Here is a 144,179-nt window from a genome sequence, read left to right on the forward strand (position 1 = left end):
AGTGGAAAAGTTTCCAACACACTGGGGGCACTGGGCTAGTTAGGGTGACCATGCTTTGTAGCCCGGTAAAACAATGGGGTAGGTGCCACCATGATGTGCCTTCTACCCAACAACTGCTACCATAGACTATTGCTTCATTCTGTACGGCTGATGCTAAAAATTATTCTGTTAGGGCAAAGGTTCCAAAATGTATATATTTGATCTGTAAAGCTCAACACTGGAGAGGAGGAGAAAAGATCAACTAAAACCATATAGATGAAACAAGCTCCAAGTCATGAAGTTGGTTATGATTAACTCCAGACATATTGATTTTATGAGTGCTGATTGAGAAAAATGCAGAGGAAGACTTACAATTAAATTCAATCAAGAAAAGATGAGCAGAAACATGGGATTATACGCTATTGGGAGAGAGTTCAGTGTAATCCAAAATAGATAAAATAATTCCCTAGATCTGGCATACTAGAGCCTGAATTTATGATATGGCTAAAATTAGACTATATCGGGATAGCCAAACTTGCATTACATAAAGGCTACATATTATATACTTCAGATGTTTGAGAACTGCAAGACATGAACAAAATACTACACACATTGTTATTGTTACATGCACATTTTGTTAAAAAATATAATAAATATTAAGAAATATGTTTGTGTAATAGATTTATGTGTGTATGTAATTTTTAAACGGTTAAATTGTATTAGTTTTGATAATCACAAAGTTTATATATACCAAATACTTTCAGACTCCTGTTTAGTTAGTGTTTAAACAAATATGATAATAAACTATAGAAATATCTAACAAAAATATGCAACTTTGAAGAAGCAGTGATCTAGGCCACATTACTTTTGCAGTTTGTCAGTTTGTATGAAAGCTGCTTTTTTGAAAACAGAAAACCAAGCCCCCTTTGAACAACTAACTGCACGACACTATGGAGATTTTCACATGAAGGTTGTGAGTCCCTTCGAGTGAGAAGGGCAGGATATAAATATTGGAAATAAATAAATGATGCACATTAGCAGTTTTAACCATTTTAACTTATCACACAGCATCATCTCAATATCATTTCCAATCACATTTCAAGTCATTGCTTAGCTGTTCCTTTCTATGCACAGGGAAATATCATTGATAGCCTGCAGAAAGTATCTTCTTCCAGGGCTGACAGTGGTGCAGTAAGTCAGAAGCATTGCTTGCCACGAGTTTGGGAGAATATGTATTATTGTGGACATGTTGTGAGAGCATCACTTTCCTCAGCTTCATTTCCCTTTTCCCAAGACTACATGAATGAGGAAAACTGCTGGGAACTATAAGATGCATCTTTTTATGTTATCTGTATTTAATCTCGGAGGTACAGTGATTCTCAGAAGTGTGTTACTGCGTTGCTCAGTATCAAAGCCATAAAATGGCAGAATCTTGTTAACATGACTCAAATCTCAGGAGTGTGAAGTTCTTTTGGTAAAAAAGAGGGGAAGCATGGCCAGCATGGGGCAACACACAGCTTAGCCGAAAGCACAACGGTGGTGAAAAAAGCCAATGGGATTCTGACCTGCATATAGCTTCTAGATCCAGGGAAGACATGCTCCCCCTCTATTCTGCCTTGGTCAGACCACACCTAGAATACTGTGTCCAGTTCTGGGCACCGCAATTGAAGGGAGATGTTGACAAGCTGGAAAGCATCCAGAGGAGGGCAACTAAAATGATCAAGGGTCTGACAAACAAGCCCTATGAAGAGCAGCTTAAAGAGCTGGGCATGTTTAGCTTGCAGAAGAGAAGGCTGAGAGAAGACATGATAGCCATGTACAAATACGTGAAGGGAAGTCATAGGCAGGAGGGAGCAAGCTTGTTTGCTGCTGCCCTGCAGACTAGGACGCGGAACAATGGCTTCAAACTACAGGAAAGGAGATTCCACCTGAACATCAGGAATAACTTCCTCACTGTGAGGGCTGTTCAGCAGTGGAACTCTCTGCTCCGGACTGTGGTGGAGGCTCCTTCTTTGGAGTCTTTTAAGCAGAGGCTGGATGGCCACCTGTCGGGGGTGCTTTGAATGAGATTTTCCTGCTTCTTGCAGGGGGTTGGACTGGATGGACCGCGAGGTCTCTTTCAACTCTACGATTCTATGATTCTATGATTTAGGTCTTACACTCTGGCCTATTGAAATTGACATTATAGGATTTTAAAATCAAATCCTGGATGGCCAAAGTTTATTCTTTCACATGTTGCTGGACTGTAACTCTTTGCAGTCCTCCGCATTGGCTACACTGGCTAGGGCTGTCTGGAGTTGCAGTCCAAAGACATTGGAAGGAAGACAGCTTGCCAACTCCTGATCTAAATTTGAGGGGCTGTGTTATCATTTTACACTTCCATTGTTATTGTCATCAATATTTATATCTTATTAGTTATTTTTAGATTCTACTTTCCCTCTGATGAATTTAAGGTGATGACAGATACACTGCTGCTGTCCACTTTCCACTGATCTCTCCCATCAGGCTGAGATAGAGCAACTACCCCAAATTCAACCAATGATTTTCATAGTTTGCTGAGGACTATAACTTGCCTGGATAGATTGTTTTAGTCTTAACATTACTATAGGCCCCCAGGCAGTGAACTGGGCCCTGCCTGCAAAACCACTCACAGGAATAAAAACATAAATTATCATTAAATAAACTTATATTTATTTTACCTCTCCAACAAAATCAGTCTTTTGACATTAAAAAACATGGTTTACAGCAAAGACTAATCAGAAAAAATGTTTAAACAATATAACATGAGCCCTGAACCTGAAAAAGAAAAAAAAGTTGCAGAGTTTGAAATCAACATCTAACTCCTATGCTTGTGGGGCCCTGGATAGTTTGCCAGCATGCCCATGAGTTAAGATGGCACTGGTTTTACTTAACTCCAAGAATAGCCAGTGACTCTGTTGGTAAAGGAATGAATCTGCCAGTGACTCTGTTGGTAAAGGAATGAATTTTTATGACCATTCCTCTTATAGCTGCTCTGCACTGAAGAGGAGCTCTCTGGGTGCTGAACTTGTGTTGGAAATACAGTTCATTAGCTGGATAACTCCTGCATCACCCACAGCAGAAATAAAACCAGGAATGAGTCTCTTGCCATAAGGTAAGAATGGGTTTCTTACCCTCTGGCAAGAAACCCACTGGCTGATCTTGCTTGATCATTCTAACTTCCATATATGTCAGTACTAGAGATGTAAATCTCCATAGATTTTGTTTTTGCAAGTAAGAACAACTAATTTTACCATTTGTCTCCTCATTATGAGAAACTTGTTGAAAACTGTGCAGCTTTAAAAATTATTCCTATTATATTACAAAATGCAAGTTTCCTTGCATAAAGGTTCCTCAAACAAGTTTCTCACACAGAAAACAGCATATTCTGGACATAAATATAAACATTATTTTTGGTGTAGTGATGTTGCTTTTGATGTGGAAAATGCTGTTTTCTGTGCAGGATTTTTTTTTCTATACAGAGAGATCCATTATCTTTCCAAAAACTCCACTGGACATAGAGTTTTCATTCAGAATAAATTCCAAACTTCAATTATTCTTGCCTGTCTGGGACGCTCCATGTCAGGGTTTTCTGATACTTGAGAAACCCATTTTCAACTGTTTTCAAATATTCTTTCAAACTCTAATAGGAACCTTTGGCAGTTCTTTAGTAGATCTTAAATCCTAGGAGAAGGAGTCGTGTTTTGCCAGAATCGGGAGACAGGCTGTTTAAAACTTTAAAGGCCAAAGCCATCTTCTGAATTAGGTCCAGAAACTCAAAAGGACAACTAAACTATAGGTGTTTTTTATTTTTAAAAAATAGCACATTAAACTAGATAAAACAGGTGAGGGGCAACATTTTGGAACAAACAAACTTTCTGAGCTCTGTTCAAAAACAGTTTTACCTAAAAACACATTACAGTGATATAGGACTATCTTACACAAGCCAAAGGTGGTTATTTTGGGGTTCACCCCCCCCCCAAAGACTACACACTCTCTCTCTTTCATACATATTCACATTCACACTTGACATTCGGCTCTCAATCCAAGCCATTTCCTTACATAGGCCACGTTTAGATCCCTGTCCAAACTGTCTGTTATTGCATGGATATGTGTGGATATCTCATCTGCAGAGATTAGTTGCAGATGCATCACTTGAGCATCAATGAGACAAGTATGAACGTTGCTAAGGCATTTCCCCAACACATGTAAAGTTCTAATTTGGCGCATATGTAGTCCAAGTTGAGACAACTCTGAAAATGAAACGTTTTAATGTCTGAGATTGAAAAGTCGCATTTTTCATATGCTCATAACAGCAGTCAGCTCTCCAGCTCAGCAGAAGCCGAGCTGTATATGGGACTGAATGCTGGGCTGTGGAGTCTCCAAACAGCTGTGAATAGGAAGGAAAGATATTTCCTGTGACAAACAAGGATGAGAAAGTCAGAAAATAGGATAGGGCACACATGTAAATGGTATTGTCATTTTCCTCTTCACTTACGTTGGCACTGGGATAAAGAATCACCAAAGAGAGCTAGGAATACATCTCTGATTTCAAAATGCAAAATGTATTGCTCTGTTATCTGTTACATAAATGTGTATCTGTTGTGCAGATGGGTAACACTCATTTGTAATACAGACTGCTTCCAGATAAAGCTGTTGTCATGCAGTCATCCAGGACAGGTCTGAAGTGTTATGCCACCGAAAGCAGGGCTGAGTGGAAGCATGTGTGATCAATAAAAAATATTTTGAAAGTAATTACAAAATTAGGGGGTGCTAGTGTTTCATTTCTAAAGTGTTTCTAAAGCATTATTACTGAAAATTTCGTTAGTATAATGAGAATAACTACTTTTGTTACTTTTTGTGATAGTAATTGTGCAAGTGGGGAAACTTCAGGGGCTCCTCCCTCCCTCATTTTACAGCTATTGGGGTGAAACTTGCTACAATGGTAGAACACATTTACCACTGTTACTCCATCAAGATTCAGAATATTTCACTTATCCTCTGATTTTTGGAGAATTTTCAAAAATTTTATAAACAACATTTTTTTAAAAAAACTACAAGAGCAATCTTGCATTTTCTATACGATGACACCGGATAACAGGGGATCATGCCACCCAACTTTCAGAAATATTCATATATTTACTGATTTTAGGCAATTTTTTAAACTTGTAACAAAAAAACGTTTTTTAAAAGCCACAACAGCTATCTCATTGAATGTCTCTCATGTTAATCAATAGAACTTCCATTTAGGAATTTCTTCCCAGCCCAGTACAGAGATTTACTTACTAGAAGTATGAGTCAGTCCTCCTCTTTGCAGTTTCAACAATTTATTGGAATTGGCTAGCTGCTGCTATGGAGAGTCAAATCCCTCTGTGATCCTAATTAGGGCTTTCTGATGCTGATTAGGGCAGGGCCTTTTGAATTCTCTGGCATAGAGCTCCTTCCCAAACTACATTTCCCAGAATTCTGTGTTTTCTCAGTCTCTTACCCAGCTTTCTCCCTGCTGCTTCCCTCTCCCATGCCAAGAGGCCATGAAACTGACTTTGGGAGGCTACCGACGTTTACAAAATTTAAAATAAAAAGTTGGGTAAGTTTTGATTCTTAAATATTTGGTGCGGGATATGTCCATGCATTGGATATCATGTTGTAAGTATGAATTTAATTAATTTGATCCTACTTACGACAACTAATGAAAAAATGCATACCTCTACTGAATAGCTATCAAGAGGCAAGAAAGCTTTGTTGCTTCTCTTCTTGGGAGTTGCAGAGGGCTATATCCCCAGACTTAATTGTTTTCCTATTATTTTTAAAAAAATTGAAATGTCCTCTCTGGGAATTGGATGAGTGTATCTGAATCCTCTCTTCCCTTCCTTTAAACCAAAAAGTAGTTTAAAATAGTCCAGGAGGTATGAAAACAATGGCAAAATTTTCCATATGTTACAGCTTGTTTAAATGAGAGAGAGTGAGAGTTTCTCCTAGCCAGGCATGTAGCCGGGGGGGGGGGGGGGGGGTGGCCTTGAGGGGCTTCAGCCCCCCCCCCCCCATTCACAGGGTGGTCCACGAGAAGGCCTTACATTTATTATTTAAACTATATGTTTATTCATAACATGATCTGATCACCATGCTCTATATATCTCATTTACATGTGGATACTGAGAGAACGATACAAAAGGTAGGCTAGGGTAGATCCTCACTCACTCAGACCCCCCCCCCCCCAGAAGCAAAATCCCAGCCCCTCCTGAATCAAAATCCTGGCTACGGGCCTGCTCCTAGCCTAAAAAAAGTCCAGAGAGCTTTTTCTAACAAATTGTTTTCCAAAACCTTTAGTGGAACTGGTGTTTCATTGGCAGCTTCAAACTTAGGAAGTTTATTCCTATCCTTGTTGCCTTACATTAGAGCTTTGTTGGCAAAATCTCAGAAGGCAGAAAAGAAGGGGACAAGTTGATGCCCTTTGTGGTGGCTGTGGATGGAGATTCTGGTCAGAACTCCTGGCTCTCTTATGAAATCCTGAAGGCTACAGATCCTGGCCTTTTCAGCATAGGAGCCCAGAATGGAGAGGTGAAAACCAGGAGACAACTGACTGAATGAACGTGACTCCAGCAAACAAAGCCTTTTTTTATTGTGGTCAAAGATAGTGGTGTCCCTCCTCAACCCAGCACTGCAATGCTCAATATTTTTCTAGTGGACGACTGTTCTGATCCTTTCTTGAAGGTGGTGGATGTCTATCAACAGGACCCTGAAGACAAGGGAACCTTGACTATGTATTTGGTGACTATGTATTTCACACTAACTTTCCTGATTCCTTTTCCTGTCTGCCTTTGGATCTAGGAGCCATCCTTCAAGAGCATCTATTTCACACTCATAAAACAGGAAACTCTTTTCCCCCAGCCACATTTTCAAAGGGACTTACTTGTTAATTACTCTGACACTACTTTCACTATCAAAATAAGTTTTGATGAATGAGCATCCGATCTCACCTTCTCTTCAATCTGTTAGTTTGTTAGAGTGTAAAAGTTGTCATCTACAAAAGTATAGAGAATTTTTTAAAAGAACATTAAGAAAATATCTTTCATCACAAAGTGTTGTGTCACGTCTTTGAATTCTCTAGGGGTGCTTCTACTCTGTACAATCAAAGCAGTTCGGCACCACTTGGACTGTTATGGCTCAATGGAAAGATGGGAATTGTAGTTTGTTGAGGCACCAGCACTCTTTAACATAGAAAGTGAAAGACCTTGTAAAACTACAACTCCCATGGTTCCACCACATTGAGTCATTAAAGTGGTGACAAACTACATTCATTCTACAGTTTAGATGTACCCTTTGACTATTTAGGCCTTCAAAGGACTGAACTGGACTTGATACATGAAGCAATCTACAAACAACAAAATATTAATGAAATTTTAAAGTGCTGCGCAGGAGTAAACCAAGGTTAGATCTACACTACTAAATATTGCAGTTTGAACTGCATTATATGGTCAGTGTAGACACATATCATGCTGTTCAATGCAATTCAAATTGCATGATATAGGTCTGCACTGACCATATAATGCAGTTCTAATTGCATTATTTGGCAGTGTAAATCCAACCCAAGTTTCAGAATGTAAGCCAGGTGACAGATGCCCTTGGTTTGCTGCTCCTAGAGCAGTGGCTGTCAACCTGTGGGTCCCTAGATGTTTTGGCCTTCAACTCCCAGAAATTCTAGTAGCTGGTAAACTGGCTGGGATTTCTGGGAGTTGTAGGCCAAAAACATCTGGGGACCCCAGGTTGAGAACCACTGTCCTAGAGGAAGCCATTGGAGCCCTTCTTTCCTTCCTTCCTTCCTGCCCCCCTCTCTTCTGCTCATTCCCATCCTCTTGTTCATCATCACAGCAAAATGTGATACTTGTCATCACCGCTATGTGTCGCTAGCATCACTGCGTGGGCAGGGTGTTAAACCCACCTGATTCCTGACTTCTGAATTTCTTCTTCTTTGCACCTGAGTGTTCTTTGTACTTGGAAGCACTTGATTTATTTACCCAAGTCAACCAGAGTGCATCTTGATTATCTCTTCTACTCTTCCCCACTCCCTATCCATTTCATGCAGGTTGAGAAAGGGTCACAATGCCTGATCCAACTTTCTGTTTACTTTATTAGCAGAAAAGGGAGAGGTTTATATACACACCATTAGAGCAAATAGAGTTGTTCCGCTGGATCCTGTTTCAGTAGCATTTAGGCACATATTATATTCCATAGGAGGCACCTTAAAGGAAATCAGATTACCTTCTAGAGGGGGAAATGTTGCTTCATGAAAAGCATTTTTTAAAAATAATAATCACAACACAATGTGATTGATCATTCTTATTTATTATTAATCAGTGTTATGCTTGAATTTGTCAACATTCATAGGTCTACAGCACACATGTCAAAATATTCTTAACTAGGTCATTCCATATCAAATATATGAAACAAATCTATTCACATTTTACAGAGGGAGTAACGAATGGCTGGTAGTGAAGTAATTGAAAAATTGTTTAAATTATTCTTGTTGTAGTTCAGAGCCTTTGCTTCCCTTTGAAGTTGAGAGAATGTGACTTGCCTAAGGTCACCCAGTGTGTTTCTGTGGCCAAACAGAGATTTGACCCCTGGTCTCCAGAATGATAGTCTGACACTCAAACCACTCCATCATACTGGCTCTCTATACTGTGATTTCTTTTATTTTCTGGAAAAAATGTGACAGTGGATGCACCCAGGCAAGGCTTTAACATGGATTTACTCTAATTTATTGGGGGGTCCAAACAATGTCATTTTCAATTTATCATTCCCCTAATGCAGAACTTAGGAAATTTACTTAGGTAAAGGTAAAGGTTTTCCCCTGACATTAAGTCTAGTCATGTCTGACTATGGGGGTTGGTGCTAATCTCAATTTATAAGCCAAAGAGCTGGCGTTGTCCTTAGACACCTCCAAGGTCATGACTGCATTACTTTCCCGCCTGAGCAGGACCTACTGATCTACTCACTAGGCTTGTCCGATCGATGGAAAAAATGTTTCAATTCTCGTTTCTAAAGTAGGGGGTGCCGGCTCTTCGATGTAGAAATTATTTCTAAATGTTTCACCCAAAATTTTTGGATATTTTCGAAAATTCGTAATGTTTCTAAAATGTTTCTAAAATGGCGGACGCGCATGGGCAATCGCCAAAAAACAGGAAACCGGGGGGGGGACTTTTCTGGGGGTCTCCCGCCCTCATTTCTTGAGCTATTCTCATCAAATTTGGTACAGTAGGAGAACACATTCCACACTCTTTGCTCAACAAATTGCAGAATGTTTCCTGTCTCCTATGATTTTTGGCGAATTTTCATAACTTTTTATAATACACTATTTTTCAATATTTGAAGAAACCTGTTCCTGGTTTGAAAGTCTTATTTCCTGTTCAATTGGGTTCTTATCACTGTAAAAGTCCCTCTTCTACTTGTGTAGACTTTGGATTAGAAATGCAGCACACGCCAAGCAATGCCTTGACAGGATTGGCAACGTCCTTTGGAAACTATAAATTGCTATGGACCCTCTATTGAATCAAATCAATGTCTGACTTTGTGATTGCAGAAATAAAACTCAGCCCAAGGCTTGGGAATAGAAATGGAGCGTGAGGGAAGCAATGCCTTGGCAGGAGTGCCCACGTCCTTTGGAAACTATAAATTGCTGTGGACCCTCTATTGAATCAAATCAATGTCTGACTTTGTGATTGCAGAAATAAAACTCAGCCCAAGGCTTGGGAATAGAAATGGAGCGTGAGGGAAACAATGCTAATATATAATAATATATAATTTTCAAGCTCCCTCCTTTTAAGGCTTGGAAAGAAAGGCTTATGGGGTGATTGCTTTATTCCAAAAAAGGAAAAATAGAAAGGCAAAAGGTCTACCTCAGGAGAAGGAACCAACCCAAAGCTCAGCACTAGCAGGGAGGGATGCAGACTCCTTTGGAAAAAAAAATTCCCAACATCCACAGCAAGGACTCTGCCCCAAGCCCCAAGCCAATCTCCCCCCAACACAATATCTAAGCACTGCAGCAACCCTCTACCCCCAGTCACTTTGCCCTCTCAGCTTCACGGTGCGTGCGAACCACCCTCTCTCCTCGGTATCCCAACCCAGAATGGCTTGGCTCCGTGCGGAGGCAATTTTTATAGCGATTCTAAACGTGGACGCGGAGGACGCTAGCCCCCACCTTTTTTAGCCATCATGGAAGAATCTGATTGGCAGGGAGCGGGAGCCATGTTAGGCTGTGCTAGGCTCCCGTTCATGTTAGGTTGCAGAAACAAAAATAATAATAATAATAATATTTAAAAAATATTTTAAAAATGTTTTTGGAGGAAAAAAATTAATGAAAATTTTAAGACACAATTACAGAATGGGCCAACGATGGATCGTATTACATTGCCAGTAGCGCCCAGGGAAAACGTTTCAATACTTGTGTCAAAAAACAGGAACAATACGAAATAATTACGGTAGGGGAATTTTTACGACAATATGGACAACCCTACTACTCACATTTGCATGTTTTGGAACTGCTAGGTTGGCAGAAGCTGAGGCTAACAGGGGGCGCTCATTCCACTCCCCAGATTTGAACAGCTGACCTTTAGGTCAGCACCTTCAGCAGCTCAGTGGTTTAACCTGCTGCGCCACTGAGAGCCTCTAATTTATTGGGGATCCAGACAATGTCATCTTCAATTTATTGTTCTCCTAATGCAGGGCTTAGGAAATTTCCTTATTAAAACTATAATTACCAGAATTCCATTCTGGTAGATTCTGGAAAATATAATCCAAACACTAGGAGTGCATCTATGCTGAAAAATTAATGCCATTTTATACCCCTTTAAATGTGGTGGCTCACTGCTGTGAAATAATGGGAGTTGTAGTTTGGTGAGGCACCAGCACTTTTTGGCAGAGAAATCTAAAGACCTTATAAAGCTACAAATCCCAGGATGCCACAGCATTGAGCCATGGCAATTAAAGTGATATCAGACTGCATTAATTCTATAGTGTAGATTCAGTCTAGGTTTTCCCACTTCTTCTTCTGTGTTCCCCATTGTTTCTTTTGTTTGTTTGTTTTCAATTTTCTCTCAAAAATGATCTAAAAGGAAGAAAAGAGAGGATTTCATTTGATTGGTAATAATAGGAGCTGTCCACCTGGAAGCAAATTTTCTGTTAGTGTATGAAAACAACAGTATTACTCTTATGTGAAGGTTTCTTAAAGGGTATCAGTGTCTGGAATTACCCAATACAAAATACATGTGTGTTATGAAATCGTTCTGAGATAGAGAAGGATAAGGATTTGATTCTCACTCATTTCTGCTGCTTATTGGGTAGGTAACTGTGGAGCAATATGCCTCTCTCAACCTGATATGTATACTTCACAGGAAGGTAGAAGAACTATTTATGTCACCCTGAGCCCCTGAGGGGGAAAAGAGAACTAAATCCAATTGCTAGTTCAATCTATAAACAGACTTATTACATAAATGGACACTTGACAAGTCAACAAAAGACTAATTTATTTATTTACAGTATTTATATTCTGCCCTTCTTACCATGAAGAGGACTCAGGGTGGATGAAAGAATATATGTATGTGGCAAATACTAAATGCTGTTTGTACACAGACAAGAAAGACAATTGAACATAGAGGTATATAGGCTTTTTCCATTTTCAGCTTCTTGGAGGCTTGTGCTCAGTTCCAGCCAGGGGAGGGGGGGAGGGGTGCTGTCGCTCTATCTATCTCCCTGCCAAAGAGCTTTGTTCGTAACTTCCTCTTTTTGATCTGATTGCTGGCATTTTCCTTGCATTTCCTTAGGTAAAAGGTAAAGGTTTCCCCTGACGTTAAGTCCAGTTGTGACCGACTCTGGGGGTTGGTGCTCATCTCCATTTCTAAGCCAAAGAGCCGGCATTGTCCATAGACACCCCCAGGTCATGTGGCCGGCATGACTGCATGGAGTGCCGTTACCTTCCTGCCGGAGTGATACCTATTGATCTACTCACATTTGCATGTTTTCGAACTGCTAGGTTAGCAGAAGTTGGGGCTAACAGCGGGCGCTCATTTCGCTCCCGGGATTTGAACCTGGGACCTTTTGTTCCGCAAGTTCAGCAGCTCAGTGCTTTAACACACTGTGCCAACAGGGGACCTTGCATTTCCTTATGGGTACCTTAATACCTCCCCACTTTTAAGCAGTACCTATTTATCTACTCACATTTTGCTTTCAAACCGCTAGGTAGGCGGAAGCTGGGTTAAAGGTCAGGAGCTTTGAACTGTCAACCTCTCGATTGACAAGATTTATTGCAGCTGGTGGTTTAACCTGCTATGCTAAAGCCATCCTTTAATTAAAGGGATCCTTTAATTGGATCCCAGCCTTATAGAAACCCAGACATTAAGCAAGTAACAGTTTTTCCGTTAGATTGCTATGGACAGGTGAAATTGACAAAATTGACAAAAGAATAAAAAAAATCAGGAGTGACAAAAAGAAGTCCAATGTGTTGAAACTGAGAGGTTCAATGTCCAGTTTTAATTGAGTCAGAGAAACAGATGGAAGCACTAGGATGACAAATGAGGGTACACCTACACATGAAAATTAATGCAGTTTGATACCACTTTAACTATCATAGTTCAAGACTATGGAAACATAGGAGCTGTAGTTTTCAAGTTCTTTAGCCTTCTTTGCCAACACGTGCTTGTGTCTCACCAAGCTAAAACTATCATGATTCCATAGCCTTGAGACACACAGTTAAAGTGATATCAAAGTACATTAAAAATGCAAAGTGAAGATGCACCTGTTATGATTGAGCCTCATGGCTCTGTTACTGGCAGACGTGGGCGTAAGACTCCTCGAGAGTCAGATACTCTCGAGGAGCGAGAAAGAAAGAGACTGCGAGATATCTTTGCAGCACCATCTGACGAAGAGTCTTTTGAGGGGTTTACGGAGAGAATGGAGGAGGGGCTGGTTAGCTCGGAGGAGGATGAGATGGATTGGACTCGGGTGAGGGAGGAATTGGGTGCCACTGGCAATGATGGGATGGAAGATGAATGGGGACCTTCAGGATTAGACCCATGGACAAGCTGGAGGGATGGGACGGGATCCACAGCTGGGGATGCTGTGGGGCGTAGTCAGAGGTGTTCCAGCTCTGATGAGGAAAGTGATGAGGAAACGCCCGGGTTAAGGAGGGCAGCTGATAGTGATGAGGATTTGTAACTGGCATAAAATGAGGCTTGGGAGCAATTGCAAATTGCGTTGGGCAAGGTAATCTGGACGAACGCTTGGGATCTGTGTGGGACGCTTTCCTGAAGACTGGTGTGTTTTCGTGTGCTGATACGTAAGTTGTTTTGGAATTTGGGGTCAGACGGCGGGAGGAATTGTGTGGGCTTTTGTTTGTGCAAACTTGTGCTTAATCTCATTAGCTTTGACCTTCCGTCGTCTTCTTGACGGACGCCATCTCCTGCTTTGGATTTCGGACTGAACTGACCACGGCTTGACTTCCCCCTACTCGGACTTGGAAACTACAAACGTCTGCTTCTGGCTTGAACTACGGAAAGGAACTGGGTCTACTCTACTGCTTCAATCCTCGGCTGATCTGTGTGTATTGGAAATCTTGCCTGCTGTGTGGAGGAGTGACTCAAGTTACTCAAAGCACAGTGCTGGCAGCAGAGAGGAATCTGCTGCCAATTAATTGCATTCTTTTGAACACTTTGTTCCCCGGCTTCTGTTTTGTTTATCCCCAGGCTGAAGCAAGCTGTTTTGTTTTTACCCGGATTAAACTCCAGTTTAATCCGGTTTATCTTTTGAACGTTTTTCCTTGCCCCTTTTTGCTTTTAAAGGCTAATACTGCCTGGCCCTTGTATTTTACGGGCATTTTGAGTTCTGTTATCCAATAAACTGTTATCTTTGATCTTGTGGCGTTCTGTCTTTGACAGATTGCCCAACGCCATAAAAAAGGTTTATTGCAGTAATAAATCCCGTCAGGAAGACGATGGATGAGTTAAGGGCTAAGTTCGATCAATTACAAACGGCCTTTACTGTCAGTCAAACAGCTAATGCTGTTAAAGGACATGTTTTGACTCCTGAACGCTTTGACGGAACCAGGTGCAAGTTGCCAACTTTTTTGGCACAAGTTGAGCTTTATTTTTCCCAGCTCAGTGCTCATGCTTACCCTACAGACACTAGCAAGGTGGCATTTATTTTGAGTTTGTTGACTGGTCCCGCAGGACAATGGGCCACTAATTTAATTTTGGGAAATGACCCAGTCAAGGACAATTTGAATAATTTCAAGAAGTTACTAACTGACACTTTTGGGGACCCTCTCCGCACGGAGAATGCTGGGTGGGCTCTGTATCGGTTGAAACAGGGAAAGGGGACTGTTTTGGATTACTTAAATAAGTTTAATTTGTATCGCCACCAGCTGGACTGGGGGGAAAATGCATTCATGCTTTTGTTTACTGCTGGGTTAAGTGATTATCTCCAGGATGAATTAGCACGCTTGGAGCCGGCTGAGAATTGGGATGCCTTAGTAGCTAAGGTGCTGCGTTTGGACGCCAGGTTCGAGTCCCGTAAACACTCGAAAGCAATGTGTGCGCCACCTATGCATGTAACCAGGGCACCTGTGGTGATGGGGGAAGAGCCTATGGAGCTTGGGGTTTTTAAAAAGCTGTCTACAGAAGAAAAGAACCGCAGGAGGCAGCTGGGGTTGTGTTTGTACTGTGGGAATGCTGGGCATTTTGCCAAAAACTGTAATGTGAAACCTTCCCAGCTTTCGGGAAAAGGCCAGCCCTAGTGCGACGTGAGTCCAACGCATTAGGGCTACTAAAGCAGTCAACTGAGGGGAGGAAGCATGTTTTCGTACCCATTACATTATCTGTTGGGGGAAAGGAACTTGTTTGTACTTTGGCACTGCTGGACTCAGGGGCTACGGTCTCTTACGTGGATATTGAGTTTGCTAGGAAGCATGGCATTCCTAGAGTGCGCAAGGCATGCGACGTGTGGGTGGAAGGAGCGGATGGGAGACTGCTGGAGACTGGGGTGGTTAACCATGAGACCTCAGCAGTAATGTGGGAGGTGCAGGGAGTAACGGGAACGTTTGTGTGGGATATTACAAGCTTGCCCAGATACGATGTGATCCTGGGGATGGATTGGCTAGCTGTAGTAAATCCACAAGTAGATTGGGTGACGCGTAAGTTGACCTTAAAGAGGCAGGATTGTTGCACTCTGAACGTTTCTCAATCTGATATGGAGGGAGTGCCTGCTGAGTATGGGGAGTTCTCTGATGTATTTTGTAAAAAAGAAGCGGACAAGTTACCGCCGCACAGGCCGTATGATTGCGCCATTAAGCTAGCGGAAGGTGCGAAATTGCCAGCAGGAAGGCTGTATGCCTTGACTGTACCGGAAAGGCAAGCTTTGCGAGAGTTCCTAGATGAAAATTTAGCCAAGGGGTTTATTCGCCCATCTAGCTCTCCAACTGCGGCACCGGTATTCTTTGTAGCCAAAAAGACTGGGGAACTTAGGTTGGTCTGCGATTATCGGATCCTAAACAAATACACCATTCGGGATAGGTACCCGCTGCCTTTAATCTCGGAACTGTTATCAAGGGTGCAAGGGGCTAAGGTCTTTACCAAGCTTGACCTGCGGGGGGCGTATAACTTAATCCGAATACGGGAAGGTGATGAATGGAAGACGGTATTTAACACGTGCTTCGGATGCCACGAGTTCCGAGTCATGCCTTTCGGACTTTGCAATGCGCCTGCGGTCTTCCAGAGGTTCATGAACGATGTGTTTAGGGACCTAATTGACCAATTTTTAGTGATTTATTTGGATGATATCTTGATTTTTTCTAAGGACGAGAAAGAACATCGTCAACATGTCAAGCAGGTTCTGCACCGTCTGCGGGCTAATGGGCTCTTCGCCAAGGCTTCCAAGTGCGTCTTTCATGTGCCTGAAGTGGAGTTCCTAGGTCATGTAGTGTCAGGTAGGGAACTTAAAATGGACCCACATAAGGTTGACGCCGTCAACTCATGGCAGGAGCTTAAGACTAAGAAGGATGTGCAAAGGTTCTTAGGATTCGCTAATTACTACCGGGAGTTTATTCCGAATTTTGCAAAGCTCACGGTGCCTTTGACGCAGCTCCTGCGTAAGAAACAGCCATTTGTGTGGGGGCGGGAAGCTCACGACGCGTTTTTACAACTAAAGTCTAGCTTTCAATCAGACAACATACTAACACATCCTGATGTTGACAAACCGTTCGTGGTAGAAGCGGACGCTTCTAGCTACGCGTTGGGGGCTGTATTGTCTCAGAAAGATTCCTCAGGGACCTTGCGTCCCTGTGGATTTTACTCGCGACAACTAACACCATTCGAGCAGAACTATACCATATGGGAGAAGGAGTTGTTGGCGATTAAGGTGGCGTTTGAGGTGTGGCGGCACTGGCTAGAAGGGGCGTGGCACCAAATCGTGGTCAGGTCTGATCACAAGAATTTGGAGCACTTGCAAACAGCAAAAAAGTTAAACCAGCGTCAAATCCGATGGGCTTTGTTTTTCTCCAGGTTTAACTTCAAAGTGCAGTTCGTGGAGGGGAAGGCAAACTTGCGGGCCGACGCCTTGTCCCGCAAGCCGGAGTTTAAGACCAATGAGCAGGTAGTATGTCAGACCATCTTGCCTACTGCCTCTCTATGTGTTGTAGATAATGAGCTCGGGTTACATGGCCAGATCCTTGAGGCTCAGAGGGACGATGTGTGGACTCAGGAGCAACTTATGCTGTTATCAGCAGGTAACCGTACAATACTGCCTCATCTACAAGATCAAGACGGAGTATTGGTACGCAGGGGGCAGGTCTATGTACCAGTGGGGGCCCTCAGGTTGGAGGTGATTAGAGCCCACCATGACGAACCCATGGCTGGGCACTTTGGCAGGTTCAAGACCGTGCAGCTTATCACCAGGAGCTACTGGTGGCCAAAGATGCGGCAAGACATTCTGCGCTTTTGTGACAGCTGCGCTGTTTGCCAGCAGAGTAAGACGCCTGTTGGGCGCCCTAGAGGTTTGTTGTCGTCTCTACCTGTTCCTGAGAGGCCATGGCAAATCATTTCCATGGATTTTATTTCGGATTTGCCTAAGTCTGGGGGTTATACTTGTATTTGGGTGGTGGTGGATTTATTTAGCAAACTGGCTCATTTTATTCCTTGTTCAACCATTCCGGCGGCCCCTACGTTGGCCTTACTGTTTACTAAGCACATCTATCGTTTGCACGGAGCTCCCGAGGTGATTATTTCGGATAGGGCTCCGCAATTTGTGTCACGCTTTTGGAAACACTTCCATGAGTGCTTAGGTACTAAGTTAAACGTTTCTTCTGCGTTTCATCCGCAAACGGATGGTCAGTCGGAACGGGTTAATGGGCTCTTAGAGCAATATTTACGTTGTTTTTGTTTAGATCAACCCACTGCTTGGGTGAAGTGGCTACCGGTGGCGGAGTTCGCTTACAACAATGCGGTGCACATGTCTAGTCAGCATACGCCATTTGAACTAACGTATGGTTTTCACCCACGGGGAGGTGTGGCGCCGTCGACCAATGTGGTCTCTTCTGACCCTGTGTACCGCTCTTCGGAAATGGCTGCGTTGCATGATGTTGCCCGTCGCTTACTGTTGGAAGCTAAGGCAACGCAAAAGACTCAGGCCGATCGCCGCAGGCAGGCAGGGGAGGAGTTGGAAGAAGGGGATTTGGTGTGGTTGTCTTCCAAACATATTAAACAGGCTGGGGGAAAGTTTGCGCCTCGATATTTGGGTCCCTTTCCTATCGTTAAAAAGATTTCTTCCGTTACGTTTCGTTTGCGTTTACCGTCTAGTTTAAAGGTCCATCCAGTTTTCCATCGTTCACTGTTAAAATTAGATACCTCCAGTCGTCGTGGTGCTATAGCGGAGGGTATCACTGCCACCTCTCCGCCTTCGGGGGAGGAGGCCTTTGTGAGAGGGGATAGTGTTATGATTGAGCCTCATGGCTCTGTTACTGGCAGACGTGGGCGTAAGACTCCTCGAGAGTCAGATACTCTCGAGGAGCGAGAAAGAAAGAGACTGCGAGATATCTTTGCAGCACCATCTGACGAAGAGTCTTTTGAGGGGTTTACGGAGAGAATGGAGGAGGGGCTGGTTAGCTCGGAGGAGGATGAGATGGATTGGACTCGGGTGAGGGAGGAATTGGGTGCCACTGGCAATGATGGGATGGAAGATGAATGGGGACCTTCAGGATTAGACCCATGGACAAGCTGGAGGGATGGGACGGGATCCACAGCTGGGGATGCTGTGGGGCGTAGTCAGAGGTGTTCCAGCTCTGATGAGGAAAGTGATGAGGAAACGCCCGGGTTAAGGAGGGCAGCTGATAGTGATGAGGATTTGTAACTGGCATAAAATGAGGCTTGGGAGCAATTGCAAATTGCGTTGGGCAAGGTAATCTGGACGAACGCTTGGGATCTGTGTGGGACGCTTTCCTGAAGACTGGTGTGTTTTCGTGTGCTGATACGTAAGTTGTTTTGGAATTTGGGGTCAGACGGCGGGAGGAATTGTGTGGGCTTTTGTTTGTGCAAACTTGTGCTTAATCTCATTAGCTTTGACCTTCCGTCGTCTTCTTGACGGACGCCATCTCCTGCTTTGGATTTCGGACTGAACTGACCACGGCTTGACTTCCCCCTACTCGGACTTGGAAACTACAAACATCTGCTTCTGGCTTGAACTACGGAAAGGAACTGGGTCTACTCTACTGCTTCAATCCTCGGCTGATCTGTGTGTATTGGAAATCTTGCCTGCTGTGTGGAGGAGTGACTCAAGTTACTCAAAGCACAGTGCTGGCAGCAGAGAGGAATCTGCTGCCAATTAATTGCATTCTTTTGAACACTTTGTTCCCCGGCTTCTGTTTTGTTTATCCCCAGGCTGAAGCAAGCTGTTTTGTTTTTACCCAGATTAAACTCCGGTTTAATCCGGTTTATCTTTTGAACGTTTTTCCTTGCCCCTTTTTGCTTTTAAAGGCTAATACTGCCTGGCCCTTGTATTTTACGGGCATTTTGAGTTCTGTTATCCAATAAACTCTGTTATCTTTGATCTTGTGGCATTCTGTCTTTGACAGCACCCAATGAAACAAGCCACTCTCTTGCAACTTTACCCCCCTCACGTGTTTGTTGTGAAGATAAAGATGGGAAAGGTTCTTGTATTTATTATAGGAAACATAAGATATAATAATTGCATGCTATTTGCCTTGGCCTGAGTGAACGGATAGGGTGAGAGACATATAACACTATGTAACATGATTTTCGTTCCTGAGTTATAAATGTCATTTCTTAATTGGTTCTATCATAAAAATATGGGAAAACTTTATTTATTTATTTATTTATTTATTTACATCACTTTTACCCCGCCTTTCTCTCCGAGGAGACTCAAAGCGGCTTACAGTAAATAGGCAAAAATTCAATGCCTAAAAACAATGTAAAAACAACAATTCATATAAAACAATCTACAAAACAACAGTTCATATAAAACAGGTACCATTACAAAATAAAATCACATTATATAAAATTTTAAGAATGTCCAAGATTAAAATCCATTCATCCAGAATCCTCAAGTCTTCGTATCACTATCAACGAGGGAGTGGACCTACAGGGAATACATGTGAGTGGCTAGAAACTTGTACAGGATAAAAATTACAAAGTATAGTAAAAGTATTAAAGACATTAACTTGGATGTGTATTTTGAAGCATTTACTATATTTTGAATCTCTATAATCCTCGTCTGTATATTGAGTGTTCTATGACTATAGCATATATAGGAAATACTGTCTTATAGTTTACATTATTAGATTACATTCCTGGCCTCTTGCCTTTCCACTGTATCCCTATGCAGAAAGGATGGGAGAGGAAGGCACACAGCAGCTGAGAGCCCTCTGGGGAGCTCTCAGCCACCGCATGTGATGACTTATGGGCCATGTAGTCCCGTTCCTAGCACTGTTGTGACAGATGAAGAGGAAAACTTGGGTTTCCCACCGTTTCTGCCAGATTCGGAGCCCTTGCAGCTGCAGGATGTTTGCCCACAAGAAGTCAGACAAACAAGCCTTGAGGAGAAATCTCCCCCATTTTCTCGCCGTCTTTATTATAATCAAGATAGACACGCGCGGGAGGCGACTCGCCGAAGCGCCCGGATAGCTGCCAGACAATTAGATGATTAAGTCTGTTCCCTTGGGAAAGTTTAAGGAGTCCTGCATCTGGACAGTATAGGTTTCGGTTCTTGTTCCCCAGAGGAAGTGTGCTTTGGCGGGAAAACAAGATCCTATATAGATGCTTGGCCACAAAGGATTCCTTGCGGAGTCAATTCGTCAGCTTCGGGAGTAGATTGTGTGTGGACTACGCTACTCCAGTTTCCAGGACCTTGTTCTCGTTCCAGCCTTGCCTTGTTCCCCGGACCTCGCCACGGATTTCGCCACGGACCCTGTTCTTGCTCCTCGCTTCTTGTTGCCTTGAATCAAGCCTTGTTTGCCAAGAATCTAGTTTGCTTCCTAGCCTTGCATTAAGCTCCATGGACTAAAGGACCTTGTCATCTCCCCTCACTTTGCTTGGCAAAGTGAGTGTTTCGGTTATTGGATTACAACTTTGGACCTTAATATTTCATATTGGACATTGTTTCCTTGGACTAATTTTGACCTTTCCTGAAAGGTCTACTTCTGAACTATTTTCTACACTTGCTTTTATTAACTTTATATATTTCCTCAATAAAGATATTAGATAGATTCTGGCCTCTGTGTATGGTTATTGGTGCTCTGCAGCCTGGGTCCTGACACCGCATGTCTCGCGCTCCTCCTGGCATAAGGACAGTTCAAGCTGCCCTGCCCTTATGCCAAGAGGAATGGCCAAGGAAGGCATGCAGTGGCTGAGAGCCCTCCGGAGCATTCTTGGCCATTGCCTGTCTCACCCTTCTCCCAACATAATGCCGAGAGGACAGCCCGAATATTGGGAGAAGAGGATCGGTGCATATCTCATTTTACTCCCGGCATAAGGATGGATCGAGCAGTCCCATTCTTATGCCAGGAGGACAACCTGAAGATGACCTGCCCCCTAGCCCACCCCACCCTCTCACAGGCCCTCCTGGCCCAGCACTCTTGGTCAGGCCCACAATGCAGCCCCAAGGCAAAACGGATTGCCTATTCCTGATTTAGGGCTTTATAGGCTAATGCAGGCATGGGCAACCTAAGACCTGGAGAGTGGATGTGGCTCCCTGGGTGCTTACTACAGGCCCTCCTTATTTTCCTTATCCTTTTGGCATAAATACATGGTGGCCCACCACATCCTTATGCCAAAAAGACGAGGGAGGGAGGCACACAGCACCTGCGAACCCTCTGGAGCGCTCTCACCCATTGCGTGTCTTGCCCTCTTCCTGGCATAAGGATGGTGTGAGTGGCCCCATCTTTATGCCTGGAGGAAACTCAAGGAAGGCATGCAGCGGCTGAGAGCCTTCCAGAGCACTCTCAGCCACCGCCTGTCTCGCCCTCCTCCTGGCATAATGCCAAGAGGACAGCCTGAGGATCAGGGGAAGAGAATTGAGGCAGTTGCCAAGTGTCTTGCTGCATGAGGATGGGATGAGCAGCCCCATCCTTATGATGGGGAACAACCAGAGGATGACCATTGCCTTGCCCAGCTGCCGGCCCTCCTGGCTGGGCCTTCAATGCAGTCCCAAGGCAAAAAAAGTTTGCCCATGCCTGGGCTAATGCCAGCACTTTGTGCTCGGTAGCAATTGGCAGCTGATGTAATGGGGTTGTGTGTGTCCCGTACACTTATCCGGTGAAGAACCTGGCTGCCCACCACTTGGAGCTTCCGAGCAGTCTTCAAAAGTAGTCCCATGTAGAGCAGGTTGCAGTAGTCTATTCGAGATGTAACAAGCATCTATATAAAAATATAAAATTGATCATATGCTTTACATTATTTTGTGTTATGGAACTACTCTTCGTGATTCACTAAAAGTTTCATTTTTTTCTGGCTAGGGCCCTGGCTGTATGAGTATGTGTCAGGAGTGTTTTAAGTGTTTTGATACAGTCAATGGGCTAACCAATAAAAGGAACTGATTCCACAGGGCCTTCCATATCATCCCCTCACAAAGAGGAGCGTGGGAGGGAAACAGCCTCCTCCTCCTCCTCCTGCAGGCGAGTGGGAAATGCCTCTTTCCCGCGGGCTTCGCATCCGAGCCACTGGGGCCCCTCGTTTTGACGTCTGCGAGGAGGGCGCATATAAGAGGAGGCGGGCGGGTATTGATGGGAGGAGGGAGGAAAAAGAAAAAGACGGAGAAGAGGAAGAGGAGGAGGAGAAGGAGGTGTGAAGAGGGGAAAGCGGTGTGACGAGCTCGTGCGGCCAAGGGAGCGCCTCGCGTCCACCCACACGTTGCAAGCCGATCCTCGCTCTCTCGCTCTCGCTCTCTTTCCCGCATCCCCTCTCCGGCCCTTTCTTCCCCTCATGGACTCCCCCAGGAGCCTATATAAAGCCTGGTCATGGAGCAGCCCGAGGAGAGCCGGCGGCGCCTGACGGGGAAAGGAGAGTAAAGGCAGGCGGCGAGGCGAGGCCAGGCGAGGCTCCCCTCCGGCGGTTCTTCTCCGCCCAAAAGGGAAGCGAGGGAGCGAGAAAGAGAGAGAGCGAGAGCCCGGACACCTCTCCTTCCAGAGTCAGCAGGTACGGGGACGCTTCTTCTCCTCCGCGCGCTTCCCGCCAAGTTCGGCTCCTTCGGGAATGCCCATGCCAGGTCGAAACTTTAGACTTCGTGCTCTTCGGCGGCTCCTTTAAGTGCCAGTGGCTCAATGCTGCCAAGTCCTGGGAGTGGGACAAGCCTCCTCGGCCAAAGGACCGTTTCTGTGATGCCACAGCATTGCGCTTCAAGTCCTGCCAGAGACTATGGAGGCATGGGCAACCTTGGGTCCTCCAGGTGTTTGGGACTTCAACTTCCACAATTCCTAACAGCCGTGGGAGTGGGAGTTGTGGGAGTTGAAGTCCAAAACACCTGGAGGACCCAAGGTTGCCCATGCCTGGACTATGAATATAGGGAGGTCGAAAGGCTGGAGAGAACGGGAGGAAGGGAGGCAGGGTGCGTCTTCTCTGTAGAATCGATGCGGTTTGGCACCACTTGAACTGCCCCGGCTCAGTGAGGATGCCCCCTCCGTGGGCTCGCAGAGGGGAAAAGGATGAGGGTGTTTTCAAACTCGGCTGGGAGAGTACTATGGTCGTGTTGTCGAAAGATTTCATGGCCGGAATCACTGGGTTGCTGTGAGTTTTCCAGGCTGTATGGCCATGTTCCAGAAGCATTCTCTCCTGAGGTTTCGCCCACGTCTATGCTAGGCATCCTCAGAGGTTGTGAGGTCTGTTGGAAACTGGGCAAGTGGTGTTTATATATCTGTGGAAGGTCCAGGGTGGGAGAAAGAACTCATGTCTGTTGGAGGCAAGTGTGAATGTTGCAATTAATCACCTTGATTAGCATTAAAAAGCTTTGCAGCTTCAAAGCCTGGCTGATTCCTTCCTGGGGGAATCCTTTGTTGGGAGGTGATTAGCTGGTCCTGATTGTATCCTGTACGTAATTCCCCTGTTTTTGAGTGTTGTTCTTTATTTCTTGTCCTGATTTTAGAGTTTTTTTAAATACTGGTAGCCAGATTTTGTTAATTTTCATGGTTTCCTCCTTTCTGTTGAAAATGTCCTCATGAAAACACTACTATTGCAGTGTTTTGCTTTCCAGTTTTGCATTCGAGAGGGGGATATGTACGATTCTCCGTCAGAATATTCAAATTTTAATATGGAGTGATAGTGTTGTAAAGAAGTAGATAAGCCCTCCTGGAAGAACATCCTGATGGCTAAGAGCTGTTTAGCAGTTGAATATGCTGCCTCAGAATGTGTTGGGAGCAGAGGCTGGATGGTCATCTGTCTGGGGTTCTTTGTTTGTGCTTTTCCTGCATGGCAAGGGGTGGCCTTTGAGGTTTCTTCCAGCTCTTAAGACTCTGCGAGCTTTTCCTTTCCTACAATCCCTTTGAGTGGAAACAGCAAACTCTCCAAAGAGACCTTTCTGTCCCAAGTGTTTTATGGGCCACAGGCCACCTGAGGGACCCTTCCCAGCCGTAGCCAGATGCTGCCAGGACCGATCTGATCTTAATCTGAGGTTATTCTTCTGCCCTGAAGGTGGTTTCCACAGCATCATGATCCCCAGGACCCTAGAGATCATGGCTGAATCTACACTGCCCTATATCCCAGATTATCTTCTTTTATCCCGGGTTATCTGGCAGTGTAGACCCATATAATCCAGTTCAAAGCAGAATAATACATGTCCTTCATGTTTAAATGCCATTAATCTCTTCCTCCCATGCTCATTTGTAACCTATTCCAGTTGGGAACCCAAAATCCTTGCAAATCTCATGCCCATTTAGCGGTAGGTCTGATTTAAAATGTGCCCACTCCACAACTATGAGCCCTTCCACACAGTCATATAATATCTGCTTCGAATTGGGATATCTGAGTCCACACTGCCATATAATTCAGTTCAAAACAGATGTGGGATTTCCTGCCTTGATGTTCTGGGATATAGGGCTGTGTGGAAGGGTAGAACTTCACTAAGGGCCCTTCCACACAGCCCTATATCCCAGAACATCAAGGGAAAAAAAACTCACATTATCTGATTGTGGACTCAGATAACCCAGTTCAAAGCAGATATTGTGGGGTTTTCTGCCTTGATATTCTGGGATATGGGGCTGTGTGGAAGGGCCCTGAGTTCACACTGCCATATATTCCAGTTCAAAACAGATCATGTGGGATTTTATTCCACACAGCCATATACATCCAGCGTCTGTAAAAACCGCGTGCTTTAAAACTTTTCCAAGTAACTTTCAACAAGGGCTTCCCAGTTGGCTGCCTGTTGATTAAGCTCCAGCTGCGTAGTAATGCTTGCAAAGCTTTATCTTCCTAAAACAAGAGTAAGTCTGTAGTTGAGCCAGCTGACTCGCATGGGCTTTGGCACCAGGGCCCCAGGGCGAAGGAGAGCCCCGAAGCGCGGTTCCCAACGTGGGATGGATGGGGGCGTAGTGCGCATGCGTGCGCCACAACCCGCGCTCCGGGACATGCCGAAGAAATGGGCAAGTTGGGTTTGGGATCTGTCATGCTCTGCCTTTGCCCCCCCTCCCCCCTCTCCCTTGCCTCGGGTTAATGGACTGAAAAGATTGTTTTGACTCCTGTCCCTGCAGACTTGTTGGCAGAATTGCGCCCAATGTGTGCGGTTCATGTGACTGGAGTGAGGAGGCATTGGGGAGTGAGTGCCTTCGGGGAACTCCTGCTTGGCTGAGGGAGGCAGCGAGGCGGCCCGCAGCGCCTGCACTTGGCCAGCCGGAGCCTCCCTCACTTCTCTCCGCTTCCTCCGCGCAGGGCCGAGGCTCGCCAGGCCTGCCACCCGATGGGCGGGCGCCTCTTCTGCTCGCCGGCGCTGCTGGCGGTGGCGGCGGTGCTGTCGGCGGGGCTGTGCAAGGAGCGGCCCTCGGACGCGAGCAGCGCGGCGGGGCTCAAGGACCGGCAGAACCTCCTCAACCTCATCATGGAGATCCTGCAGGAGCTGAAGCGCGTCCGCCTCGAGGAGGACGAGGAGAACGGCGTCCAGTACAAGCACGACTACCTCCTGGGGCGCAGGCAGCTCCCCGACTACGCGGCCGACTCCGAGGAGCAGAGAGTCGGTAAGGCACGGCTGGGGACGAGGACAGTGGATTGCGGGTGGGAAGCCCTGTCCAGCCTCCCCGCCCACTGCTGCCCGCCCCCTCCCTCCTCCTCCTGGCTTCTCTTATCCACTCCCTCCCCTTTCCTTCCCCTTCTTTCCTTCCCCCTCCCTCCCCTTCACTCTTCTTGCCCTCCTCTCCACTCCCCCTTCTCCCCTCTTCTCCCCATTCCCTTCCCTTATTTCCCCTCTCCTAACTGTTTCCTGGGTAGACCTGGTCAGCTGCTGAACTTGCGGACTGGAAAGGTTGGTGGTTCAAATCCAACATAATAGGGTGAGCTCCCGCTGTTAGCACCAGCTTCTGCCAACCTAGCTGTTCGAAAACATGCAAATGTGAGTAGATCAATAGGTACCGCTCCGGCGGGAAGGTCATGGCGCTCCATGCATTCATGCTGGCCACATGACCTTGGAGGCGTCTACCGACAACGCCAGCTCTTTGGCTTAGAAATGGAGATGAGCACCAACCCCCAGAGTCGGATACGACTAGACGTAGTTGTTGTTTTTAATTCTTCAAAGCACCACTTTGCTTGCATTTAGCCAACCACAGCTACACAGTTTGCTTTGTTGTAAGTGTTGGGAATTTTGATGATGGCTTCCAGAACAATGCATTTCTAGTTAATTTTAGTTAGTTAATTTTCGGTTGCAATTTCACTAAAATGTCAGCAATGGAACACTTAGTATCTTTATATTCACTGTTTATAATGAGAGAGTTAAACAAATGTTTCAAGAACGATAAGGCAGAAATAGGAAAGCTTCAAGCTGTTTCAAACTTCAAATCCACACCCGGAAATTGTCCCAGTTTGGCAGAGTCAGTTCCAGATAATCAATCTCCTGCTGTCCTATTTTCAGCTGCTTTTAAAATGTCCCATTTTTTTTCTCTTCCACTTTTTCCCTTTCTCCTTAGCTTCAATTGCTGAAATTGAATCAAAGTGCAAAAGTAGCTTGTATCCAATTAATGGGGATGTGGGAGGGAAAGAAGAGGGCAGAATCTTACCCTTCCTAGTAGGTTCAGGCAAAAGCAAACTGCTGATTGGATATTTTTCTTCATTATTTTTGTCATTATGACCACACTCTGTGCCCCAGTTGTCATCTGCAACATTGGAAGGTATGCAAATCCAAAACTATCAAAGTCTACAAGAAGCATGGCCAAGAGTCAGGATTTGTGGAAGTTGTAGTCTAAAACATCTGAAAGGCCAAAGCTTTCCCATCCCTGATGAAACATCTTCTTATGTGCAAAATAGATGTCCATGCCAATGTCTTCCTCAATGCTTCTAAAATGTGATAGTATACAGGAAATGAAGTTTTGTGTCTTTAAACTGATCTAAAGTTATCTTGATCCTTTAAAACTGAAGATACACAGACTGACAAATAAATAATGGAATGTAGTTATAGAGTGCATTTACGTGTAGAATTAATGTATTTTGACACCATTGCAACTGCCACGGCTCAATGCTATAGAATCCTGGGAACTGTAGTTGGTGGGGAACCAGCATTGGGCAGGGAAAACTTTGTAAAATGATAATTCTGATAATTCCATAGCATTGATCCATGGCAGTTCAAGTGGTGAAATGTTCTCTCTAGAAATCTCTAAGCACTCCAGTGTTGTTCTATTGTCAACTTCCTCCAATTGTGCTGGAGGACCTGGAGATTTCTACAGAGAACACCTCTCTAGGAATCTCTAGGTCCTCCAATGCAATTTTGTGGTCAGCTTCCAGGGAAATTCAGTCATAGAATCATGCTGGAAAACAGAAATACCTACAGAGGTGTTCTCTTACGAAAAACCAATAGCACTTTCTATATTCATGAGTTTTCAATTTAATGGGGTCTTATGCTTCTAACCCCATGAATGTGAAGGGAGGACTGTACTTTCATTTGACTTCAGTGGGATAATTCTGCAGAAAATATTTTCAGAAATACTTCTTTAGAAACTTAGGACATTGAAATCAAACAGGAATTTTTGCTTTTCAAAAGTTGAATCAGTAACAATAGAAGCAAGCTTCTTTATGTTGCTACAACCTGATATTTGCATAGGCCATCACTTAATCTAGATCTGTTTAGAAGCTACAGTGTACACTATAGAGCAGTGGTTCTCAACCTGTGGAACCTCAGGTGTTTTGGCCAACAACTCCCAGAAATCCCAGCCAGTTTACCAGCTGTTAGGATTTCTGGGAGTTGAAGGCCAAAACATCTGGGGACCCACAGGTTGAGAACCACTGCAAGTAAATGATGTGGTTTAAAACCTTCCAGATGTTTTGGACTTCGGCTCCCAGAATTCCTGGCTATTGGACAAGCTGACCAGGGCTTCTGGGAGTTGGGAGACCCAAACACCCAGGGGGCCACAGGTTGTGCAGGCCTGATCTAAAAGGACTTCAACCTAGTATGGATTAATATTCTTGTTTTCTTCATGCATGATATGGTAGTGATAATGATCAAAGAGCATTCAGAAATATGCCCCCATCTTCACTGTGTAATATGAAGGAATACAGTCAATTTTAGTCTATATTGGAGTGAGAAATTTGTGGCCTTCCAGTATTGTTAGAGGACTATTCCCATTACAAATGACAGCAGAATCTGCTTAACTAATATGTTGGATTTGATGTATAGCCATGCTATAGAAGTTAATTAGAACACAATTACTAAGGTATACTTGTAGTGAGCTTGTTTTAATAAAAGTAGCAGTGCCAACTTCTGAAAGACTTTCTTTCCCACTCTTATAATTGAAAAGCACTTGTAACCCAGACTCTCCTTAATGCATCTTCTAAGGCATCTTACCATCTCCTAGGGCACTTTTGAGAAACATCTAAGCATTTACTATGAAGCAATTAGGTCAAATCAGATAAAGTCAATTCAGCGGAGTCTAAATTTACATAGAGTAAATAAATGTTGAATTTCGAGAAATGTTTAAACTTGCCAGTGAATCAGATCTGCGATAAAGAGGCTCCAAGGGAATTCAAAGGCCACTTAGGCATTCATTTATGGTAAAATAAATAAACTACAGTGCTCCATGTGCAATCAACATTAAGATATCACTATAAGTAACCATAAAAGCAGTAAAATATGACATTAAATCAAAGAGACTGACACAAGCAGCTAAAGAGATTTTCAATAAGCTACTTATATTCTGTTCCATTAAAGAGAAGACGTGGGAAAACAAGTAATTAAAGAACAAAGTAGTTTGCTCCTTGTTTCCCCAACCCCAATACTTGGTTCAACACTGATTATGTTTCTTGTAAAGGAAATATTAGCCTGTTCTGAATAGTAGATAATAAGGTTGAGGAACTGAATCACAGAAATAACAGCAGCATAAAGAATTAAGTCAGAATTCAAATAGTTTATAATAGCCATATACGGTTCTGTACAATTTAAGATCTGTAGAGATATAGATTGTTATGTGAACTGAAAACACAAGTATGGAAGAATAGCTAGCATCTGAGATAACAGTGGATTTACATGTTTTGTTTACAGTGCCATTAATAAAGAGATACCTAAGCAGTAACATCTGTGTTTTCACTGAAATGCTATGAAGCAGTTCAGTTGATAGGCATGGACACAGTGCCATTTGAAGCCTATAGTGTACAGTGTTATGCAGTTTAGCAAAACTTGGATGCAGTTCAAGAATAGTTACTACATTCTTCTTATGAGTTACATAGCTTTAAGCTGACCAGTATCCTTCACCCCCATCAGAACAATGTAGCCAGGACTACCTAGAATGATCATAATGCAAAAGTAAAACAAAATATAAAAAAAACGAGATGCAATGATTGATATGCCAGAACAGACACCCAAGTTCAGATGCACTTGGGGCCAGCCATACCAAAACCTAATCTACTTTATAGGGTTGCTCTGAAGATAAAGACTATGTAAGAGGGGAAGAATTATGTATAGTTTGAATCCCATGGGTGGAGGGAAGGTGGGACATGTGAATGTAATACATGAGCCCAGTCAGTGAGAGAAGGTTCCTAACTTATTCATATAGGTATGAATTGTGGTGTATCATTGTCTGCTACCATTCTCAGCCCTGTTAGCATGTGGATGCAAATTACAATCCCTGACTATGAAATGAGGGCCTAAATTTCAGATCTCAATTTCCTAGTGAATATATTTCAGATAGTCTCCTGGACCTAAGTGTTGTATGCGTTTTCTGTATCTGTCTCATTTTCCCCACTTTCATTTCTGATTGTAATATTTATTAATATTTTCAATACTTATAATAATGAACATTTAATTTTCAGACTTTAGAATATCAATGGGTGGTCTGTTGCAATCACTTCTCTGCTTCCCATCCTTAGTCCATAATAATAAGACACATTTGGAAAGCGATGTTGAATATATAAGAGAAGCTGAATACATTGGAGAAATTTTTACGTTAATATGTAGTAGTAATAAACTAGGATTGTAAGTCAGAAGTGGCAATGGTGGCTGTCAGATGCTTTTTCAATTTGAATTCCCATAATTCCTCACCACTGACTATCCTGCTCATGACTAATGAGAACTGGAAAAAGTAAGTAGAGACCTAGTTATCCACCCTTAGTGTAGGGAGTCTGGCTAGCTCAAAAAAATGTTGTGATAATAAGCATACAGTATCTATATATATAAAAGAGTGATGGCATCAGGGCAGCGGACAAAACAACAAAAGTACAGGCCCCGCAACCTCGAAATTTGACAACACAACCCATCATCCATGCCTCCAGGTTGATACAACAAAAAGAAAAGAAAAATAAAGTCCTAATTAGAGGGAGAGCAATAATTTTTTTTTATCCAATTGCTGCCAGTTTAGAGGGCTAATCTCTGCCCACTTGGTTGCCTAGCAACCAGCCAAGGGACAGCCAGGTTTCAGTTAGGGGACAGGCAGATTTAGGCCTCACTTAGGCTTCTTCCACAGATTATCTGATTTTAACTGGATTATATGGCAGTGTAGACTCAAGGCCCTTCTACACAGCTCTATAACCCATTTATAATCTTACATTATCTGCTTTGCACTGGATTATCTTGACTCCACACTGCCATATAACCCACTTCAGTGTGCATTTTATACAGCTGTGAAGAAGGAGCCTCATATAATCCAGTTCTAAGCAGATAATAGAAGATTATCAATATACAGTAGAGTCTCACTTATCCAACATAAACAGGCCGGCAGGATAAGTGAATATGTTGGATAATAAGAAGGGATTCAGGAAAAGCCGATTAAACATCAAATTAGGTAATCGTTATACAAATTAAGCACCAAAACATCATGTTATACAACAAATTTGACAGAAAAAGTAGTTCCATGCGCAGTAATGCTATGTTGTAATTACAGTAGAGTCTCACTTATCCAACACTCGCTTATCCAATGTTCTGGATTATCCAATGCATTTTTGTAGTCAATGTTTTCAATATATTGTGATATTTTGGTGCTAAATTCATAAATACAGTAATTACTACATAGCATTACTGTGGATTGAACTACTTTTTCTGCCAAATTTGTTGTCTAAGATGATATTTTGGTGCTTAATTTGTAAAATCATAACCTAATTTGATGTTTAATAGGCTTTTCCTTAATGCCTCCTTATTATCCAACATATTCGCTTATCCAATATTCTGCCAGCCTGTTTATGTTGGATAAGTGAGACTCTACTGTACTGTATTTACAAATTTACCACTACAATATCACAATGAATTTAAAACACTGACTACAAAAACATTGATTATGAAAAGGCAGACTGCGTTGGATAATCCAGAACATTATATAAGTGAATGTTGGATAAGTGAGATTCTTCTTTAATATGAAATAATTACTGGGATAGAATAATGCAGAACAATATAATCTCTAAAACCAGGACAGTAAATAAACAGGGGAATTCCACACAGGAAACAATCAGGGCCAGCTAACACCTCCCAACAAAGTATTCCCATCATCAAAGTCTGGAAAATCCTCTGTTTTCTCAGGGCCACAGACAGTAGACGCACATAAAATATTGCAAACAACACTACTCTGAAAACAAGGGAATTCCAGACGGGAAAGAATCAGGGCCAGCTAACACCTCCCAACAAAAAATTCACTCAGGGAGGAAGCAGTCAGGCTTTAAAGCTGCAAGGCCATTACATCCTAATCATTTTTCCTAATTGCAGCATTCATACTTGCCTCCAACAGAAAAAAAAAACAATCAGAAATATTGTATATTCACAACCTTTAGGAAATAATATCCCCTGATGGCGCAGCGTGTTAAAGCGCTGAGCTGCTGAACTTCTGGACCGAAAGGCTGCAGGTTTGAATTGGGGGAGCGGAGAGAGCCCCCACTGTTAGCCCCAGCTTCTGCCAACCCAGAAGTTCAAAAACATGCAAATGTGAGTGCATCAATAGGTACTGCTCGGGTGGGAAGGTAACGCCGCTCTATGCAGTCATCCCACATGACCTTGGAGGAGTCTATGGACAACGCTGGCTCTTCAGCTTAGAAATGGAGATGAGCACCAACACTCTGAGTCAGACATGACTGGACTTAATGTCTGGGGAAAACCTTTACCCTTTACCTTAACTACCACCAGTTCCTCAATACTTTATTTCCCATAACACCATACTTGGCCACAGCAACGCGTGGCCGGGCACAGCTAGTCATTCTATAAAGGCCTATTACATAATATGTCCTAGTAAGTTTAGCACAATATTTTCAGTTCCTACTAGCCCCAAGATAACTAGGAAATAAGCAACAGCAATTCTCTTTCAAAATATACATATTCAGGCCTTGTGGAATAGAACACAGTTCACTGGATATTGTAGACATAAAATCCAAACACACAAGTAAAACTGTTCTGAAGCACACAATTAAACTTAATTTGTTTTTAAGTTATGCAAACATCTTACATCTTGCCTGAGACAAGACAGTTCCTTTCCATTAAAAAGTATCCTTTAAAAAGTATCTAATACATGTAATAGTAATAATTTGATTTCTTACTGGGCTCTCCTCATGGCTCGAGGCGGGTTACAATATTGCTAAAACACATATTCAAAACACGTAATCAGATTATTCTTGTATAAACAAACAAGTCTTTTGAAATAATGCAGTGTTTTCACACAAATGTGTGAAAACATTTGCATTCTTTCAAAACAAACAAAAACAACAACAAAACAAAAAACACCACTGGGGGTGTTAACCCTTCCCTGTGCTATCTAAAGCTAATATGTACGTATATATATTTGGCTGGAGTTACACTTTAAAAATATACCTGTTCCGACTTACAGACAATTCAACTTAAGAACAAACTTAGAAAAACTATCTTTTTTGTAACTTGGGGACTGCCTGTAGTTCATTATCTACAAATATCTAAGAGACAAGATCCCTTTTTGACCATACCTTTCAATTAGTCTCTTACATGTGTTTGCATCCAATGTGAGGATTTTTACCAAATTTCATCTGTTAAAAATACTTGAGATTATCTCATAGTCCATGTCCATGTTCAACTTGGGTACTCTGTCTGCCTCCCATGTTGTCTTCTTCAAAATGCATCCTTTCTTCATTCCCTTTTGCAATTTTTTAGACACCATCTCTATTTGGGTATAAAAATCCTTTGCTCTCAACAGAGTTATCCAAAATGACAATCCTATTTATGATATTAAATTCCTTGATTTCAGTAAGGTAAAAGGTAAAGGTCTTCCCCTAATATTAAGTCTAGTTGTGTCCGACTCTGGGGTTGGTGCTCATCTCAATTTCTAAGCCGAAGAGCCAGCATCATCCATAGACACCTCCAAGGTTATGTGGCTGGCATGACTGCATGGAGCGCCTTTACCTTCCCGCCAGAGTGGTACTTATTGATCTACTCACGTTCGCATGTTTTCGAACTGCTAGGTAGGCAGAATCAGGGGCTAACAGTGGGAAATCACCCTGCACCCCAGATTCGAACCGCCGACCTTTCGGTCAGCAAGTTCAGCAAGTTCAGCGGTTTAATCCACTGCGCCCCTAGGATTCATTAGTTCTCAACCTTCCCAATGCCGCGACCCCTTAATACATGTTGTGGTGACCCCCTACCATAACATTGTTGTAATTGCTACATCATAACAGTAATTTTACTACTGTTATTAATCATAATGTAAATAACTGATATACTGGATGTATTTTCATTCACTGAACCAAATTTGGCACAAATATTATACACCCACATTTGAATACTGGTGGGGTGGGGGGGTATTGATTTTGTCATTTGGGAGTTGTAGTTGCTGGGATCCATAGTTAACCTATAATCAAAGAGCATTCAGAACTCTACAAACAATGGAATTGAACCAAACTTGGCACACAGAACTCCCATGACCAACAGAAAATACTGGAGGGATTTTGGGTTCCTAAGACCATCAGAAATATGCAAGTGTTTTTCAGCCTCAGAGGAAGGCAAAGACAAGTCCCCATTGAATAAATCTTTCTATATATATGTTTGTGTGTGAATGATAGGGTCACCAAGGCACTCAACAACAAATTAATGACCTAAATAAGTCATAGAAGGACAAAATCTCCCTCAAAGCAAGAAAACTATACTCCTGTGAGAAACTGAGCACTTGCCTATTTTTTTTAAAACCAAGACGTTTGTCCAAAACGTTCTATTTATTATTTTGCTAGTTAGAGAACATGCAGATGATTGCCATGTGCTTGCCAGAACTGTTAACAACAGTGTAATTGAGAAATCCACTCCCTTTGGGAGTTAGTCCTAAAAATACTTGCTTAAAATTATTTTATTTTTCTTGGACCTAAGGTTTTCTTCCAATTTTACAGAGAACTCACTGATTCTAACATCAGTGGAAATATTACTGCTCTGCATAAACAGTTACATTTTATCCTGTTTTTAAATGTCTAAAAACTAAAGAGCATGGAAAGTGAGTGTCTTTTATTGCTTTTCAACAGAAATAGTTCCAAGAGATCTGAGAATGAAAGACAAGTTTTTAAACCATTTAACAGGTAAGAATTTAAATATTTGTATGTTTTTTCCATTATCTTTCTTATGGTACCAACTGAACTGATCTATTGCTTCCCTTTTCTCTCTCTCTCTCGTCAGGACATCTTTATTTTGGTCCCAAATGCACTAAACACTTTCACAGACTTTACCACCATACAAGAGACTGTACTACGCCTGCATGTAAGTGCTGTTATCTGAAACCAGAATGAACTACTGTTAGGTATAATAAGGCTCAAATGGGAATTAATAGTACCTGTCGGTTTGAACGTGAAAATGTCAACCCACATTTAGTAATCATAGCATTGCATTCCATGGGAAGCTATTTTAAATTGCTCTTGCTGTAATTCTTCTGAGAGGTCTACTGGCTATAATTTCATAAACTATCACTTAAAAAGTACTTTTTGTGGGCAGCCAATTTGTACTCCAATTATATGTCAACTTTTTAGGTTTACAGTGTAATGACTTGGAACTTACTAGTTCATCAGATAACACACATTAATGAATCAAGCCTGTTTTGGCTTTCAACACTAGGATTTTTTTTAAATGAAGAATTGTTTTCCAGCACTATAGCTGGCAAGAGTCAGAGAAGACAGTGCTAAAATAAGGACTAAATATGATGCTTTCTTCCATCATTATTCAAAATTCAATCATCTAATATTAACCTTCTGTACATCATTCTGAAAAGGTAGTCCATGAAAGTGAATGTGTAAACAGTTCCCAATATTTTTTTCCTGCTCTATGAGGAATAAGGAATCTGCCTGCTTTCAAAAGTAGGGATCAGTCATTGCCTCTTTATCCCAGAATGCAGTATTGGGTAGAAAATGATCCCTATAAGAATAATATCTATTCAGCCTGAAAAACTAATATTAAAATACATCTAGCCAAAGTTTTGGACTCTAATTTTTTAAATCTATCTCCTGCTTTTTGTACCTTGTAGGCTGATTAGTTCTGGAAAACATTAATACTTTATTCTGGTATTTAGTTGAACAACACATAATAAAGGCATTCACCTAATAGTGAATTTTCCTCTTCTCTGTCCCCCTGGATAGATCCCACAATCATGAATTAGCAATGCTTTTTTATTTGTCTATCCAGTTTCTGTAACAGATCAAAATATTGTATGTCAAGTAAAAAATGTTCATAAAGCTAGGGTTGAATGCAAAATCCATATAATTTAAATCAAAATGGCAATATGTTTGTTCTTGTCCCTAGATAGAAGGGACCAGCAGGTAGTAAATGAATGTCTTTTAAGTTACTACATATGTGCAGATCTAAAACAGCTTGGGGACTTTGTACATAGGTCTGTATGTCAAAATACAAACAACTGCACAGGAAACAAAATAAGTTTCTTATGGGCTGTAAACAGCCAAAAGAATTTCTGCAACTGGATGAATATTGTCAAATCAGTTGACAATATAGCAAACAGATAGCGTACATAAGTGTCACATTTATCAATGTACTCAATAAAGAATCTTTAACTGCTCTTCCCTCAGTAGCCTTATCCTATCTTGGCAGTAAATGAATCAGTTTGTCTCATATTTCAGTTTTAGAGAAGGTTTCCCTATCTATTCTTGCCACTTACATTTGCAAGTCAAATACAAGTAATTTATTGCATTAGGAAAAAAATTACTTGCTTTACAGCATTTAAACACAGAGTTGTCAATCTTTGGATTAGGTTGCAAGAGATCTTAACTAAAAACATGGAAATGCCATATGTACAACCTTATACATATGGTTCACATAATACTATTTAAATGCAGTTTGTAGGGAAATCTATTGCATAAACAATCCGTTGGAGGCTATGTAGCATAGGTTGCTGCATATTTCAGTCTATGTTGTAGTGTATATTACCCAGCATATTATAGGTTAGAGGAAGTTTCATATTTTTGTGTTCCTCACCCTGGTTTTCTGCCAAACTTGGATTTGACAGGAACCACAACTAATGCCATCTCCCTAGGTGTACCTACATGATGTAATATTTACAAAAAAATTAAGTTGGTCACATTTGCATTACTATTTATGTGTGTTCAGAACAACAATGTAGTCTATTGTGCTTTGAATATTTATTTATTCATTACATTTATACCCAATATTTGGGCAGGTATGAACAAATACAGGCTACTGTGAGGTCCAGGGCTCAGTGTGTACTATAGCCAAAAATTCTTTTCACACTTTAAGTATTAAAACATGCAGAGTCGCTCTGATAATAGGTAAACTTTATAGTTTTTCCACAATTCATTTCTCCCTTTTTGTGCTTATTTAAGAGTAAACAGAACGTTTTTTATTCCATAGTTCAACTAAAGGTTTAATTTCCAAATGCCATTCTTGCAAATCTGCGTACCTAACTTGCCTCTACATGTATGCAAACTGAAAAAGGTTGGTAGAAGAAACTTTCATGTACTAAGTTTACTTCCTTACATTCAGTAGGCCTAGTTTACGAAAGCTAATGCCATCAGGTTTTTTCTCTCAATTAATCTCTAAATGGATATGGCTTTGAATATCTGCCTATATGTGTTTTACAAATTCTTCAAGTGGGTGCTTACAGGAACAGAGATTGCATACCTAGTGCACTGTTCACTTGTAATGTTGCATATATACAGTGTCTCTTTTAGTAATGACATATATGTCGATCTTACACGTACATACCAAGAAGTAAGTCCAAAAGTGCTTTCTACCCAGGCAGTCTGCATAGGATTATACATTGAAGTGCATATAAAAATCCATTCCTTACAGATGCAAACATCTAATTTATCACATTCACCTGCCAGTCCACATAGATTTAAACATGTTTTAAATGGTTTCAAAATAAATTGCAGTAGGTTTGTATAAGCTCTTCCTTTAAAACAATGCCAAGTTAAGCCAAGTTCTTCATTTTGAAATTTCAAGGCAAAGTTGGTTATTGTCTTAAAATCTATGTATGATCTTTTCACTGTAGACTATAAAAGATGTGCCAGGCTTCTTACTCGGTTGGCAGTAAGTCCAATGTGCATGGAAGGATAAGGTAAGCTTTTCAGAGAAGCAGTTGCATGCTGTCTTATATGCAGTGTTAAGATCTCCATTGTAATAGGTGTGATAAATGTATCAATCTGGAATAATAGCTCTCTGAAAGGGGAAGACCTTAACCAGAGTGACTCAGGGCCTTCCTTTGGCAAAAGACTGGCCATAATGATACCCCCTGCTAGAAAGAAGCATAAAAATCCTGAGATATCAAGCATCAATCCCTCTTAGCAGTATGCAGTTAACAGAGAGTAAATTTGCTTCTTTCAAGACAATGCTCACCAGTCAGCAACCATTTTTTAAATGTATTGACACTCAGTCTTCATTTGCAGCTTTGGAATTATTATCCTTGTTTTAATAAAGCTTAATGTGTCCATGTAGAAGGGATTAACATGTCTGCGGTAATTCAGTTGCAATATACTCACAGCGTGACAGACATTAGGTAAATTCAGTAACTTTTTTTCTAATTTGCAAACTAATTTCAATGTTAGCCTACACTCTAAAACAGACATCCTGTTCTTTCTTCCTGCAACCCACAGCAAGATAGCATCCTTAAGGTCTTGTGGGGAAAATGTCCTCACCTAATATAATTCACGAAATTTTTTTTAAAAACTGTTTGAGTAAAAATGGTCACAAGCATTCACCCTATTGCTGATGTTTTAGCTCTGAGTAGCTTTACTTGTAGGGGTGTGCAGAATTCTGTTTGGCGATTTGAGAAAATATGGCAATCCGGCAGCCGGATTCCCAAAAACTTACTTGGAAGGACCCAGCTGAAGCCTTAACCAGAATGGATCACAAGCAACCAGATCTTGCAGCTAAGGGAGGCATGTGGGTGGTCTTGCGAATCCGGCAACAGCAGGTGCCTGGCGGCAGCTTATCCCTTTCTTTCTTCCCCAGTATCCTCCTCCATCCGTTCCCAAAGTGCCGCCCTCAAGCATCTGCTTTAAGCAAATAAGGCCGGAAATAGAGAAAAAGGCAGGAAAGGATTCCCTAGGCCTCTCCTCCAAAGAGGGAACCTGCTTTCCTAGCAGCACTTTGCGGGGCATGGGCATTGAAGGAGCCTCTGTGCTCCCTCCCGGGCATGCCTGAAGTTGAGATTTTTCTCAGTTTCCCACATTTCTTTCTCAGCTAATGAGAGGCCTGGTTGACTGTGTCCATTCTCCTCCTCTCTTGTGATATGCACTGGTTGGACTTCAACTCCCAGAACTGTCTCTTGTGGGTTTTTATTTTTAAAATGTTACGGTAAAAATGGAGTGCAATTCTTGGTCATCCACTCTGAATCCACAAACTGAATAATTTTCCTCAACAGCTGATGCTCACATCCTGAGAGAAACTGCAAACCAATCTGGAGTTATTGTGTATGTTGGATTGCAACTAAAGTGAATTCTGTTTCCATCTCATACCAATTGATAAATTAATCATGTATGTTTGTGTGTATGTTTTGTTTTCTTCCAGATGCCACTACTATCAAAGGAATAGCGCTAAGAGAAGTGCCTTGGAAACCAACAGGGAAATTAAAAAAAACATCTTTGTAACATATTCCATTGTGAAGAGATTTATTTTTGCAAGTTGATGGACTACTTCCCCAAAATCTTTAAACATGTGTTTTGTATACTGTCACCGCTGTTTACAGATACACATTCCTTATGGTAGAATACTACCAAAACAATAGAAAATGTTTCACACTTTAAAGCTGCCCTACAAGAGAAGTGTTGTATTGCCAAAAAGGAATTTCAGTGAATATCAAACTTCTGAGTACATTTCATGCAGAGACATCATGGGACACTGTCAAGAAAACTTTCCTGTGAAGGTTATCAATTAATATCTTTTTTTTTTTTTGCTTATGCAAGTCAAACAGTTTCATTCCAGCCTTTTTCATAAATCTGTTATGTTGGATTCATTGAGTGGAAAACTGTTTGCCATGTGCAAGAGAAACATGTTTTAAGTAAATCTTGGAATCTGTATCCACTCTAAAATGCCATATGTTTTCTGTACAGTAGAGGTATAAACATTCCAGCTAAATGTGCAATATGTAAATAATGTAAATAACATACATATGGAATAAAGTGTTTGGTATATTACCTGGCTCTTCATGACTATCTTTCAAACTTCCTAACTGAACTGTTGAGGATACAAAATTATTGCTAAGAGAAACTTTAAAAAAGGTATTGCATAGCTCAGGAGGAGGTAAATTTTTCAAGTGGTACTTCAAACAGTGGAAGATAATGCAAGTGAATTTTGGTTCAACAGCATCCTTTGGATTAATTCAATAAAGTCAAACCCTGCTCATTCATTCAATCACTTTTTCAAGTCTGCCTGTTATACTACTACCTTCGTTTCATTTTGCTGATTTTTGTTTCACACAAATGGTTCTGCTTCTCCAAATGAAAAGGAAAGAGCCACAGCCTATGCATGAAGCACAAACTAAAACACGAAATACCTACTGTGTCATCCTTTAGTAGGGAAAAGATACAGAGAGCAGGAAGGACATTAAGAGCTGTTATAAGTATAGTATAGAAACCTGGTGTAAAAGCTAATATGGTGGATTAGGAAGACTTTTTCTGCCAGAGTACTAGTGCTTCATCAAACTGGATTTCAAGATTTCATAGCATTGAACCCTGACAGTTAAAGGGATATCAAACTAATTATTTCTACAGTGTAGATGCACTCTTAAATCCTCGCTCGTCATGACTCTTTGAGTGACTTTGGGCAAGTTGTTATGAAGATAAAAGTAAGAAAATAAGATCTGACCAGGGTGGTCCATGCCTTAGTTACCTCTAGACTGGATTATTGCAACGCACTCTATGTAGGGCTGCCTTTGAAGACGGCCTGGAAACTGCAATTAGTACAACGTGCGGCAGCCAGGTTTCTAACTGGAGCAAATTACAGGGTGCATTCTACTCCCCTGTTCAAGGAGCTCCATTGGCTGCCATTTATTTTCCGAGCCCAATTCAAGGTGCAGGTCATTACCTACAAAACCCTAAACGGTTTGGGACCCACCTACCTTTGCGACCGTATGCCCCCCTATGAACCTGCACGATCTCTTCAATCGTCGGGGAGGCCCTCCTCTCGCTCCCACCACCCTCGCAGTTGCGATTGGTGGGGACGAGGGAGAGGGCCTTCTCCGTCGTGGCCCCCTGGCTTTGGAACCTGCTCCCCAGTGAGATCAAGCAGGCCCCTACCCTCCTCTCCTTTAGAAAGAGCCTGAAAACATGGCTCTTCCAGCAGGCCTTCGATAATTGATCCAGTATGTCTCACCTCTTGCATCTCCAATAATAGTCCCGTATTTACGCCTCTTCCAGCACCCTGAAGGCGTTGACAATTTGGATAATTCTCCCCTCCTGATGATTTTGACAAACTAGCACTTTGGCCCAGGTTTTTTCTAGATTTTATCCATGATTTTACCTTTTATTCTTGAATGTGATTTTATGGCTGGTTTTTGTTGTTATTATTTGTTTTTATTGCTTTGTTTTTATTGTGGACTGGGCTTGGCCCCATGTAAGCCGCTCCGAGTCCCTTCGGGGAGATGGGGCGGGGTATAAAAATAAAATTATTATTATTATTAAAACTATTGTAAAGGAAAAGAGAAATATTAAAGCAACAAATTAAGAGCTCAGCTGGGCATTTATGTAAATTCCACGAGACAATAAAGCACAGAAAGTGAAAGATAGATGGTTTTGCTAATAACAGACATCCATAAGTTGACTATACATGCCTTACATCTCATGATAACATTTTAGAAAAAAAACTATTACCGGCATGTAGTTGAAAGCAGCAGCACTATTATCGGCTGTGGAACTCCCTCCCCAGCGACATCCGGCAGGCTCCATCCCTTCTGGGGTTCAGAAAGAAACTGAAGACCTGGCTATGCAAGCAAGCATTTAAAGAATAAGTTTTCGTTGCTTCGACGCGGTCTGGATTAAGGTTTTTGTACACGGTCTGGCGGATGAATGGCACAAGCATTTTGCACTGTTTTAATTGTATATTGGTGTATTGGCATTAATTGCCATTTTTGTAAGCTGCCCTGAGTAAATCTATCCTAAATCTACCACTGATCAGTTTCACCGGACAATCATGCATTGGCTACATAAAAGCCTTTAGTGAACTCTGCTGCTTACCTTCCTATTTGAAAATTCCCATTTAGTTGTGTATTTTATCAGTTAATTATCAATTTTGTTTAAACTTAAGCCACAAATATATTTTCCCAGGAGCCTCCAAGTAAAGGGGCATGTCAAGCCTTTTAAACAAATCCAAATATATAGTGTCTACTTAATCGCTCCTATCTGCACCTCTGAATTCTGAAGCATGCTTTCATAAAACAGTTTACTCCTATTGAAACTGACTCTCACCAGGAAGCCTTTTCTTTATACTACATAACACGCACTCCGTAACACATGGTTTAATACCACTTTCTATCACTTAATCTCAGCATGTCTGGCAAGAGCTTTATTGCATGATACTGCTTAATTATTCAGTAATATTTTCACACTAAATATTTTTAACACATACCCAACATCAGGGTAAGACTACATCTTGAGGTAATTTCCACATTGTTAACCATATTATAGGGGTTTCTTGGAAAGATTAATCAGAGGGAGTTTGCCACTGCCCTCCTCTGAATTTGTGACTTGTCTGATGGGTTGCCATGGTCAGTGGGGGTTTCAGCCATGGTCTTGAATCGTAGACCAGTTCCCAAATCATTACACCATCATTCTAAAGCTCTCTTCACCATAGATAGTGATCTGTCTAGGGAACAGATGAACTCATCCATATCACAAAGGAAGGGATTGACTTCAAATCTTATGAATATCGTAACTATCAGAACAAGACAACCATTAATAAAAATGGTTAGTTAAATATTTTAACTAACAGATCTGTTATACAGATAAAATAACAGTATCTGTGATAATAATTGACGTATTTATCACATGCTATTATCATCACTCACCAGAACAGTCTATTTGATCGAACAGTAAAGACAAAATCCATGAAGATAAAACAAACTTTGTTCATATTTTTCCCCTTTCCAAGACTATATACTAAACCAGAGCTTTCCAAACGTTTCATGTTTGACACGCTTTTTAGATATGTATCCTTTTGCAACATGGTAATTCAGTTTTACTGGCAAATCAGAGGTTAAACTAACCCCTTATAAGAATTTCATACAATATATAACATCTGTTTGGTAAAAATTTTAATGTATAAATGAGGTTTGGATTATTTTTCCTTTACACTTATGTACTACAGTTGATTTTTGTGTAGCTTCCTCTATGGTTGCTTGATGTGGTTCATCTCAAACATCACTGTCAACAGATTTTCTTTTCTTAAATTAAAAACTTAACTATTTTAGTAAGGATTACTGCAATTCAGTCAACAAATTGTACAAATTATAAATGTTATAACACTTTCTGTACACTTGAACAGCACCAGCCTTTGTTTGTGGGGAGCAGTTCTCATGTAACACACCTAGGGACCACAGGTGACATACTAGAGCCATGGTTATCAAACTGCTTCGCAGAGCCCTTGGGGCTCTGTGGAACATACTGAGGGGCTCTGTGGCTCCCTACTCTTCCTCCTCCCCCTCCAAATTTTCCCTCTTTCTTGCTCCTCCCTTTTCCCAACTCCCTTGCTGCCAAAAGCCTTTTCCCCTGCTTCCCTTGCTGCCAAAAGCCTTTTTTCCCTCACCACCCATATCCTTTTCCCCTCACCTTGCTTGCTTCCAAAACTGTTTCCCTCCCACCGCTCAGGAGGTGCTTTGATTGTGCTTTTCCTGCATGGCAAAAGGGAGGTGGATTGGGTGGCCCACTAGGGTCTTCCACTGTAATACTATTAAATTTATGTTGGCTAACACTGTTGTTCGTTTAAAATATTGTATTATTTCTTTCCTTTTTTTGCACTACAAATGAGATATGTGCATAGGAACGTGTTCATTTTCTTTCAGTTAGTTCACACAAACATTCTCCATCCATCTGCCACTGGTCCGGCCACTCTGTCAAATACTTTGCATCAAAAGGTTTGCCCGTGTCTAATATATATATATTATATATAATATATAACATTTATTGGAGCTACACAGTAAATTTTTTGCTTCAAAAAGGGCACTGCGGCTGAAAATGTTTGAGAATCCCTGCACTAGAGTGTCCCCACACACAGTTTGGGAAGTTCGGTACTAGAGTCTAGTTAAGGGATCATAACCATATGAAATACCCATTCTAAATACTCCAAAATGAGTATCTGAGACAATAAGGCCTTTTTGGTAAATGGAAATTTAACAGCAATTATAGAAAGCACTGCGTTTATGAGGTATTTAATTATGCATCATATTTCATCCAGCTCATTTAGATATATTCATGAAATAACTGACAACATCACAAAATGAAAACATTACAAGGACCAATATACTGAAGCTAATTTTTTACTGTTTTATTTGATCTTGACTTGTTAAATCACAGGCCTGGAAGTTAATTACTGATAGCTATGAACTTTATGGAAATAAAATTTGACAATTTTATTCAAATGTAATAAGGCATGTTTCAGCAGGACCTTAGTACAACATGTTATTAAAAGAATCCATGGCAATATAAAAATATCAATGAGAATTCAAAAGTAAAACTAATAGTTACAGAGATTTTTCCTGCCTTGATAGAGGCAACTGACAGGAAATAGTCCTCCAGCCTCCAAAGCAAAAAACCTCTATAGCCCTAGCCGAAAATGCCAGAGATTGAACCTGGGTCCTCTGTATATAACACAATATTTTCTAGCCATTGAATAACAGCCTCTAGATGCAAGTGTTGATGGATTTCACAATAACAAGGTAGACCTCTAACTTGGGGTCCATGATTCCTAGAAGGCTCCATGGATGAGTTTCAAGGGGTCTGTCAATGACAGGCAACCCAATTTGCTTCCTTTCACTTTGAAAATTGTGTTAACTTGCATTTTTCTGGACAGAGTCCACAGCTTTCATTAAACTCCCACAGGAGTATGTGACCAAAACATGTCAAGAATCTTTGCTTCAACATATATGACCTTCATTTCAAATAGTATTTCTGCTTCTGAGAGTTTAGTAATACCTTAACTTTGGTGGAAAATAGCTTAACTCTAATTCTAAGTCCCAGGTTAGACTCAATGAATGTACAGAATGTACACTGATTCAATGGATCTAATCCAACTGGATCTAATAAATGGATTTACAATTATAGTACTATTAGGTACCATTATTATGCCATTTCTTCTCTAGCGTACTAATCCATACTCAGACATATGGCAGCACAGCAATCTATGGGCTTCAAAGGAATTACAGTAATGCTGCTAAGAAGTGAGAGCCCCACTCCTTTTATGGAAGATAACATCTGGAGTTTGAGGAGCAACAACTAAGAGATGGGGAGGAAGTGCCCTACTTTGTACATAAAATGAGGAATTCTCTTACACAGTGGTTGCTACTACCCCTAACCAAAGGAATTACAACCATCTCTTATTTTTGCATTGGCAAAATACTTTTGTTAATATAGAACACACAGATCTTAACAGACATTTTTGTAGAGAGCTGCCAATCAAGCTGTATTATGCTACCCAGACTGAAAATAATCACAAAGTCCATTCGCTGCCTATTTACAAAGCAGTGAGTGATTGCTACTGAAGGAAGTGTATTTGGTATAAAGACAGAGATGCCAAGTTGGGGGGATTTCAAGCTGTAACCAATCATCAAGCTCGAACACTTTAAGTAAGATCAAGGACTTCTTTTCTCATCAAAATCTTGTTCCATCTAATGTGCCAGATTAAATTACTGAGGGGAAATAGCATGGCATAATGTAGAAAGGCTATTCCTGCACTCCTCATAGCTCACAGAAACATTAGGAATTGTACAGAAGGGACATAGTCCTGAGTAAAAGAAAGACAACTGGAAAAGAACATTAAAACTTCTTACAAGCAGATTAGGAAGCAACCTCTGAAGATCATCAATAACTGGCATACTGTACTTCTTGGAAACGTGGCAATAAGGATAATTAATTTGATAGGGATGGAAACAAAAGCATGGCAGAGGCAAAATTTCTGCATGAAAATATCAAGGAAAATGATGTAGGGGAAAACACCAAGTAAAACAGAGGTAGCTAATATGCAGTTGTCTTTCGAAATGTTTACCTGAAAAATATGAATTAAGCAAAAAGATGTTTCTGTAAATAAGGGAAGAGGCAAGATTCCTATGCTGTCCAAGATTACAGTTTTCATTGGAATAACCAGCCATTTAACTCATCACTGTAATATTTCAGGTATTTTTTTCCAGCAAACCATGTATAGACTTATGTTAAAACGAAAACAATAAAAAATTTGTGATGCTGTAATTATAACTATGCAGTTTGTACAATGGGTCCTCAGTGTCCACTTGGGACTAGCTCCAGGAACCCCATCAATGCCAAAATCAGTGGATGCTCAACTCCCATTATATACAATGCCAAAATGATGTCCCTTATATAGAACAACATCAAGATTTGCTTTTTGCATTTTTGAAAATATTTTCAAGCTTTGGATAGTTGAATTTGTGGTTATGGAGGGAAGATTGTGGTTATGGAGCAATTGGTATGATTTTTTTCTTGATTTTATTAACTCTGAAAAGGGCCAAAGACCTCATCAGAGCAGTGATTATTTCTCAAGGTAGCACCTATCTTCTTCTAATCATCAACTTATCAATCAGTAGATAGGTTTTTAAAAAATCTAGTATAAAAATGAATTTTGAGCATCTTGTAGCAAGGTCAAATTCACATATTTCAACTACTTTATAGGGTTGGAAATAATAATCCATAATTATTTATGCACTAGTCTGTCTTCCTACTTCACTTTTGTGTGATACCCTGAACAGAAATGTGATAAAAATGTCATCTTTAACATTTATCTGACAAAACATCAAAAACCTCATGAACAGGTTTTTATGGAAGGTCAAAGTGTAAGTAGTTTTAAGAAAGATAATAAACAGTCATGAGTGTACTGTATTTAGAAGATATACACAGTACGTAATATATGGGACATGTATACCAGGAATCATCCACATAGCATTGGACATGTTCTTTTCCTTATGTGTTTCCTTGTAGACACAGTTGATATTCAATGTGTTGTCGAAGGCTTTCATGGCCGGGATCACAGGGTTGTTGTATGTTTTCCAGGCTGTATGGCCATGTTCTAGAAGTATTCTCTCCTGACGTTTTGCCCACATCTATGGCAGGCATCCTCACAACCTCTGAGGATGCCTGCCATAGATGTGGGCGAAACATCAGGAGAGAATACTTCTAGAACACGGCCATACACCGGAAAACATACAACAACCCAGTTGTAAAAAATTCCCAAGAAGCACACAGATAGTAGTTGCAGTACAAAACTCAAATCAAAAAGGTTCAAATGCAATCTATTTAAGAGGCAAAATATTACAATTTAATGTCGGTTGATATTTTAAATTAATACCTTTGCAGAATGGCTAAACATTATTTACTTTTAGAAACTATCAGCCATGTTAATGGTTTTTTTCCAAGAATGCTTTACAACATCTAAGACACTGCTGATAAACTGTTTCAAAATCTTCATCATTCCCCTAGGGAAAAAGAGAGAGAAAATATCAAATACACCAGGTAAAATTGGAAACAGGTGTTTTTGTTATAGAGTACAATACTGATTTTGAATAGAAAAGGACAAAAATCATCTAGAGTGCTTACATAGTATGGATCCTCAATAATGAGCTGTTTTTGTGGATCATAACTTCCAAGGAGTTCAATCTGAGATTTGCAGTTCTTAATCTGATTGCCTTTTCTTTTCAGATCTCTGTAACACAAAACATTAAGCAAGTTTTAGTAATGAGACTAATATGCATGCAAGTATTCATTTATTCAGGAACAATACTTCATATAGATTAACTTTGGATAAAAAAACTTAGTCTAAAAGCTATAGTACAGGTATGACATTCATTTTAAAAAGCAGTGTAGTTCAGAGCAGATTGATTGGTGAATAAGTATGAGAATAATTTGCCATGCCTATTCTTTCACTGACTGCTAAATGGAATAACACATGCCCTGAGAACTTGGGTTTCAGAGTTTGAGGAGTACTCTTGGATTCAGTCCCAAGACTGGATTTGCAGGTTTCACTGGTGGCCAATATTGCATTTACACAGCTTAGTGGGGCAGCTGGGCTCATTCCTGAGGAATCTGATCGGGTCCCAACAACACATGCCTGTTAGATCCCATTTGGATTACTAAATACTCTTTATACAGGACTATCTTTGAAAAATGTCTGGAAATTTCACAAGGGCGAACATGCTTTGGCCAAAATGGTGACCCAATTTAGGCAACATGTAAGTATCAAGTCATGATGTGATGTCACATTAAGGAGGGAGCACATCCATTTTCTGCTGCTCTAGAGACTAGGATGCAGAGCAATGGATTCAAACTGCAGAAAAATAGACTTTAGGAAGAACTTCTCGACAGTAAGAGCTGTTCAACAGGGGGATATGCTGCCTTCTATAGAGGTTTTTAAGCAGAGGTTGGATGGCCATCTGTCAGAGATTATTTGATAGTGCTTTTCTTGCCTGGCAGAGGTTTGGACTGGATGGCCTGTGGGGTCTCTTCCAACTCTATGATGGTTTTATTGGCTTCCAGACTCTTTCCAGACAGAAAGCAAAGTTCTGGTTATGATATATAAAGCCCAATATGATTTGCATCCATGTTGCATGGAGGACTATAATCTCCCATATGAACTTCTCCAGGTTTAAAGATAACGAGGAGAAGCCCTTCTATTATTCATACCACTGTAGCAGGCCCTCTGGGGGTGGATGAGGATTCTTGGTGGTGGCTCCCAGACGACCCAATAACTCTCTTCCAAAGGAGGGTACAATACCAACCTCCCTTAAGGAATTAAAACAAACCTTTGGCAACAGATGCTAAAATACCATTTGAGAATATAGGATTACATTAGTTACACTGTCAACTACTCAAACAACTGTTCTGCCTTGTAAGAGAACATGTGCTATTTAGTTCTGTATTGTTAAGCATTTTTCATTATACTGCTACAAATACTCCTTTTTCCTGAAGCACTTTATCCTCCTGAAATACAATGGAATTCCCATGGGATCAGAAACTGCCCCAGAAGTTAATCAATAGTCAACCCAAACAGATAAGGATGAACATTAAAAATTAATTATAATTTAGTAATACTAATTGTTTGTAAATGTACAGGTTGTCTGGCATTCCAAAATCTGAAGTCTTCCAAAATCCAAAATTTGTTCTTGAGCAACTGTACTCGTAAAAGAGATATGGATACAGGCAGAAACAGATATGCTGTAAGAAGTAAAAAAGCACCTTTCCCCACAACTTACCGCAGATTGCTTTCATCCATACAAAGCATATAATCAAATGTCAGGAAATCATCTTTTGTAACCTGAAATGCAACGAACACGTTTAATCTTCATGTAATACTAATAAATTGTTAAATAAGAAGTCTCCTGTTACAGTTGCATAATTGAAAGTAGAAATAAGACCCTAAAGCAGAAAAATAATTAACTCTAAAGCATTAAAATATTTCATGGCATTTTTTGAAAATTATAGAGGATTCAAAAGCAACTGAAACAGAGACCAGTTTAAAAACAAAAGGAAAAAATGGAAGTCTTAGGCCTGCTGAAAGTAGTTCTTTGGTTCCAAATGAAATAAAATTGTGTCTTCAAAAGATATATTTGATTCTTATATAGACAGAGGAAAGAGAAAATACACATAATACTGAAAGGAAATAAATTGCGAAATTCTATCTGGATACTTAGCATATTGTTTCAATGATAGTTTAGTCAAGAGAACTGTAAAACATCTGTCCAGATTACTATTCACATTCAATATTAGCTTCTGAGGATGACAGAAAGATGACAACCGTCCCAGATTTGGGTGAAGGACAAGAAGCGGTAGAATCAATCAGAATGGCATATTTCCCTGTGTCACTGATGGAAAGTTTTTGGGGAACAAAAAGATGCCAGTTGGATGCAACTTAATATATAGAGTATTTTAGGCACTGAAAAAAATAATCTATGTATCTTTTCAAAATAATTAAAAATTCACATTTGTAATTATGGAAAAGCCAAAATAATAAAAACGATATAACACGAGCCCTTGGCTCAAGACAGATGGAACTGGCAGAATACTGAGAGGATTGGGCATCCAATAGTGCTAACAGCTTTAAGTTAACCAGAATGATCAAGGATCAAAGAAACACAAAGGAAAATAATCACAAAATGGTATAGAACCCCCCTACAATTGGCTCATATAACGGGAAGTACCTCGAACAAATGTTGGCATAAATGTGGGGGAATAGGTTCATTCTCCCACATGTGGTGGGACTGTAGAAAAATTCAAATCTTTTATAGCAAAAAAAGAAAAGAAATGGAAGAAATAATAGGGAAAGAATTAATTTGGGACAAAGCCAGATTTATGTCCCTCACAATAAAGGTAAGGGAAGATAACAATAATTGGACTGAGATTCTAAAATATATGACAGCCGCAATACAAGCCACAATAGCCCGAGGATGGAGGGATGAGACAAAATGGGACGTAGAAATTTGGTGGTCTTATATATCAGAATATATAATCAATGATTTCATTAATCAAAGGAAAAGAAAATATACAAATTGTCTAAAAGAACCTGACTGGTTCAGGAAATGGTCAGTCCTAATTAACAAAATAGATGGAGACGAAAGATACACCACCTTGAACCAGGCGTTCCACACAGTTAAAATGATACAATGATAATATATTGAATTGCTGTTCCAGGGGGGAGGGGGAAAAGGGGAGGGGAGGGGGGTGGGTGTTACATTCCAAAGGATCGTTTAAAATGTCATTTAAGCATTACTTACTTTTGGTATTATGTATATTGAAATAAGACATGCATCGCTAAAATTTTGTTAATTGTTGGAATGTAATAAAAAAATTTTTAAAAAAAAGTTAACCAGAATGAAATTAAAGTTAGAAAAGCAATTAAAGGGATCCAAAAGACGGTTGTGCATGATGTGTTCATATTTTTAAAAGTATATTTTGAACTCTTAAATTAGTAGCTGCTTTAAAAGGATAGTTTACATTCGGTCCTTCCATGGATTTAAATCAAAATATTAGAAATAAATTGAAAGAGCTAATCTTTGCTATTTTATATTTTACCATTTTGCTATGCCACTGTATATACTGGAACTTTAGAACCTATGGATTTGATATTTTGATATCCAAGGGAGTCCTGGAACCAAACCTCATATTTATTTATTTATTAAAAAGAACTTGGTATCATACACTTTTCAAATTATCTCATATTTTAACCATGTAAAGCCATGTTGGCTCATGCATTGAGAGAAACACAGGATATAAAATGTATAGGCACAGAAAAAGTTTGAATTCAAAATACGGTATCTTCTTTATCTGTCATGAAAATCACAGGCATGTATTTAACTTTTAAAAGCGTCTAAAGAATTGAGTAGAACATTCATTTTAATAATTGAGACCATTGCGTAAATATCCTATTTCTAGTTTCCCTTTTTTTTCAAAACCAGTAGCTAGGACAGCACATTCTGACCTATAGTTTATGTTCTTTCAGTTGTCAGGAACATTTTTTAATAATTGTGGGAAGCAAGCTGTGGGGTCATACAAGAGGGTTTCTTTTCCACTAATGGAATACAGGGGCCAAGACAGAGGAGAACATCGTATCGTCGTCATATGGAAAGCTAAGCTAAGGTAAAGGTTTCCCCTGACGTTAAGTCCAGTCGTGTCCGACTCTGGGAGTTGGTGCTCATCTCCATTTCTAAGCCGAAGAGCCGGCGTTGTCCATAGACACCTACAAGGTCATGTGGCCGGCATGACTGCATGGAACACCGTTACCTTCCCGCCGGAGCGGTACCTATTGATCTACTCACATTTTCATGTTTTTGAACTGCTAGGTTGGCAGAAGCTGGAGCTTACAGCGGACACTCACTCCGCTCTCCGGATTTGAACCTGGTACCTTTCGGTCTGCAAGTTCAGCAGCTCAGTGCTTTAACACACTGAGCCACCAGAGGCTCCAAGCTAAGCATTGTCCAAAAGAAATTTCCAAAAGAAAAAGCTAATCCAACTCGTTGTAATTATGCTCTAAGTGAGGAAAAATATCCACCTAAACTGATGATGACTGAATCCAGACACACTTTTATGTGATGCTGAAATCAGGCTTCTCTTAACGACTTATGAAGGTGCTATAAACATTATTTCAATCTACAGTGGTAAACATACAGTCCATGAACTACAGAAGAGGCCAATAAATTTTGTGACTTCGACCAGACCAACCCCTCTGCTCCTCCCAAAAGAGAGATTAACCAATGTAGCATTGAATATTCCAATATTCAATACTTTGTCAACCAAACATAGCTGTTGTTATAGAGGATTGTGGGAAGGATGGTTAGGGACAAAGCATAACACATGATCAAGGTTTCTGGAAAACAATACAGCAGACACATGCTACCTGTCGTGCTTTATGGGTTGCCTCAATGCCATGATTTCTTAGACAGCTTAAAGCCCTTGCATCAGGGGAGCGTCCCACATTCCAGTCAGAAACAGCACCGCTGTCTATCATCCACTGTGGATAAGAACATATGCATACTCACATTTAAAGGAATATGGATACAGTACCTGCCTAGCAATATGATCCATGGTAATGCCATGCTTCCTCATGCAATTCTGGCCTCGATAATCTGGTGGACTTCCTATTTCATACGTAGATGTTGCTGCACTGTCTATCCTCCACTACAGAAAAACAAAGTAAAATATTTATATTTTGCTAACAAAAAATGGTTTCAGTGGCTAAAAAATGTTTACCTGCTTTTCAATGTTCTCGTCAGCTACAAGTTTTCTAAAGACAGCCTCTGCTATGGGAGATCGGCAAATGTTCCCTGTAAAAATACAGATTAAATTCATGACTCTAAAATAAAACATCACTAAGAAGTGCTCTTAGGTAAAAAAAAAAAAAAAGCTGCAAATAGACACATAACCTTTCAAGGAATTTGAAGAAGGGGAAAAAGCCTTTACTCTCTTTGGCTCCGAGTATTCTATCTGTTTGGAAATAGCCACAGAACTCTTTTGCTTATTCTTCCATTCAGTTTCCCCATACATACCTGCTTCCTACCCTGAAATGACCTAATTCTGACACATGTTTTGTACCTATATTCAAGAGGCAATGCCCTGAACCCCACACAATCTCACAATAAGATATTTCTTATGGAACTTATGGTGTTATATTGGCAGGCCACAGACACACACCACAGCAACTTCAGGGCCTCAAATGAGAAGCACAGCAACATCTCTAAGAAAGGGCAGAGATGGGATTCTGTCTACTCTACTTTCCAGCACCCTCAATCCTTTGTTTTAAGGTGATCTCAAATCAATATCCTAGGATTTAACATAGAAAGCATAAACAGAGAAATTAAATTGGTTCACAGAATGCTATCTCCAAGTACACAATAAGTTGTTTCAGTTACAGTACACTCCCCATATCCACAGAAAATATGTTCCAAGGTCCATGGACACCAGAAACTGTGGGAAAAAAACTATATTTTTTGATATGTTGGGTCAAAAGCATACTATAGAACTGCACTGGAGGCCTACAAACAGTTCTGGTGGCAGGTTTTCTTTAGCATGGATACATGAAAATGTGGCTAACAAAACTTTGAATAAGGGGGTCATGTTTGTATTTCCATTACACATTCTTAAAAAGAAACTTATCAAGCTATCCACATCACGGAGTTATATTAGTGTTTGGCTTCAGGAGTGCTATCTTCAATGGCAATGACATTTTCTGCAGTGTACTTCCCAGTTCTAAAATTAGAATTAATATCACTTTTAAATGCCATGGCCCAATGCTATAGAAACATGGGAGTTGCAGTTTAGTGAGGCACTAGCACTCGTTTTCAGAGAAGGTTGAATATCATATAAAACTACAGCTTTGACAATTCCATAGCATTGAGTCATGCCAGTGAAAGTGGTGTCAAACTGTATTCCTTCTACAGTGTAGATGCACCAAAAGACAATTTTGCCAAATCATGTCACTAACCACTAACATACAAAACAAAGGTGATTCTATCAAGTGGTTGTTCAGAGGGAGCTTGCTTTTTGTCTTCCTGAAGCTTAGAGCACATGATCCAGTGGGTTTCCATGGCCCATTTGATTCCTGGTCTCCAGAATCATAGTCCAATGCTCAATTCACTACAGCACTCTACCTTCTTAGAAGACTATAGAAGAAGAGACTGTACAGCATTAATGGATGTGGTTATTTTCTGAGACTCCCTCACTGCAAATCACAAAATGACCCACCAAATCAATCCATAAAGCCGCAAAAAATTGCTTGCTGCAAAAGATTTTAGACTATGATATTGAAGCATGAGAGGCTAGCATTTGGGGTTGCCTCACTACATTATGAGAACCAAGACTGATGCCTGGAACACATTCAGCAGTTCCCCCAGAGCATCAAATGGGGACAAGCTGTCTTGATGGCAGCTGGTCAGCTACAGAGCCTCAACAGTCTTCTATAGGTCATGGTTTATGAAAGAGCTCTTTGAAAACGAGTGTAACGTGTAACTTTCCATTCTGCTCAGTCTTTTTAACTACATTAAGTGATGGAGTCCTCTCAGGGCATGTGATTCAGTAACGTGGTAACACTGACTCAACTTTTTTAGTCAACAGAACTGCAAAGGGACAAGTTTTTCTCTTCTCTTCACCTTCAAAACCACTACAAAAGCAGGGTGCAAGGGTCACTTCAAAAAAAGGCACAACAGTGGCTTCTCAAACAGGCAGGGGGGAAATCTCTCTTTCAAGATCCCAACCACTGCCACCATTAAATGTGGGACACCCTGCCCAAAGCCCTTTTCCTTTAGGCTAAGGGAATCTTCTTCTTAATATCCCACACCTTTGCCATGCCTTTTTAATATGGGATCTCTCAAATTCCACTATGGCAGGGGGCAATCCTTCTTGCAGGATCCCAGCCACTGCCAGCTATAAACATTTGAGTCTGTGTGTGTGCATGTATGAGATGATGTGACACTGATTTGTGAGACAAATCTTCCGCTGACTTTAGGTAGAGCAATTCACCACTCAGGAACACCGTCTTTATTAAAAACAAAGATTTATTTATTTATGGTTGCTTTAGTCCAAAAAGCGTAACTTGTTGTAAAGGTTTACTTCTTCAGTTTCATTTGTACATACTATAGATAATATCTTTCATTCTTTAACATCAACCACTTGACTGAAACTTTGTCTCAACAGTATTCCTTTGCCTCAGCTCTACCTCGCTGGAAAACTTAAAACCTAACTGACTTCATACATCTTCTTTCTAGCTCACCGGCTAGAGAACTCCACTAACTGTCTGAACCCCAGACATCTTCCTAGCTCACCGGCTAGAGAACTTCACTAACAATTTCAGACTTCTTCCTAGCTCACCAGCTAGAGAACTACCATAACTGAACCCCAGACACACACAAGTCTTTCCTCTAGCTTCCCTCACTAGAAACATGAACCTAATTCAACTCCTTTTTTAAAAAACATTCCCTCCTTTTCCATCCAGCTAGCTCCGCCCCTTTCATGCTAGCTTCAAAATAGTTAATTTCTACAGAAGCAGCTACGTTACCATGGTGACACATAGCCAATCAGCAGTAGCTAACTCCTGCCCACCTTTACCACTGAATCATCATTAAATAACATAGACAAAAATCCCCAATAAAATAAGGCTTTCCGTTACACAGGGGAACAGGTTTTTAAAGGTTCAAAATGGCTGTGAGGAGGACAGGGGATAGGCAAAAATCCTAACATATTAAGAGACTGGATGCTAGCACATCACTGAATTTACAACATCAAGCAAAACTGTTCTTCTGTACATGTAATGTATGCAACTTATTATCAACAGTACAAGATAGCCAGACCTAATTCATCAAGTATTAAGAAGCTTATAGTCTCCTATGTAAAGAATACCAACTACTACTGTTACAAACTGAAAACAGATGGTTCAGTGATATTTGACCAGCATTACCTTTTGAAACCAGTGTAAAATTAAGAAGGTGCAAGATATACCCTTCTATGTTTCACAGATGAAAAGGGAGGATGTTTTTGTAATAGCCACATCCTTACACCAAGAATCATGGTCGAACCTGAACATCACATAATGTTGCAGGTGTCCACTGTATAGGCCATGTGCACATAAAACCCTGAGGTGTAACTGCTGAAAACCCTAATTTAATAGAAGTAAGCAAGTTAAGCCTAAATGACTCCTGCTAAAATTAAAAACCTACCAACTCAGAAAAGCTTAGTATTTCATCTAAATCTAGCTTCCATTGTTTCAAAAAGAAGTCTAGATCTCTAACACCATCTTAATGGCTTGAAAGGGGGAAAAAAGCCAGAAAGTCTGAGCAACAATGGCAGCCAATTTTCCCTCCTTGGCAGCCTGTACCACTTGAAATGTAAAACTATGTCATTACTGATTGCAATTTCTATTTTCATGTTACACCATTCAGATGGTGTTTGGAAAGATGAGATAGGTTATGTGAATAAAGATAAACTTTATTCTTGGAGAAGTGTGAGGAAAGCAATAAATAATAACAAAACAAACAAACCTGGTAATATGCAACTTGTACTTCCTACAACTCTGGCTTCAATGCATCCTGCTTTTTAAAACTTGCAAACCAGAATCCTTAGCAATTCTGGTTTAGGACGCTAATATGCAATTGTATATTATTTCACTCCGAGGTGCTCTTCCATAATAGTTTCAGATGATTGGAATATTTTGTTTTTAAAATGCTCGATTTCAGATCTGATTGTACTTGGTACCTGCAACTCACTCTTACAGCAATATATACCCACATCACAGATGTGCCTGAAGGAATTAAAGGAAATCTGACACCTACCATGTTGTCTCTTTGTTTGTATCTCCTAATGCAGTAGTTCTCACCCTGGGGGTCCCCATATGTTTTTGGCCTACAACTCCTAGAAATCCCAGCCAGTTTACCAGCTGTTGGGATTTCTGGGAGTTGAAGGCCAAAAACATCTGGAGACCCCAGGTTGAGAACCACTGTCCTAATGCTTCAAACACTTTATTTCAAGACAGTGGATGGGGAGGGAGGTAATAACACTTCAACTCCAAATTTAACAACTGAAGACACTTTATTTCAAGATATCGGATGGGCTTGGTCAATCAATCAATTACAAATACTCCTAACAGTAGCATTATCTAGCCCAGTGGTTCCCAACTTTGGGTCCTCTAGTTCTTTTGGACTTCAAATCCCAGCCAATTTACCAGCTGTTAGGAATTGTCGGAGCTGAAGTTCAAACACCTGGAGGACCAAAGGTTGGGAACCACTCCCACATCTTACTAGCTTGTTTGCCTCAATGAAATCAAGATATGAACAACCAGTGCATTCCCTTCATCTGCCAACCTTGTAATCCTATTAATAAAAACAGAGATAAAACTAGTCTGGCATGACTTTTTTTTTTTTTAGCAACACATGTTGACTTTTAATATTATGGATTTTGTCTCGGGGAAGAACACTATTTAATGAACTGCTCTAGAGTCTTCCTGGTAATGAAGTCATACTGACTGGGTGGTTCAGGTCCTCTATTCTTTCCTCTTTTGAAAATGGCAAATTTGACTTCCTGTAGTTCACTGGGATGTTCCTGTTCCCCAGGAGTTCTCAATTAGTATGGCTTGTACCTTTTAGATTTCTTCTGCCAGCTCTTTTCAAATCTTTGGATGCAGTTCACCTAGCCCTGGAGACCTGAATTCATTTAAGAGTAGCCAGGCATTACTACAATACCTCTTTACTGATTAGATCCTGCATTTCCCCTACTGCATCATCTGCTCTGTTTTCGCCAGGTTGAACACCATTTCCTTTTTGGAAAAACACCAAGGCAAAGAAGGTATTGAGTAGTTCTGTCTTTTCTCTGTGGAGCAGAGGCCATTCTTAATAGTGGTTTACTATACTGTGCAAACTTTACCACACATTCAGTCTCTTTGCAAGGTTTTTATAGACTACCAACCCCCATAAGGCTTAAACAGTTAAGCTCCTGTGAAAAATTTGCACAAATGCTTCATTTTACCACAAGCACTCAAATGGTGTGGAGCATGGAGAATTTCCAGCATTGAGTGCGGATAAATTGTGTCTGACTTTAAGGTTGATTTTTTTGAAAGAAATGTTTAACATACACAAATATATGTGTATATATTTTTGTGTTTGTAGTACACTGGCAAACACAAGGACCATGCTTTTGGAGCACTGGCTCCACAGTTGTGAATCTCTTAGTTGGAATGTAATAGGCTTCATGACTTCAAGTGAAAACATATTTATTGCAGACATGTGGCAATGCTTTTACTGACCACATCTGTTTAATTTTAATGTGATTTATACATTAAGTTTCAACTTCATTGTTTTAAATTAATATAAAGGTTATTGCAAGCAACCTATTTAATTTAAAAAGTAGGATACAATTTATAAAATAGTTTTTTTATTAAGGTACATTGTAATCTATCTTTTGGTCTTGAACTGTACTTTTTAAAAACCTAAGCTATATAATAAACTCTTATGAGAATTCAAATTAATGTTCTTTGATGGTGTTCAAATTTCAATGCAGTTTTGAAAACTAGTGACATTGACATTATACAATCAAAGATCTACTCAGAGTTAGTGAAAGAGGCAAATATCAAAGAGGCAGTTCACAAGTTACGATTTTGTAGGAACAAGGATTGGTAATATAGTTTCAATGGAGACACCTTTTCCCATGGTAACTCTTTCAGAATTGAATTTCCCTTCTTAGGGGTAGATTTCTCATTTCCTGTTGTCTCACTCCCATTCTTACCTACGCTGTTTTCCCCAAAATAAGTCATACCCTGAAAATAATACCTTGTAGAGGTTTTGCTGAATTGCTAAATATAAGGCCTCCCCCAAAAGTAAGACCTAGCCAAGTTTTTGTTTGGAAGCATGCCTGCCAAACAGAACACCAAAGCATGCAGGATCTGTAAATGTACGTAGCATAGATTGTTGTCCATGAAAATGATAGTAACGAGAAATTCTTGATAGGATTCAGTTTGGTTATGTTGATTTGTGATGACAACTACTGTATAGTACAGTGATGGCCAACCTATGACACGCGTGTCAGCACTGACACGCCTAGCCATTTTTGCTGACACGCTGCCGCATGCAGATTGATTGGATGACTATGTCTTTTGTGGCCAAATTTGGTGTGATTTGGTCCAGTGGTTTTGTTGTTTACGCCATGGTAATTATGCACATTACATTTATATATATATATATTATATCATTCTATTATTCTATTATTGTAGTATATTATCATATTTTTACCATTATATTATTTTTATATTATTCATTATTCATGACTTCATTGAAACTAGAATAGAGATAAATCAGCGTGGAAACTGCAAGAGGTACCATAGATTGTTGTACATGGAAATAATGGTAGGAAATAATTTTTGATTTACTAAATACAGTTATATATTACAATTATACATTTTTGTTATTTAAACTATACATATTGTGAAATTATGAGTTTTTTTCTCAAAGTGACACACCACCCAAGTCATGCTAGGTTTTTTTGGTGAATTTTGACACACCAAGTGCAAAAGGTTGCCCATCATTGGTATAGTATATAATAAATGTTCATTTTTTTTGTTCAACAATAAATGTCAATTCTTTGAGGAAAAATGAGACATCCCTTGAAAATAAGAACCAGCGAATCTTTGGGAGCAAAAATTAATATAAGACACTGTCTTGTTTTTGGGGAAACAGGGTAGGAGTTATTTGTAAGTTGGATGTTTGTAACTCGGGGACTGGTTGTATTAACAAATAAAAGTGATGTACGGTATGATCCAAAAAACCCTTTACATTAGCAGAAAGCATTTCTGCTCACATAAGGGATGATGGCAGCTTCAGTCAACTCCCTTTTTCTACTAGTGGCTCCCTGAATCACACTCCACGCTCCTTTAAGGTTTCCAAACCCTACACAATTTTTCACAGACAGTCGCCACAGCATGGAAAAGAAGGTAAGACAATTCTACTGCACAAGGACAATTTGACTTGCTTTTCTTAATATTCAAGCCACTAATGTCATGGGTTCTATTTCAGTGTGCACATTACTAGAAAATGTTACTAGCTGTTGACCTAAAATGTAGCCACAGTCATGTTTTATATCAACTTTGGTACAGGGAGCAATTCTGCATGAATGGCACACCAGCAGTTAAAGAATTTTTTTGCTATTAGACCTAACAAGCACCACAAACACCACAACAAGCACCACAAACAAAATGGAAAGATGGAAGAGACAAGGTATCACTGACATAAAGCTTTAATACCACTACAAATATTAATTGCAAAGTGAGGGAAGGCAGGCACTACTATTTTCATTCATGAACAGCAGCCTAACCTCTCTACTTCCACCATTAGAAACTGTTTTGATTTTGCTTAAAAAATAACAGAACCCCATCACACTATTATTGATTTGAACAGAAAGAATATAATACACAACCTCTATAGAGAAGAAAGAAAATCATAAACACAAAGTACAACAGGGAAGAATATACATACAACAACAACAACAATAATAATAATAACTTTATTTTTATACCCCGCCCCATCTCCCCGAAGGGACTCGGGGCGGCTTACATGGGGCCTGGCCCGATAAAACAAACAAATAACAGTAACAAAGCAATAAAACAATTAATACAGAGATAAGTGCTATAAGCTAAAATTTTAGGATTAAACTAAGTTAAAGCTAAAGCCTACAATCACATTCATAGCCAAAAAACAACAAACAATAACTAAAACATTACTATTCTTAGAAATTCTGATACTCCAGCCACAAACTGTAGAAACCCACATGGCATAGTGGTTTGAACATTGGACTCTGAAGACCAGGATTTGAATCCCCACTCAGCCTTAAAGCCCACAAAGTAACTTTGAGCAAGTTACACTCTCTCAACGTCAGGATGTCAATCACAAACCCCCTCTGAACAAATCTTGCCAAGGTTGGATTTACGCTGCTGTATAACATTTGGAACTGCATTATATGGGTCACTCTACACCAACTATATCATTCAGATCCAAATGCCATTATATGGCTGTGTAGATCCAATCCAACAAACCAAATTATTACATTCCCTCTGTGCCACCACCTTGTTATTCTTTACTTGGGAAGGGAGTGGGGTTATAGGGACAAATCCAATAAATCCACACACCACTTTTTCTAACCATTAGGGGATGCAGCTACATTGTGAAATTAATGCAGTTTGATATCGCTTTAAGTGTTATGATCCAGGAGAGCTGGTGTCTCACCCAACTATAATGCCGGTGATTCCACAACACTGAGCCATTCCAGTGTAGATACCACACAAGGAGTGACTGTACATGTGCATGTAGTTCCATGTGTCTCCATAAATGGGCTCTGATGGGCATGGCGTTCTATACTACCCTGATCCCAATTTGTGCATCCAATTCCCCATACAGGTAGCCATTATTGGATATCTAGAGGAGATCTGTCAGGATGGTATAGATTTCTAGATGAATTGGGTCCATGAGGTAAGCACTTTTTTGACCCTGAGAAAAATGTGGAAGTGCTTCTGCCATTGGGAAAAAAGCTGAGGTAATAATCCTGGTTTTCGGATACTGAAAAATAACAGATACATAACACTATGTAATAAAATTTGGAAAAAAAATCTGTTCCTGGTTTGAAAGAGTTACTTTCTGCTTAATTGTGCGGTACTTACTTTGAAAGCAGTTGTTATACTCTGGAAACTTTGTTTTTGTGGTTTTGTGGCTGAATTGGTTGAAACTCTATGATATTCATTGAAAACTATAGCAAAATGTGCTGCAGGATGTCCCCCCCAAAACAAAGTTTTTTGTAGGTTAGGAAACTTTTTCCATGTTTTTGTGATAGAACTGATTAGGAAATGACACTGATAACCCAAGAACAAAAATCATGTCACATAGTGTAATAGTGACTGAAGGCGGATCTACTTTGTGGAATTAAATGAAGTTTGAGGCCACTTTAACTGCTATGGCTCAGTGCTGTGGAGTCATGTGAGCTGCAGTGCCTCACCAAACTACAACCTCCATGAGCCTTGAGCCCCCAAGGAGTGATAGAGTGGGATATAAATATAGATGATGATGATGATGATGATGATTATTATTAAAGTAGATGCACTAACTGTGGGATTTTTAAGGGGGGTATTTGTTTGTTTATTGTGTCAAAAGCAAAGGAAGGTACAGTTGTTAAATTTAACACCACAAAGTTAATAACTTGGCATTATACTAAATGTCCTTTGACTAGTAGCTGGCCACCTAGAGTTCCTCTGGTGATGCTATAAGAAGGTCCTCCATTGTGCATGTGGCAGGGCTCTGATTGCATTGTAGTAGGGGGTCTGTGGTTTGCTCTTCTCCACACTCACATGTCGTGGACTTCACTATGTGACCCCATTTCTTGAAGTTGGTTATGCAGCTGTAATTAAGGCTTGCTGTTCTGCCATTGTTTGGAAGGTGAGGCAAGGCTATTGTTATTGAAAGTGTTGGCTTCCTGTTGAAGCTTTCTGAGCCAGAGTTCACGCAGAGGTGAGGAGAGGAAGCAGGAAAGCAGCTTGCTCCTTGGTTTAGGTAAGGCCTGTCTAATATTTCCTTAAAAACCTGAGAGTGTGCACTCTTTTCTTAGATTGCCTACTCTTTTCTTAGATAGCCTTAAAAACCTGTGTTTGTTGGACTCTTTACCTTTAAAAACCTGAGTCTGGGCTGATTCTTGAGTGTGGGCTAGCTGTAATTAAGGCTTGCTGTTCTGCCATTGTTTGGAAGGTGAGGCAAGGCTATTGTTATTGAAAGTGTTGGCTTCCTGTTGAAGCTTTCTGAGCCAGAGTTCACGCAGAGGTGAGGAGAGGAAGCAGGAAAGCAGCTTGCTCCTTGGTTTAGGTAAGGCCTGTCTAATATTTCCTTAAAAACCTGAGAGTGTGCACTCTTTTCTTAGATTGCCTACTCTTTTCTTAGATAGCCTTAAAAGCCTTAAAAACCTGTGTTTGTTGGACTCTTTACCTTTAAAAACCCGAGTCGGGGCTGATTCTTGAGTGTGGGCTAGCTGTAATTAAGGCTTGCTGTTCTGCCATTGTTTGGAAGGTGAGGCAAGGCTATTGTTATTGAAAGTGTTGGCTTCCTGTTGAAGCTTTCTGAGCCAGCGTCAGAACCCACAAGCCACCACTACAGTAAAACACATTCTTACAGTATATACAATAAACAAAACAACTTTAAAAATACACGCACAGGAAGGTGGATAGCATTCTGCCCATAACACACATAATCCTCCTCGGTCACTTCACTCACCAAGAGATGGACCAACAGCAAATACTTGCCACCACATGCACCAGCTGTGGCATGTTCTGCTTTTTACACAAAAACTAGTCAACTACATCTGCTCCAAATGCAAACAGATGACTCTGATGGAGCAGAGGATCCAACAGCTCGAGCACCGTATTAAGACCCTTAAAGGACATTCAGGCACTCGAGCTCTTCTTGGACACTGCACAACACGCTGCTGTAGATCTGCAGCCTGCATCACACCAACACCACCATGACCATGATCAGGAACCTTATGGGGAGATCAACTCAAAGGTAGACAACCCTCAGGCTTGGAAGGAGGTCACCCATAGAAGGAGACACAGGACCAGGCAGCCTCCGCAGAACTCCTCTGCTCAGCTGCATTTACACAATAGATTTGAAATTCTAACACCATTAACATACAATCAGGAAACACATCTTGTGGAGGACCACAGTTTCTTAGATACCACTCAGTGGGCCACCCTTGATCAATGCGCAGGGGATAGCCCTGACGGGGACAGTGCATCACCACATTCACACTTATGTAATCATGCAAATGCTCCATCCCCAATCATAGACCAGGAGCAACAGGAACATCCTTGGGAGAGTAATGGGCTCTCGGATGTATCTCAATGGATTGTCATTGATGAATGCACTGGGGATGTTGAGGAGGAGGACAACACTTTACACCTGCATGATTCACTTCAACAGGAACACTCTTCAGGGGACATACACACTGTCTTGCACAAAAGGGACCCTGTCAATCCTCAAAGGAAACAGGTCTTGGTAGTAGGTGACTCTCTCCTTAGAGGAACGGAAGCCATCATTTCCAGACCGGATGGGATGGCTCGAGAAACATGCTGCCTCCCGGGGGCAAAAATACACCATATCACTCAGAGGCTCAGCAGGCTCCTAAAGCCCCATCACCCTCCCCATCTTATGTTGATTCATGTAGGTACCAATGACACCGCTAGGCATACTTTTCAAAAGATCACAAATGATTTTCGAGCTCTGGGAACAAAGCTAAAACTGTATAATGTACATGTGATCTTTTCATCCCTCCTCCCCGTTGTAGGACACGGCTCTACAAGGGCCGGAAAAATAGTACAGGTCAATAACTGGCTCAGAAAATGGTGCCAAGAGGAGCATTTTGGCTTCCTTGACCATGGTCTAGTCTTCCAAGAGGATGGCCTATTGGCAAGTGATGGGGTGCATCTCACACAAGCAGGAAAACATCTTTTTGCACACAGACTCACAAACCTCATCAGGCGCACTTTAAACTAGATCCACTGGGGGAGGGGAACAACAGCCTGGCGAACACTATATTACCCACAACCACAGGGAACCGCCAAAAGGCTAAACGGAGGGCTGCACAAACACAGAAAGGACCAAGTACGGAGAGCACAATAATCCCAAATAAACAGCTCAAGGGGAGGTCACAGGGGCTTACATGTCTTTACACCAACGCTCAGAGCATGGGAAATAAGCAAGACGAACTCCAACTCTTAGCACAGCACCATACATACGATGTCATAGGCATCACTGAAACCTGGTGGGATGACTCCCATCACTGGAATGCAGCCATTGAGGGCTATAACCTCTTTCACAGAAATAGAACAAAAGGGAGAAGAGGGGGAGTAGCTTTATATGTCAAAAACAGTTACGTTGCAGAAGAAATGCAAGACTGTAATCCAGGAAACCAGCTTGAAAGCATCTGGATAAGAATCAAGGGAACCGGGACTCAAAAAGATCTTGTCGTGGGTGTCTACTACAGACCTCCGAGTCAGGATGAAGGGCTTGATGAAGCCTTCTGTCAACAGCTGACCAAACAGGCACAAAGAAGAGATATAGTAGTCATGGGCGATTTCAATTATTCCGATATCTGCTGGAAAACAAACTCAGCCAAGAGTACAAAGTCCAACAAATCCTCACTTGCCTTGCAGACAATTTTATGGTCCAGAAGGTAGAAGAGGCAACAAGAGGATCAGCAACTCTTGATCTAATCTTAACAAATGTGGAAGACCTGATCAATACAATTGAAGTGGTTGGATCCTTAGGGGTAAGTGACCATGTGCTCCTGGAGTTTGCAATACAAAGGAATGCTGAAACTAAGACAAGTCAAACACGCGTTCTCGACATTAAGAGAGCTGACTTCCAAAAAATGAAGGAATTACTGAGTGGCATTCCATGGACGCCAATATTAAAAAACAAGGGAGTTAAGGATGGATGGGAGTTTTTCAAAAGTGAAATACTCAAGGCGCAAATGCAAACAGTGCCAACAAAGAAGAAAAATAAGACAAGTGCAAAGAAGCCAGAATGGATGTCCAAAGAACTTCTAACTGAGCTAAAGCTCAAAAGTGACATGCACAAGAAATGGAAAAGGGGAGAAATCACCAAAGAAGAATTCAAACGTATAGCCAACACCTGTAGGGAAAAGGTTCGCAAGGCTAAAGCACAAAATGAGCTCAGGCTTGCCAGGGACATAAAAAACAACAAAAAAGGCTTTTTTGCTTACGTTGGTAGAAAAAGGAAGAAAAAGGAGGCGATAGGGCCTCTGCAAGGAGAAGATGGGGTGATGGCGACAGGGGACAGGGAAAAGGCAGAACTGCTCAATGCCTTCTTTGCCTCGGTCTTCTCACAAAAAGAAAGCCATCTTCAACCTCAGCAACATGGAATGGACGAAGGATTGGGGGAAATCCAACCCCAAATAGGGAAACAAGCTGTCCAGGAACACCTGGCCTCTCTAAACGAATTCAAGTCCCCAGGGCCAGATCAGCTACATCCAAGAGTATTGAAGGAACTAGCGGAAGTTATTTCAGAACCACTAGCAATTATCTTTGAGAGTTCTTGGAGAACGGGAGAAGTCCCAGCAGATTGGAGGAGGGCGAATGTGGTCCCTATCTTCAAGAAGGGAAAAAAGAACGACCCAAACAATTACCGTCCGGTCAGCCTCACATCGATACCAGGCAAGATTCTGGAAAAGATCATCAAGGAAGTGGTCTGCGAACACTTAGAAACAAATGCGGTCATTGCTAATAGTCAACACGGATTTACCAAAAACAAGTCATGCCAGACTAATCTGATCTCTTTTTTCGATAGAGTTACGAGTTGGGTCGATACAGGGAATGCTGTGGATGTAGCCTACCTGGATTTCAGTAAGGCCTTCGACAAAGTCCCCCACGACCTTCTGGCAAATAAACTAGTAAAATGTGGGCTAGACAAAACTACGGTTAGGTGGATCTGTAATTGGCTAAGCGAACGAACCCAAAGGGTGCTCAGAAATGCGTCATCTTCATCATGGAAAGAAGTGACAAGTGGACTGCCGCAGGGCTCCGTCCTGGGCCCGGTTCTGTTCAACATCTTTATTAACGACTTAGACGAAGGGTTAGAAGGCACGATCATCAAGTTTGCAGACGACACCAAACTGGGAGGGATAGCTAACACTCCAGAAGACAGGAGCAGAATTCAGAACGATTTTGACAGACTAGAGAGATGGGCCGAAACTAACAAAATGAAGTTCAACAGGGACAAATGCAAGATAATTCATTTCGGCAGAAAAAATGGAAATCAAAGATACAGAATGGGGGACGCCTGGCTTGACAGCAGTGTGTGCGAAAAAGACCTTGGAGTCCTCGTGGACAACAAGTTAAACATGAGCCAACAATGTGATGCAGCAGCTAAAAAAGCCAACGGGATTCTGGCCTGCATCAATAGGGGAATAGCGTCTAGATCCAGGGAAGTCCTGCTCCCCCTCTATTCTGCCTTGGTCAGACCACACCTGGAATACTGCGTCCAATTCTGGGCACCACAGTTGAAGGGAGATGTTGACAAGCTGGAAAGTGTCCAGAGGAGGGCGACTAAAATGATTAAGGGTCTGGAGAACAAGCCCTATGAGGAGCGGCTTAAAGAGCTTGGCATGTTTAGCCTGCAGAAGAGAAGGCTGAGAGGAGACATGATAGCCATGTACAAATACGTGAAGGGAAGTCATAGGGAGGAGGGAGCAAGCTTGTTTTCTGCTGCCCTGCAGACTAGGACACGGAACAATGGCTTCAAACTACAGGAAAGGAGATTCCACCTGAACATCAGGAAGAACTTCCTCACTGTGAGGGCTGTTCAACAGTGGAACTCTCTCCCCCGGGCTGTGGTGGAGGCTCCTTCCTTGGAGGCTTTTAAGCAGAGGCTGGATGGCCATCTGCCGGGGGTGCTCTGAATGCGATTTCCTGCTTCTTGGCAGGGGGTTGGACTGGATGGCCCATGAGGTCTCTTCCAACTCTACTATTCTATGATTCTATGATCTCATGGTGCTGGAGCTCAGTCTGTTCAGCGCTTTCCAAATCACAGAGTCTTCTTACATCCAGGAGGGAGTCTCTTATTTGGTATCAGCCATGGCTTGAGGTTCTGGGTTTTAGCCTGCCACTTTTGGACTCTCACTTGCTGTGTTGTTTCTGCGAGTATCTCTGTAGATCTTAGAAAACCGTTTTTTGATCTAAGGTGTTGGCGTGCTGGCTGATATCCGAACAGAGGATGGGCCAAAGATGTCAGTGCTTTGGTCCTTTCATTATTGGCTGCTACTTCCCTGGGGATGTTAGGTGATGCAATACCAGCTAAACAGTGTAATTTCTCCAGCAGTGTGGGGCACAGACATCCTGTGATACTGTGTCATGTCTCATTAAGAGCCACATCCACGGTTTTAATGTGGTGAGATGTGTTCCACACTGGGCATGCGTAATCAGCAGCAGAGTAGCAAAGCGCAAGGGCAGATGTCTGCACTGTGTCTGGTTGTGATCCCCAGGTTGTGCCAATCAGCTTTCGTACGGTGTTACTTTGAGCACCCACTTTTTGCTTGATAGTTAGGCAGTGCTTCTTGAAAGTTCAAACACAGTCCAGGGTAACTCCCAAGTATTTTGGTGTGCTGCAATGCTCCAGTGAGATTCCTTCCCAAGTAAGCCTCAGAGCTCTAGATCAGTGGTTCTCAACCTGGGGTCCCCAGATGTATTTGACCTTCAGTTCCAGAAATCCTAACAGCTGGTAAACTGGCTGGGATTTCTGGGAGTTGTAGGCCAAAAAGACCTGGGAACCCCAGGTTGAGAGCCACTGCTCTATATGTTTGTCTGTTCTTAAGGTCAAAAGCACACATAGCATTGAGCCATGGTCATTAAAGTGGTGTCAAACTACATTAATGTCTGCGTTTTTGGGAGGGGGTGGATAATATGGAGACTTATACATATAAGTGGACGAGAGACGGCAATTATGACTGGGTTACATAAGACTGCATTAGAAATGAAAAGACGGGAGAGAAAACCAAGCAGTATCACCCCCCCCTCTCCTTGAGAGCTATTCTTCCCCCCTTTTCCCTTGTCTTAGCTATAATTCCTCCCATTTGTCCCGAAAACCTCACTCACCCAGGCACACGAACAAAACGGAGCGGACTTCCCCCGCCGCCATATTGGCCCCAAACGCCCGCGAATAACGGAGAAGCGGCACCGCTTCCGAACTGTCGTAAACGCTGCTTTACGGCAACGGTGAAAAGGTATCTAATTTGATTGCCTGAATCGAGTTAGACACACTACCAAATGTATAATAATATAATAAAGACTAAATAAAAGTACTCAATTGAAAATACCCAAGATGGTGTTAACGTCCTGTTGGGTATAAGATCTATCTTTGGCGAAACCTTTTAAAGAGACTAATCAGGCGCTTGAGTAGACGGCTATTCGTTGCCCCAGTCCTCCTAATGCACCTGTTGCAGGTGAGGAGCCGCCGCCTCCCGTCTCAGGGTGGGGCGCTCGCGTGGGATGCAGAGGCATTTCGCTGCTGCTCTTGAGGGCGACAGGGAAGGCTTTTGGGTGGCTTTGGAAGAAGTAAGTATGGGCTGAGACCATTTGAAAAGGGTGGGTTGTGAGACTGGGAGTTGGGGAGAAGCACCTCCACACTGTAGAACAGGCCTGGGCCCTCCAGGTGTTTTGGACTTCAACTCCCCCCATTCCTAACAGCCTCAGGCCTTTTCCTTTTCCCCTTCAGCTGAGTGGGAAAAGGAAAGGGCCTGAGGCTGTTAGCAATGGGGAGAGTTGAAGTCCAAAACACCTGGAGGGCCCAAGTTGGCCCAGGCCTGCTGTAGAATAAACTGCCAGGGAAGGCTGTGGAATGCCCAGGGTGGGAGAAGAAACTCTTCTCTGTTTGAGGCAGGTATGAATGTTTCAATTGGCCACCTTGATTAGCATTGAATAGCCTTGCAGCTTCAAAGCCTGGTTGCTTTCTGCCTGGGGGAATCCTGTGTTGGGAGGTGTTCGCCGGACCTGATTGATCCCTTTCTTGAATTCCTCTGTTATTTGAGTGTTGCTCTTTATTTACTGTCCTGATTTAAGAGTTTTTTTAAAAAAAAAATACCGGTTGCCAGATTTTGTTCATTTTCATGGTGTCCTCCTTTCTGTTGAAATTGTCCACATTCTTATGGATTTCAGTGGCTTCTCTGTGTAGCCTGACGTGGTGGTTGTTAGAGTGGTCCATCATTCCTGTGTTGTCAAATAAAGTAGAGTCTCACTTATCCAACATAAATGGGCTGGCAGAACGTTGGATAAATGAAAATGTTGGATAATAAGGAGGGATTAAGGAAAAGCCTATTAAACGTAAAATTACGTTATGATTTTACAAATTAAGCTCCAAAACATCATGTTTTACAATAAGTCTGCCACTTGTTTGGGAGTGGAGCTGCACTTGTGTTGTTGTTGGGTGTATTGGCCCATTGCGCGTTGCTGCCTAGAGAAACAGCTGTAGATCCTGGCAGGAGGCAGACTGTATTGGATAATCCAGAACATTGGATAAGCGAAGGTTGGATAAGCGAGACTCAACTGTAATCCTCTCTGTGGCGCAGGCTGGAAACAAGCCAGCTGCAACAAATCACTCTGACCAAGAAGTCATGAGTTCGAGGCCAGCCCGTGCCTGTGTCTTGTCTCTATCTCTGTTCTATGTTATGGCATTGAATGTTTGCCTTTATGTGTGCAATGTGATCCACCCTGTGTCCCCTTCGGGGTGAGAAGGGCGGAATATAAATGCTGTAAATAAATAAATAAATGAAATACCCAAGGATTTTTTTTTAAGATACAAGGCCCTTCCACACAGCAAAATAATTCCGGGCCCTTCCAGACGGAATGATTAAGATGAAACACACACATTCACACAGAAACCAAAAAAAAAAAAAGCATATCTACAAACTTCCCATTCTTTTATTATATGGTTTTTATTCACTATTATTCTGTTCTCTTGAAATGATAGTTTATAGTCATGCTTCTACTTTCAGTAACATTTAATTAATTCATGAATCCTACCATTGACAAATATTATATTTTGTATACAGTGGGGTTTGGTTCCTGGTCTCCTTGTACCAAAGTTGTCAGATCAGAAACTGCAGATGACTTCTGTACTTTAAATGATTGTGTAAATGTGCCACACACTCTCAGCCTCAGCTGAAGGTAATGCAAATACTGCTTCTCATGCAACACTTGCTGAAATGCCGTCTTCTACACAACTCTTATTTCAAAGTGTTTTTTTGGGGTACACAAAAACTCTCAAAGGGAGGTTCAATATTTAATAATGCCTTTATTTTTTGTTTTTGATTTAGAATACGATAGCATCATATACAGTATATGTATGTATATATGTGTGTGTGTGTATATATATATATATACACACACACATATATACAGTAGAGTCTCACTTATCCAACATTCACTTATCCAACGTTCTGGATTATCCAACACATTTTTGTAGCCAATGTTTTCAATACATTGTGATATTTTGGTGCTAAATTTGTAAATACAATAATTACTACATAGCATTACTCTGTATTGAACTACTTTTTCTGTCAAATTTGTTGTCTAACATGATGTTTTGGTGCTTCATTTGTAAAATCATAATCTAACGATGTTTAATAGGCTTTTTCTTAATCCCTCCTTATTATCCTACATATTCGCTTATCCAACATTCTGCCAGCCCGTTTATGTTGGATAAGTGAGACTCTACTGTATATATATGAGAAATTACATTACAAAAAGTTATTAAACCATCAGACACCTATGCCTGTACATGTGTGTATTAACCCAAGATATTCAAGCAGCTGCTACTCCTTACTACAATCACCCCCTTTTCAAATAGCCATTTTAAATATTTTATAATTTATCAAAGAGGAATAAGGGAATGTGGTTGGATAAGGCATTGTTTCCATGGGTCTTTCACATCAGAGTTTATATGTATTGTTTTTATGTACACACAAAGAGACTAATGCTTCAATCTAGATCAATATTACAACAGTTTTATTGTGAAGGAGCTAATAGTGAAAGATACATTGCCTAAGGCTAGACTTCGAGTGCAAGGCTAAAGTGGGATTTGAAGTAATAATTTTTTGTTTTACAGTATTAACCACCAGCTTTTGTAATTCTTTACTGTTTAAAAAATGTCAAAATAGTAGAATTCCACATTCCATTGACGGTGTAAACAGACACATTCATGCACATATACATACGCATACATGTGTGTGTGATATTTATATATAACTTTCCAAGTCCTATAACAAATGAGTATTACTTTTTGGTGATTTTTTAGTCCTACTGAAAGCAGTGACAGCTAGTAGACAGCCTGAAAAGGTTAAGCGGACTAAAGGCAAGTCAGCCCTGACATTGTGTACGTCATTACATTGTGTACTGTAGGCCACTGATAACAAACCTGTGAAACACTGTATTTGAATGAAGCTTTTTTTTCTTATCATCAAGATTTAAAACAGCGTATCAGGCCAAGCTTTTGTCATGAAACACTTGACCCACTTTTTCCTTTCTCCTGTTGCTTCTGTAGCTGGGTGGGGCGCCTGCTGGCTTTGATTTGGAGGGAGGTATTTTTAAAAGGGTAACCAGGTAATTATAAAATATGGATTTATATTATGTTATGCTAACAAACATTCTAATAAATACAGTTGTTAGTTGCAACTAGATTGGATACACTGAATCAGTAGGAACTTGGTATGTCAATATTATGAAACGGTTATTTATTCAATAGCTGTACTGTAGTTGGGAGAATATATCACTATAACATATCTGTACATTTTCCTTGTGTCGGTTAGCAATAGCACTGCTTCTCAGTGTCATGTTCATTTAGAAAGAGGCAGATAGAACCAGTTCAGAGCACATATTGAAACGTGAACGAAAGTTTATTTGGTGCAAGGGGCAATGGAATGAAAGAGAAGTGAAAGAAGCCCAAATGAACAAATGCAGTCCTTGAGGATGCCTTCAGTATTTTCTCTCATTGCTGCCCCGTCATCACATTGACAGCTTTGCAAGGCATGTCAGGGAAACATTCTCCATGGCCTGAAATAATTTCTCTCATTTCAGAAAGGTTTGTGGATCTAATATCTTTTTAAATGAGTTAAAATAGCAACATTTTAATAAAATCCCTATACGGTATATAGCTTATCAATAGGATCTGTTGGTGGAGTCTGCAGAAATTATCTATGGCAGAAATAAGAGAGATGACAATACTTGGTCAGAGCTGAGAGATCTAGAAAAGACTAGACTGTTTATTTTACTTTTCACATTTTTTACACTTTTTACATCAACTAATATAAACGAACATTTAGAAATACTTGAATTTTGAACTGTACAAATATTATTTTGGGAATTGTATGTTTTGTGTGAAAAATCTTTGTTCTTTTGAGAGGATAGTTCTACTAAATCTAGTCGATTGATTAACAAATACACATGGATCTGAGAAATCTATGCCAGCTTTATGTGATGTTGATTTTATATTGAGACTCAGATCTTAATTATGCTAACTTGTACCTCTGGGGTTTTGTATTGCTACTATATGTCTAAGGTGTCCAATTCTTTGCAAACTTTTATAGAAGTCCCATATTAGATAAAAAAAAATACACTGCATTCCTCTGTGCTGCCCAGTGGCCCAGACAAGGTTTGGACTAGAACATCAGACTTTGACTGCTGGCTGGTTAATGGAAGTAGACTCAGAGAGCACTTAACCACTTGCTGACTAACCAGATGTGCATTTGCTTCTGTGCATTATGATGTATAAATATAATTTAGGAGGGGAAGTGCTTCCTCCTGTGAACACCTAGGGCTGGGCACATTTTAAATATGTTTCCATCTATATATATTTCCAAAATGTTGTCTAGTTCTTTCAAACTGAAACTGTGAATAGAAAGAACATTTTATAACAGCACCAAGTTTTGAGAAGTGCAATCTTTCATGTGGGAGTGGGGGGGGGGGATTGTAGGCTCTCATGTGGCAAACTTGTTGAAACAAATAAATTACAAAATGGCAGAAGAGAGTTTATATGAATTACTTTCTGTAAGATCCAATTTTTGGCTTTTCTTCCTGTAGTCAAAAATTCCCAGGTGGTATAATGCAGGATATATTTCAGAGGAAGAAACAGGCAAACCAGCTCTGAGTATTCTTTCCATGGGAAAACAAATACTGTAACTTAAAGGCACACACACACACACACACACACCCTTAATAATTGACATAAGGAGAAAATAGTATAGAAAAGTATGGCTTATAGCATTTAGGTATAGGAACAAACTGGCTGAGTATTCCTTGCTTAAGAAAACCCTATAGATTCACAGGTTCACCAGAAATAGATACACATACATGCAAATGAAATAAATATAAGCAGAATGAAAAAAAAAATGACACAATAGAAAATGACACAATAGTTAATCACTAGATTGATTTAAAACCACAGACTGCCAGAAAGAAAGAAAAAGTTAAATAATCCAGGTAAAGCATTATTTGGGACACTGAATAGAGCCTTTTCTGAATTTTCATATCAGTTTTAAGGATGTCACTATCAATGAGGAACAGTTGGAAAGGAAGACAAATATTATTTTTCATGTTGTAGCATGTAAAGTGGTGAGAAACTGCCTAAACAATTACAGTGGAGAAGTATTTGGCCTTCTCTTTTTACAGCTTTTCCTGAGAAGAAGAAAAAAAATTGTGATTTTATTCTGTCCTTGCAAAGTTACTCCCCAAGTGACTAACAACCAGCCAAACAAACAAAAAGCTTTGCCTGCCTCTGGCACCATAAATGTAGCAACATTACATGCAAAACTAGGAATTTTCTACCTTTTCAGAGTATCTAATATCTGCTATCTGAGGAAGCTAGCTGTCTTACTTCCGATTTGTATGACCAGTCCTTTTTCACATCTTTTTCACTATTCACTAAGATGGATGGGGATGATGGAAGTTGTGTAACAAAACTGGGAGGGCCTGGTTAAGGAAATGTCTTAGAACACATCAAGCTTATTATTGTTAGGAACTTGTACCTGAGGCAATAGCAAGGGTTTCTTGGTAACTAGTTTGCAGGACATTGTACCTATTTACATAATTCTCAAGTGGAGCAGTTTTTTATTTTATTATATTTAATTGGTCGTTCATTCAGTATTACTTCCTGAGAATATGTAAAAATCAGATATCTACATGCAACCTTTCAGTCTTTGAGAAGTAAAATGAGAATAGTAACAGTATTATGATTTGGTAACTTTTTAAAAAGTACTGAAGGGATAATATCATTACTTTCAAATTCTTTAATGAGAGTGATCTAAACATTACATTTTTTGCATGACATGTAGCGTTTACTCATTGTGAAACATTACTCAATAGAGTTCTATTTTTTCTTTTGATATTTGGAGCGTAACACTGAAATGTTCAAGTGATTAACCCATTTTTATTACTCATTACTTGGCACGAAACAAGCAGTGTTACTTTTCTGAGTAATGTTTTTAAACTCGGTAGACTCTAGAGAGCATCTGAAACATACATTCTCATTTTCATTTTGCACACAAAATGTCTCTAGCACAGCTGTTGTCATATTTTACTCTTCAGTATATTTTAGCTTTCATTCAGAAAGATTATGCTGCTTACGATAATGACAGGGAGTTTGGTCTCTTTCTTTTAGAGGCTAATTTCAAGCTCTTTGGATGACAAAAGTAATTTGGCTTGATGTTCTTCCTGATAATATCTTGTCTTTTAATTAAGTTGTCTGCATATTTTTTTTGAGAAAAATTCAGTGTTGTGTCCTGTTTATACTGGCAGAATCTGTCGCCTACATTGCTCACCAGAAGTCAGGCAAAGGTATTTTAGAACATTCTGTCATTAACAAAACTAAGAGCTACAGTATTTGCTTTGTTACATAAGCCATCCTAATATTTATCTTTCCTCAGGTACTTTCAAACAACAAAGCATTAATATAACCAGTAAACCAACTTTTTATTTATTTATTTCCATCATTTATATCCTGCCCTTCTCACCTGAAGGGACTCAGGGCAGTTTACAAAACTGGCAGAATTCGATGCCAATACACAACAATACAAAAGAATAAAACATAAGCAGTTAAATACAGATTTAAAACAATACAAAATACTTGAGCCATTCATCCACAAAACCTTGTACATAAACTTTAGTCCAGACCGAGTCAAAGCCAACAAAACTTATTCTTTAAATGCTTGTTCACATAGCCAGGCCTTCACTTTGTTTCTAAAACTCAAAAGGGATGGAGACTGCTGGATGTCACTAGGGAGGGAGTTCCACAGCCAAGGAACCACCACTGAGAACGCCCTGTCCCTCATCCCCACCAGCCACACCAGTGAGGCTGGCGGGACCAAGAACAGGGCCTCCCCTGAAGACCTTAAATTACGTGGTAGGTCATAGCAGGAGACACGTTTGGACAAGTAAGCTGGGCTGGAACTGTTTAGAGCTTTATAGGCTAAAGCCAGCACTTTGAATCGTGCTCGGTAGCTAATCTGCAGCCAGTGGAGCTGACGTAACAGAGGAGTAGTGCGCTTCCTGTACGCTGCTCCGGTTAACAACCTAGCTGCCTCCCGTTTGACTAATTGAAGCTTCCAAACAGTCTTCAAAGGCAGCCCCATGTAGAGTGTGTTGCAGTAGCCTAACTGGGATGTAACAAGAGTATGGACCACCGTGGCCAAGTCCGGCTTCCCAAGGTATGGGTGCAGCTGGCGCACAAGTTTTAGCTGTGCGAAGGCTCCCCTAGCCACCACTGAGACCTGGAGCTCCAGGCTCAACAAAGAGTCTAGGATCACCCCCAGACTGCAAACCTGCGCCTTCAGGGGGAGTGTGACCCCATCCAGCACAGGCTGTAACCCTATGCCCTGTTCGGCCTTCCGACTGACCAGGAGGACCTCTGTCTTGTCTGGATTCAGTTTAAATTTGTTGGCTCTCATCCAGTCCAACACAGCTGCCAAGCACTGGTTCAGGACCTGGACAGACTCCTTAGTGACAGGTGGAAAGGAGTGACAGAGTTGGACATCATCTGCATAGAGATGACACCGCACTCCGAAACTCCTGATGATCTCTCCTAGTGGTTTCATGTAAATGTTAAACAAAATGGAAAATACAAAGCCCTGGAGGACCCCACAAGACAATGGTTGTGGGGCCAAGCAGGAGTCTCCCAGTGACACCATCTGGGACCGACCCTCCAGGAATGAGTGGAGCCACTGCAAGACAGTACCTCCAAGCCCCATCCCCACGAGGCGTCCCAGAAGGATACTGTGGTCAACGGTGTCAAAGGCCGCTGTGAGGTCCAGCAGAACCAGCAGGGACACTCCCCCTGCCCAGCTCCCGGCAAAGATCATTGACTAAGGTGACCAAGGCTGTCTCAGTACCATGCCCCGGCCTAAAGCCAGACTACACCGGATCTAGAAAATCAGTGTTCTCCAAGAATGCCTGGAGTTGCGAGGCAGCCACACGTTCCACGACCTTGCCCAGAAAGGAGAGAATTGGAAATAGGCCGAAAGTTACCGAATTGAGTGAGGTCTAGTGATGGCTTCTTCAACAGCGGTTTGATCACAGTCATTTTTAGGCTTGCTGGAAACTTGCCTTCCCGGAGGGAGGCATTCACCACCACTTTCACCCACTCGGCCAAACCTCCTCTGGCTTCCCTCACCAGCCAGGATGGACAGGGGTCTAGGATGCATGTGGTTGGTCTTGCCTCTCCAAGGATCTTGTCCACATCCTCAAGCTCAACCAATTGAAATGAATCCATCAAAATTGGGCAAGCGGGTGCTCGTGCTATCTCCTCAGAGTCTGCCGTTAATATGGGGTCAAAGTCAGAGATAGTTTCTGGTGTTTATATCTTTAGGGAAAGGTCATTCCAAAGCAGACTCCATATCTACAACATGAGAAGTTAAAGGAAGGGGTAAGGTTGGAGCTAGGGGCAAGATCCAACCAAAGAGCATACAAAAACAGGAGAAAACAAGGAAGAAAAGGTTGAATCACAAGAGCACAAATAGCACAATAGAAAAGTAAATAAATCTATTTTTGCAATTTGTGTGCTGCTCTGAAGAGGATATAGATCTGCCTTGGAAGATTTCACTACTAAGTAATGTATGGTGATAACAAAGGGAAACCTGAGAGGTGGGAATAGAATTTTGCTGAAATGTTGAACATCCTGTGTATACCTTCTTTCTGTACTCTATAGAGTTGGATGTTCTCAAGTGCACTACTGATCATGGGCATTTAGCTTGAACTATGTCATACATTTGTAGCTGTATGTTGCCATAATAATGTTGGAACCTAATGTATTAGGAATGCTAGCCAGATTTTTGGAAATGTTTTGTTCACTGATACAAACAAATGTTGACAGACTCTAAGATAGAGATATAGCCTTCTTATACCATATAGACAAAAACGTATTATACTATGCTTTCATATTATTTATCTCTTTTTCATTTTCAGTGAATAATCCTATACCTTCCAATCTGAAATCAGAAGCAAAAAAAGCAGCTAAGATTTTAAGAGAGTTTACAGAAATAACTTCCAGAAATGGTCCTGACAAGATCATACCTGGTGAGTTTAAAAATAGCTTTTGTGGATGAAGCTTTAAGTTGCTTTTCTGCAGCTTTGATATTGTCTTGTCTCTGGAATGTATCATAGAGAATATTTAAATCAGAAGTCCTCAGAAACTTTAAGACTAGGGCCGCTTCATTGTTTTGGGGGGGGGGGGGAGACTATAAATTGAAAGGAATTCCTATGCACTCTGTACATATCTTATTTGTAGTTCAAAAATAAAACAATGAAAGAATAGTACAGTATTTCAAATGAAGAACAATTTGAACCAACATAAACTGATCATTATTTCTATGGGAAGTGTGGACCTGCTTTTGGCTGATGAGAGAGTCAAGTTAACTCAGATTGTTGTTGTTGTTGTTCTGTGCTTTCAAATAGTTTCAGATTTAGGGTGACCCTAAGTCTAAAGTTTAGGGCGGGGACTGGGGAAATGCCCTTGAAGAGCCTCATTTGGCCCATGGGCCTTAGTTTGGGAACCCCTGATTAAAATAGTCTGTTACATGGATTTAAATGGTAGTACCCTGAAATGGATCATATGACTAAGAAATTGTTCATTACATGTCAAGACATCTCTGTTAATTATTTCCGTTAGGAAAAACTGTGTCACTTTCAAGGAAACAGGAGTGAATCGAGAGGTCTCCTCCTTTCTCAGCCACAATATACTTTAAAATGGATTGTCAAAGGTCAATTCAATGATAATATTAAGAAACGGATTTATTTCATTCCCGCCCTATTTACGCTTTGTCATTTGAAAGGAGAATTACAAAGCTAACTTACCCCTTGGCTGATGGGTAAGTCAAGAATAACCCCATACTCAGCCTCTAAACCTCACTAGGCAAAAGCATAATTTTCCACCTATATCTTGTAAAAATGATCCAAACAATATTTTCTGTAGTATTGATAAAAAATCACAAAGTGTAAGTGTCTTCAATTTCGGAGTGTTTCTTAGAATTCCTTACTTGGAATTTACCTGAAGCCAGTTTCTATGAACAATGGGTTTTTTCTATAGAGGAAATCAGAAATTGCTCATTCAGTTCTTTTTGCTAATACTGTATTAGGTTGGGTAAGCAAACATCCTCAGAATTAGATATTAGAATGTGGTTTCTGCTGTTTTGCTTTCTTTTTAAAATGAATGTGCTCTTTCCTTGCCATTTCTCCATTCACTCAGTCTCATTTCGCTTCACTATTGGTTTCTCTTCTCTCTTTCTCCTTTTCTCCCTCCCTTCAGTCTTCCCTCTCTGAGAATGAGAAGGTCTAAAGCAGGGATCCCCAAACTAAGGCCCGGGGGCCAGATGCGGCCCTCCAAGGTCATTTACCTGGCCCTCGCCCTCAGTTTTAGACTTAGGCTCACAAGTACCCAGCCTTCCAAGCAGCAAGCCTATTGCATTGGATGCCAGCTCACCAAACAAGGATTCGCAGAAGAAGAAAACAGCCAGGCTTTGAGGTTGCAAGGCTAATCACTGCTATTCCACCTGGCCAACAAATGATTCCCATAAGCCACAGCAACGCGTGGCCGGGCACAGTTAGTATAATATATTGTGTATACATAAAATATTGATAATAATATTATAATGTAATATACTAATAATAATACAATATAATAATATTAATTATATATTAAATGTAATATTACTAATAATATTGCAGTATAGTGGTTTAGTACAATATAGTAATATATAATGCTAATATTTTGCTGTGCTAATAATATAATATATTGTATGTACATACAACTTGTAAGTCGCTCTGAGTCCCCTTCGGGTTGAGAGAGGGTGGGGTATGAATGTAGTAAATACATAAATAAATATTGTTGGGGGTTTTTTCGAAACTACAAATAAGACATGTGCAGTGTGCATAAGAATTTGTTGGTTTTTTTTTTAAAAAAAAATGATAATTCGGCCCCTCAACAGTCTGAGGGACCATGAACCGGCCCTCCACTTTAAAAGTTTGAGGACCCCTGGTCTAAAGACTGCACTCTTTCATACATTCACTTAAAAGTTAATTCTGTTTGGAGTACAATCTGCCTGTGTGTCTCAATGTCTGTCAGGAAGTCGACAGAAAGGTCTTAATCTGAATTTGCAAGATTTTCTGTCAAAAAGAATAGCACATTGTGTTATTTCCCTAATACTCCAAAAAGTTCTATCTCAGAGTCTGCCATGGTTGAATCTTGGGTGGAATGTGATGATCAGTCAACATTAAGTGGGGTGTTAGTGGTGTCTCACATTAGGGATGACTATAAGAAAGATCTGTAGACATCTGAGAGATTTCTAAATCATCTTTTGGGATTTCTGATTGATTGGTTATAGTAACACCATCTCAAATTATACTGCTGAAATATATAAAGTTTTAAAAATTAACCCAAAAAACCTGGGCAATTTATCGACAAGTAAATACAAATACCATATGTTAACTTTTATTATAAAAGAAGCCACCCATTAACTGAGTAGAGTGGTGAAAGGGTTTTATTCTGCATGCTTGAATGGAAAAATGGTGGCTACCCCCCACAAGGGTCAGTGGCACTTTCCCTCTCCTTGGAATAACCCTCAATGTATCCATCACTTCGACTACAAAACCTGCCCTTGATTTAAACATGGCGTCAACATATATACAAGAATATATGGTAAATATAGGCTTTTATGTTGAAAGTCTGTGAGATCCCTTAAAATAATAATAAAGCTTAGATGTAGCATTTTAATCCATTTGTTTTGCACTAGTTTCCAGTCGATGAATCTCAGGGCCCTAGTAAACAATCAAGGTCCCACAAACACGAAATCTGCCCTTTTAATCATATCAGTTTCTTAATATTCCCTCCATCAAAATAAATCATTGTAAACTGACAGCTGTTTTTGCCTTTAATAGATAGCTAACTGTTAATTGATGTAGCTCTTTTTTGGGAAAAGCAAACTGAAGAATTCTTAACACTCATAAAAAGCTACAGCAACCAGACTCCCCAAATTATCTTTGAAAAGATGCCTTTCTCTTAATATTGTTTCACTTTTTATTTTCCTTTTTTGTGGTTTCTTGCTGAAGGAGATTTTGACTTTAGAAAGCTAGAACCTTCTGGGAAAACCTTTAAATATTTGTTTATATTTGTAGAGGTTAATGGTATGCTTACGGAAGTTATAATGTATCAATGCATTTTGAGCATTCTTCCCATTAAATCCTTTTGCCTTATGTTCCTTCACATTTGACCTAATACAAAGAATGTTTAGATGAATTCTTAAGCTTAATAAAATGTTGCATATGTATTTTCTTGCACATGTTGCATAGCAACATATGCTATCAAAATTTAGGGAATTGCAGGACATTTCATGCCATGGCATAAAAAAATGTGGCTTAAATGAAACTTTCACTGGATTGGACCGGGAGATAGGAAAGGAGTGATAGTATCATTATGTTTGACACTAGCTTATTTTTTAAATTGCTTTATCTGCATTAGTCATTAATGTTTTATCTTTACTATCTTTATGTATTTTTTATAGCCCATGTAATTGCCAAAGCAAAAGGTCTTGCAATCTTGTCTGTTATCAAGGCTGGATTTTTGGTAACGGCTCGAGGAGGCAGTGGGATTGTATTAGCTCGCCTGCCGAGTGGAAGTAAGTTTGCGCCTTTTCATTTAAAAACAATTGTAATATATCAAACCTCATTGTCCTGCTGTATCTCACAAAATCAGCAGAAGCAAAACATTTTAAGTCCATGGGGCCCAAATTAAAAATATGAATTTTTCAGTATTTTAAATGCGAAGTTGTGCTTCATAGTGATCAGGATAAAACACTGAAGAAAGACTTATTAAGGTATAGCTCTCAGCCATCTTTTCCCAATTAAGTAAGTGGAATGAATTCTGAACACTTATGATAAGTTTTCACAATGTATATGTACTGAGTCCCTAGAAGAGATAGGGCGGAATACAAATAAAGTCCTATTATTATTGTTATTATTATTGTTATTATTTTGTTAATGTATTTGAAATGAAAAACTAATTTACATATTTAAAGTAAAAATGAAAAATTAAGAGATAGACAGGGGTGGTAGAGAAAGTCAGCATGCCCTATCTGTCACAGACAGAACGCCACCAGATAAGATTCAACACAGTTTATTAAAGATACAGAACCAAAAATGCCCGTAAAAGACAAAGGGCTAGGCAAAAACTCGCCTTCAATATGAAAAGACACTAAAAAACAGTTCAAAAGATAAACCGGATTAAACGGGAGTTTAATCCGGGTTAAACCAAAAATGCTTACTTCAGCCTGGCTCTTAAAACAAACAAAACTGGTAAACTAAGATTCAAAGAAACATAAATAACTGGCAGCAGATTACTCTCTGCTACTCAACAGCTGTGGTTGATTAACTAAGTTGTTACTCCTCCGAGCAGCAAGCGAACTCCGGGTCCAAACACATCAATCAGGGCAGAAGCAGTCAGCGGGGTCCCAATCCGGTCCAAGGTCGAAGGCCAGGTACAGACGTCTTTAGTTCACCAGTTCCACCGATAATCACAGAAGGGATAGTCCAAGGTCGAAGTCAGTCAGTCAGTCCAGCGTCAATCCAGAGTAGGCAATTAATGTCTGTCAAAAAGACGACGGAGGTCCAAGGTATTCAGCAAACGAATCACACCCGTCTTCAGGAAATTCCCAACAAGAGCCCAAGCGTTCGTCCAGATTACCTTGCCCAACGCAATTAGTCCTGGATTCTAGACCCCATTTTATGCCAGTTACAACTCCTCATCGCTGTCAGCTGTTACCCTAATTCCAGGTGCCTCATCATCATCCTCCTCATCAGAGCTAAAACACCTTTGACTACGCCCCACAGCATCCCCAGCTGTGGATCCCGTCCCATCCCTCCAGCTCGTCCACGGGTCTAATCCTGCAACCCCCCAGTCGCCTCCCATACTATCATTGCCGGTGGCACCCAAATCCTCCCTCATACGAGTCCATTCCATATCATCCTCCTCTGAGCTAACCATCTCTTCCTCCATTCCCTCGGTAAAACCCTCAAAGGAGTCTTCATCAGTTGGTTCTGCAAATAAGTCCCGCAGCCGCTTCCTTTCTCGCTCCTCAAGAGAGTCTGACTCCCGAGGAGTCTTACGACCACGTCTCCCAGAAGGCTCAACCATAACACTATCAGAGCTCAGGTATACAAAAAGACAATAAAAATTAAAAGAGACAAAAATAGTGTCCAGGTGTGCATCTACACTGCAGAATTAAAGCAAGTTTGACAGCACTTTAACAGCCATGGTTGAATGCTATGGAGTCATGTGAGTTGTAGTTTTATAACGCTTTCAGTCTTTATCAAATAGTGCTGGTTCCTCACCAAAATGCAGCTCCCAGGATTCTGTAGCATAAGCCATGACAGTTAAAGAGGTGTCAAACTGCATTAATTCTATATAGTGGGTGCACTCCATGAGAACAGTAGTGGCGTTGTTCTGGGGAGAAGTGTATACTGTTCTTTGGAGTCTAGCACTAAAAAATGTTTTAACACACCCATCCCTCTAGCACTTCTGTTTCTGAAGAATCTGTTAAACCTCCTGACACTGAGACAGAATTGTGTCACCAATGTAGCCACATAATTTTGGGTAATGGTATGTGCTCTTTTGTTGACATGCACTTAACTGTCAACTGCTATAATCTCTGAGGAGTTTACAAATGAATTGTCTCTTTGTTTTGAATCAGCCCTTACTGGCAAGTAACTATTATATAACTGCTAACCGCTACATAAAACAATTCAATATATTGTGAAAACATTTTGGATTAAATAATCTTAGTTTTAATAAGGAAGAATTTGCAGCTCATTTAGGTCTCATCATGCAAGATGATTGGGTCTGTGTTTTGTATTTAAAGGATCTGTACACTAAGGAGATGCATAGCAACTTCGTGAATTTAGATTGTCTTTCAAAACTACCCTTGGATTTCTTTGGATCTCACTCACTGTTAACAGTTTGAAAACAATACTTTGAATAACATTTTCTAGTGTTTGGTCATTTCCCTAACTCCTCAAACTCCTTTTCTTTGCAAGAAAAGTATGCCCCCTACTTTCATGGGTCTCACTTTTGCAAATTTGATTATTCACTGATTATTTACTGTTGCCTGTGCTCCTGCCAAACACCACTTTTTAATAGTAACTTCAAGTCTTGCTAGGCGGCAGGCTTCATAGGATTTTACAAACCTTTACAATAACGCTTGTAAAACCCTATGAAAAAAATTACATAGGACAGCCACAGAGGCAGCATGGAACTGGATATACTAAAGCATGGAGGAACTAAAGGAAACTAAAGCATGGAGAGCAGAACACTCCTGCTGGTTATCAAGGCGAAACAGAGATACATGCGGTGTGCAAAAGCAGCTGCCATTCTGCCCAAGCTTCTTCATGGGGAAATTCCCAAGTCCACTTACATCTGACATGTTTCCTCCCTACCTTTCCTCAGCTGCATGCCTGCTCCCTCTCTCTGTCTACCCTTCTATTCCCACTTAAGGCACTCAGGAAGCCAGGCAGAGTAAACAGTGGGAATGTGCCACCTTCTCTGCTTTCCCACATCTTACCTGTTAACTGGTTGCAGACCCTTATTGGTAGTGTTACTGGCATTGCTCGAGTGGAATACATACATGCAGTATTGAAAGGAGGAGAAGTAAGCAAGACGGCTAAAGTAGTTATGTGTACAGGACCTGCTTTTCCTCCTCCTCCTCCTCCTCCTCCTCCTAATGTTGTTTGCCACATGAGTCTCTATTTCACCTAGGCAACATCAATGACACCACCACCTGAGGTTCACAAGACTTGAAGTAGTAGACCTGGTGCAGCAGCTGTAGTATGAGGAAGCGATGGCCTTGGTCCTCAGCTGCCAATGTCATGGAATTTGCCTCCACCTTGAGCCACAAGGAAAGAAATAATGAGGTGGCCATGGAGGGTGGAGGGATTGCTCCTTGTAAAGAAGAGACTTCAGTGATATGGCATCAGCCTCCTTGGCCAGGATAGCAGGGAAGGGCAAGTGAGAGAAGGCAGAGGAGAGCAGAGCAATCCCATTGCTCATCCTGGCTTCCTTCCTGAACTCCTTTCTGCTATGCCAAACATTTCCACATGTACCCTTGCCAATGGGATCGCAGAGAGAGGCAAGGAGTAAGTAAGGAGAGAATGGTAGATTGAACGGTAGGTGGATAAAAAGATAGAGGGCAAGGAACCATGACAGCTAGCCCCTCGAGGACCACAACGACAGTGCCCCATCTCACCTCCTGGGCTCTTGGTTTCCCTAAGAGGCTCCTGGAGGTATTTTCTTTTTCCCCCACTTTCATGGGCCAGATACATGCCTAAACCACCACAAAAGTGGAGGGCTGAATTTATAGGTTGCAGAATAGGTAAAGGTAAAGGTATTCTCCTGACACTCAGTCTAGTCATGTCCAGCTCTGGGGATTGGTGCTCATCTTAATTTCTAAGCCGAAGAGCCGACGTTGTCTGTAGACACTTTCAAGGTCATGTGGCTGGCATGGCTGCATGGAGCACCGTTGCAGAATGGCATGGACTTATTTCCAAATGTGTGTTAAATAGAAATGATGGATGTGGTGGATATCTCTTCTCCCAACTGCATCAACATGTCTATTATTAGTTATAAAATGAGCATTCTGCATGGTCACTATTTATCTCAATTTCTGTGTCCAGATTGGTCGGCTCCCTCTGCAATAGGAATAGCTGGCCTGGGTGGTGGATTTGAAATCGGAATTGAGGTAAGTATTTATGATTGCAGTGTTTTCCTAATTGCTTGATTAAAAGAACATTTTGGTGGACTGCAGAAAACCCAATTCATCAATAGGCATATGTAATTTTTATTTAATTTTTTTTAAGGCTACTAATATTAAACAGCATGAACAAAGTAATAATGCTGCTTTGAAGATGATACGTGCTGTTGCCTGTGCATAACATTCAATCATACAGTGTGACTTCCTTCTCCACAGCTATTATAATTACTCATATGCAAATCTTTGCAGAGCTGATTCAGTGATTAATTAACTATAATAAATATTGTTAAGCAAATAACATGTTGTAAATGTGTTTCAACTTTATATCTTGTTTTAGCATTTGTCTAGATATTGCTTAAATAAACTGCTCTGGAAATAACAGGTCGACTTATGAGCTTTAGGAAGCTCTGTACTTGTATTCTTGATATTGTAATTTACTAGGAATTCTGACTTGTGCTCATGTCCTTTGGCTGTTGTTTATACCCTATTTCCCCGAAAATAAGACAGTGTCTTATATTAATTTTTGCTCCCAAGGGAACACTAGGTTTTATTTTCAGAGGATGTCTTATTTTTCCATGAAGAAGAATTCACATTTATTGTTGAACCAAAAAAATGAAAATTTATTATATACTGTGCAGTAGTTGTCATCACAAACCAGCATGATCAGACAAACTAAATCCTATCAAGAATTTCTTGTTACTACCACTATTTCCATGTTCAACAATCTATGGTACATACATTTACCGATCCTGCATGCTCTGATGTTCTGTTCAGCAGGCATGCTTCCAAACAAAAACTTTGCCAGGTCTTACTTTCGGGGGAGGCCTTATATTTAGCAATTCAGCAAAACCTCTACTATGTCTTATTCTCAGGGGATGTCTTATTTTCAGGGAAACTGGGTAATAGCTAGTTACCAGCTGTTTGTCTAAGAAATCTTTCAAGAACACCACATGATAAGTTCCTTGATATATTATAAGACAGAAATATCTTGAAAGCACACAACAACAATAACATACCAAATTAAAATGCAGTATGTATAATGGAATGGCATTCCTGAGTTGCTTTAGCAGCTCCACTGGTTAGTCCACTGCTGTGTCATATAGTTGGTATCTGTTGTTCATGAACAAAGAAGGCCCATGATCCAGTTAGAACTGGTTAGTCTGCTACTGTGCTGGTATCAGTTGTTAATGAATAAAAAGGCTCTTGAAATGATCCTGGGTCTTCTGGTTTCTTCACCTTAGGGCAAACAAGTTGGAATATCCTGTCCCACAGTGCACATGCTTCACTAAATTAGGATGGCTGTATAAATACCAATACATTTCTATCTACCAATTTGTTGTCATATAATGCGAAAGCAGTTTAAAGTTGCTCAGAGAAATATACAGTGTAAGTTGTAGTCATATAGAAAATTTTGTTTCAGAGGTCCAGGGGTTTTAAGATCACATGGAAAGTTTTACAGGGGGAGGTACAATTCCCCCCTCCCCTGGTTTCATCTATTGCAGCAACATCAGTACAGTGGATCAACACCATTTCATTTCATACAGAGCCCAAGGAAATCAATATTGTAGCTTGAGGCTCCAGTTACATGATCCTTATAATTCTCTCAAATCATGCTTTTATCATACAGTTATAGCATAGTTGAAAGAGAAACTAATAAAGTACAAGCTAGGTCTTCTCTCTCTTCCTTTCTCTATCTTAGTTACGTTTGGCATAAATATATATTTACTTGTATGTATGGTTTCTTCCTTACTCCTTACTAACCGACGGTTAAAATATCAAAACTTCCATTGTTTTCAGAAAACACTTATACTATGATCCCTCTCTCCATACACGTCAGTGTGCTTGTTCCCCTCCCCCCCCCAAAAAAAACCCCTCCATCTACAAATAGTTCGTTTAAAATCGATTTTCTTTACTCAAACACATGCTACCTTTCTGAGGAATTGTTCGGCAACTGTGCACTTGAGTTCTGTTTGTACCAAGGTAGGTAAAGTTGACAGTGGAACATGTTCAGTATGAACATCCATATCCTACTTTTTAATTTATGGCTTGTTTACATTTTCACTTATTCTGAGATGGCAGCTATTTAACTTGTGTCACTCCTTTAAATGATCAAAGGCTTTTGCAAGTTAAACTAAAGACGCCAGCTCATAAAAACACACACTTGCAGCCTCTGAATGTATTGCTTCTTCCACTTCACTCCTCCTTCAGCTCGCTTCTGTGTTTCTTCCCACACCCACCTCAGCATTCTTGATTCTTTGTTTTGGTTTTAGCCCTCCGTTTTTTAAAAGAATTCTTTGGAAAAGCTCCTACTAGAAAAATATGACTTTATGACAAGAGCTAACTAATCAGTGCTGTACATATTGAAAGAAAGAGTCAGAAATTACTATAGATGTGTCACTCTCTAGATTTAGATGTATTACAATGTCCATTTTGCCTAGCCAACACAACTAACAATGAGGTGTGAAGCCCAAAACTATCTGGAGAGTCAGAAGTTATCCATCAAGCCCGCAAGCAGGAATTGATTATTTTGTTTTAATGAATAATAGTAAAGAGTATGGGGTAATTTTTTGGCCATGGAATAAATTGTTTGTGTTCTTTATTATTTAAGCAATTGCTTCAACGTATAAAGGAATAAATCTTGAGTATGTTCAATGAAAGTTCTGTAGGATTGTGCTCATTGAGAAAGTTATTCATTCCATCTGGAAGTAATTTGGCTGTGATATTTATATTAAATTGCTTTATCTCCCTTTTTAAATTCTCTATTGCCATCTAGGTATCAGACCTTGTAGTAATACTGAATCATGAAAGAGCAGTTGAAGCTTTTGCAAAAGGTGGAAATCTTACTCTGGGAGGAAACTTTACAGTGGCCATTGGACCTTTGGGGAGGTGAGTGTCACTTGAACTTCGAAGGATCAGTGGAAGCTGTTACCATACTACTTACCATGTTTGTTAATGTAGTTCTTTGTAGTAAACTGAAATCTGAATTGTTCTTGCTGTAAGAGCTGAACACAGTCAAAACATGGAAAAGAGTTGTTTTGGAACTTATACCAGTTGAAGTTTGATCATTGAAGGCTTTGAAGGCCTTTTCTGTGTTAAAGTACTTGCCCACAGAAATCATGCCAGAAAAAAAGGTTTATGTTTAAAAAAGCAGGTATAGTATAAGGCAACTGCCAGCTATACTGATTTGTTTTAACATACAAGTATTTGTAAAAATCACATTTTTTTTCTTGGAGGTTAATCTTTTGTATTCATAACCCTTACTTAGCTGATTCTTTGGGCTAGATCCAGTGATTTCCAGTGAAAACTTGGAACACATTGGCTATCACGCAGAAGGGTCTGAATGATATAGTCAGACTACAAAAAAGAGTGTTCGCAAGATAGCACTCCTAGCTTTTCTTATCTTCCTAGGCCAATTACCCAGATTATCAGCCAAAGAAAGGAAATATTTCTTAATAGAGTTTATTGTGAATTATAAAAAATCCATAAAGATGTTAGTAAACCTATTTGTGTACATAAAATTTGTAAGGTATTTTTGATGTGATAGTATGCCTGGACAGAACAAATTGAACTTCTCTTTTGATAACAAAGTAGAAAACTATTTTATGCACAAATCTGAATATTCTGAATATTCTCGTTTTACCCAAATACTGCGGACATATGTAATCACTGCATTTTGGGAATTTACTGCTCTTGGAGTAACTTTTCTGTATTAATGAAACAGGGAATGAATTACTAGCTAATAATGTTGGCAACTAATCTTGAAGACTTTCTTCTTCTTTTAGAAATCTAGAAGGTGATGTAGCCTTGAGAAGCTCCGCAGCTGTTTATACTTACTGCAAATCTCGAGGGCTATTTGCAGGGGTCTCTTTAGAAGGAAGTTGTTTAATTGAAAGAAAGGAAACAAATAGCAAGTAAGTTGCTGAACAAATCAGACTGCACCATTCAAAATTAATTGTTGTGGTGAGATTACTGGTAACTAGCGCTTCTCAAAGTGGTGGTCCCTAAACTAGACCTGGTCCCTCAGCCCTTGGCTGCCAGTTCCTGGAAAGTTTACAGGAGCGAAAGTTACAATAGTAGCTATTGCACTCAAATTTCATATCAATTTCTGGCATACAGGACAAAAGAATTGGCAGCTACTCAACATCAGATAGACTGAGAAGCACTGTTGTACATTTTTTGTATTTTCAACGTCTGTCTTTAAAATGCTGCATTTGATTGGTATATTATAGAGGAAATATAGTACACAAATGTATTGCTTCTGAATACTGGTTAAGTCTCCTTTATTCAGAGATCTGAGTTACTATGAAAACAAAATGTTTTTGCCATGAGCCACTCACTTCTGCCTTTGGGGAAAGGGGACTAGTCACACATTCAGCACTCACTGAGTTTTCTTCATTGATTAATGATAAATGTTATATAGTCTCTTCAGCAAGTGCAAAAAGTTGTGCCTGGGCAACCTATTTGTGTTGAGGACTAATTAATCTGTCTATATGTGCTAAAACAGAGGTGGAAATTGTCTACAGTCCTCAAATCATTCCAAAGACTTAGAATGAAAAATTACCTCTAGAGGACTAGGAGAGATAAATCTCCATGTATTTAGTAGTTTCCACTGCACCTGAAAACATCACAAAACAACTAAGAAAGGGAGCAAATGTAGAAAGAAAGACATTGAAAATAATCAAGACAACACTTCTGATTTGATGAAAATGACTTGTAGAGCTTACAAGAATCTGGAGAGACCCGATCTAGAGAGATCCAAAAGGAGGCCTAGACCCTGTCCTAATGACTGCCCATCCTTCTTATGCTACCCTGTATGAATCAGCCTTTTATGATCATGCTTCACTGCTTATGTAATGCTGGTTAAATTCTTAGGCCATTCTTGACACTTCTATAAATGTGAAAACTTTTTTTTAACTTGGGAGATCTCTGTGTACCCTGAAGGCACACAAAAAGGACTCTGCATTAGGGCAATAAACCTTTACAGAACAAAAATGTAACCAAGCTTGAGACTCAAGTCTACACAGAAGTGCCAGTGTTCAAAATATAGCATGGGGTCATCAGAGAGAGTAGATTATGTAGTCTTTAAATGCTAAATAAACACATGAACTCAACCTGGGTTTCACTTGAGCTTCTGATTATGATTACTTGAAAGTTTTGTGTTCCATTAGGAGGAAATATAGTTTAAGTGCACAAATGATGATTTTCCCAGTTATCATCTATACTTAAGCACCAAACTGTTAGCACCTATCTTTATGTAGTAGGCACCATGCATGCCCCCAAGGGAGGCATAAGGCATGGGGAATCCTAAGGTTTTCAAGAGAATAAGAAGAAATCTACTACCAGGGTCAGCTTTTGGTACTTTTGGACCTTATAGCTGCATTCGACACTGTGGACCATGACTTGCTGATCCATCGATTGGCTATGTCTGGTGTACGAGGTTTAGCTTTTAAATGGTTAAGTTCGTTTCTTCAGGACCAGAGACAGAGGGTGGAGTAGTTAGGCCAAAGCTCTGAGAGCTCCTGCCTTTGCTGTGGAGTTCCCCAGGGTGCTATCCTTTTGCCCCTGTTATTTAACATCTACGTCCAACCACTTGCTGGATTAGTGCGGAGCTTTGGCATAGAGTGCTACCAGTATGCAGATGATACCCAGCTACTCTTACGTCTTGAACCTGGGACAACCACGATTCCTGAGAACTTTAAGCTGTGTTTGGAAGCAGTGATGAGTTGGCTGCGATCGAGTAGACTAAAAGTGAATCCCTCAAAAACTGAGATACTCTGGCCCGGCCAGCCACCAAAGTTAATCCAGTCACTGCCTGTTCTCGATGGGGAAGTTCTGGTTCCGTCTGCTACTGTTAAAAGCCTTGGGGTTGTGTTGGACTCATCGCTGACGATGGAGGCCCAGATCACTGCCATAAGTAAGCAGGTCTCTTTTCATCTTCGCCAGGCAAGGAAATTGGCATCCTACCTTTCGACAGAAGCATTGGCAATGGTAATCCATGCAACAGTCATCACTAGGTTGGATTATTGTAACGCTTTATACGCTGGCCTTCTGAAGATAAAAACCCAGAAGATCCTAATGGTCCAAAATGTGGCGGCCAGGCTGCTAGTGGGATCATCTATAAGATCCCATATTACACTGATTCTGAAACAATTGCATTAGCTACCAATAGAACATCGGATCTCTTACAAGATACTGATCCTGACATTTAGAGCTCGAAATGGCCAAGGACCATTATATCTTAGGGACCATCTCATTCCTTTTTTCCATCAGTGGTCACCTCGATCCTCCCAGGAAAATCTCTTATACGTACTGATCCCTAGGGAGGTACACTTGGAAGCTACAAGGCGTAGAGCCTTTTCGACCTATGCTCCAATTCTGTGGAACTCATTGCCTCCATATATTAGAGCAATGTCAGAGTTGCGACCTTTTGTAAAAGCGCTCAAGACTTGGCTGTTTGGTTGTGCATTTAAGTAAATCAGATCTAATTTGCCAAATAGTCACTGTTGAATGTTTTTATGTTGAATGTTTTTATATTGTGGAATGATATTTTAAATTGTAAGTCGCTCGGAGCACTCTGGTGGAGAGCAACTAATTAAGAAATAAAGTGAAGTGAAGTGAAGCTCAGTGAAGACTGAGGACAATACAGAGTGCTGACAGTTTCTTAGAGAAATCAATTGAAAGCCAAAAGAAAGGAGAGATTAAGTGGTCTACAAGTATCTCAGATATGGCTGATTATTTGGAAAAGGAAACAGAACATTTTGTTTCACAGCCCAGTTGCCCTATAAAGAAAGCTAATATATGCATTCACATAAATTTCTGGATAACCAAACCTCAAAGGAAGTCAAGTGTATGCTATGTTCAAAGTTTAGGATTTGAATGATGAACAGAAATAAGTATTATCTGATTTCCATGTGCCCCATTAATTAATTATCTTGAAATACTATTTTTCCAGGTTCTATGGTCGGGATATCCGTGCCAGTGCCATTCTGTTTGGCGATATGCCGCCTCCTTTTCAAGCACAGGATCTTTATGATATCCTTGAATCTTTTACACTGCAGTATGAAAACCAGGAGGGAAGGAACTATGTGTGGACACCTGTACCAAGAGAACCAAAAAGGGTTTGGTCAATCTTTCTCCCTATCAGTTGAATGCATTTATTTACATTTATTTATTTACAGTATTTATATTCCGCCCTTCTCACCCCGAAGGGGTCTCAGGGCAGATCACATTACACATGTAAGGCAAACATTCAATGCCATAACATAGAACAGAGACAGAGACAGACGCAGGCACAGGGCTGGCCTCGAACTCATGACCTCTTGGTTAGAGTGATTTGTTGCAGCTGGCTTCTAACCAGCCTGCGCCACAGCATTTAGTCACAACAGGTTGTTTCTTGTTGTGACGCCAATGCCCTCTACTATTTTGTGGACCAGTGGCAAGAGATTTCTGACAATGCTGCTGTGACAGAAGGATTGAATATTCATCTGTAACTTTACATCTACAGATGTTGTGAAGTTTATCCACATATGGCGACAAGCACTTTCCCCACTTCTGTTCAAGTGAAGGCTGGTATGAATTTGCGTGCATTCCAGTGTCAGTTCATCTGTGAGATATTGCCTCCTGAGATAAAATTAAAGCTTTAAATGAGAGGCATCAGTGAAGTAAAAATAGTCTTGAACTCCCAACCTTACTTATTTTTAGCAGGCAACTTGAAAATTCACCTGGATCTGCAGCACCTATAATTTTGCATGGAATAAATGATCTACCATTCTTGGGTAGATATGCTAAGAAAAATCAAAACCTGCTCTTACACATTGGGGTGAAGGACACTTGTTTGCCACCTGTTGGCTAATGTGAATTCTATGTTATGAAAATTCATATGTACATATAGGGGGGATTTATTGAACTAGGTAGTAATTGGTTACCACCAAAGTTTCTTTTGGGACTGCAGGTGTTGGTGAAATGAATTAATAGGGATGTAAATGTGGATACAATTTCAACCTTTTCTCAAATTCTGAATGTTTAAAATAAAGTCACCCTATTAGTCTGCGAGGTATCTCTGCAGTAACTTAACAGTAATTCTTTGCCGCTTATTTATTAAAATATTTATTTGCTCATCTTCAGCTAACGCTTTCAGAGTAACCCTATATCATTAGCCAGTGCAGCAGCTAAAATTAAAACACATAAAATGAGAACATCATTAAAATTTCCTCACAATAAAATTCCACAAATTAACTTAGAAGAAGAAATGGGAACTGCCAGTCCATCATCAAGTTCTGTCTCACCTTCCATGGAAGACCCCACTGTACTATCACTATATATGAAGTACTTTATTTTTAGCAGCTTGCCTCACCATATATTCTTTTGGACTTTATGAGCCTGCTTGTGTTAATCTTTATTTTCTACTATCCCCAATAATTCCTGGTACAATCCCTTATTTCCTTTACAATATAGTATATATATGCTTTGTATATATGCGATAAAGACAAAGTGAACTATTCCAAGCTGAATGAAATATATTCTGATATATTTGTTAAATCTCATAATACAGTTTACCAAAATTGATATTAAAATTAGGTTGTACTTAAGGGACTATCTAAATAAGCTAATTTATTTGGCAAACCAATAGTAATAAATAGTAACAATATCCTGATTTCTTCCCTCTCAGTGATCACTCTGGTTAGAATCTCGCTGGGAACAGAACTCTCGGGTACAACTTTCTGAAAACTTAACACCCTCCTAAGCCAAATATGTACCGTCGACAGATCTGCCTTTCTCTCCCATGTAATTCTGATACATAAAGCTTTTTCTCTCTGGAGACATCCTCAGCCACTGCCTTCTGAGATTAGTTTTATTTTGCTTCTCTGCTCGCTCTGGATGGATATTGTTTTCTGCCACTCCTGCTTCACTCCTTCTGGCAACTTCCCTCCTCTCTGGCAGGCAGACATTCCATTGTCCTGCACTTAAGAGGGAAAGAATGTTCTTTCCTTGACATATCAGTTCTTGGAGAACGGGAGAAGTCCCAGCAGATTGGAGGAGGGCGAATGTGGTCCCTATCTTCAAGAAGGGAAAAAAGAATGACCCAAACAATTACCGTCCAGTCAGCCTCACGTTGATACCAGGCAAGATTCTGGAAAAGATCATTAAGGAAGTGATCTGCGAACACTTAGAAACAAATGCGGTCATCGCTAATAGTCAACATGGATTTACCAAAAACAAGTCATGCCAGACTAATCTGATCTCTTTTTTCGATAGAGTTACAAGCTGGGTCGATACAGGGAACGCCATGGATGTAACGTATCTGGATTTTAGTAAGGCCTTTGACAAAGTCCCCCATGACCTTCTGGCAAACAAACTAGTAAAATGTGGGCTAGACAAAACTACAGTTAGGTGGATCTGTAATTGGCTAAGCGAACGAACCCAAAGGGTGCTCACCAATGCGTTGTCTTCATCTTGGAAAGAAGTGACAAGTGGAGTGCCACAGAGTTCCGTCCTGGGCTGGGTCTGATCAACATCTTTATTAACAACTTAGACGGAGGGCTAGAAGGCATGATCATCAAGTTTGCAGATAACACCAAACTGGGAGGGATAGCTAACACTCCAGAAGACAGGAGCAGAATTCAAAACTATCTTAACAGACTAGAGAGATGGGCCAAAACTAACAAAATGAAGTTCAACAGGGACACATGCAAGATACTCCATTTAGGCAGAAAAAATGGAATGCAAAGATACAGAATGGGGGGTGCCTGGCTTGACAGCAGTATGTGTGAAAAAGACCTTTGGAGTCCTCTTGGACAACAAGTTAAACATGAGCCAACAATGTGATGAGGCAGCTAAAAAAACCAATGGGATTTTGGCCTGCATCAATACGAGTATAGTGTCTAGATCCAGAGAAGTCATGCTACCCCTCTATTCAACCTTGGTCAGACCACACCTGGAATGCTGTGTCCAATTCTGGGCACCACAATTGAAGGGAGATGTTGACGAGCTGGAATGTGTCCAGAGGAGGGCAACTAAAATGATCAAGGGTCTGGAGTACAAGCCCTATGAGGAGCTGCATGTTTAACTTGCAGAAGAGAAGGCTGAGAGGAGACATGATAGCCATGTACAAATATGTGAGGGGAAGTCATAGGGAGGAGGGAGCAAGCTTGTTTGCTACTGCCTTGGAGACTAGGATGTGGAACAATGGCTTAAAACTACAGGAAAGAAGATTCCACCTGAACATTAGGAAGAACTTCCTCACTGTGAGAGCTGTTCGGCAATGGAACTCTCTGCCCCGGACTGTGGTGGCTTTTAAGCAGAGGCTGGATGGCCATCTGTCAGGGGTGCTTTGAATGAGATTTTCCTCCTCCTTGCAGGGGTTGGACTGGATAGCCCGTGGGGTCTCTTCCAACTGTTATTATTCTATGATTGTATGATACACATCCCTGAGATTAGTTAGAGATGTTCTGAATACATGATGTGTGTGGTGCTCACTATAATTTGAAATGGCCTTCAAGGCAGTTCTCCATTCTTTGCATTGCAGTTGTCTCAGTGATATGAACAGCTTATGTGTAACTTTGGCCACACTGTCTTTAAGGACATCCAGCAATCTGCATATAAATTGGCAATAAATGTGTCCTGTTACAAAAATTACCTCGAGTTTCTGGATATAGTTCCAGAAGTAGGAACATTGAAGCTGATATTTCAGGGAAAATGCAGTCCCACTCAAAACAGGCTGGATGCTATTACACAGCTACCTATGTAACACAGTCAGCCATAGCATCTCAGCTTTTCTGGACCATGATTCTGTGTATTACCCTTGATCCAGTTCATTTCCCATAAGAACTTATTTTCCTCTTCTTCAGCCCTTTACCTCTTATATGGATGATGCAGAAGGAAAGAGACATCCGTCTTGCTGATTTTACTTACAATTATTAAAATTTTACTTTAAAATAAAAATTACATTACTTTTTGTTTTTGGGAATATTTGAGTAATTCTGTTATAATATGGAAGCAATAGTAGGTGTGCTTTTCTTGTATTGTGTTGTTATTTCGCCCATTATTTTCACCCTTCCCTTTGAATTGATGGCATTGTATTACATTGTTTAACTGGTTATGCTTTTCTCAGTAGAATTGAAAGTTCTTTAATGCCCTCTTTAAAATTCATCAAAACCTTAGACATTTGACATACTGAAATTTAAAATTTGTATTCTTTCCATCCCTTCTCACCAGGTTAGTGGCAATTCCTCAAGACAACAGACACGCAGGAGTTCTGAAGACTTTACCCGAGAAGGTATTATGGCTTATGGGAATCATTTGTTGGCCAGCCGGAATAGCAGTGAATAGCCTTGCAGCCTCAAAGCCTGGCCGTTTTCTTCTTTTGGGAATCCTTGTTTGGTGAGCTGGAATACAACGGAATAGGCTTGATGCTTGGAAGGCTGGGTACTTGCATTCTAGGGGAATGGTTTTTTAGGCTGCTAGAATTCCAATGAATAGCGTTGCTGCTTCAAAGCCTGGCTGCTTGCTACCTAGCGGAATCTTTGGTTGGTCAGCTTCAATAGTACAGATAGTATCGCTGCTTCAAAGCCTGGCCGCCTTCTACCAAGGTTAATCCTTTGTTGATCTGGACTGAATAGCCTTGCAGCTTCAATGCCTGGCTGTGATATACCTAGGGGAATCCTTGTTTGGCAAGCTGGAGTAGCACCCTCAATCAAAGAGCTGCTTTAAAGCCTGGCTACTTCCTTTGTAGGGGAATCCTTGTTTGGCCAGCTTGAATTGCACTGAATAGTCTTGCAGCTTAAAAGCCTAGCTACTTTCTATATAGAGCATCCTTGCTAGGCCAGGTTGAATGAGACGGAGTAGCCTCGTGGCTTCAAAGCCTGGGGGCTTTCCACCTAGGGGAAATCTTGGTTGGCCATGTTGAATTGCACTGAATAGCCTTGCTGCTCTCAAGCCTGGCTGCTTTCTACCTTGTGGAATCCTTGGTTGGCCAGGTTGAATAGCAATTAATAGTTTCAGTGCGGCAGGTATGAATGCTGCAATTAGCCACCTTGATTAGCATTTAATGGCCTTGCAGTTTCAAAGCCTGGCTGCTTTCTGCCTGGGGAAATTCTTTGTTGGGAGGTGTTAGCTGGCCCTGGTTGTTTCCTGTCTGGAATTTCCCTGTTTTCAGAGTGTTGCTCTTTATTTACTGTCCTGATTTTAGAGATTATATTGTTCTGTATTATAACACAGTAATTACTATATATTATATTTATAATCTTATATTATCTGCTTAGAACTGGATTCTATGAGGCCCCTTCTACACAGCTGTATAAAATCCACACAGAACTGTATTATATAGCAGTGTGGACTCAAGATAATTCAGTTCAAAGCAAACGCTGGGTTATATAGCTGTGTGGAAGGGCTTTGAATCTACACTGCCATATAATCCAGTTCAAATAAAATAATCTGTGTTTTATAGGCAGTGTGGATGAGGCCTAAGTGCACTCTGCCTGTCCCCTGGGCGCCCTTTTGGCTGAGGGAGTTGCTAGGACACAAAGGGGATGGGGCCTAAAGGCAGTGGGGGGCTAAAGGCAGCAGGGCCTATCTTTCTGACTGGCAGTTAGGGGGAGAAAGGCCCTTTCTCATCCTCTGTAATTTGAACTATTTTTCTAGGGGTTTTTTTTTTATTGAAAGACATAGATTGGATGTGGTCAAATTTGGTGTAATTTGGTTCAGTGGTTTTGTTGTTTACTCCATGGGAAAAATGCACATTACATTTACAGTAGAGTCTCACTTATCCAACACTCGCTTATCCAACATTCTGGATTATCCAACACATATTTGTAGTCAATGTTTTCAATATATCGTGATATTTTGGTGCTAAATTCATAAATACAGTAATTACTACATAGCATTACTGCGTATTGAACTACTTTTTCTGCCAAATTTGTTGTCTATCATGATGTTTTGGTGCTTAATTTGTAAAATCATAACCTAATTTGATGTTTAATAGGCTTTTCCTTAATGCCTCCTTATTATCCAACATATTTGCTTATCCAACATTCTACCGGCCCGTTTATGTTGGATAAGTGAGACTCTACTGTATATATAGATAGATAGATAAATTGGTAAACTGAGTTATAAAGGCCCTAGAACATTTTAAAACATGCAGTTATTATAAACAATATATTGCATAGTAAGCAGACCTCTTCTATGGGATATTTTAGAGCAGAATAAAAATATGGTTAGTTTTAGAGAGAATATGTTATATTTTGTGTATGTTGAACTCTGTTTTAATGCAATAATTGGTAAATGTTTGAGATATTAAAACATATGTTTCAACGTATGTGACCAAGAAGGTCCATAAAACCTTAGCAAGTGTGTTACATTATTCTCTGGATATTGCATTAGTGCACTGAGTGAACCTTCCTTCTTCTAATGATGCCAGATTTCTATTAAAAATGATCTCTTGGCATCCTGAGAGTAAATGGGACCCAAATTCTGCCTTTTTTCATCAGAGAATGAGCCTATTAAAATTGTGCTCTTCTGCCATTTTTTGAATTCTTTGGCTATTTTTATATTTGTTTGCTCTCTTGCTACACTTTATCTTTATGATAGATTGTAGAATAACAGCTGTAACTTAACTATATCAAACTACTAACCAAGATTAAATGGGCTATAATAATTTATATGACACATTCGGAATTTTCCACAGATACAAGAGCCCCAAACAGACTTTATCCTGAGCTTCCTAGTTACTCAACTGCAATGGGTGAGCATTTACAATATTTGAACATTCAGAAAATAATATAAAATGTGATTGTGATACTAGTCATCTGTATTGGGCTACTATATTCTGTTTAAAATTGTTATTAAAAATTAAATACTTCATGGGTGGCAAAGCTAGGAGTCTCCAAGTGAACTAATTTCACTGATTGTAGATCTAATCTCATTTAGTTTGTCTATAAATACTCTGAAAGTCAAAGTGAGTCTTTATCTCACTTGACCTGTGCCTAGCATGATAGTTAAATCAGTAATGGGCAAATTTTCTGTCCCAATTATCCTCCAGGGGCCAGATAGATTACTAGACTACCAAAAGTGACCTCAATTACTTCTGTTTTTGAAAAACAGGTATTTATTTAATGTTAAACAGGTGGTGGGAGGTGCACAGAAAAGCATGGTCTAAAAGGTTGCAGGGGTTGAGGATGGTAAAAAAAAGCTTGGGGAAAATGCTTGTTGCACCTCATCCACAGAAATGAAGACTTCTTTAAAATATTAACTGAATTGCTGGACTCCACAAGGCAAGTGGTTACACGTTCCCTCCCATATAAGACATTATATATTGTGCCCAAAGTTTCTTAACTTTGTTCTGATCTAGCTCAGTGGGCTAATATCATATATCAATGTTTCCTGAGAGGTTGGGAGGCACTGGATATTTACATTGAAAATTGACGAAATCAAGCTTTTTGTCTAACTGATCCTTCTTGACACGTGAAGTGCAAATCTTGGGGTTGAGAACCTAATAGTTGAACAGTAGTAGTTTGGTTGAAAGCGAATTTCAACCTAAATGAGATAGAGCTGTTTGCCTTCAAGTCATTTTGTCTTATGACAAAACTAAGGAGAACATACCGTAGGGCTCTCTTGGCAAGATTTGTTCAGAGAAGGCTTGCCCTTGAGGCTGAAGGAATATGACTTGCTTAAGAGTGTCCAGTAGGTTCTATGGCCAAACAGGAATTTGAATCCTGGCCTCCAAAGTCATAGTCTAATACTCAAACCATACTGGCTCATTAGGAACAAAGATGCAGCATGAAAACATATAACACAAATAGAGAAACTAAGTTTGTGCCTTGCGGGACTTAACAGCCTTCTGCAGGGCATGTAAGACACACCTGTTTCCAGGGCCGTAGCCAGAAAAAAAAATCGGGGGGGGGGGGGGTTGAACCCCTAGCACCCCCCACCCCCGCTACAAACTTGTCAATATCTGCTTGAGATAGTGCCTGGAGGGACTCGTAATGTTTTGCGTCTCATAGATTTAGCATGGGGATTTGGTTAACCAGTTAAAATTCATGAGTAAACCAGGTTTATTTTTATAACCTGAAAAATTTCGGCAGGGGGGTTGAACCCCTAACCCCCCCCCCCTCGTTACAGGCCTGCCTGTTTCTGCAGGCTTTTGATTTCTGTTATTGCTGTTTTTAAATTGTTTTAGATTTTAGTCTGTTTTTGGAAGCCGCTCCGAGCCCAAGGGGAGTGGCGGCATATAAGTTTGAATAATAAATAAATAAATTTCTGGAAAGCTCAATACTTCAAGTATTATCTGCAAAATTCAAAAAATCTTGCAGTTATTCTCTCCTTCTCAATACAGATTTCCTATCAGGAAACCCATTATTTTTTCCATCTGTACTGCTTAGTAATGAAATGAATATTGGATATCTGAGATCAATGTCTTCTATAGTGTAGATAAGGTTCCTGCGGTAATGGAACAATTTTGGACATGCATATAAACAGCTGTATGCATAATGGCTGGTTGTTAGTTCAATGTGTATGGTATTTTCCTTTTCCTAAGCAAGAGAAATCTGTGTCAGTTCAGTCATGTATTTCATGACAGGAAGAACTCAAGCTCAAAAGCTCAGTTGCGGTGTGTTTGTAATAATTCCTAGAGGGTCATCTCCAGCAGAGTATAAACTGTAAAAAACAGCAAGGCAGATCAAAGTGACTAATGGATATTTGTATCAGAAGATCCTTAAGCAAAAGGATAATGTGTGTGAATCTGTTTATAAGCCATGGTGACATATGCATCTTTAGTAAATATTTAACAGGGAATCCTTTTTCCCTTTTAACAGGGTGTATGTCAGCAAAGTCTTTTTTATGTTTCTGTTTCCTTTGTAGGGCTTATAGCTTATTTTCAAATAAAATAAACATTCATCTAGTAGCTTCTTTCTCTCTGATGTGACTAATATAAACTATCTTAATACTGGTCATAAAGCATAAATAAAATCCCAGGAAATAATTTCTAACACTATTTTTGTTCTACTGGGATAATGTGATTGCTGGCATTTTATTTTGACCGTCCTTTTTGGGTTGTATTATCACGAAATGAGCAAAAATGCAACATGTGGATGGTGGGGGTGGGGAGGATGCCTTGAAAATCCATGCCATTGCTGAGCCAGCTGTTACAAAGGCACACCGAGATTGAGGTCAGTACACGCTAGGACTAGAAAATTGAGGTCTTTGTTTTATGTGTGTTTTGGGTCAGTGCCATTTTGTAAAACGTATTGAGTAATTGGCGGTCACTAAGAACCCGTACTTTTTCATATCCTTAACTTGGCAAATGTGCTGTTTCTCAAGATGAAACAAATATTTAGTGTACAATGGTGGTTTTCAGCAGTAATTAAAACAACTCTTCTTTCATCCTGCTCTAACATAAGACTTGAGGCAAGGTATAAACACAAAGAACTCATAAAAGCCCATGAAGTGCTTTATCTGCATGAGTGAAAATTGCAAGACCAGTATAGATCAACTGAGTTGGTTTCAGAGTAAATGACAAGTGCCAAACTTTAGGACTCAGAAAGCTTTCCTAGGGATGGTTCAACGTCTCTATTACCACTGTGCCAGAAACCTAGAATCATATGTAGTGCCATAGTTATATAATGAAACAGTTTTTCTTCAAGAGAAAGAGGTGTATTGGCTAAACCAGGAATGCCCCTCTAGATGTTTTAGAGAGTGCACCTCATAATCCCATCATTCCATGCTAGCTAGGAATTATAGGAATTGTAGACTAGTAATGCTGAGAGCCACAGTTGCACCACTTTGGTATGTTTGGTCATCCTTTCCTGTGCGTAGGACAAAATCCCAAGGCAAACCCATCGTGGCATTTTCTCAGAAGGATTTGTTCAGAGTAGGCTTGCTATTTCCTTCCTCTGAGGTTGAGAGAGTGTGATTTGCCCAAGGTCACCCCATGACTGAACAGGGGTTCAAACACTGGTCTGCCATAGTCATGGTCCAATGCTCAAATGGTTACATGATGCTGGCTCACAGTTTTTAAAATCATATCTAAAAGTCATGAAAAGCATGGATTTTAAATGTGTGTCTTGTGTCTGATCTCTGTTTTGTGTATTTATATATGTATTTTATAGAAATATGCTTTAATATGTAGCTTTTATAGAAATACATTTTAATATATGGATTTGTAGTACTATTATAATGTTTATGTGGTTTAATTATACTGTTACCCACCTCTCCTCATGGCTCAAGGCGGGTAAGAAATAAAATTGTTGTTGTTGTTGTTGTTGTTGTTAAAATGGATATCGAATGAAATTCACACCATCTTTCGTTTACAAAGAAAGCACTGTGTTGGGAAATATATACACACACACACCTCCCTCAACATTTGATGTGTTGATTTGTCTCATCATCCTTGTGGAGAAGGCAATTTTGAGGCTAGGAAAAGAAATTAGGAATCCCACTATGGTATTATTTCTTTCCCATTTATTTGGTTTTGGTTAACTGTTCAAGTGTAAACCTGACCTCTGGAATATATTCAGTTTGTTTTGTTCTATTGCAGAACAAGACCCTTTGCAAGGTGATCTGAACATTGTGCCCCCTCCCTCCGGCCACCCCATCCTATCACAGGAGGCACATGATTGGAGCTTATGACAGATCAGTTATGGCAGAAGCTATGTCTTTCCCAGCGCAGACAGAAAACATAAAAATGATACTTTTGTATATGAATTGGATTAATAGCCATGGAGACATTAGGTCATTCTCATCGGCCATCTAATTCTATCCCAACATCTGTTCTGTGAACGTGCAAGAGAAAGAAATGTATTCTTTAGCTTTGTCAACATTATGGGTTTACTATAGGTCACTGCTGAATTGAAGTGGGTTTGATCAACATCTGGTTTACAGGATTTGTTCTGCAGAAAATGAAATTCATGGTGGTAAATAGAAGCTCCTGAACTTGATTTGGTATGTTTTGCTCCTTGGGAGAACATTGCACATACATACATGTGGTGGACCTGATTAATTGTTCAGAAGAGATAGTAAAAATATCGGCATATATTCTGTGTAAAACTAACTGATATATAACATTATAGATTTCTAATTCATTGAGGTTCCCATTTCAGAGTGCTTAGGGGAGTTTTGCTTGCTTGATCTGTGCAACATTACATTTCCATTGCTTTGTACTCTGCATTTTAACCAAGCCCTAGCCCTATATTCCACTCTTGCACAAGTCCATGCTCAGCCCTCTCTAGTCTGATCATGCCCTGGTTCTTGTTCTGGTTGTTGAGCTTGGTTTGTTATACTTTTAATAATGTTTTTATACCCTGCTGTGTTTTTAATGTGATTGTTATGTGCTATTATGTTTTTAACTGTGTTAAAAGCGGGCTTGGTCCCATTTGTAAGCCGCCCTGAGTTCCTTCAGGGAGATGGTTGGCAGAGTATAAAAATAAAGTTATTATTTATTATTTATGTGCAGCCATGTCTTAAGAACAGTTTAAAAGCTCCACAGGAAAACAGTGAGAATGGTAGAAATACAGATGATGTTTTGGTGATATAAAGGAGGAAAAAGGGAGGGGGTCCTTTATTGGAAGCTTAGGTACTTACTTTGGATGATCAGATATGAATCTGAAGAAGCACTGCAATGCAGGAGACATGGCTGGTGAAACAGTCCCATGTATCCATGGGGAATACATTATGTATGGTGAGTGCTGTAGTGGTCAGGATGTCAGCCTAAGACTGAGAAGACCCTGTTTGAAGTCTTCACTGAAACAAGAGTTTACCACATGACCACAGAACAATTATAGCTTAACTCAGTGGTTATCAGCTTGGGGTCCCAGATATTTTTGGCCTTCAACTCCCAGAAATCCTAACAACTGGTAAACTGACTGGGCTTTCTGGCAGTTGTAGGCCAAAAACATCTGGGGACTCCAGGTTGAGAACCACTGCTTAACCTATCTGTGTTGTCAAGAAGAAAGAAGAGTGGACAATAATGTATCTTGTCGTGAGCTTGTTGGAATAACAGAAAAAATGTGATGTGTATATAAGGTTCTGCTATAGGGGAAAAATACTATTGGTTATCACCATTTGCCTTCACTGTACCAAACTAGGTTGGATTCAGACTGTATCTTGGAGTTCTACTAAAATCAATAGATTTACAAAGTAATCTTTAAGCAATGATGTGCAAGCTGTTAAGAGCAAGCCTAAACTATTTAGCAGTAGGAAAAATCCTCATCTGCTAACAGAGCAGGCAATTTTTTTCTGCTAATGAAGATCTACCAGCAGATGAGCCTCCTCAAAAGGGGGATAGAAAAAGATGTGTAGAGGGAGGGACTGAATTAAACCAGATCTAAACCTGTCCAGCCTAATATGATGCTGCCATACCAGCAAAATAAAATGGCTAGGATAATGACAATCCTATATAGGTTCACCACCTTTAAACTGAGAGAGGTTTGGATTCAGCATATCTTTAACTGGTCTAGTGTCACCTCAACTGGCCTTTGGAAGTCTTAATAAAGTAGGTTTGCTCCTAGCCACAGATGAATTATTTTCTTCGAACATTACTCCCAGTGTAACAATAATTGTTAAATGTTAACTTTTTAAAGCATCCTCAGCTGCCTTACATTACAACCTGAACCTGCTGGAATTTCCTCTTCAATAAAACAAAGCCACAGGAGTCCAGGTGTTGAAAGGTTGGCCATTTCTGAGGCAATAAATTCAGTAGTTTCCTCTATAAAACTAGATGTGTTGAAGGCTTTTTTTTCAGATGATGTAAATGTGAATGGCCTAGGTAGTGAACCTCTTTCCCATTCTCAGCAGACATGGTATAACAAAAACAGCAGCTTTATAATTAAAATCACAGTGCATTCTGTGAGTTTCGTATTAACAGATCAACAAGGCTCAATAGCATAGATAAATATTTTTTTGAATGTAGCACTGTAGCACCATCTTGTGTGAGATGAATATTTCTTAGGTGATGATTTGGAAATCCAAAGAAAGATTGTTGAAACAGAGCTACTTACATAACAGTTTATTTACTCTTGTATTGCACAATCCTTAAACAAACAAAAGTTGTCTGTAGGTTTTCAGTAGATTCCATGAGAGTGCCAAGTTTACCTTTTCTGATGCATAGAAAGTATTTTTACAAATTTATTCATGGTGAACGTTTTGATACTGAAACATTGCTCAATTCTGATAATAGAAGACCATTCCTGTCTTATGTTATGTGTCAAGTGTTCAGCTCTTCACAAAGGCTAACCCACCAGCAAAGCAGGAAAGAAACAGACTCCAATCTGCAACTGCATTTGAGATAAAATTAAATAAAGTGACAACCTTTTAAAATGAAAAAAAAAAACAACCTGTTGATTTACCATGCAGTCTGGATTGCCTTTTTTCATTTTCTGTGTATTATTAATGCAAGTTTATATTAAAATATTGGGAGATTAAACAGACTATGCTAAGATGTTGATCTGTGACTAAGAACCCAAAAAGTGAATTCAAATCCTTCCATCTCAACATAGGCATATAAATACAATTCACAACAAGGAGTAACAAGTTTTGAATTGAAATTGTCTTTTGGTTTTAGGCAACTTCAAGACCAACCCTACAATTGTGACAGCACTATATCCATATGAAGGGCAGCAGCCAGGCGATTTGACTTTCAAAGCCGGAGACAAAATCAAGGTCACAACAAAAACCGATTCCCAGTTTGATTGGTGGGAAGGATGTTTACATGGCAGGACTGGCATTTTTCCTGCTAATTATGTTACAATGAACTAAAATACATCTTAAACGGCCTTACTGCTTTGCCAAAATCCCTTTTTCTTATATGTGTAGAGAATTACATATTTGCTTTGTGGAGTTTGGGCTGGTGGACAAGGCAGAGAGTCCCACCGAGCTCATTGGAGATGTTTTTTTTATTCATAGCCACTCTCTCCCAGTAGATATGTGGGTATGTGAACAACAAACTTGTGAAGCCATTACAAAGAATGGGAGGTTCATTTATGCTCCATCCAATTCTCTTTTATGAAGTAATCAAGAATTAGATCAGGAATAAGAGCAGGACCAATACACATTGACTCACTCTTTCTTGAAGAAGTGCATTGTGCTAAAGTTGGCGAAGCGAGCCAGGCAAAACGGTTCTATTGACTGAATGGTTGCCCTCCTCTTGTGTAGACACACTGCTCGTGTTTTTCTCTATCAAGACTTATATTTATAAAGATTTTAAAACAAAATATCTAAGAATTCCTTGTTTAACTTTTTCCTATAACTTAATACTTCATGATGAACAAAATGATAAAAAAAACTAATCAGGTTATGCACAGATGCCAATATTAATATATTCTGTGTTTTGTATTTAACAATTTCCACTAATGATACATAATAAAATCTTATTTTGTTTATTTCTTGTCAATTCTTTTATATTTCCTTCAAATAGATTAGCACTCAAATGTTATATTTAATGTTAAAACCTACAAATGGCTTGTTTTCATCATTTGAGTATTGCTGTTTTTATGTCATGTGTCTGACCTGCTCCATGAGAATCATGGTGAGCAATAATTGCTTTGACTTATTTTTATAATTTTTTATGACATAGGTCTCCTCAAACTGTTAATGACATCAAGAAACAGCTGCTTTTCCTATAATTTTTCACTAGGAGCACTCAGTGGTTTTCTACAAAACCAAATGTTTATCTGTCTTCTGTGATTTGTAAAATGTATAATGACAATTTGAGTAATTCACTGTTTTGTAGACATGCTTTGAGCGTACACCTTGCCCCATTTCAGGTCCCGGCTTTATTGGGAGCCCCAATCCATTTTTTGGGAGCCTCCCAAAATCGGGAGGGTAGATACTTGTTTCTGGTTTGGAGCCCTGAAAATTATGGGGGGAGGGGGGCTTCCCACCCACGCTCCCCTTCCCAACACATGCTTTAAGGAGGCTTCTATTCTTCTTACCTGGCACCTGCTGTTTCCACTCTAGAGCAAGAGGTGCTTGGCTGCAGGCACTGGCAGGCACATGCGCTTTGCCTGCACGCCACGCCAAACATGCACTTTCCTTGGAAAGAGAGTGTGTGGTGTGGCGTGGCGCGTAGGCAGGCCTGCAAGTTCGACTGCAGACGAAAGCAGTTTTCGTGCGGGGAGGGGGTTTCCTGTTTTGTGCTCCCGAAGAAACAGAAGACATGAAAGAAACAGTAGAAACAGTAGCAATCAATTTCTTGCACATCTTTACCGTTTTGTTTGTTTTTTCAAATAAAAATATGATCATCCCAGTTTTAGGTCCCCTTTTTGGAGGAATAATTTGAAAATCTCTATGGCCAAAATCTAGTTTTTGGCGCAACTTCAGTAGACCAGTTGAACTCACTTCAGTTGTTAGCTTAGCATATCCCTTTTAGAAGTTGAGAATAATAATTGAATTTAAACTTAGATCAAGATTTATAACTGTTATAAATGTTTCTTTGTACAACAGAGGTGGCTTGCTCTTTTAGGCATCATAAGATGCAGTCAAAAATTCATGGGTGAACTTTTCTTGAAAAAGTAAATGCTCCAATTGTATTTTCTATTTTTTTTACTCTGGCATACTGTCCAAAGCTACCACAGCTTCATATAACTTACAGCTGAAACACTATGTTGTATTTGAAAGATAATGGGCTGGATCCAGATGACATCACTGTTTATTAAATTGGTAATGACTGGTTTAAATGCCACTGATTTTAATGGGTATAAAGCACAGGGTAGTATAGTTTGATTGCAACACATAAATGTGACATTTTCTGTACTTGCAATTGATTCTTCATGCTATTTGGGTAAGTAACTCATTTGAACATCTTGTTATTGCCTCTTCACCTAATACACAATATTGTCCTTTTTTGCTTTTGCACCATTTCTATTTGTCAGTTCTTATCCTTCTGTCAATCAGAAACAACTGTTAATCATATTTTACTGAGAAATTCTCAGAGGAGATCGTTAAGAATTACGTATTCTTTTTTAAATATGCGTGTTCAGAGTCAAACTGTCAGTCAGGGTTTATTTTTCATGGTTTCTGGTCTATTTTATTTAATGAATGGTGACCAACAATGTGAAAGGATTTTGTTTGGAAAGGAACTGTTCAGATATTATCTATGGGTCTGGTTGTCTCAAATGTTTTGTATCATACTGTGGTTCACATTATCTGGGTGCTTTTGGAAAAGGCACAGCAAATAGATGTCTTAAACTATCTGCTTCCCTAATACTCCTCTCTGTATTTCATCTATAATGCTAGCACATTTATCAGCTATTAATGGACGACAATCTCTGTGGTAGTGCACAAGCTTTGGAATCTACCAGTTTTGTACATTCGTCTGTGCCAGTTTGCCACATTTTACATTTTAAATTTGTATTTTTAGCTGGCAATTTATGCTTCCCAATTTTAGTATATTTGCGTCTTTTACTGTAACATCTAATCTCTGTGCAGACCACCCAGAAATCTTCTTTTGCATGAAAACATGGCTTATACATTTTTCAAATAAATAATATCCTAATGTTTAAGGTATCGACAAGCTGCCCAAGACAAACTGAAATGATTCAAGGCCTACTAAAAACATTTGAAAAATGTTTTAGTATACCTTGGATCATACTAAAATCAAACTCCACTGGACTGGCCACGTTGTCTGAATGCCTGATCACCATCTCCCAAAGCAGTTACCATAATCCCAACTCAAGAACGGAAAACGGAATGTTGGTGGGCAGGAAAAGAGATTTAAAGATGGGCTTAAAGCTAACCTTAAAAACTGTGGCATAGACACTAAGAACTGGGAAGCCCTGGCCCTTGAGCGCTCTAGCTGGAGTTCAACTGTGATCAGCAGTGCTGTGGAATTCGAAGAGGCACGAATGGAGGGCAAAAGGGAGAAATGTGCCAAGAGGAAGGTGCATCAAGCCAACCCTGATCAGGACCGCCTTCCATTTGGAAACACGTCCTCACTGTGGAAGAACATGCAGGTCAAGAATAGGGCTCCACAGCTACCTACGTAGCCACCGCCAAGACACCACACTTGGAGGGCCATCATACTCAGATGACAAGGGATCGCCTAACTAAAAAAATTTGAAAAAAAGGATTTTCTACACAGCACAATCAAACTTGGGTTGCTTTTTTGTTGTTTTAATGCTGGAGAAAAAAAGCAACACATTTTTCCCCCAAAAAAGTTGTTCTTTTTAGCATTGGACGTGGGGAGGAAGCATAAATGCTGACGGCTTATAGACTATATTTGTATGTGTCTGCACAATATAAGTTTAATATACTCATACACAACTGTATATTTATAGAAGGGATTTTTAACTTCTTTCTTGAGCCAGAAATGCTGGTTCCAGGAATAGCAGATGGTCAACAAGACCCATCCTTAAACCTAACAAGGAAAAAGAGATTTTTCCAGGGAGGACACTATGGGAATGACAGCCAAGCCCTCCTCCTCCTCCTCCCCCCCCCCCCCCCCGCCTTAGAACAAGATCTTATTTTTAAAAGATACACACTTCTTATTGCTATTAGCTGGAATAGAAACAACCAAAAGAAAGAAGGAAACAAAAGTCTTAGGTCATCCAATATGTGGCCTGTTTCCCCTTTTCCCCATACTGGGACTGATGGAATGGCTGCTGCATGGTGAAATAGGATGGAAAGAGGGAACTGATTGGGAATTGCTGTATAGATCCTATCACTTCAGTCCCAGGACATTATCCCATGCAGCCTCTCCCTCCACCTATATTTCTAAACACTTGTAATACAGTACTTCAACAATGTATAATAGAGCCCATCACATGATGCAGAGGGACTTCCTCTCTGCATCTGTCATGTTTCATAATTGTTTCCGAAGTGTCTGGACGTGGGGTGGGAGTTGGACAGAGATTGTCTTCTATGCTGAGGAATCACTATACAATTGGAGAAAATTCAGAAAAACATATGAGATGGGATCTGTCAGATTCCCCACATTGAATCAAATTGATCATGTGGAGTAAGGAGTGTTCCTATGGGCGGTGTCCTATCAAACATTGCTATTTCTCTTCCAAAATTCGTGAGCCTGGTGTGATATTTTTAAAAATAAATAAATAAATAATTAGAAATACTGAAATTTCAAAATATCACCACTTTGTTTTTCCTGTAATTTCTCCTTCATATTAATCTTTGCTTTCGAACGTGCACTACTGCTAGCTTGTGAAATTGAGAGGAAAGGGGGATGCAGATCAGTGCCTCCTGTCTCCTTGGGAGTCGTAGGATTGGAAGGGAAAGTCTAAATCCCCAAGTGGTGTCTGTCTTCCCAGATCAATGATTCCTGTCTCCTCGAGAGTGGGATTGGAAGGGAAAGTCCATGGCCCCTTCTACATTGCCATATAATCCAGATTATCAAAGCAGGTAATCCATATCTGCTTTGAACTGGATTATATTAGTCCACACTGCAATATAGAAGGGTCCTAAATCATTAAAGTGGTGTCTATCTTCCCCAGATTAATGCCTCCTGTCTTTTTAGCATTAGCAGGATTGGGAGGGAAAATCTAGTATCCCCAAAGGTTTTTTTCTCAAGGTTTTATTTTTAAGTGGGTAGGAACTGCACTTGCTTGTGTGATAAATCTGAAAATGCATGATTTCGGGGGGAAAGGCAAAAAAGAACAATGTGTGATGTGATCTGAAAAGCAATACAATTTGCTTTCTAATGCAACAGGATTTAAAGATATGGATATAGGACGCTTCCATCCCCCCAAGTGGGATAATGTTCCTAGTCTAGCCTTTGGCCATTTTTAATTTTTATTATTATTATTATTATTATTATTATTATTATTATTATTATTATTATTATTATTATTATTATTCAATTTCAAGGTTTCTGGACATGATTTGTATGATTTACAGTGATAGAAAACTCAACATTAAGTTCAAGGAAAAAGAATAGACCATTTTTCTGTTGCCTGTTGTGTGAATGACGTCATCATTGCTTGCAGCTAGAACTGTCAATTTTTGACTTGCGAGTTTAGTCAGCCAATCCCTCATCCTGAATTATGTCTGAATCAATTCTAATTAGGGGGTCACACTGCTTGGTCCAGCTTGTTCTCCATTGAAAATCCTAACTACATGTTCTTTGTCAGTATCAGTTTTTATTCAAATGAAAGACAGTCTGCAGCACATTGCAACCTTTAAAACAAAAACTCACGTTAATTTAGCCTGATGATTTCTTTAGCACATTCCTTTATGTATTGAAACCTCTAATCTGTATCCATCATAGTTGATTTTCAAGGCAAACCCTACACACATACTAACTCAAGCCATAATTTTTACTCTAATGGACTGCTTCTCTTCCACCACATTCTGACAAAAGCTCAGCTAAAATGATGTAGGTCACTTGAATGCTGAGGGTCATTTGCTTTGTATATGGGTTTTAATTAACTTCACCTGTTGGGCCAGAAAAAATCTCATTTATTACATCTAGAAAAGTTTGCTTTAGATTGCAACTTCACAAAACGTAGGAAGTCTTTCTGTATGACACATGGCTTGACTGAGTTTCAAAATGCCTTTCACTCTATGTTTTCTGATTTGGCCATCGTATTTGAGTTCTAAATCCTAGTTTTCATATCCCAGCATTTTTTTTTATTTCTCAGATAACAGTTAGCCCTTGTATTTAGTTGATATGTCTTTTTAGCTTTCTCCATTTTTATTGCAATTTAATGAAGTCCAGTAAAAATAAGGCTCATAAATTCCTAATTCAAAATTTTTCTTTCATGAAAAATTCTAGACAGGTTGAACTCACTAGATAATACTAAACTTGAAATAAAATATACTAGTGTCCCGTGCCTTTAAAACATAAGCTTTTCCCATTCTCCCAAACACTAACCAACATTGAACACCTTTGAAATCCAATTAGAGTGATCAAGGCGTCTATATTATCCTTAAAACTGATGGGTCCAAAATATGCTTTAGCTTATCTGGACTACTCATCTTGTATTTTTTTAAAAAATGTATGTTACAGATTTATCATAAAAGAGGTTTCTGAAACATCCTAGAAGAGTTATACGTGAACCATGTGTTCATTGCTTTTTTTACTCACAATTCATTTCAACACATACTATGTGTACATTAATGATTGTTGTGTGCCTTAAATGCTGTGATTAGAGGATATGTAAATATGTGTCTTTATTGTAGCCTTTGAATAAGATGTTCCGTTACATAGATAAAAACTGGGTATTGAGGCCACGTAGTGTAATTATACGGTGCAGTACCATTCATCAGACCATTTCATGAAAATCAGACCATGTTTTCCTTTCCATGCTGTTCTTAGAAATTACAGCAAATGGTCAGAAGCTTCCATACATTTTATGAAGATGGCCATGGCTTTTCATGAAACAAATTGTAATTTTATCCCATTACAGAATTTTGGGTCTATGTGGTTTCGTGTTATGAAGTGGGAAAATGTTAAGGAGAAGTTATATTGGCCAGAACTTTGTTGGAACACTGTTAATGCTTGACATTTTCCCCACATAGCACAGTGGTAGGAAGGGAAGGTAGGCAATATCTCAGCAGCTTCTTTCTCTAATTAATTATTGGTAGTTTGGAGCTGCTCCGCTGCAGTCATTTTCCAATATGAGCTAAACAAAGTCATAACTTAGTTGTATTAAAATGGATTGTACAAACCAATTATCACTAGCTTAAACCCAATAGACTTTACTCATTGGTCACTGCTTTTCTAGGATGAGACTTTTAAGGCACACATCTGTGGCAATTTTCAGCACACTGGCATTGTATGCACTTGTAGCCATATGCATCAGGTGATCAGGAGGATGTGGCATTCTTCATCTACTGACTACAATTCCTACCAGCCTACTACGTCCAGGCAGTGCTGAAGGAGTTTAGTCCAACAACATCTAAAAGGCTACATGTGCCCCATCCTTGGTGTTAATAATATACGGGCAAAGGGGCATTCCAGTCATATAATGATGTTCTTAAATATTTCTATCCCACCATTTAGGATGAAGCCCTTGATGGCTTATTTCATGGAATCAAGAAGAATAACAAATACATGATAGTGTCCAATAATAGAAGCTCAAAAAGCATAAAAAAGCAAGTCTAAATTTTAGTAGGAAAGGTTGAATAAAAGTACAGACAGTCCCTGAGTCACAAACATCAGACTTAAATAGTTAAGAATCGACCTCTCAGAAGGGAAATTCACTCCTGAAAGTGTTGTTATGGGGAAAAGGTATCTCCATGGAAGCTTTATTACCAATCCTTGTTTCCACAACAAGCCAAATTTTTTCAATATCCAATTCTCATAGGGGCAGAAAGTGAGGTAAAATCTTTGGAACAGAGGTACAGACAACAAAACAAACACCACATGGGTGTTAACTCTTCCCTATGCTATCCAAAGCTAAAAGATTTTTTTTAGCTGGAGTTATGTACCTGTTCCAACATACATAAAAATTCAACTTAAGAACAAACCTACAGAACTTACTGTGTTCGTAACTTGGGGACTGCCTGTAATCAGTTCATGATAGCCTCATGAGGCAGACTTGGGCATGTACAAGTAATCCCCCTTTCCTCTGTGTACTGCCAAGACCCACATTTCATCCGTGGAATTAAAACCAAGTAGCTCCCTGACATTAATTCAAATGTAAATAAACTTTTAAAAGGAGAAGAAATCTCGAAACCACCAGTACCCTATCATGGACATGCCAATCTACTAGTGCACACATACACAACCCTCTGTACATTAGAAGTTTCCATTAATGGGTTCTTTGCCTCTAAGTGAACAAAATGTTTAATGTGAACCTCAAGGGTGTGATATTAATAGCTCTTGCTTGACAACATGACATGCACACATTATTGATTACACTCCTGGTACGTTGTGGTAACTGAAATACAGCATTGAAATAACATGGGCAGGCACACCAGATGCAAAACTGAAACACTATCTAAACAGAGTTGACTTAGAAAGTAAATATCCCAATGGGTGGTCCTCGAAATTGTCAGCATTCATTATTTATTGCAACATAAACAAGGTTGTCAAACATGATTTTTGTCACAACACTAAATTTCTCCTCCTTCACCCCAGAACCCCAGGCTGTTTCCCTACAGGAAAAAGAGATTATGTTAAGGAAGGATGCTTGCCACAGGTGGAACTGGAATTACTATTATTTCTTACAAATTTCTCCTTTTGAATCAAGTTGAGAAAAAAGAGATTAAAATATAGCAAGAAATGGACACTGAACACAGTTAAAAGCCAACACCCATTAGAAGTACATAATCAGTTAAAAGAGCATAATAATTTCAAAAGCATGTATGTTGAAAATAATCAATACAGGTTACAAACAAGATAGGTTCTGTAGGTTTGTGCTTAAGTTGAATTTGTATGTAAGTTGAATCCTTAGGACTATACAAAGCATTCCACACAAGTCAGCAGACATCCAGGGCTGGGACCTCCTGCAACATTTCCTGAGTTTCCCCTTCAAATGCCAATCATGAAAGTGAGTATTACAACTTTATAGCTGAAGTACCTTGACTGGAAAAGAACATTCTTAGCAACCAGCTAATAATTTTTGCCAATGTAAAAATGTTTGCAAACCTAAAGACCTTGGAAGAACATTTTTGTCTTTAAAAGAAGGAATGGTTCAAAATCTTTTGAAGGAGATACGAGATACTCATAATAATGTCCTTGATGGATGGTTATCCTCTCTCACAAGGCGTTCTAAGAGAAACAAGGATTGAGCAAACCAGGTAGTCAAACTTTTCCAAATAGCTGGTCCACATCCTTAGATTATAACAGTTCAACACTTTTGTACCAAACAGAATTCTAGAATTCTCTGGATATACCCATAGCTTAAGGTTTAGAATTGCTGTATGCAAAGGGATCTTGTAGCAACTTACCACCTCATCACACAGGCAAAATTGCCCATCCTACAGCAGTTTCACCTCAGTTCAGGGATGGAGCCCACCAGATCCCATCAGACAATGTAGATCTACTTCTGGCAGGGCTTTGTCCCAGAATTGAGGTGAAACTGTTGTAAGAGGGAGCAGGGATAACACAGGAGGTTTCCTGTGTTCTCATTGAGAAAAACGGGGGGAAGCCAGGCGGCTATGCTTCTTCCTTGGGATAGGGTAAGGGGCGATCTGGGCAATGCAGGTTTCCCATGCCCCCCACTGCAATCCCCCCCACTATTGCCCACAATTTTGACCTCAATGTGATGAAATCCTAGAGACTGAGAATGAAGTTGGTAGCATAAGCTTCCAGAGGCTGAGCCCTCAGATGCTCTGCTAAGATGTTGCTTATCTCTCTACTACTCTATGCCCTCCATCTGTAGAAGAAAAAAATTATTGAATCCAATTCAATTATCACAGGACACTGTTTATATGGTGGAAAGGAGGCATCTCACAAGGAATGAGATTTGTAAAGCCCAGTTGGCTACATTGGTGTGACTTACGGGGTCACTTTTTGTTAGAGCTGCTTGTGTGTGACATCTGTTTCATAATTTTTTAAAAAACTCACACGACAGGTTCCAGTTCCTTATTGCATTTAAAGAACATTGAGACTCTTGTTAATATCTACTTTGTACCTTTAACTTATTTGTTAGTTCACAGAATCATAGAGTTGGAAGAGATCTCATGGGCCATCCAACCCAGTCCCCTGACAAGAAGCAGGAAAATTGTATTCAATTCTCCCCGACAGATAGCCATCCAGACTGTGGTTAAAAGCCTCCAAAGAAGGAGCCTCCACCACACTCTGGGGCAGAGAGTTCCACTATCAAACAGCTCTCAAAGTTACAAGTAGGAAGTTCTTCCTAATGTTCAGGTGGAATCTCCTTTCCTGTAGTTTGAAGTCATCCCGCGTCCTAGTCTCCAGGACAGCAGAAAACAAGCTTGCTCCCTCCTCCCTATGACTTCCCCTCACATATTTATACATGACTACCATGTCTCCTCTCAGCCTTTTCTTTTGCAGGCTAAACATGCCCTGCCCTTTAAGCTGCTCCTCATAGGGCTTGTTCTCCAGACCCTTGATCATTTTAGTTGCCCTACTCAGGACACCTTCCAGCTTGTCAATATCTGCCCTAAATTGTGATGCCCAGAATTGGACACAATATTCCAGGTGTGGTCTGACCAAGGCAGAATAGAGGGGTAGCATGACTTCCCACGATCTAGACACTATACACCTATCTATGCAGGCCATTGGGGTTTTTTTTTTACCACCGCATCACATTGTTGACTCTGATTTAACATGCTATTACTCATTGCAATATCTTTTTTAAAACAAAAAGGATACAAATGGTTTGCTCTGAGTTGTGTGACATGGCCAGTGGTATGTCACATTGTACCAGATTCTGAGCTCTTTGATCCCTGACTGATGTCAAGGAGAGTTAAAGATCTACAGCCTTTAAGATAATCTATTTTTCATATATATGCTCTTTCTTCTTTTGCATTAAAACATGAGGCCCAATTTAGGAGATGTAGAAGGACATGAAGGATACTGAACAAACCCAGAGTCCTTGCAAACCCCAATGTCACAAAATATCACCGTTCTACTACATTCCCACAAAGAGGAGAATTGCCATTTTTGAAAACCCAGCTGTCCAAAACGCCCATCGGTCTCAAAGCAACCCCTTGGCCCCATCTTATTTTCATAATTAAACGTATGTTATTGAAAAGCCCCAAGAACGTGGGAATGGAAAATGTTTTGTCAAACAGAATCTGTGGGAATCTCAGATGGGAAATGACCAACAGGGAACTCTGGTGCAACAATGCAGAGGTCTTTAAAGGCCCAATTGTTTATACTGTGCATCCTATTTATAGGGGCACCCATAGCGTGGGCACTTAGGTACCTTTTGCTAAAAAATAAAATAAAAGCAAACATATTTCTAAAATAGAGCTCTTAAAGTCCACTCAGGTCATTGCACAAATCTGGAAACTCTCCTTGGTTTTCATGCTAATCTTGGGGAATAATTAATTAATAACTGGGAGAGATGAATATGATCTGTCAATATGTATTTGATTTATCCTTCTCTATTCTATATCAAAATGTCCAATTCACTTATGTAATATAAGGAATAAAGGCAGTTTATACAATATTCTTACATAAACAATACTTGATTAATTGTAATGACAAGGTTTATTTCAAGATAGCCCTCATTTCTCTAATGAATATTTTGATATAGCAAATTTTGTCGGAAAATATTTTTCCTGATTTTCCCCTTCCTACAGTACTTCTTCCATTTTCTGAAGAGCTCCAGAGCTCTTGGGAACAGATTTTTGGAGCAAGTGGTTGCAGGTTGACTCAGGGCGGTCATGAGATTTCCATCCATGTTGTTGTTGTTATTGTTGTTGTTTGTTGTTGTTGTTGTTTAGTGTTGGTTGAACAGATGCACCTCACTGTAAAGCCGGCCTGGCCAACTTGGCAATAGTGAAGGGCCAAAATTAAAACAGGCCAAACCTCTTTGAGCTGAAGATAGATATTTAGTAGAGCTGTGCGACCGATGAAAAAAAGTTTTAAAACTTATTACAAAATTAGGGGGTGCCTGTGTTTCGTTTCTAAAGTGTTTCTAAAATGTTGTTAGTGAAAATTTCGTTACTATAAATAAAGTAACAAAATTTCGTTACTTTTTTGTTACAGTTATTGCATAAATGGGGAATCTTTAGGGGCTCGTTTCTCCCTCATTTTTACGGCTATTGGGGTAAAACTTGCTACAATTGTACCACACATTTGCCACTATTACCCCATCAAGTTTCAGATCATTTCACTTATCCATAGATTTTTCTAAGGAACTTTCAAAGTTTTTATAAGCAATATTTTGTAAAATAACCCCTAGAGCTATCTCCTTGGATTTTCTATAGAATAACACAAGATAATAGGGGACCCAACCTTCAGAAATATTCATGCATTACTGGTTTTAGGGATTTTTAAAAAGTTTTGACAAAAATGGGGTTTTTTTTAAGCCACAACAGCGATCTCATTAAATGTATCTCATATTAATCAATAGAACTTCCATTTAGGGATTTCTTCCCAGCTCAGCACAGAGATTTACTTACTAGAAGTATCAGTCAGTCCTCCTCTTCGCGGATTCAGCAGAGGGAAAATAGCTCTCCCCTATCCTGATTGGGGCTTTCTGATGCTGAGCAGAATTCTGGGAAATGTAGTTTAGGGCAGGGCCTTTTGCATGCTCTGCCATAGGTCTCCTTGACTTCCCAAGCTACATTTCTGAGAGTTCTGTGCTTTCTCAGTCTCTTTCGAGAAGCCATTAATTTAAAGAGTAAAGGCAGCCTTTTTGGCTTTGTCTTGCTTCCTTATGCTGAAAATGAAACTGACTTTAAGAGGCTTCCAAGATTTACAAAGCTCTGTGGGCCACACCAAATCTTTGTGAGGGCCATATCTAGACACCGGATCATATGTCCGGCAGGCCTCCTGTAGAAATTAGTGGAAAATCTGCTTTGCATCTGTACTGGAAGGGGGTAAGCCAGATGGAAAAAGAGACATTTTTTAGAGAACTGAATGTAAGAGGTACTCACAATTTACAGTGTGCACATTCACAGAGGTTCAAATGCTGCTTTTGAAAGTTAATGTGTTGATATTAGCATTACTTTAACAAAGCAGCTGAGGCTATTATACTTTGAACATTTTCTGAGATGTGATAACTCATTAGAAAAGATATTAATGCTTGGTAAAGTGGGAGGAAGACAACATTACTGATGGATAGACGCGATCAAGAAAGCCACAGTCCAAGTCACGAACAGGGCTGATGATGACAGGAACCAATCCAATTCAAAGTTTTGCTGTTAATCTCTGAAACCATGCCCTATGAGAAGTTTAGGAATCTGGTTATGGTTAGCCTGGAGAAGTAACAGTTAAAAACTTTTTAAAGCAACAAGTATTGGGAAACGTGAAGGAGCAATTGGATAGGAAATTGGCCAAAAGAAATTGAATCAACATGCATGGTTCAGGATGCTTTTGAATTGCCTCATAGTCTTGTAAATTAGATCATGCCAGCACTTTGCATGGTCTTAAAAATAACTTCAGACATGCAAAAGTATTTTATGTTTCCTTTGTTTCCCCTTTTATTCTTGTTTATTCTCTTTTTGCTTGTTATTTAAGAGTTGTAAAAAGAAACTTTGTTTCTAGAAAATTGGGTTCAACTTGGAAAGAAGTTCCATATTCCCTCTCTAGATTAGATAACCTATACCCTTTTCAATGTAAACTTTATCTGTTTCTTCTATTTCTTTGTTATGACATTGCAGAATCTACAGAGCAAAGACCCCTAGAATGAAATGAATTCCCATTTCCAATTTGGCTAACATTCAAGAATGTAAAATCCGAATGCTTCTGTGAGATACTCGTTATCAGGTCCTCTGCACTGTGATTTGTTGGCTGCAAAGAACAGATGGTAGGAAAAAAAAATTCCCATGGTAAATGGTACCACTTCAACTCCATATCTTTTTTCACTAGTAAAACAAATTTATCTGGTTTTGTTTTTAATCTTCTGCAGCTCTTCTGAGATTGCTGGGCTGACCTAATAAAACTGTAAGTACACACTGGAAAGGAAGTTCTTAACACTTGCAGGATATTGGAAGCAACATCCAAATGAATGTGTTTGTTTGTCTTGTGCAGAGTTATTCCCGCTGCACATTTCTTTTCAAATTCGTACTGGATGTTAATATGGGGTTGCACTTTCTCAGAAGGACCCAATACACAACTTGGGCATGTTCTTGGACTTTGTGGCCAGGTACACTGTTTACCAATTTACAATACTATACCGATGACCCTTTCTGGAGAGACATGACCATATGTTAGTTATTCATGATAACCAGTATCATTATATTGTGCTCTTCATGCACAATCTGGAAAACAGTTTAGAAACTGTAAAATACAGCCACCCAAATTTCCATGAAACCAAGTGATCAGCTTATGTGACATATTTACTACACAGCTGCAATATACAGCTGCAGTGACATATCAATGTACTTCAGTTAGGCAGTGGTTAACTTTAACATTCTTTGATCTTTATAGTGTCAAATAGTTTGGGTCCAAGCTGCCTGAAGGACTGCTTTTTACCTACATCACTCAAATTAATGTTGGCATCAAAGGCCCTTCCCACTTCACTGTCATGGCAATAAGTCACTGGCAATACAAAGGGATTTATGGGCTCCCAGTCAGCTTACTGGCTGTTAGGAATTGTGGAAGTTGAAGTCTAAAACACCTGGAGGACCTGGACTCTACTTATCATGAAAAGTAGCACTATAAAGCTTCTGAAACATGGCCATACCGCCTGAAAGACCCCCAGCAAACCAATAGCACTATAGTCACAAAGGGTGTGCCAGTCAGCAGCAGGACACACACAGCATTGTGTGATAACTTCCAGCAGCATATGCAATTATCCTGCTGAGGTTCCACTTTGTTAGCCTCAATGATAAAGTTTCAACTTGAGCTTAACTACTTTAAAGTGAAAATAGCCAGAATTCAGTTCACTGTCAGATGCCTCTTGCTGCTTTCCTACTGCTCCATGACTAATAATAATAATAATAATAATAATAATTATTATTATTATTATTATTATTATTATTATTATTATTATTATTATTATTCTACCCTAATTTATCTCTCTTAAAGAGGCCCTTGCAATACACATCCATAATACTAGCACACACCTTCACGGTTATTTAGTAAAGGGTGACAAGAAGAATCCAGCTGCATTTCTGCAACCAGGAGAAAAGCAAAGTGTTTTAGGAATAAGAGCTTTTAACAATGGGCTTGTATTGTCTATTTTTGTCAGTGGGCATATATTTAAATTGCTCTGATTTGTATGGATAGTTCAAGTGTAGTTTAAATTTTTTGTGTTTTTAATGGTATGGCTTCTTAATTTTCTCTATAAATTACCTCATTCCAGGGCTGAGAAAAAGAGAGAGAGAAGATTCCTCTCCTTTCCCACTTCTCTCTCTTTGTGCATGTGTAAAAAAAAAATAAGTTGAACAGATCCCATCTGTTTAAGTACTGAGATGTCAGGACTTTATTGCAGGGGTCCTCAAACTTTTTAAGTGGAGGGCTGGTTCGTGGTCCCTCAGACTGTTGGGGGGGGGGGCAGACTATGATGAAATAGTCCAAAATTAGGATTGTTGTTGTTGTTGTGTGCCTTCAAGTTGTTTCAGACTTAGGTCAAACCTAAATCTAAAGTTTAGGACAGGGGCCAGGTAAATGACCTTGGAGGGGCGCATTAGGTCCACGGGTCTTAGTTTGAGAACCTCTGCTTTATTGCATGGACGTGGCAAACCAACATAAAAACAGGACTGTCACATTTTATGACTGTCCCTTTTGCATGATGTCATGCAATATTTATTGCCAGTCTGCCCTCTTCCATCAATGAAGCTGTTCCCATCTATTGACAGGAAAACACATCAATAGCCCTGATTGTGTCATGGATCCAGAACTTACCTGATGCAATAAGATCCAGGCACTTCTGTGGTGGCATGCTTGAGATATCAGGTGGTGAGATTGTTCTCTCCCCTTGCTGCAAAAGAAGAATTTATTTTATTATTGTTTACCCTACACTTCATGTGCTTGCAACATGTCTTTTAAAAATTGAAGAAGTGATTAGGAAGTAACAAACTGGGATGGTAGAGATCACATTTGTATGACACTAGTAGCAGTGTGATAAGGAGGGTGATAATTTATCACTACCTCAGGTTGCAGAAATACCATGGGATATTAGCTTCATGGGATAAAGTCATCAATGCAAATTTCTGAGGACCAATTGAGTCCGGTAATTTTGATGTCAATACAGTGATGAGTTCAATTAGGCATTAGTTTGATTTTGAAAGGAGCTATCCAAGGTACTGAATTTTATTTCCAAAATAGGTTCCTTAAAGTTCAAACGAAAACCCAGAGCAGATCTATAATAATAATAATAATAAAACTTTATTTATACCCCGCCACCATCTCCCCAACGGGGACTCGGGGCAGCTTACATGGGGCCATGCCCAAGACAGTACAATATAACAAAATATAAAAACAACATATCAAAATACAATTAAACAATACAAAATAACAATGCACAGTACAAATCAAAAGCAAAAGCAACATAACATAACAAGGGCGGGCCGCATGGACACAAAGTTAAAACTCGGGGTAAGAAGAGATAAGAATAAAATCATGGGGAACAGGGACATGAGACAGTGAAACAGTCTAGAGCAGGGGTCCCCAAACTAAGGCCCGGGGGCCGGATGCGGCCCATCGAAGCCATTTATCCGGCCCCCAAGGCACAAGGGCATAAGGGGATTGGGCTAAATGACCCAAGGGGTCTCTTCTTCTCTTACAACCATTATTATTATTATTATTATTATTATTATTATTATTATTATTATTATTATTATTATTATAGATGGGTGGCCATCTCTCAGGGGTTCTTTGCATCTGCTTTTGGTGCACAGAGGCAGAAGGGGGTTGGACTCAATGGCCCAAGAGGTCTCTTCCAACCCTCTTTATTATTATTATTATTATTATTATTATTATTGTTGTTATTATTAATATTGAGGCTGGGTGGCCATCTGTCAGGGGTGCTTTGCTTGTGCTTTCGGTACACAAAAGCAGAAGAGGATTGGACTCAATGGCCCAAGGGGTCTTTTCCAACCATTATTATTATTATTATTATTATTATTATTATTATTATTATTATTATTATTGCTGTTGTTGTTGTTGTTAAACATTGAGGCTGGGTGGCCATCTATCAGGGGTGCTTTGCTTGTGTTTTCGGTGCACAAAGGCAGAAGGGGATTGGACTCAATGGCCCAAAGGATCTCTTCCAACCCTCTTTATTATTATTATTATTATTATTATTATTATTATTATTGTTATTATTAATATTGAGGCTGGGAGGCCATCTGTTAGGGGTGCTTTGCTTGTGCTTTCGGTACACAAAAGCAGAAGGGGATTGGACTCAATGGCCCAAGGGGTCTCTTCCAACCCTCTTTATTATTATCATTATTATTGCTGTTGTTGTTGTTGTTGTTGTTATTATTATTGCTCGGTGGCCAACTATAGTCTGGCCCTCCAACGGTCCGAAGGATTGTGAACAGGCCCCCTGTTTAAAAAGTTTGGGGACCCCTGGTCTAGAGGATAGATGTTGGGGGGGAGTAACAAAGGAGGTGTATAACAGTTACTCTCCGAAAGCACACCGGAAGAGCCATGTTTTTAAGTCTTTCCTAAAGGCTAAAAGAGTGGGGGCTTGCCTGATCTCAATGGGCAGTGAGTTCCACAAACGGGGGGCCACAGCAGAAAAGGCCCTCTCCCTTGTTCCCACAAGGTGGGCCTGAGATAAAGGCAGTGGCGACAGGAGGGCCTCCCCTGATGATCGAAGGGCTCGGGCAGGTTTATGGTAGGAGATACCAACTCATTGACTACAGAGCCACCAGTAGCCACATTTATTGAGACAAGTATTCACTTGTCTCTCACACAAACTATGAGGCATTCTAACTGGGAGATCTGGAGCGCTATAGCCCAGTTTTTCCAAGTTTTTTTATGCTTAAAGGGGCACAATAGTTTATTATGGCTGGAGGGCCACAGCATTATTCTCCAAGAGGACAGTATTTACTCCTTTACAAGGAGATAAGATCATATTAGTAAAAGAGAAACTCCACTTCACATCTCTATTTATTTTTGAGGTTTTAAAAGAATTTCATCCCTAAACTGTTATAATTAAGGGTGCTGCAATCACTGCATGAGTTGCTGAAGTTAAAACATCTCTCCATAGTTTACATAGCAAACCTGCCTTTTTCTGTAGATCAGCTCTGTGGATTTAATCCAGGCAGAAACTTGGCCTCCCCGAGAGAGACTGTTCTTAAGATTGGTAAAAATAGGTCTTAGTCATTTGTAAGTTAATGCCAAAGGAATGCTATAAACAAATAAATAACAGAAGGCCAGTATGGTTCATACTCCCCTAACTCAAGTGGTGTGGTTCATAGAAACATTGAGTCCATATTGGGCCAGATTTCACATCCATGGGGGTTGGGAGAGATTCCATGTTCTCCATGAGTTGTTCTGAAAGTACAATGACTATAGATAAAAGGCTCTTACATTATTTGGAAACCAAGTAAGAGGACTAAGATTTATTTGAATAGCATACTGACAGAAATATATCTGGGAACAACAGCAAAGTCTTCTTTTATTAGATAAACCCTTCATACACTATTGAAGTACATGTGCATAGAAAGTGTACGTGTGTGTCATGGCCGGGGTGGGGTGGCGTGGGGTGAGGGAGCAGTTGATCAGCATTATTTTCAGGTAGAACCTGGATTATTTATTTTTAATTAATTTGATATTGCTATCTTTTTCCAACACAGGGCTTAAGGTACAACAAATTAAAACCAGATGCAGCTAAAATCTTGGTATATGTGGGGGCTTGATTCCAGGACACAGACACAGCTTGGGTGGATAACAAAATTCATGGATGCTCAAGTCCCATTACATACCACAGAGTATTAAAATGACGGCCCTTATATAAAATGGCAAAAATCAAAATTTGTGGTTTTAATTTTTATTTTATTTTTTCAAGTTGTGGATGGTTCAACCCATGGATGCAGAATGTGTGTGTACAGTGAACTGAATGTATATGAAAATTTTAAATAGATACATAGAATCATACAGTTGTAAGAGACCACATGGGCCATCCAGTCGAATCTCCTACCATGTAGGAAAAGCAGTTATTCTAAAGCACAAATAGTGTGCAACACATTTACAATAAAATATATAAAAGCATATCACAGCAAGTTTTAAAAACCCTCTTGTCATGTGAGTTAAGTAAAGTTTTGCCTTAATTAAAAGCTCTTGGCTTGCTAGCTGAGAGTGGAGAGGGGACTAGGTGAACCTCCGCTGGGAAGGAGCTCCATAGCCTGTGAGCAAATGCTGAGATGGATCCTGGAGAGATACTAAAAAAGGAAGTATGGTTAATAAAATGATTGATTAGTATCCATTGAAATGGGATCCAATTACAGATTTGTCCAGGCATACTCAGGAAATTCAGACAATAGTACTTGAAGCAAGGTTAGCTTTGTTCCTTAAATTAAGGCTATATAGTGTCAAGTTTGTGGATCCAGTTTTATCTCTTTTCAGGTATGAATGGATCAATCACAGGCTTTCTCTAAATATGACCATATTGGGGGGGAAGACTGAATACCTCAGAATGTTGTTTAACCAGTTTTCCTAGCCTTTTAATGGTGATTGCTGATTTATGATTCTTGGATGATGGATCTTATGCCAAGATCACTAAGGACTTTTCCAACACTTCACATCTGAGATGCTGCCATTTGCTCACATATACAGTAGAGTCTCACTTATCCAACACTCGCTTATCCAACTTTCTGGATTATCCAACACATTTTTGTAGTCAATGTTTTCAATATATCATGATATTTTGGTGCTACATTTGTAAGTATAGTAATTACAACATAATATTACTGCGTATTGAACTACTTTTTCTGTCAAATTTGTTGTATAACATGATGTTTTGGTGCTTAATTTGTAAAATCATAACCTATTTTAATGTTTAATAGGCTTTTTCTTAATCTCTCCTTATTATCCAACCTATTCGGTTATCCAACGTTCTGCTGGCCTGTTTATGTTGGATAAGTGAGACTCTACTGTATATGTCATTGGTGGAATTGGTGGAAATAACTATATGTTAAGGTAAAATCTCTCTTTAAACTTATATCTGATACCAAAAAATAGCCTTTCTAATACACTTATTTTTAAATTCAGCATGTGGTTTAACTTTATCATATGAAAGACAACCATGCTACCAAGTAGTACCATTCCTTCAACCATACAACAAATTGACTAGAGTGTATTTGTTGCCTGAATAATATTTTCACTACAGATCACACTCTTCAGTACTTGAAATAAATAGTTCCAAAAATACTATCAAACACTCTCTACATTTAAAAGGGGGAATAGCCTTTTGTCATTATAGTTTTCAAAAAAATAATTTTAAGAACAGTTCTTTCATTATATTTTAATTGTCTTTTTGGCAAGAAAACCACTTTTTTCATGGATATTCTGAGAGATGTATTTTCTCAATCTGCTTGCCAAGATAGTAGTAATATCTTAGAGTTGTTATTTAATAGTAACATAGTTTTATAGTTCTTTGTTCAGGTCTCTTCTGTATTTTTTTATGAATCACTGTAATATAGGCATTTTCCAAGTATCTGGCACCCACGTCTTTCCCAATAACCCATCACATACTATTTTTAACAGTTGAAGTAACTCATCTTCAAATTTCTTATAATATGCTGCAAGTAGTCCATCTGAGCTTGGCAACAAATACACTCTAGTCAATTTAATATTTTTAATTGCTTCAATAAGTCCCATAGCTGTCACAGGCCCATTCAAGCCTTGTTTTGTTCCAAACATGATTTGTACAATTGGGGTTTATTTATTTATTTCCAACATTTATATCCCGCCCTTCTCACCCGAAGGGACTCAGGGTGGCGTACAACATTGGCAACAATTCGATGCCTACACATAATTAAAACAGCAATGAAAATCCAATTAAAACAATTAAAAAAATATAAAAATATAAAACATATGATTAAAATCCGTTCATCCAAAATCCTCATGCTGTAGTCCGGGTCGTCTTTATCATTTAATCTTCAAAAGCCTGGGCACATAGCCATGTTTTCAGGGCTTTTCTAAAACTCAAAAGGGTTGGGGCTTGTCGTACATCTCTGGGGAGGGTGTTCCACAACCGAGGAGCCACGATCGAAAAGGCCCTGTCCCTCGTTCCCACCAGCCGCGCTTGCAAGGCAGGCGGGACCGAGAGCAGGGCCTCACCAGATGACCTTAGGGATCTTCCTGGCTCATAGGAGGAGATACGTTTGGACAAGTAGATTGGGCCAGAACCGTTTAGGGCTTTATAGGTCAAAACCAGCACTTTGAATTGGGCTCGGTAGCATATTGGCAGCCAGTGGAGCTGGCTAAGTAGGGGGGTGGTACGCTCCCTGTAAGCCGCCCCAGTTATTAATCTGGCTGCCAAGTTATCGTTCTTATCTAAAATTTCTTATTGTTCCTCACATATACATCTAAGTAATATTCCTTAAAGGTTTTTTGTATTTTCAAATAATCAATTATAAACTGGCCTTCTTTCCTGGGCAATGTCAGATTTCAGTGGGATAACAGCATCTTTGACTACTTCTGACACAATGCTGTATCTATTCTGCTAGTACTTTGTATTACGTCCATTAATAGAGCACACCATTTCAATGACAAGAAATTTTTTTCATTGGCTCTTAGCATTGCTACTTTTCTAATATTTACTATGCATGAGCAGAGTTTGCCTTTGTATTGCTTTAACCTTCTTGTCAAGTTCTTGTTAATTTCTGTCTGTTTTAATTCAGTTGGCTCTTCTGGAACAACTCTTAGCTTAATCCGAATTTCCTTTGATTTTATTTTTTATTTTATTTATTTACTTCATTTATATCCTGTCCTTCTCACCCTGAAGGGGACTCAGAGAGGTCTTAACAAAATCGGCAGCAATTCAATGCCATAAATACAATAACAATAAAATAAACGGTTACATTAAAGCCAAGACATTAAAAGCAATACAATATAAAACAGTTATTAAAATCGTGTCATCCAAAATCATTCAAGGCCATTCCATTTTATCTTCACAATCAGACTTCTATCCTCTGTCTTTTCCAAATAGTGCTTTTATTTATTTCTTGTCAAAAGTATTGCAAAAGCAATGCTTTTGGGTTGGAAAGATTAGCCATTTACAAGAAATGTTGCCCGGGGGACGCCCGACTGGATTTACTCAGTGTTTGAGGAGGCTCTTTCTATGTCCCCTACCAAATAGTGCTGTAAAAGGTTTAGTCACTTCAAATTAACAGAAATCTTCTTTTCATTTTTCTGTGCAATCTTTGTGAAATTTTGAATATGATCACTTTGATTTCTTTTTCAGCAAGCCATTTAATTTTTTCCCCTGTATTCTCTAATATTAACAAGTTCTGTTTCTGTTCTAAAATCCCATTACTTTCTGATACATATTTATTCTGATCTAAAATTTGGTCAGACATTTCAGATTTAGCTGTGTGATTTAATGTGTTTAAATAAGGGTTTTCATTGTATTGTGACCTGCCTTGAGCCATGAGGAGAGGCGGGTAGCAAATAAAATGTATTATTATTGTATTCATTCGTATCTAACCCAGATCTGAACATTTTTGTAGCCATAGTTATGACAAAAATGTGCTTAAATCCTGTTGTCAGAGACAATAATTATTTCCGCTTTTCTGAAATCTTACTTCCATAATTTTACTTATTTAAATTCAAGACACACCAAACCTATTTCTTATTTTCAATTCAAATTGCCAGTGTTTACTTTTAAATGTTTGCTATCTGTCTTCCTCAGCTTTTCCATATTTTATGCACTTGAAGGTAATAAGTCCTAAAAGTTTGGAACAGCACAGCAATCATGCTACTAATAGGTGACCATCTTTGCCAGAGCCTTGTTCTTTGATTTCTTGACTTCAGTCTCCACTCTGATTAATGACTCTGCCAAGATATTGGGGGGGGGGGGGGGAGGGATGAACTATTTCAGTGTCTCATCTACTTTAAAGTTATGTAAAGAATCTCTCGTCAGTATTTTTGTTTTCTTAAACTGTAAACCTGTTTTTGTAGTTTTCTTTTACTTTTTTTAGTAACTGCTGTTTTCAGCTAGCAGTATAGTGTCATTAGCATATTTTAAATAGTTGATATTCCTTTTGTCAAATTTTTACTTCTTCCTCTGAATCCTGATTTACACATGATATATTCAGCATACAAATTAAACAGGTATAGCAATAAAATTCAGGCTTATCAATTGGAAAGCATTGTTTCTCTCTACAGTGATACCTTGAGTTAAGAGTTTAATTTGTTCTGTAACCAAGCTCTTATCTGAAAATGTTTTTATCTCAAAGTGAATTTTCCCATTGAAATGCTATTAATCCATTCTGGTCTCCCGAAAATCCCCCCAATTTTTTGTTACATGTTTTTAAATACAAAAATGTATTTTATAAATAGCAAATAATGTATAAATGCACATTCACATGGAACAATTTAAAAAAGAAAGATCTACTTTAAAATGGTAGAAGCACAAAGTGATGGCAAGGAAGCATATTTGAGGCAACAAAATGTGTGTTGACCAATGTAACAGCAAGGCAAAACCTGCACATGGAATAATAAAAAAGAAAGATTTACTTTAAAATGGTAGAAACACAAAGTTGTGGCAAGAAAACACAAAGCATGAAGTGAAGTACCAGAAGCTTCATTTTCTTCATGCTGTTCTCATTTCAGCCCCCTTCCCTCTCTGGCTCTCTCTCCCTATCTGTTTTCACGAAGCCAAACATACCAGGAATAAAAACCACAGAAAATCAATTAACACAGAGTTCCTCAAAGCTTACAACAATCTCCCAAAGTGGACAAGAGCACAAGGCATAGAGGCTGCTCCCTTGAAGCTCCAAAGCCCTGTGCTCTCACACTATTGCTCCCTCTGGTGCTAGCTCTTCAGTCAAAATGCTGTTTGCATGTCAAAGCAAAACCTAGGCTGAGCAGTGGCTCTTAACTCAAAATGCTCTTAAATTGGAATGTTCTTAAGTTAAGGCTCCACTGTATAGTAGCCTCTTGCCATAAGTACAGATTACACAATCTAGATAACCAAATATGTTTGCAATACACTCACTTTTTTAAGAGCAATCGATAGCTTTTCATCTACATAATCAAGTGTGTTTCCATCATGTATAAAACATAAGATTATTCTCTCCTGAAATTCTTTGGTGCACTTCATTACCCAGCATATGGTCCCTAGTACATCTTCTTTTCGTGAATCCAGCATACACATCTAGCATTTATTGTTTTGTGCATGTTAAAAGCCAATTTATAAAATTTTGGACATAACTTTGCTTGCGTGGGAGATTAATGCAAAGGTTCTGCAGTTACTGGAACTCCTGATGTCCCTTTTCTAGGGTACTGGAATATATATTGAACATTTCCCTTCTGTGGGCCATTGCTTTGAATCCATGTTTGTTGACAAGACAACCACCTTTAAATATCTGGAGGGATGTGCCGTTGAAGATGGAGTGAGCTTGTTTTCAGCTACTCTAGAAGTCTAAATCTACGGATTCAAATTACATGAAAAGAGACTCCATGTAAACATTAGAAAGAACATCTTTGCTATAAAATGATTCAGCAGTGGTAGACTCTCCTTCTATAAAGACAACTTATTTAAAAACAACTGCTGCAGTCCCTTTCACAAGCAGAAATTCAATATCACTCCTGCATATCTTTCTGGGTTATCTGAAGATGTAACTCCTCTAGCCTGTAAAATGTTCTGCCAAAATTGCAGTGGAGTCGCCTTTTCATCATACACACACACACATGCACACACACTCACCTTTTATAGCTTTCCAGTTTGTCATTGGCTAGCATCCTAACGATACTGAAATACATATTTATCCGAATCAGCCCACTTTGTTTCCAACAGAAGGGTCCTAACATAAATGTATGCCAGCTTTAAGATTTATGTGTGGAAAAGTCAGAAGGGAAAACTTGAGGATAAGAATTATAAACACAGTAGCAGTTGACTAAATAAAGATAGACATGTTTTATGTTTGTACTTTCTGTGATTTTGAAGAAGTGCAAGAAAAATGTTTTACGTATGCTTGCATTGGTATGTAAGAATTTGGTACACTGTACTAACTTCAAAGGTGAAGCAAATCATTTCCCTGACCCTAAGCTCAGGGTGCACCTTTTTATTATTTAACATAATAATCAGTGTCAGAATCACAAAAATATTATACCTAATATGGTGGACACCTTTCCTTTGTTTTAACAAAGTAGTATAAACAATTCCCCAGAGAGAACCTTCCTCAAATTCTCAAGTGTTCCTACTTACCACCTGCCTAACACTTTTCTCTTCAGAATTATAATAATAAAACTTCATTTTTATTCCACCATATATCCCAAAAAGGACTCAGGGTGGATTCCAACAAACAACGGCATACATTCAATGCCAATTCAAAAAAAAAAAGATAAAAATTGGCATAAAATCCCATATATGAATACAGCGTTAAAAACCTAACATCAAATTAACCCTAATGTCAGTGAATTGAGTATAACATCAATAACCTAAATTAACCTATATTAGTCAGACAGAATCATAAAAGAATTATATAGTGACATAAAATCTAAATAAACGTTTACATTAATTAAAAAAAGCCAACTGAAGTTCAACAGAGTTGTGTGGGTTGGGTTATGTGGCCTACAGTGGTAAATGGGCTGACATAGACTAACAGAACTCAGATATAGCATAGTTCTCAATCTGGATCTGAAAGTGGTCTCTCATTAATTAAACCTCCTCCTCTCCATATGCTAATGAGCAGAAGTGGGTCTTTGGTTGTTTTTGAAGGAGAGGAGGGAGGGGACCAGCCTTATTTCTTTAGGAAGGGAGTTCCAGAGATGGGGGGCGGCCACGGAAAAGGCCCTCTCTCTCATTCCCACCAGCTGTACTTGAGATAGGAATTGGAATAGGTTCAATGGTAGAATACTTGCTTTGTCAGCATCACATTCAATCTTCAGTCATTCCTAATTTAAAGGATCTCAGCTATAGGACCTCCAAAAATCAGCTGAGATTTGGAAAAATATTACCATATTTTATAGTCTTTGGGTAAACAAATTAACCACTGGTCTTGTCATATGGCAACTGCCTATAACCACCAGCTAATCTGCTCTGCACGTTCCTCCTCAATCTTGAGGAAAGGTTACTGTCCGGACCATGACTTCCTCCTTTTGTGATTGATTTATATACAGATCTAGATAGGACAACAAAAAGAAAACAGTGCTCACCCTGAACAAAATGGAATGGATGATGCAGTAGTCCAGAATAGATAAAGAGGTAGTACAGCAATACTTGACAACGTTAAATGAATTGAAGTTTTCAGGTACAGAAGTATTCTCAGAATCACTGGCAATAATCCTTGGGAGAGAAGAAAGATAGTCCCAACAGTCTGAAGAAGGGCAAATCTTGTCCCCATCTTTAAAAGGGGAGAGAGGCCCCAAAGAATGACCATACAGTCAACCTAGCATCAATATCAAAGATTCTAGAACAGATCATTAAACAGACAATCTGTAAACACTTTGGAATGCCATGATCACAAAAAGCCAAAATGGGTTTCTCTAAAACAATTCAGGCCAGACTTTCTGATAGTGTTTAATAGGGAATTAAGGGAATTATATGGATCTGTCATAACTTTATTTCTGTAAGGTTTTCAGTAAGCTCCCCCATAACTTTCTTGCAAACCATCTAATTAAATGTGGGCTAGACAATGCCATTATTATGTAGATTTGAAATCAGCTGATTAACTAAAAGGGTGCTTATCAATGACCCCTCATCATTCTCAGGATAGAATTATCCAATGGTTTGGATGATGGATGACAGAAGAATGAGTATGTTTATCAAACCTGCAGATTACACCAAATTAAAAGGGATTGCTAATATTCCAGAGGACATTATTCGAATTTAAAAGAGATCCACCACATTATTCAATGCTGTTTTGGAATGCAGTATCACACCTTCATCCCTAGATGTCACTGAACACCATGGCTGGCTTCAGCATCAAACAATTACTGCTCAGTCTGTAAGCAGAACACATTTATTTCCAGTGTGTCAGAAAACCCACATATCTAGGAAATACATGCATGCACATTGCAACAAATGCCAAGACATATACTTTGAAACAATGCATAAATCAACTTCAGATCTAGAATACCGAGGTACATTTGTTACAAATTGAGGATTATTATGACAGTGATACTGAAAGAAGCCAGACAAAACGTGGTCATTGAACTAGCTAATAAAGGCATAATCAGCCCTGATGGCGCAGCGGGTTAAACCGCTAAGCTGCTGAACTTGCTCCTGCTGTTAGCCCCAGCTTCTGCCAACCTAGCAGTTTGAAAACATGCAAGTGTGAGTAGATCAATAGGTACTGCACTGGCAGGAAGGTAACAGCACTTCATGCAGTCATGCTGGCCACATGCCCTAGGAGGTGTCTAGGGACAATGTCGGCTCTTCGGCTTAGAAATGAAGATGAGCACTACCCAGACATGACTAGACTTAATGTCAAGGGAAACCTTTACCTTTAGCCTTTACAGCTATAATACAGGGCAAATAATACCAATAGGTAGGAGCCACCCTGACATAGTGGTTTAAGCATTGGACTATGATTCTTGAAACCAGGGTTTGATTCCCCATCCTGCCATGAAAACCCAGCAACAGTAATAACAATAACTAATTAATAAAGTTGGGACTGAAATCTAGCAGAGAGGAAATGTTGGATTTCAGTTCTCCCTTTCCACTACAATTGCCTCCCCTTTGAATTAGACTTCCAAAAAGAACAAAAAGATGTCAAGGGGAGGGAGAATCAGTTAAAGTTATTTCACATATTTACCTTCATCTGGCAAAGACCGTCTCATGACTGAAACGCCAACTAGATGAAAAACAATCAAATTCAGCCGTCCATCCAATGTAATTAGAGCAGCAACATGAATAGCAACAGCAACAACAAAAGGCTCCTTTCATTGGCACAGGTGGCGGATATGAATCACAAAATTAATTTACAAACCTGATCTGCAAAAACGAACATTCCTTTACCATCTGGAAAATGTACCTTTTGGACATGAAGAGGTATTTTGTTATTTTTTAAATGCCTTATGCAAATCTACTTTTCTATAACTGTCATTTTCTATATTTTAAATCTAGTAAGATAAAGCACATCACCTCAAAAACCTTTATATGTCAACATAGAAATGGATCCCATTCTTTTTAATGGAGTTTATTCCCAAAGTTGAGTGTTCAAAAATTGGAGATTTCCAGAAATTTAAAATTGCAACAATCATCAGCTTTCTAAGGGCCCTTCCACACTGCTCCCATTTCCCAGGATCTGATCCCAGATTATCTGTTTATCTCAGGTTATCTGGCAGTGAGGACTCATATATTCCAGTTTAAAGCAGATAATCTGGGATCAGATACTAGAATAAAGAGCAGTATGGAAGAGCCCACAGAGGTGCAAGCAAGGAGCACTAGGTGTCGATGGAGGAGGAAGTCAAAAAATCTGGAAGGCTGCATTGATCATTTTGATTACTTCTTCATTTTATACTCCGAATGTGATATGAACTGTGTTGGAAATGAGGCTGCTAGTTATATCTTCACAATCAGTGTGAGGATATGTACCCTATAGTCAAAATATGGTGATAGCTCAATAAAAATGCTGGTCACAGCCTTCCTATACAGAGAAATCTTTTCTGTGCTAATTGCACCATGCTACTCCCATGTGAAAACGTTTCTACACATAAGAGGAAGCAGGAGAGTACAATTCCCAAGAGAAATCTTGGACTTCCTAGGAATATGGCTCAACATAGGAGCCTTTTCTGACTCTTAATGTGGTTCTGAAGGATGGCCATTAATTTTTTTTTCTCATGTTATAACGTATTGAAATCATTTGAAGAAAATATTCATTGCTGTGGTTTGTATTGAAGTCATTTCTGATATGGTAACTCAACATTTTTTTTAAAAGATTTGTTCCTCTGGGGCTGGTCAAGGTCATCTAGGGGATTTCAACAACTAAGCGAGGCATTCGAACTTTGGTCTAGAGAGTCACAGTCCAATGTTTAAACCACCACACAGCCATAGTTCTGCAGAAAATATAATCTATACACATAATAAAAGTGAAAATATGTATGTGTGTATGTGGCAGGGTGTCCACTTACACAGACAAGCTCCCGCCTCCACAGACAGCTATAACCACCACAACTCAGGAGCCACCAATGGCCCTCCGTCCAATGACATTTCAGGTTATAGCGAGCGCCATGAACATGTCCAAGAGCTCTGCCAATGTCCTCCATAAACTCCATACTGCCTACCACCCAAGTGAAGGCTTTCATATGGGGACAATTTCATCATAGATTTTCTGTTTTTCCTCTACCACAGACATCCCAGTGTTCCTTAATTTCCACTGGTGTGGAATTTGCATGACCCCGCTGCCTGTCCCATAACCCTTCCCTACTCTTTTCCATAGCATATAGGGGTTTAAGAGGACTGACTCACTAAAGTGGGAGTTGTAGTTTGCCTTACAGCCAGAGAGCACACTGAACCCCACCAATGATACATCCAGAGCAATTTTACCCAACATAACAACCTTTAAGTACTGATGAAATTTCTCGGGGTCAACCTGTCATGATGTCTGTGGTAGTTAATCCACAACCTTATGCATTCTGTATAAGTAAAAAATGGACTTTTTCAAATAACCTGGGCAATGCCGAGTATCAAAGATAGTATAATATAAACATTATAAACAATATAAACCAAAGGCTATGAGTTCTTCTCATACTTTCTGTGTCAGATGCTGCCACTCTCCTGGGATCACTTGCCATCAAACAGAGGGAGTAAATGTGATGCCTTTGTGAATAATCCATGATTTGTACTTTATGCAGATTTTTCAAAGGCTACTTTGGAAGGTTTTTTTTGTTCACCTCTGATCTTTCATCATGGAGGCATTTCAGAATTATCCTCTTATTTTAATTCGATGTACTTTATAACAAATTGTGGTTAAAGTGAGCATTAGTTATAGGGTGACTGGTTAAGGGGTTACTTCTAAATCCTAGTGTATAATTCTATACTTAAAATCCAGCTGAGCCATGAAAGCAATCTTCTGGAGAGACGTACAGATGTTCTTTCTGGAAATACCACCTACTGTGTTAGCCTGGCAGCTATTTGCATACTTTTTTTAATAGTTAAAAATATTAACAGCTCTTCTCTCTGGAGAGTCAACAATACTAGGATTAAAAACAAATCATCTATGTTTTGTGCCTCTAGGAATCACAGTATGGTAAAATAAAAGGGGAGGGGAGGTGACATTTGTGAAACAGTTGATTCCCTATGGCAGAAAACCAACTATTGCAGGACAAGGTCACCTTGTAACAGTGGAAAGCTCTGTCACAATACCTGAAAGTATGCTTTCTTCCAAAGGTCTTGGGCAGAGTTACTCATCCTGCAGAATCATGTAGGAAAGATCAAAGTAGATATGGATAGAAGTAGGTGGCATGCACAAAATTTGGGGTGTATCTAGAGAATTAATGGGTTGGCAACACTTACACTGTCATAGCTTCATGCTAAGGAATCCTGGGAGGTGTGGTTTGGTGAGGAATCAGAATTTTGGGGCAAAGAAGACTATATCCTGTCAAACTACAACTCACAGGATTCTATAGTATTGAGCCAGTTTAAGTGATGGCAAACTGCATTAATACTACAGTATAGATCAGTGGTTCCAAACCTGTGGTCCACAAGAACTAAAATGTCCACTGCCTCACTGTTACTACTATGGATAATAACACAGCCCAATCAAAAAAAATCTTGCTTGTCTTTGTTTTTAGGCCTGATCCTGGGTTATTTGGGGTCCTGATTCGGAAATTTGCATTGGATAGACCACATCAGCTCTAGATTATTAAATATGGTTTTCTGTGGGCAAGCAGATGGTGACTACTGGATGGCATATGTTCTGTATCAGAAGCTATTGCTGATGTGGTCTATCCAATGCAGTTTCCTGAATCAGCACTCCAAATAACAAAACAATCTAAAGTTGACCAAAAACTTATTCGTAACCCTTTGGGTACTAATGTTGGAGAGTGGTCCCAGGTCAAAAAAAGGTTGGGAACCACTGGTCTAGATATTAGACATGTCCAAAAATCGTTTTGAATCGTATATCGGAATTATTTCGGATTGTTCTCGCTTTTTGATACGCATTCTGAGACATTGTCTCACAGCGCAACCGGCAATGTAATTCGAACCATTGTTGGCCCATTCTCTAATTGTCTCTTAATGTTTTGTTAATTCTCCCCCCCCCCATTTTTTTTAAAAAATATATATTTAAAAATATTTTTAAAATTTTTTGGTTTCTGCAACCTACCTTGAATGGGAGCTTAGCGCAGCCTAACATGGCTGCTGCTCCCCGGCCAATCAGAAGCTTCCACAATAGACGCAAAGGTGGGGGCTAAAGTCCTCTGCGCCCACATGGAAGATTGCCATACAAGCCCAGTGTGTAGCGATTGCGCATGCGCGTCCGCCATTTTAGAAACATTTAGAATCATTACGAATTTTCAGAAATATCCGAAATTTTGGGTGAAAAAATCAGAAATACTTTCTATATCGAAGCGTCAGCGCCCCCTACTTTAGAAATGAGAACTGAAACATTTTTTTCATCGATCGGACATGCCTACTAGTTATACTCCTGGCCAGCAACTGAATCCATATAATTATAAGGGTAGAAGGAAATATAAAAATCCAACATAGGTGCTGAGTGGAGGCTTTCCCCTTCATAGCTAGTTTGCCTCTGGATGTTGCACACCAATTGCTCCTTCCCAGCCCCAGAGCCAGCCCTACCATTGGGCACAGCAAAACATCAGCACCAGGTCTTGGGAGCAAGGATACTATCCTTCAGCTGTTCTTGTTGTTTTGAGGCACTCTTCCTGTAATTCTCCTCTCTTTAAAAACATAAATATATATGCCAAAATCTGTCCTAGTCTGTTGTCCTTGGGTGCAGCAATGGGATTACAATGCACCTGGCATTGTTGAAGTAAGAATAAACTGTCAATTTATTTGCCCCCCCCTTCTCACACACACCCACATCCCCCTATCTATTGCTCCCATTTCTTTATTTATACTTCATCTTTTTTTGCATGACTCGGGGTGCATTTATGCTGTAGAATTAATGCAGACTGGCACCACCACAGCTCAGTGCCATGGAATCCTGGGAGTTGTAGCTTTACAAGGTCTTTAGCTTTCTCTATCAAAAAATTACTAAACTACATTCCATAGCATTGAGCCATGGCAGTTGAAGTGGTGCCAAACTGCATCAATTCTACAGAGATTCCAGGTAACTTGTGCTTTTATAATTGACAAGTGCTATTTTCACATACCCTTGTACCTTGTCTTCTCACACTTCCTTCACTCAGTGGGTTTTTTAAAATGGGGCAATTTCATAGTTTGGGCAAAACTATTACTGCTGTCAAGCTAAGGAATAGAAACATTGGGAGCTTGCATGTCAGTAGATCAATAGGTACTGCTTTGGTGGGAAGGTAATGGTAATCCATGCAGTCATGATGGCTACATGACCCTGGAGGTGTCTACGGACAATGGCAGCTCTTCAGATGAGCACACACCCCCCCCAAGAGTCGGACACGACTGCACTTAATGCCAAGGGAAAACCTTTACCTTTATTAAGATATTGATGGGGTTTTCCTGCCAATTGCAAATAATGGGCCAGCTTCATTGTGATCAACTGTTTTGTCTTTAGATAAACATGCCAGCATAGAACTTCCAGGTTGAGAAAAACCATTTCCCAGTTTATACAACAATTCCATGGTATGGAATTATTGATGTCTTCATGTGGACTACAAGCTACATACTCACTAGTATGAACTGTATTATTTTCAATCCAAAACAAAATAAACATGCTGTTTACACATACATGATGCACAATGAAATATAACAACATATGCACTTTTAAAATATAAAGTGAATACCTTACTGCTAAATAGGTGGTGGGACAGAATTTAATAGACATACCTAAACATTAATGGGGCAAAATCTTTACAAGTGAAGCGGGGTGTTTATTACATTAACAAATGACACTGATTCCATGAGTTTGCTCTGAACTGCAGCCAATGCAAATACGGCAGCCAAGGCCAGACATGTAGCAAAGGGAATACTGTGAGTGTAAAATAAAACAAAATTATTTCAAGGGACTTTTTATTTAAGCTTCAGGGATAAGCTTGATCATTGCTGTCACGTCTTTTTTTGTTTTGTTTTGTTTCTGGAGGAACATCAACACTTCGGGACAATATCTGCCAGAACTGCCTTGTCAATACAAGAATGTTGTTCTTCAAAATGAAACTGTGCTCATTTTTAAAACATGTACTGCTTAAGAAGTGATACTATGTTGGTTCTTTCTGTATAAAATGATCAAAATACCTCAAGCTGAATAAGTGTTAAGGCTGGGATGAATGAGACACAGCAAACTAAACACTGCAGAGAAATGAAATTCCAAAGTGAAATATCATTTCACCTTGAAGTTTCATTCAATATATTTCACTATCCAGTACCAAAACTATGGTATTTACGCATACGTAAATCCCATGCAGGATTCTACCCTTTTCCCTTTTATGGCCATTTGTTTTCATTATATGAAAGGGTGATCATTTTTAAGGGGCATTGCTACACAAGATTTTTTGTCCAATATATCATATGTCAGAGATCATTTCCTTGTTTTGAGGTGGATTTCAACTCCTCTTCTCCTTTCTCTGCATCCATAGTTAAAACTTCAGCAATGGTACTTATGGTTATGTAACAATCAGGTATTTTAAATTTGAAATACATCCTTCTATGCTGTGTTCTCTGTCATTTGTTAAACTAACTATATTTGTGTGTAATGCCCGACCTCTTCAAGCTTTGCCTTTATTTAGAACTCCGCAGATGAAACCCACTGTGGCAGCGATGGAGAGGAACTAAGTGCATTTAATGCCCTTCTGGGATATGTGTTTGGTTTGCACCACTATATAATAATCACCTGAATCAAGATAAAAGCACATTTGGGTGAACATTAAACTGTTTCCCACCATAAAAGCTAAGCCACTATAGCCCTACAATAACCAGTCAGTGTTATTTCAGGAGATGAGCAAACTATTCACCAGTCTGAAAAGGAGGTAAGGCCCTGACTTTGCTTGCTGCTGGAAATCCAATAGAACTCTGTGACATCTTAACACAGGGAGGGCAAGATTATGGGCTCCCTTCTGGGCCATGGAAAGCCATACTTTTTGCAATGCACATACAATTTATTTTTTATATACGGTAATTGAAAATGCTTTCTGCACCACCTGGGGATTCTGTGGAATAATTTTGCCATGTTTGGGAGACTCTCTAATCTGATTTAGGTTCAGGATGGGCCTTTTTCCCCCACCAGGGATTTTTCCCTTAGCTAAAACTAGCTCAAGGGTTAAAAAAGGCAAGGTGAAATTGCCCATTGTGGCCATACAAAAGTGGCTTCCAAACTGTGTTCTGTGCAACAATAGGGTTTTAAAAAAAAAAACCCAAAGCATTGTAGCAGTTTCAAGAAAATTCTTAAAATCAATTTTGAAATTGATTTTAAAACAAACCACATAAGGCTAACTATTAGATTTTTCTCTAAAGCAAAGGAAGGGGGAGCACAGGCTATCTCCAAATACCTACTCACCAAAGGAAGTTGTTTTATCACAGACTGACACTTCAGATTTACACACACTCTCCAGAAAAAGCACATCGAAGTTCTGAGAAAGTTCCTTGAGCACACACTAGAGCAGGCATGGGCAAACTTCAGCCTGCCAGGTGTTTTGGACCTCCGCTTCCACAATTCCTAGCAGCAGTAAGCTTGCTAGGATTTCTGGGAGTTGAAGTACAAAGCACCTGGAGGGCCAGGTTTGCCCATGCTTGTGCTAGATCGTTCTTGGCTTTTCTAGCAACATCCAGAAAGTTATTTCTGTTATGAATACCAGCGTACCACTATTCTCTTCATTAAACTCAATTCAGGACACTCTCATGTTTCTAGTTATATTTATAATATTTTCACTTTATTTCCAAAACTTCTACATTATATGGAATACACAGGCAATACGAGTAGATGGAAGAAGAAATAAATTTGTGTGCTCACAATACTTAGTGAAAACTAGAGATCGAGTTAGGCTTCTGCAGGAAAAAAAAATCCCATAAAGGATTTCATGACCAAAAAGCCCTGTGACTAGATAAGGAAGTAACTGATAGATTTAATGATTGACATTTGTAGAGGCAATCTTTGCACCTACCTTGAAACTCAAAAGAGGGAAGGGAATTGTTAAAGAGACCTGATTGCAGTTGTCCATATGCAACTTAATCTGAGACAGATTTACTCATTAGTAAATTCAAATGAGTTCAACTGGGAAGTTAGTGCTAACACTATAACTCCCAGAATCCTCCAGACAGCATATCAAATTATATATTTTTTTCAAATATTGTCTATATAGGATTGATTTTTCAGTGCTGATCCAAGGATTGTAATATTTCTTTCTCATTTTTTCAGATTCTTTTCTTTCCCCTTCCTCATCATAGGAGGCATCTATAACAGCATGATGCAAAATAGAGGCTATTTTTGCCTTAATGTCATATCAGGGCACAAGGATTGTAGAATGAGTAAAGTGCAACCTGGGAACAATCTGGAAGAGCATGCAAAAGATAACCCATGATTTATTATGGATGGTGGATTATACCAGATTCAGGGTCATTAATTTAACAGAATCTTCTGAGACCTACGTGATGAATGAATAGGAGAAACACAGACAAAAGTGGGAGGGAAATGCAACTCCTACCCTACCATATCTGCCATCTCTTTGCATATAACTGAGCCATGTATTGATGGATGGAGGTGTGATCATTATCTTGAAAGTAAACCTTACCTTGGACCTAGGAGAGTAAAGGCATTAGTGTTTAAAACCTAAAGCACAAACAGGAAACCTGCTTGAACATGAAATGCCTTGCAGCTGCAGTGTGGGCTTCTGATGTAGGAAAGGCAGTAACTCTTCATAGCTTCTGGGAAAGGAATATAAATAAACTTGATTCCTTTGTCAAGCTAAAATAGTCAGACATAATGCAGGATAATACTAATGACCACAGAACATGTGTAGAGAATTCACGTTGTTATAAACTGGAAGAGCAGCTTTCAAAATATATGAAACTATAAGCAAGAATTAACTTTCGTGTGTTAAGAATCTGGACAATGTTTGAGACATATTAAAGAAAACACAAGGTAAATTATCCTGTTGTTTTAAGAGGGAAGTAGGGAGAGAGGACCTTCCCATTCAAAAGCTTTAGTTCTGAGTACTGTATTTAGAACAGGCTTTTAAAACTCTTAATGTATATCAATAAAAATAAACATTGAAATTATTCAAAAGATTGTCTAACTTGCTAACAAGCAATTTTGGATCCCCACCTTCCATTGAACTTTTGAATCAAGCAGAAGATTCTCCATAGTTGAAAGAAAACTAAAAACCTCCCCTTTCAAAATATAAACTGTGATTTAAATAATATTGATCAATATCTGATTGAACTCAAAATAATATACAGCTGGGAGAAAAGCTTTGCTGTGGGATTGCTAAGGATTTACATTCTGTCTATGAGGGACGGGGAATGTATAGCCCTCCATATAATGAAGAACTGGACTCCCTTCCATTCTTCATCATCAGCAACACTGGTTAGGGAAATCTCCACCCACTTTATACACTTACTCTAAATTATCTTACCATGCTAAGTGGTGGTAATAATTATTATAGTAGTAGTAGTAGTAGTAGTATCACCACTATTAATACTACTATTACTACTTAAGTTGCTACTATAGCTTACCACCACCTTAGAAACTAAAATGTAGTATTTTTTAAAAAGATAAAGGAGATAGTGTGGTGCAATGGTTTGAAAACTGGAGTAGGATTTAGAGAAACCAGGGTTGGAATACCTGCTTGGTCATGGAAACCCACCTTAAGCAAGCCTTGGAGAGATGAAAATGACAAAACTCCTTCTTCTTCTTCTTCTTCTAATAATAATAATAATAATAATAATAATAATAACAACAAAAACAATAATAATACTGTCCGAATTTTTAGCACTGATATTAGCATGGAGTTTGGTTTGGACAAATGTTCAACAGTGGCATTGAAGAAGGGAAAAATCATTGAAAGTGAGGGCATAAATATGCCTAATGGCCAAACAAAAAAGTGTCACCAGCCAGAGGCCTACGAATATCTGGGCATATTGCAGCTGGACAACATCAAACATCAACATGTGAAAACTGTGGTCAGCAAAGAATACACTCAAAGGGTCAGAGAAATTCTCAAAAGCAAGCTCAATGGAGGCAACACCATCAAGGCCATAAACACCTGGGCCATACCTGTCGTAAGATATACTGCTGGCATTATAAATTGGACACAGATGGAACTGGACAATTTGGACAGAAAAACAAGAAAACTCATGACCATTCATCATTTACAGCACCCTTGCAGTGATGTTGACCGGCTATATCTGCCTAGATGATCAGGTGGCAGAGGACTCTTACAAGTAAAACAAGCAGTCAAAGAAGAACATGCCCTGGCAGAATATGTAAAGCAAAGTGAAGAACTTGCTTTGACTGAAGTCAAAAATCAGAAATTCCTCAAAGCACAGCAGACAAAAAAAACCAGTACAAGGAAACTGCACGACAAACTAGAGCTGACAGCTGGCACAACAAAACATTGCATGGAAAGTTCCTTGACAAAATTGAAGGAAAAGCTGAAAAGAAGACCTGGCTATGGCTCAGGAATGGGACCCTGAAGAAGGAGACAGAAGGCCTGATCCTTGCAGCCCAGGAGCAAGCCATTAGAACAAATGCAATTAAGGCCAAGATCGAAAAATCAGCTGATGACCCAAAATGCAGACTGTGCAAGGAACCGAGAAACCATTGATCATATCCTCAGCTGCTGAAAGAAAATCGCACAGACAGGCTACAAACAGAGGCACAACTATGTGGCCCAAA

General features: G+C 39.8%; 3 protein-coding genes across 6 annotated transcripts; 2 read left to right on the forward strand and 1 right to left on the reverse strand.

Annotated features, from left to right (window-relative positions):
* Positions 1-22,187: 22,187 nt before the first annotated feature.
* alkal2 (ALK and LTK ligand 2) lies at positions 22,188-39,743 on the forward strand. The gene is made up of 6 exons (XM_003215482.4): positions 22,188-22,685; positions 25,407-25,708; positions 34,614-34,667; positions 34,765-34,845; positions 37,601-37,666; positions 39,118-39,743. The coding sequence occupies exons 2-5, from the start codon at positions 25,435-25,437 to the stop codon at positions 37,663-37,665; spliced, it is 474 nt and encodes a 157-aa protein (XP_003215530.1). The 5' UTR covers positions 22,188-22,685; positions 25,407-25,434; the 3' UTR covers position 37,666; positions 39,118-39,743.
* A 4,318-nt stretch (positions 39,744-44,061) lies between these two features.
* On the reverse strand, positions 44,062-68,560 carry acp1 (acid phosphatase 1). 2 transcript variants are annotated; one of them, XM_008118458.3, is made up of 6 exons: positions 68,428-68,560; positions 52,503-52,576; positions 52,150-52,263; positions 49,013-49,074; positions 47,361-47,466; positions 44,062-47,239 (listed from the first exon to the last, which is right to left on the reverse strand). In XM_008118458.3, the coding sequence occupies exons 1-6, from the start codon at positions 68,468-68,470 to the stop codon at positions 47,162-47,164; spliced, it is 477 nt and encodes a 158-aa protein (XP_008116665.1). In that variant the 5' UTR covers positions 68,471-68,560; the 3' UTR covers positions 44,062-47,161. The 2 variants fall into 2 exon arrangements, with proteins under 2 accessions (XP_008116665.1, XP_008116660.1); XM_008118453.3 differs by lacking the exon at positions 52,150-52,263 and adding an exon at positions 52,317-52,430.
* Positions 68,561-68,702: 142 nt separating this feature from the next.
* Positions 68,703-106,969, forward strand: sh3yl1 (SH3 and SYLF domain containing 1). Of its 3 annotated transcripts, none has more exons than XM_008118476.3 (10): positions 68,703-68,886; positions 77,779-77,889; positions 81,369-81,482; positions 85,528-85,592; positions 88,378-88,490; positions 89,387-89,515; positions 92,557-92,722; positions 96,819-96,879; positions 99,286-99,342; positions 103,132-104,035. In XM_008118476.3, coding segments are annotated over exons 1-10 (909 nt in total). In that variant the 5' UTR covers positions 68,703-68,885; the 3' UTR covers positions 103,224-104,035. The 3 variants fall into 3 exon arrangements, with proteins under 3 accessions (XP_008116683.1, XP_062838818.1, XP_003215543.1); XM_003215495.4 differs by lacking the exon at positions 103,132-104,035 and adding an exon at positions 106,153-106,969 and having other exon boundaries at positions 68,722-68,886; XM_062982748.1 differs by lacking the exons at positions 99,286-99,342; positions 103,132-104,035 and adding an exon at positions 106,153-106,969 and having other exon boundaries at positions 68,715-68,886.
* The last annotated feature ends 37,210 nt before the right edge of the window (positions 106,970-144,179 follow it).

Source organism: Anolis carolinensis, chromosome 1 (genome assembly GCF_035594765.1).
Source record: "Anolis carolinensis isolate JA03-04 chromosome 1, rAnoCar3.1.pri, whole genome shotgun sequence".
Classification (NCBI taxonomy): Eukaryota; Metazoa; Chordata; class Lepidosauria; order Squamata; family Dactyloidae; genus Anolis; species Anolis carolinensis.

What these genes read in the sequence shown, in the direction of transcription:
- alkal2 (XM_003215482.4), top strand. Translation starts at nt 25,435, where the DNA reads ATGGGCGGGCGCCTCTTCTGCTCGCCGGCGCTGCTGGCGGTGGCGGCG. An exon ending in GTTTTTAAACCATTTAACAG is followed by an intron (nt 34,668 to 34,764) that starts GTAAGAATTTAA and finishes CTCTCTCGTCAG; the next exon opens with GACATCTTTATTTTGGTCCC. An exon ending in AGACTGTACTACGCCTGCAT is followed by an intron (nt 34,846 to 37,600) that starts GTAAGTGCTGTT and finishes TTTTCACTGTAG; the next exon opens with ACTATAAAAGATGTGCCAGG.
- acp1 (XM_008118458.3), bottom strand. Translation starts at nt 68,470, where the DNA reads ATGGCGGCGGGGGAAGTCCGCTCCGTTTTGTTCGTGTGCCTGG. An exon ending in ACGAGAACATTGAAAAGCAG is followed by an intron (nt 52,264 to 52,502) that starts GTAAACATTTTT and finishes TCTTATCCACAG; the next exon opens with TGGATGATAGACAGCGGTGC. An exon ending in TTATTGAGGATCCATACTAT is followed by an intron (nt 47,240 to 47,360) that starts GTAAGCACTCTA and finishes CTTTTTCCCTAG; the next exon opens with GGGAATGATGAAGATTTTGA.
- sh3yl1 (XM_003215495.4), top strand. An exon ending in AGCTCGCCTGCCGAGTGGAA is followed by an intron (nt 81,483 to 85,527) that starts GTAAGTTTGCGC and finishes TTCTGTGTCCAG; the next exon opens with ATTGGTCGGCTCCCTCTGCA. An exon ending in TGAAGACTTTACCCGAGAAG is followed by an intron (nt 96,880 to 99,285) that starts GTATTATGGCTT and finishes AATTTTCCACAG; the next exon opens with ATACAAGAGCCCCAAACAGA.